This window comes from Miniopterus natalensis, chromosome 2 (genome assembly GCF_054644295.1).
Source record: "Miniopterus natalensis isolate mMinNat1 chromosome 2, mMinNat1.hap1, whole genome shotgun sequence".
NCBI classification, from domain to species: domain Eukaryota; kingdom Metazoa; phylum Chordata; class Mammalia; order Chiroptera; family Miniopteridae; genus Miniopterus; species Miniopterus natalensis.
In genome coordinates this window covers 66781860-66926038 of record NC_142082.1, presented here as the reverse complement: position 1 = coordinate 66926038, position 144179 = coordinate 66781860, and positions in this window count along the sequence as shown.

Here is a 144179-nt window from a genome sequence, read left to right as displayed (position 1 = left end):
CATTCACTCAAAAATCCATTCAACCAACTTCTCTGTGAAATTCACTGGACTTTTTATATTGGAATAAACATGGAAGATATAAAGGTGATTTAGACACAGTTTATTTTCTGTGTCAAAATCTGACATGGAGAAAAAAATAAACTGGCAAATATATAAAGTAGGGCTGATCAATAGAGCTTCTGTAATGATAGAATTATTTACTACCCATGCTGTGGATTACAGTAGCCACTAGGCATATGTAGCTATTGATCATTTGAAATGTGACTAGTATAACTGATAAACTGATATTTAAAATTTATTTAATTTTAACTAATGAAAAATAAATAGTCACATATGTCTAGCAGTATCATATTGGACAGTGCAAATACATGAGACATTTTACATGTTATTATATATTGAAGAATAAACACACATTATACATTTTTATTTTTTTTAAACTCATGATTTTTTTTTTTTTTTAAATATATCTTAATTGATTTCAGAGAGAGAAAGGGAGAGGGAGAGAGAGAAACATCAATGATGAGAGAGTCATTGATTGGCTGCCTCCTGCACACCCTCCCCTGGGGATCGAGCTCAGAGCCTGGGCATGTGCCCTGCCCTGGAAACGAACCTTAATCTCCTGGCTCTGCTGAGACACGCCCGGATGGGCTAAAGCTCTTGATTTTTTAACATCTTCCTTCTTTGGACTTTATGCTTTTTTAGAAGATGAGGATATATCTGAAAACAAAATATAGAGAATAAGAAAGTCTATATCTAGAAAAGTGAAACAAAATAAATACGCACTATGTCTGGTGGCTATAACTACTATAAACAAAAAAGCTAAAGCAAGATACAGAATTAAAACTGTCTGCAGGTTACTCTTTATATATGGGACAAGTAAAGTTTATATGACAAATTGACATTTGAATACAGAATTCAGCAAAAGGAGAAGAGGAAGCCAGGTTGATATCTGAAGAAAAATCTTTCAGGGCAGATATAACAGTGATAACATGGAGAGACCCTGTGACAAACACACTTCAAGGAAGATCCCATGACCCTGGTCTCAATTCCTGATAGCTACACCCTTACATAATCTTGAATATGGGCAGAAAAGTTGATTTGCTTTTAATCAATAAACGAACGCAAAAGTGATTGGATGTCACTTGTCCAATTATGTTGCAAAAGTTTGTAATATCTATCTTGCTGGAAGACAATCTCCTTGGCTGGCTTTGATAAAACAAGCAGCCATTTGAAGAGGCTCATGCAGCAGAAACTGAGGACTGCCTCCAGCTAACAGCCAGCTAGGAAATGAGGGCAGCTGCTCTGGCTGACAGGGAGCAAGAAAATGAGGCCCCCTGGCCGATAGGCTGAAAGGATCCAATTTCTGCCAACAGCATTTGAGTTTTTGAAACAAATCCATCCAAGTCAAGCCTTAGATGAGACTGTCCCCACAGCTGATGTGTTGACTGCAGCCCTGTGGAGCCTGAAAAAGGTGACTCAGTTAGGCCATCCCTGGACTCCTGACCTACAGAAACTGAGACTTTAAATGAATGTTATATGAAACTGCTCTATCTATGGTGATACAGTTATGCTGCAGTAGATAACTAATACAGATCTTAAGGAAGGAACATATTTTTCATGTTCTAAAGCAAAATGGTAGGAAATGGGATCAAAGAGGAAAGCAAACCATTTAAAATCTGGGAATTAATTTTTTTAAATTTGATTAAGAGTAAGGTTACAGACTATATCACACTCCTATATCAAGCTGTGCATTTAGAAATATCTGTGTGGATACTTGGTGAAGGAAACTCCATAGAAAGTCAGACATAGTAAACAAGGAGGCCTGTTGGTTAGCTATTGGAAAATCTGGATGAGAAATGCAGATAAATTGGTTCAGATAGTGGTGAAAGTGCTGGGAAATGGAATAATTCTATATATGTTTGGAAAGTGTGAAACAAAAAATATTTGCTATTACTAGTGAAAGAACGGAAAATATTACAATAACCCTAAGATTTTTAGCTTTTTAGCTGTCTGTATCAATTTTCCTTGACCACATCTATTTGTGATTTTTTTATGGTACAATTATCCAAAAATATAAATTTTGATTATTTTAATTCAATTGAACCAAATTTAACTGCCATACAGTATGTCAGAATAAGGTTAATAAATGGCTCACTACATACACAGATAAATACAAAGTGGTCAGGTCTACTAAAATCTATCATTAACCTCATATATTTTTGCATTTCATTGTTTTAATGGTGTTTACTAATATGAATTCAATGGATTTAAGCCATAAACAAAAGGGATGTGAATATATCATAAAAATTTATCACTAAGAAAACAAGTATAACAAAGCAGATTTTTATTTAATTTATTAATATATTAAATTTCAAAAAAAATAATTAAAATGTATTCTATACCTGTTAAAATACCTAAATAGCTGTCTTAGCTTTATATTTTAAAGTAAAATAAATGCAAAATTTGAAATAAAGTGATACTAACCTCATGATTCACTTTTTGTAAAAACAACCAAATACTGATTATTTAAATACACTCATATTTACATATATGAATACAAAAAAAGTATTTTTAAAGTGTATAACCCCCAAGTATATCATGGATTCATTTTGGGGGGTTTATTTGCATAATCTTGTATTATTTTTGTTTTTTTCTATTTTTCTTCCAAATACAGAACATGTATGATTTTTTTTACTAATAGAAAATTAAATAATTAAAATAATTACATAATTCAAAAATTAGATAAAAAGTCTTTACAAAATAAATAAAATTATATCCTTCTAAGCAAGCATAGTTTAAACAACTCTTCTTAGGCTCATTTCAGCTCGATGACTTAAAAAAAAAAAAAAAAGGGATAAAGTAAAACAAATTTTATGATAACATAAATAACATACATAGGACTATTTCAAGAGTAGTCTCTTCTTTTATGAATCCCAACCTGAATCACTTAGGTTTAGTATTTCTTCTTCAAAAATCCTCAGCACAATACAATAGAATAAAATTTAATATTATTTATAAAATAATTATATATATGGAACAAGATTTAATGAATGTGTTTTTTTAATGAATATATAACTTTTTCATCATTGATTTATATAGCACAATAACAGCTTTAAATAATATACACATGAATTTTGCAGAATCACTTTAAGTTATTTAATAAAGGTTAAGTACACTTGAAGCCAAGCATAAAATTATTTGTAATAAAGATTATTGAAGATTAGTAGCTCTTAAATAAACTCACATCTTGAGAAAATTAGAGGAACAATTCTATCCATAGTATCTCAGCAACAAATGTATTTATTGACTTAAGAAACGATATGATGGTAAATCCTTAAATCACTTGACTTTGGATATAAACATATTACTGATTAGCGTAATCTGTTGTATGAGGTTGCAATGGAAGAAATGAATTAGGCAAAATCAGAAATGTGCATATGCCCTTTATGGATAAAAAGAAAGTAATAGGTGAAATTACTTAAAAAGCATATTTCATGGTATTTTAAAAAACATAAAGTTTCACAGAAATTCAAATAACATCCTTCTAAAAATAATTTTTAAAGGGGTAATGAACTGTGTACCTTCTTACATTTCAGGATCTCCTAGATATAATGTTCCAGTGAAAATTACATATCAGATTTCATTATTCTAGCAATATGTGGGGTATTTCCAAACCATTATTTGTGTGTAGTATGTTTTAGACCTATTTCCTTTTTATTTTTAAATGTGATTTTACATGATGGCAATAGAAATCAAGAATTATAGATTCTCAGTCTGAAACATTCGCACCATTCCCATTTCTCCTTGACCCATATACCTTCAGGGAAAGAATACAAGCACAGCCACTCGCATGAACTTACATGTTTGTCAGTAAACTAAGTACTTTCATAGGTGATCTATCTTTCATGTAAGAAATAAGAAATGAAAGTCTGAATTGGAGTAAAAGAGTCAATTGAAGGTATGGCAATGAAGAAGTAATGATAACTTGAATCTTTCTCCAAATGTAGTCTGTGAAAGTTGTGATGAGCACCTACTTAATTATCTCTGGCCATTAGATTTGGTGGTCTGAATTTAAAGGAAAAAACACCCTTATTATACATAATAACATTTAAAATTTATTGAGTGAATTATGTCATCTAGAATTATAAAATATTTGTAAATTAGATTTTTATGATTTTATAATATTACCTACCTAGACCTTCATGTTGTCCTTTGTTGCATGATTAACTTGAAATATAAAGATTTATAAATGGGAAGTGAGGTTATTAATGAGGATTTGAAAAATATACTAGCTCCTACCAAAATTCCATGAATCTGAAATACTTAAAAATGCATTGTGTTTGGTTTTAAAAAGATCATATAATTACAATAACATGAAGACTATTTTCTTTCTCTGTAAAATTAAAAAACAAGAAAAAAAGTGTATGCCCTTTAAAGCATTTGACTTCCTTGAGGGTGGGGGGGAGCTAATTCTAATTGTGTTAGTATTCGAGTAAGATTTGTCTCTATCATGAAAAGAAAACCTTATTTACTCTCTATAGGGAAGGATTATCAACTGTTTACTTAGAAATTAAAAATAATTCTTAGAGTCAGTGCTTATTTTTATTTAAAAAAAGTTTATTATAAAATACAGATAAAAGCAGAATGCCAGCTTCCAAAATTTTGTCAGCCTCCCCCAAATCACTCTGTGGAACTCTTCATGGCTTTACAGAAGACAATTTGAAAACCATCCCCCTAAGCAAATAACCAAACAAAAATTCCCCAGTATATATCAAGTTAATGAAAATATGTGATAAGGGGCATGTGCAAGACAATCAGTGTGATGTTTAAACTGCATTAAAGCAATTAAAATGCCTAGACACATTGCTTTTAAAATGCTGTATAAAAAGCCAAAAAAAAAAAAAAAAAAAGCATTTCTGGGGGCAATTCATGGCTTTTGCTATCAGCTTTTTTTCCTACAGTCTAGAGAATGTATCGTGTCTGAACTTTTAACAAACTCAACTATTATATAATAACCATTAACATTATTAAGTTTCACACAAATGTTTAATCTGAAAATTATATTAATTTTGCTTCTCCAGAATAGCATAATCTGGTGATGTTATTAATTTATTCAAATTCAATTACAAGTAACTTGATTTACTTTAGAGTCTGTGGAAAAATTGTCTTCCAGGGTGAAACTAAATACAAAAATAAGCTAAGTAGGTAATCTCAAAATTAATTGCAGATCTTTCTGTGATGTTACTATTGTTTGGTGACTGAATTATCATTATTGAATCTTTCCCACTGGCTGAAGATATCTCTCAATCCTTTTTGCTACTCCCTAAGTAGAGGGCAGATACTAGTAGCACTTTGACATATTTGTTAGAAACATTTTCAGAAAATTAAATTCCCTCACATAATCTAAGTAAAATTTTAGTTATCTATGAGGAAAATGTGTCCTTCTGATCAGATATACAGTTTCAGTAGAAAGGAAGGATGCAGAAATGTTTTGCTAATATACTAGAAAGTGTTGTTAATCGGATATATAGACACTGTAGCTGATTACTTTCTTATCCTACTGAAATATTTTGAAATCCCAAGTTATAATCATTATAGTTAAAAACTTTAACAGTGCTGAAGAAAAGATTAATAATATTTCTCAATCTTTAACATATTCACAAGCAAAATTATGATCTATGTTTATAGGTATATATATATATATACACACACATATATACATATATACATACATATATACATATATACATACATACATACATATATATATATATATATATATATTCCACACACACATATATGGATATTTTGTAGAGTCATGTAAAGATATCAAAAGTTAATTTTATTTTTCCAATATATAATTGATGGCAAATTTTCAGATTTGTACTTTTCATGAAGAAAAGTAAAGATATAACATAAAGCTAAATAAGCAGTGTTCAAATATACTCTCTCAGAGCAAGTAATTACTGTAGAATGCAGCATCTTTAAAAAACAGAAGTGTTATTTAATAACAAGTGTACCTTATCTGATAGCAAAAATGAAAAAGTAATTATACGCTCAGTAAGAAGCCAGAAGACAGGGTATGCATTTGCCACACGATGTTATAATGGACTGAAATTATACTTACAGTAGCCACCCAAAGTAGAAGGCGTATGACTGCCAGCTACCGCTCTAACTCTGTAAAATACAGACGCTGTGATTAACAGCTGCCTACGTACCTCCCCATGAAGGGCGCTTAAGAAAACCATGACTCACAGGACAAGAGAAATGACATTTTTGTAATGCCTGTGATGGTCAGTTATTAAAAATATATAAAGAACAAACTAGGACTACAAAAACAGCAATGTCTCTTCTGTCAATTTATGGCAATTTTCAGACTTTCTAAAAAGCACCTTTTTAGCTGAATCAAACCAGGGCGGTAATTTTCCAGCTGGTGTATTAGGGATCCAGCTATACTTTCACAAATGTAAGGTCCCCTGTATGAGTAAAAAGGAGCAAATCTTGCCATTTCTCTTGTTTGATTGTTTAAGCCCATTTTCAAGTCCCCCAAAAGGAGATAAAACCCAAGGCTTCTTTGATACTTCTAGTTCTTAATATCGGTATCGGAAGGAAATAACTTAGAATTTTGTCACCATGACAAAGAACAGCAGGGTGTCTCCACAGTGGAGTTACAGAAAGCTGAGAACCACATTTTCATGTAAAACCAAAACAACCTTTTTGAGCAAATGCAATGGATAGAATGGACTAGGGGATTCTGGTCACGATGGCATCAAAAGTAAATGTGGTACTTGCGTCCTCCCACAACCACTTCAAAATTACAACTAAACTACAGAAAAACCATCATTCACATTGCCTGAAATCCAGCTGAATGGAAGCACTACAACTAACAATTTAAAGAAGAAGCCACATCAAAACTAGTGGGAGGAGTGGAGACACAGAACAGGCTGGCGCCACGTCCACATGTGGTAGATAAAAATCAGAAGGGGTAGCTCAGCTATGGAGGCCCCTCTTGAAAAATGAAGGGTCCCAGACCTACACCAGGCCCTCCGGCCCAGGGTTTTAAGGCCAGGAAGAGAAGTCTCCATAACTTTTGGTTGTAAAAACCAGCAGGGATTGTAGCTGAGAGAGATGGAGCTCTATTGGAGGCCCATAGAGTTCCTCCTAAATGGCCTATGAATGGATTTACTCAGACTCACTAGCTCTGAGTTCAAGTGCTGTGAAGCAGCTTGAAAGATACCAGGGACATACAGGAAGGAGCTGAATTGTCTGGCATCACTGTGAGAGCTGAGGGGCAGCTTTCGGCCAGACAAAAGTGCTAGAAGAGGACATCGTTTTTTCTCAGGATCCCCCCACATAGAGCTGGAAGGCAGGTGTCATATCTGAGTCTCAATATACCTAGCTCACTATTTGCCCTGCCCTCTTGATTCCCTGAGACCCTGATCTGTTGTAAGCTCACCCAATCTGTTTCCAGTGTCTTCCATACAAAAGGCTTGTCTTAGCTCATACTTCAGACTCTCCTAAAATCTCTCAAACAAGCAGACTCAAGCTTCAGCATGCACCATACCTCTCACTAAGTGGCCCCAGGCCCAGCACTAGCAGCAGCCAGCCTTGGTTCACAGCTTGGCCTCACCTGGACACCTCAAAACACAGAACAAGTAGCAATCATCTGTACATTGCTTTGTAGTTCATGTTGGGTGGCCATGGGAAGAACACAGGTGTCTGATGACCTTCACCTGCACATTCTGGGAGGCCCAGAGCCAGCACACCCAGTAGAAAGCTTTGGACCAAGTTGAAGCACCACCCAACCACCTCCACAGGTGACACACTCAAGGGGTGGACTCAGTGGGCACCAAAGCCATGCTGAAGAAAGCCCTCCTCTGTGGGGCAGTCCTTACAGCTGCTTGCCCTAGAGATAAATATCTCTCATTAATGTGCCAACAACATTGAAGACTTAACTACAACTGGAGAGTGTACACAACCCACATGTGGTAGGAGAGGTACATGTGGAGTGCTTAGCTTGGGTGATCTGGGAAGCTGTGCCATGGGGCCCTATAGAACCCCCGTTACATAAGGCAACTTTACCCAGCTTGGGATACATAGCAGCTCTACCTAACACATTGAAAAAAACACACACATATGGATGCTGCCAAATGAGGAGACAAAGAAATATATTCCAAATAAAAGAACAGAACAAAACTCCAGAAAAATAAATAAAGACAAGCAATGTATTAGATGCAGAGTTCAAAACACTGGTTATAAAAATGCTCAATGAACTTAGCGAGAACATCAATAGCATAAAAAAGGACATGAAAACCATAAAAGAAAATCAGTAAGAAATGAAGGATACACTAACTGAAATGAAGAATAATTGATAGGGAATCAATAGTAGACTAGATGAAGCCAAGAATCAAATCAGCGATTTGGACTATAAGGAAGCAAAACAAACAAACAAACAAAAATAATCAGAACAACGAAAAGAAAATCTAAAAAAATGAGGATAGTGTAAGGAGGCTCTGGGACAACTTCAAGCATACCAACCTTCACTTCATGGGGGTGCAGGAAGACAGAGAGCAAGAAATTGAAAAAAGGAAAAAGAACAAATAATGACAGAACACTTCCCTAACCTGATGAAGGAAATCGGCATACAAGTTCAGGAAGCTCAAGGGGTCCCAAACAAAATAGACACAGATGCCCATACCAAGGCACATCATAATTAAAATGTCAAAGGTAAAAGACAGAATTTTAAAATCAGCAAGAGAAAAGCCATTAATTACCTACAAGGGAGCTCCCATGAGACTGTCAGTTGATTTTTCAACAGAAAATTTGCAGGCCAGAAGGGATTGGCAACAAATACTCAAAGTGATGAAAAACTAGCACCTACAACCAAGATTACCCAACAAAGCTATCATTTAGATTCTAAGGACTTATAGCTTCCCAGACAAGGAAAAGGTAGAGTCCATCACCATCATCCAGTATTACATGAAATGTTAAAGGTCTTCTTTAAGAAGAAAAAAAATCAAAAATATGAACACTAAATGGTAATGAATACATATCTATCAACAATTGAATCCAAATACAAAGTAAAGGAGCAGAACAGCGGGGAAAAAAAGGAATGAATCTAGAAATTAGAATGACATAGTGCTGAATAAAAAAAATTGTAATTATGGTCACAAAAGAAATATGATTTTATCACTGTGAGATGAAAATAAAAGTTGTTCTAATTTTTCAGCTAGTCATAAATCTCTTTAGGTTATAGTGTGATATATGAAGGCGCTTCCTTTAACATAACACAAAAAGTCATTAAAAAACAAAAATTATAATACAGAAACCATATATCTATAAAGAAAAAAAAACTACGTTAGACTTAACTTTTAACTTTTCTAGATGTTTGAATAGTTTGTGTTTCAAAGTTGTTTTAAGAAACCATTTCAGGAAATAAGGTTAAAATTAATGATTTTATCCACAAAATATTTAATAATCAGGAAATGATTTATTTTATGTAATATTAGCATATTTTATATAGTTATAAGTCAAAGCCATAATGTTTCATTAAGTCATATTGTGGTGTTTTTTTCTGTAAAAGAAATGAATAACACATTTATGTTGCTTAATTAAAACTTTTTGTTTTGTTTTTTGTTTTGTTTTAAAACAGCTATGATGGTTTGCTTGTATTTGCTGAATTTCCATCTGTGCAATGAAGTTCACCACCTTCATTTTCTCTGTCAATTTGAATTAATATCATTCCAGTTAAAAGTAAATTAATGTTAAAAAACACACACACACAAATCCAGCATAATCTTTTATTTTAAATTATTTGGCATGATTATCTCTACATAAAACATGTTTTGATTTCCCTGAAGATGGAGGCAGATTAGGAAGAAGATCTACTAACCTACTGCACAGACCAAACTTGTATTACTAATAAATTATTGAAAAATCATCCTGAATAACCAACTGAAGACTAGCTGGAGAAAAGCCTTATAACAAAGGACTTACTGAGGAGACCACATGAAATAGGAGGTGTAGAGGCTCAACACACCTGTCCTGACACTCAGGGACAGCAGCTGAATTTCCAGAGGGATATATCAGCTGTGAGCGGGACCCCCTAAGTGTGGATTTTAAACCCCAAGCCAGGCTCCCTAGCCCAGAGCATCAGAACTTGGAAAGGTACCCACATAATATATGGCTGTGAACAGCAGCAAGCTTTCTGTCTGCCAGGAGAGATGGCTAGAAATGCAGGCACCCTCTTAAAGGGCCAACACAAAAAAATTTGTTTGCAGCCAATCACCCTGAGCTCCAGGGGAGGGAAGGCAGAGAAAACTAGAGCTGCCTGAGGAGACTGAGGTGGTGTCTCTGGGTAGAGAGCTGAGAGGTTAGCCGCCAGGATCGCTGTTCTCAGTCATTCCTCCATATTGCAGAGGCCGTTTTTTCAAGCAAAGTATTTCCCTCCATGCAGCATCAGCGTGGGGGGAATTAATAGCTTCACCCATTACAATCCCTCTCACCTCACCCTGTGCCCCTTAAACCCTGCTAAAGAGTATAGCTGGAGGCTCCTTAAGTGACTGAGTCTAGCAGAGAGCCTGCAGGCAGAGACAGATCTCTGGTGCTTTGAGAATTTTGCTGACTTGGCCTTGGGCCTGCTGCTAGTAAAAGCAGACCTTGGTTCACAGCTTTGTCCTTTCCACATGCACCCAGGCCACATTTAGGGAGCCACAAGCTGTGGATCACTGATAGTTCTGAACAGATTGCCCAGAGCCAGTCACAGGCAACATCTGACATTGGCCTAGACCAGAGTTTATCGGCAAAGAAGCCAGATCAACCTGTTATGTCACTTCTTTGATAAAAGCTCAATGACTTTCCAAATGAAGATGAAATCTTTATATTGCATCCTACTACTGATCTCATCTCTTATCTCTGACTCTCTAGTTTATTATCTTCAAGGCACTCTGACTTTCCTCTTTGATCATGTTTTGCACTTATCATTTCTTCTACCCAGGGTTCGCTGTCTCTCTCTCCACCCCCCTCTTGCTGTCTTGCTTCTCAAATTCCCACATAGCATTCTTTCTGGACTCTCTGACCACTTTTATTTACCCCGCCCCTATTCTCTGATACTTTTGATCTCCCTTTATTATTATTAGTTCTTTACCATAACACTTATCATCAATTTACATATTATACATATATTTGTTTATATACTGTTGTCTATTAACCCTCACAAAAATATAATACCAACAGTTAAGGGACTTTAGTTATTACATCCTCAAGAACTAAAATAGCACTCGACACATAGTAGGCACTCATTATATATTTATTGGATGAATGGGTTACTTTCTTCTCTACCGTATGAAGGTAAGAATTCTAAGTTACAGGATGTCAGTGAAGCTTAAATTATACCCTTGTTACAGGATGGATGATCAGCGGATATTAGTTCCTTTCACTCTTGGAATTGCTTTAGATTTATATTTTATGGATATTTATCAGATATATATCTATAATGGTTCTTACTAATTATCACAAATTTGGTAGGATTTCAAGCAATGTTTAATTAGAGAGACATTCTTTCTCTCCTACAACATAATTTGAAAAATATCTGCTGCAGTTACCTATATGCTTGGGCAGGCTTCTTTCTGTATTTTCTGTGCAGTGGTCACGGAGAGATTTTACTCTTTGATTGACTTAATTTTACCAAAAGAGAAAAATTAAAAGTCTCATAATTATTATTATTTTTTTCCTGTGATTTGTTTTGTGGTTGTTCATTTATTTTTAATGATTGTCAAAATTATTTATGGTCAATGAAGAGTGGGTTTTTTTTATACATAATACATGTACTAGAGTGTGGAGTTGACTTACAGCACTTCTCACTCCAGATAAAACCATTTGAACATAAACTGAGATTACATGTCTGAATAGAGAAATTTGTCATTTAAGATATCTATATAATGCTTACTCTTCCTTTTGTTATATATTGTGAACCTAGTCTTTCTCTTCTATTTCTGTGTCCTATGATTCATTTTAACTGTTTGAAATGAAAACAAAATGTGTTCTTCAATTTAGGATCATCAAAATTGAGAATATATATTTATTTAACAGTAAAACTTACTTTTCCTGTAAAAGGGCCAATCTACTTAGTATTAATAAGAAAACATTGTAAATTAATTTTCTATTTACTTTCATATATTCCTTAAATAATTTCTATCTTGAGTGGAGGATATGAGTAAACAATTTCACAAAATAATACTTATGTGCCTGATAGCTGTCATAATATTTGAACATAGTATTTAATCATGTATTTATGTGTTACCACTAAAAGGGAAAGATGGATATAATTTGAAGACCACTACTCTAAATGATCTATCTACAGTACCTGACACACAGTATATATTCAGCAATTATTTGTTGTATTGAATTGGAATCATTTTTTTTTCTTGTTTTTCTTTCTGCCCTCTAAAACACTGGGTTGTACTACTAAAAAAGAACCTATAGCCTCTTGTATTTATGTATTATTTCTTAATCAATTAGATATGTGTTTGTTGCATAAATCCTTAGTGTGTTGTGAATTTAGAATGATAAATTGAATTAAAAATTCCCCTTGCCTTTAAACAATGTATATTCTGTTAGAAAGAAAAGGAAATTATTCTGTATAGCAAAATAAGATAAAATGAAAAAATAAAATAAACAAAATGAGAAGACAACCTAGGGAATAAGAGGAAATATTTGCAAACCATATACTTGACAAGAGGTAATATTCAAAATATGTAAAGAACTTATATAACTTATTAACAAAAATAACAAATCTCATTCAAAATAGCCAGAGGAACTGACTAACATTTTTCCAAAGAAAACAAACAAATAACCAATAGTATGATAGGATGTTCAACATCACTAATCACCAGGGAAATGCAAATCAAAACAAAAATGAGCCCAGCTGGGCATGGCTCAGCAGTTGAGTGTCGACCTAGGATCCAGGCAATCAGGGTTCGATTCACGGTCAGGGCACATGCCCAGGCTGCTGACTCGATCACCTGTCAGGGGCGTGCAGGAGGCAGCCGATCAATGACTCTCTCATCATTGATGTTTCTCTCTCTCTCTCTCCCTCTCCTTTCCTCTCTCTGAAACCAATAAAGATATATTTTTGAAAAATTGCATTAAAACAAAAATGAGATATTAGCTAATCCTGTTATAATGGCTATCATAAAAAATACAAGTTATAAGAAGTATTGGTGATGATGCAGTGAAAAGAAAACACTTTTGCACTGTTGGTGTGAAAGCAATTGCTGCAACCACTATGGAAAAGTATGCAGAGTTGTTTTTTTATGTTTTTTTAAATTTATTTTATTTTTGTTTAAAATATTACAGATGTCTCTTTTTCTCCCCAATGACCCGTTCCACCCTGTCCCATCCCCCTCCTCAGTCCCTCTCCCCACCATTGTCCGTGTCCTTGGGTTGTGCATATCTGCATATAAATTCTTTGGTTACTCTCTCCCCCTCCACCCACCCGCCCTCCTCCATCCCTATGACATTCCTCAGTCTCATCTATGCTTCCATGTCATTGAATCTATTCTCTTCATCAGTTTATTAAGTTCTTTAGATTCCACGTATAAGCGAGATCATGTGATGTTTGTCTTTCATTGCCTGGCTTATTTCACTTAGCATAATATTCTCCAGGTCCATCTATACTGTCCTAAAGGGTAAGAGACTCTTCTTCTTTACAGCTGCATACTATTCCATTGTGTAAATGTCCCACAGCTTTTTTATCCACTCATCTACTGATGGGCATTTGGTCTGTTTCCAGATCTTAGCTATTGTAAACTGTGCTGCTATGAACATAGGGGTGCATATATTCTTTCTGATTAATGTTTCAGGATTCTTAGGATACATTCCTAGGAGTGGAATCACTGGGTCAAAAGGCAGCTCCATTTCTAATTTTTTGAGGAACCTCCATACTGTTTTCCATAGTGGTTGTACCAGTCTGCATTCCCACCAGCAGTGTACTAGGGCTCCCCTTTCTCCACACCCTCACCAGCACATGTCGTTTGTTGATTTGTTGATGGCAGCCATTCTGACAGGTGTGAAGTGACACTTCATTGTGGTTTTAATTTGCATCTCTCTGATGATTAGTGACATTGAGCATTTTCTCATGTGTCTCTTGGCCATCTCTATGTCCTCTTTGGAGAAGTGCCTATTCAAGTCCTTTGCCCATTTCTTATTGGGTTGTTTGTCTTCCTCTTGCTGAGTGCTATGAGTTCTTTGTACACTTTGGAAATTAGCCCCTTATCAGATTCATCCTTGGCAAATATGATTTCCCAGACTGTGGGGTTCCTTTGTATTTTGAGGCTGTTTTCTTTTGCTGTGCAGAAGCTTTTTGGTTTGATGTAGCCCCATATGTTTATTTTTTCTTTTGTTTCTCTTGCCCTAGGAGATTTATCAGTGAAAAGTCCACTACGTGGGATGTCTGTGACTTTACTGCCTATGTTTTCTTCCAGGATTTTATGGTTTCATGACTTACATTTAAGTCTTTTATCCATTTTGAGTTTATTTTTGTGTATGGTGAGAGTTGGTGGTCTAGTTTCATTCTTTTGCATGTTTCTGTCCAATTTTCCCAGCACCACTCATTGAAGAGACTGTCCTTACTCCATTGGATACTCTTGCCTCCTTTGTCAAATATTCACTGACCATAATGGCGTGGGTCTATTTCTGGGGTCTCTGTTCTGTTCCATTGATCTGTATGCCTATTGTACCAATACCAGGCCGTTTTGATTACAGTGGCTTTGTAATACAGTTTTAAATCCAGTAATGTGATCCCTCCCACTCTGTTCTTTCACAGATCCCAGCCTCTCGGCACCGGGAGCTCAGGGTGGGAGGGCTCCTCCCCTCCCCCGAGCCACACAGATTCAAGGCTTTCTGAGGCTCAACACAGTGCCTCCCTGTCGGTCCCCGGTCCGTGTGCGGCTCTCAGCGCAGTCCTCCGGTCCCTCACCACTTGGGTGCCACAGACCTTGGGACAGCCTTCCCTATGGTCAGCACCCTGAGCGCTCACGCTGGTGGCAGCTGGCACTAGAGGCTTTGTTTCCTAGGGAGGTGCCGTCCCCTCATCTGGGACTCACAGCTCCCCGGGGTCCCTCTGCCCTGTGCGTGGGGTGCTCCTTCCCTTCTCATCGCTCCCAGCGTGGGATCCCTGCTTTTGGATGGGGGTCCGCACTCCCAAGGGGAGGGAGCTTTGCAGCCTCCAGGCCTCCGGCTCGGAGCCCAGCACAGGCTTCAGGGGGACTCCCCTTTCTTATGCCCCCCTCTTACCAGACTCCGTGATGTTTCCTCAGTGCTCCCCACTCTCACTCCGTCCACTCAGGTAGGTTTCTCTGGTTTTTCCAAGCTGGCTCCGTAGGGTTTTTGGAGTAAATCAAGTTCGTGGCTGGGAGCGGGGCCTCTGCTGCTTCTCACAGGGTCACCATCTTCCCTCCTTTGTCTTTTTTGTTTTTTTTAAAAAGGTCAACCATATGACAGCTTTCTCACTTCTCACTGTATATCCAAAATAAATGAAAATGGGATCTTGAAGCATTTTCTGAACTCCCATGTTCATTGTAGCATTATTCACAAGAACCTGATAAGAAAAATACCAAAGTGACCATCAACAGACAGATAGATAAAGATGATGTATATGTACACAATGAATTATTATTTAGCCATAGAAGGAAGTAAATCCTGACATTTGCAATTACATGGACGAAACTTGATGGCATTATGCTAAGTGAAATAAGTCAAGCAGAGAAAAACAAATACTGTATGACATTACTTACATGTGGAATAAAAAAAAAAGCTGAACTTTTAAAACAGAATATAATGGTGGTTACCAGGGGTTGGGGCCGATGAAAATGGGGACATGCTGTTTTAAGTGTACAAACTTCCAGTTAGAAGATTAAAAAATTCTGGGAAATTGATGCACAGCATTGTGATTCTAGTTAACAATATTGTATTATATAGCTGAAAGTTGCTAAGAAAATAATTCTTAAATGTTCTCACTGATCAGAGAAATTTGTGCCTGGTCTTTCTCCATTCCAGTGGGAGTGGGGTTCTTGGGGTACCACTGGAATAAGAATTTCCAGAGGCCCCCACTGGATAATGAGATGTGGTAGAAAGCTTTATTTGTTTGGAATTACATTCCTCGGTTTGCAAAGTCCAATTTCCTTTAACCCAGTTCTCAGAAATGTGTATCTGGAGATTCAGTAAAGCTAGAAAGCAAGCCAGTGTCCAAAGTTTCCATTCCAAGGGTGGAGCTGGGTTGGGTTTAGCATTAGGCTAGTTGCCATCCATCTGTCTGTTGTGTCAGGTCCACATGGCTGTGAGACATGTGCGAATACAGGAACTTAAATCAAGCAAGTAGCACGAGCTTGAACCAAGAGACAGAACTCCTTTGTTTAGGAGATTAACTATCTTAAACTTGTGCTTGTAGTGGTCATGCCTACTCTGCCAATGACCTGTTTCCAGGTGTGACTGAGAGGCAAGTACCTTCCCTATTTCACCTAGATTTTACTGGGCATGTGTCCCTTCCTCCAATTATCTGTGGGGAATAGACTGGGGAGTGTTAAACTGCAGCTTCCTGGCAAAGCTGCAAAAATGACTATAATATTTGGCCTTCCCTTTGCTTCTTTCCTGTTAATTAATAACAGTAGCACCACAAAAAAATAGAAATGATAATTATATAACATGATAGAGGTGTTAGCTAATGTAGAGGTGGCAAATTTATTGTAATATGTAAGCATCAAATCTACAAATTTTACACCTTAAACTTACATAATGTTATAAATATCCATAAAGCTGGTGGTGGGGGTGAAGAAAAAAAGAAAAATGAATCAGTTATTACAAAACAAACCAATTCTGCGTTAAAACTTGCAAAAGGGCCATATTCATAAGGAAACAGGTAAGAAATTAGAACCCTTTAATAAAACTAGAAAGATATTTTCCCCCTTGAGTGAAGTGGCATTTGTGTTCAGTAACACATTTAAGTTTTAAAAGAACCAACAATTAATGGAGAAACATGTTTGGGGAAAAGACATTCCACACTGGGGAACCATCATATGCAAAAAGGTGAAGATCTTTTGACAGGTTCAGATTAAAGCTATTTTATTTTGGCTTATACAGCAGGTATAACAAAAGTCAAGGTAACAACTATTTGTGGTGTTCCTAAATGACTTGATTTCCAGCTTGGTCAAACCTCAGTCAGATTGCCAATTCTTTTTTAAAATACTTTTTCATTTTTAAATTATTTTTATTTTTCAGTTATAGTTGGCATACATTATTATAGTAGTTTCAGGTGTATACCCAAGTGATTAGACATTATATAATTTGCTAAGTGATTATCCCAATAAATTTCACACCCATCTATTACCATACATAGTTATCAGAATATTTTTTACTATATTCTCTATTATACCCCCATGACTATTCTGTAACTACCAATTTGTACTTCTTAATCCTATCACCATTTTTTCTGTTTGTTTAAAGTAATATTCATTGGAAGTGGTAACTACATTGATTTCAAAAATTTTTTCCAAAGTAACTTGTATTATTTTAGGAATAAAGGTCATGTTTATCACCTTACCCCTACATAGTAAAATAAGTGTGTTTAATAGTGAATAAAAATTTAAGATTCAGAATCATTGACACAATGTTAATAATAAAATTGTGTCATGATAACTTTTTACATGTTTAGTTTTATAAGCAGAAATAGGGATTTAAATATATGTAAATTACAGTCCCACCATACAGGTTTTTAAAGGAATAAAGAAGAAGGAAGGAAGGAAGGAAGGAAGGAAGGAAGGAAGGAAGGAAGGAAGGAAGGAAGGAAGGAAGGAAGGAAGGAAGGAAGGGAGGGAGGGAGGGAGGGAGGGAGGGAGGGAGGGAGGGAGGGAGGAAGGAAGGAAGGAAGGAAGGAAGGAAGGAAGGAAGGAAGGAAGGAAGGAAGGGGGGGGAGGAAAGATACTGCCTATTACTAAAATCAGGATAATAAGAATATTCTCATAAAATTATTTGAGGACTAAATGACTAGAACTGCATTTCTACAGAATAAAGAAGTAAAAAAGGAAAGAAACCACCTAGTATGAGTGATTTTTTTTTTTTTTTCTTTCTCTTCGGTTAATCTGATAAAAAGTATTTTTGTTTTTGTTTTTGTTTTTTCTTTACGTAGCTGGTTTTCTTTGGAAGACACTAGGCTACTACATAAAGTAGGCTTATTGTGCTTTCATTCAATTCCTGCTATTTTCACTTCTGGATTTTATTACCAGAGAAGTGTTCTCTCAAATAAAGCATAACCTGTTAATGTTTATTCGTTCTGTTAATAAACATTTCATCTTTTTTTTTACAGTGTATGCACATACATATATATGTTTGTTTATTGCAACAAATGTTTCTTAAGCATTCACAATGTGCTGGATAATTTGTTGTATATCATGGTGAACAAAACAGACCGCATTTGGAAATATTAATTTTAAAGTTAAACACGTCTAAGACTCAAAAGAGGCATCTATAATGGAGAATCTGTAGGTTCTGGGGGAAATGATGGGAAGCTACTTGGGTGTGATATTTTTGCACTTTTCTCTTTCAACAATGTCATCAACTCTTTCCCCAGTTCAAACTAACTATTAGAAATGATTAATTGACAGTTAATTCAGTGCCAGGGTAGCTAACTACAAGTGCTATCTATGGCTTAGTACTTGTTTTCAGAGATTTTTACAGTTATTTTATTAACATAGTGCTTATCTGTGTAAAGAAAAGAAAATTAATAGGTTGTCTATTAAAGAAAATTAAATTAGTATAATTCATAAAAATAGCTGAAGTGCCCAATGAGAAAATAAAACTAGTTCTAATGAAACAATTTATTCATTTCAAAAAATAAAAGATACCTTTGTTCATCATAGCAAATTAAATGACCCGAAGTATCTACATTTTTAATTCTACTTTGGTAGGCAACTTGTGAAAACTGAAACTAGTCCTTGTTATTCGCTATTGCGATTTGTAACATGACTGTATCTCACACACAAATTCCTTTTTTGGCAAAATTTATACCTCCTGTAATATTTTTCTAGGCAATCAAAAATTTTTTATTTTTTAAAAAAATTTATCTTTATTGTTGAAAGAATTACAAATGTCCCCTTTTCCTCCACTGACACCTTCCACCCAGCACACACTCCCTGCAACAGGCCTTCATAACAGTATTGTCTGTGCCCATGGGTTATGTGTATATGCATATAAATTCTTTGGTTAACCTCGCCCCACCTACCCACACCTTTCCTCTAAGATTGGTCAGCCTGTTCCATGCTTCTATGTCACTGAATCTATTTTGTTCATCAGTTTATTATGTTATTTAGATTCCACATATAAGTGAAATCATGTGATCTTTGTCTTTCTCTGACTGGCTTATTTACCTTAGCATAACATTCTCTAGGTCCATCCATACTGTCCCAAAGGGTACGAGATTCTTGTTCTTTACAGCTGCATAGTATTCCATGGTGTAAATGTCCCAAAACTTTTTTATCCACTCATCTACTAATGGGCATTTAGGCTCTTTCTAGGTCTTAGCTATTGTAAATTGAACTGCTATGAACATAGCAGTGCATATATTCTTTCTGATTAGTGATTTGGGATTCTTAGGATATATTCCTAGAAGTGGGATCACTGGGTCAAAAGGCAGTTCCATTTTTAATTTTTTGAGGAACCTCCATACTGTTTTCTATAGTGGTTGCACCAGTCTGCATTCCCACCAGCAGTGCACTAAGGTTCCCCTTTCTCCAGATCCTCACCAGCAGGAGTCGTTTGTTGATTTGTTGGTGCTAGTCATTCTGACAGGTATGAAGTGATACCTCATTGAGGTTTTAATTTGCATCTCTATGATGCTAAGTGACTTTGAGCATTTTTTTTTTATATGTGTCTTGGCCATCTGTCTATCCTCTTTGGAGAGGTGTCTATTCAGGTCCCTTACCCATTTTTTAATTAGCGTGTTTGTCTTCATCTTGTTGAGTTGTATGAATTCTTTGTACAATTTGGAAATTAACTCTTTATCAGATGGATCCTTGGCAAATATGTTCTACCACAATGTGGGGTTCCTTTGTATTTTGAGGCTGATTTATTTTGCTGTGAAGAAGCTTTTTAGTTTGATTTAGTCCTATTTGTTTATTTTTTCTTTTGTTTCTCTTGCTGTAGGAGATGTAACAGTGAAAATTCCACTATCTGAAATATCTGTAACTTTACTGCCTATGTTTTCTTCCAGGACTTATATGGTTTTGGAACTTGCATTTAGTTCTTTTATCCATTTTGAATTTATTCTTCTGTATGAAGTAATTTGGTGATCTAGTTTCATTTTTTGCATGTACCTGTCCAATTTTCCCAACATCATTTATTAAAGAGACTGTCTTTACTCCATTGTATGTTCTTACCTCCTTTGTCAAATATTAACTGACCATAATGTCATGGGTCTATTTCTTGAGTCCCTGTTCTATTCCATGGATCTATATACCTGTTGCTGTACCAATAACAGGCTGTTTTGATTAAATTTGCTTTGTAGTATAGTTTTATATCAGGTAAAGTGATTCCTCCAACTCTCAAGATTGCTGCACCTATTCAGGGTTGTTTTTTTTGGTTCTATGTAAATTTTTGGAATGTTTGTTCTAACTGCAAAATATGCTGTTGTTATTTTAATAAGAATTGAATTGAATCTAAAGATTGCTTTGGGTAGTATGGACATTTTAATGATTTTAATTCTTCCAATCCATGAACATGGTATATCCTTTCACTTGTTTATATCTTCCTCTATTTCATTTTTCAAAGTCCTGTAGTTTTCCAAGCACTGGTCTTTTATATCCTTGGGTAAGTTTATTCCTAGGTTTCTTATTGTTTTAGTTGCAATGGTAAATGATATAAATTTTTTTAGTTTCTCTTTCTGATAGTTCATTGTTGATGTAAAAATATGCCATTGGATACATTGTTGTTGTATAAAAACTTTTGGATGTTAATTTTGTATCCAGCTACCTTGCTGAACTCATTTACCAAATCTAGTAGTATTTTGGTCAAGTCTTTAGGGTTTTCTATGTACATTTTCATGTCATCTGCAGATAATGACAGTTTTACTTCCTGCTTTCCAATTTGGATACATTTTATCTTTTCTTCCTGTCTGATGTCTGTGGCAAGGACTTCCAGTACTATGTTGCATGATAGTGGTGGAAGCAAACAACCCTGACTTGTTCCTGTTTTTAAGGGAAATGATTTTATATTTTGCCCATTGAGTATGATGTTGGCTGTAGGTTTGTAATATATGGCCTTTACAATGTTGAAGTAAGTTCCCTCTATTCCTATTTTGATTAGAGTTTTTATTAAAATTGGGTGCTAGATTTTCTTGAATACTCTTTCTGCATCTAATTGATATGGTCATTTGATTTTTGTCCTTTTTTTTATGTTATGTATCACATTTATTGATTTGTGAATATTGTACCATCCTTGCATTCCTGGAATAAATCCCACTTGGTTGTAATTTATGATCTTTTTAATGTATTGCTGGATCCAGTTTGCTAGTATTTTGTTGAGGATTTTAGTATCAATGTTCATCAGGGATATTTGCCTCTAATTTTCTTTCTTTGTAGTGTCTTCTTTATCTGGTTTTGGGATTAGGATAATGTTGGCTTCATAAATAGAGCTTGAGAGATTTCCCTCCTCTTGAATTTTCTGGAATAGCTTAAGGAGCATAGGTGTTAAGTCTTCTTTGAATTTTTTATAAAACTTGCCTGTAAATCCATCTGTTCCAGGACTTTTATTTGCTGAGAGGCTTTTTTTAAATTCCTGCTTCAATTGCATTAGTTGTTATTGGCCTCTTCAGGTGTTCTGCCTCTTCCTGATTCAGCTTTGGAAGATTATATGTATCTAGGAATTTGTCTATATCATGCAGGCTGTCCAGTTTGTTGGCATATAGTTGCTCATAGTATTTTGTTTCAATTCTTTGTATTTCTGTTCAAATCTTTGTATTTCTGGGGTCAGTTGCTCTACCACCTTTTTCATTTCTGATTTTATTTATTTGGATTCTTTCTCAGTTTCTTGGTGAGCCTGGCTAAAAGTTCATCAATCTTATTTATCTTTTCAAAGAACCAGCTCTTGGACTCATTGATCTTTTGTATTTTTTTTTTTAGTCTCTATGTCATTAATTTCTGTTCTCATCTTTATTTTTTCTTCCTTCTACTTCCTCAGTTTTTTTCTTGCTGTTCTCTTTCTAAATCTTTTAGTTGTGTTAAATGGTTTAGTAGAGCTTTTTGTTGTTTCTTGAGGTATGCATGTAGTGTTATGAACTTTCCTCTCTGGACTGCTTTTGCTGTGTCCCATAGATATAGGGTTATTTGTTCATTCCAGGAAATGTTTGATTTCTTCCTTGATCTCATTGGTAAGCCAACCATTGTTTATTAACATGCTAGTTAGCCTCCACATGTTTGAATACTGGTTGATTTCTAGTTTCATGGCATTGTGATCTGAGAAGATGCTTTATATGATTTCATTTTCTTGAACTTGTAGAGACTTGCTTTGCTCCCTAACATGAGGCCTATTTTTGAGAATGTCCCATGTGCACTTGAAAATAATGTGTATTCTGCTGCTATGGGATGAAATGTTCTATAAATGTCAATTAAATCCATTAGATCTAGTGTGTCATTTACATTCTCTCTTTCCCTGTTGCTTTTTTGTCTTGATGAGCTATCCAATGCTGATAGTGGGGTGTTAAAGTCCCCTACAATGATTGTGTTGCTATCTCCCCCTTAAAGTTCCCCAAGACATTTTTTATATATTTAGGTACTCCTATACTGAGTGCATATACATTTATAAGGATTATTTCCTCCTGTTGGATTGATCCCTTTAGTATTATGTAGTAACCATCTTTGTGTCTTGTTATGGTCTTTATTTTGAAGTCTATTTTGTCAGAAATAAGAATTGCTACTCCAGCTTTCTTTTCCTTTCCATTTGCATGAAATATTTTACTCCATCCCTTCACTTTTAGCCTGTGTCTTTTGTCTCTTGTAGACAGCATGTATTTTGGCCATGTTTTCTTATCCACTCAGCTGCCCTATGTGTTTTGATTGGAACATTTATTCCATTTAGATTTAAGGTTATTATTGATATATACTTACTTAATGCCATTATTTTCCCTTTTTGATGTACCTTTCCCTCAATATTTCTTCATTTTAAATCAGTCCTTTTAGCATTTCTTGCAATGCTGGTTTGGTGGTACTGAAGTCCTTTAGCCTGCTTTTGTCTGGGAAGCTCTTTATTTCACCTTCAATTTTAAATGACAGCCTTACTGGGTAAAGCATCTTGGTTGCATGTTCTTGCTTTTCATTACTTTGAGAACGCCATGCCACTCCCTTATGGCCTAAAGTTTTTCTGTTGAGAAATCTGCTGTTAACCTTATGTGGGCTTCCTTTTAGTTCACTGCTTGTCTCTCTCTTGCAGCCCTTGATATTTTTTCTTTGTCCTTAACATTTGCAAATTTAATTATGATTTGTTTTAGAGAGGGTTTCTTTGTTTTCCTCTTTTTTGGAATCCTCTGTGGTTTCTGAACCTGTTTGGCTATTTCCTTCACAAGCATAGGGAAGTTTTCTGTCATTATTTTCTCCAACAGACTCTCTATCCCTTGTTCATTTCCCTCCCCCTCTGTTACCCCTATGATGTGAATGTTGTTTTGATTCATATTGTCCAAAGTTCCCTTAAACTGTCCTCATGCTTTTTAAGTGTTTTTTACTACCTTGTCTTCTAAGTGACTTATTCTATCCTCTGCTTCACTGAGCCTTCTTTTAATTCCTTACAGCATATTCTTGACATCAGATATAGTATTCTTCATTTCCGCCTGGATCTTATTTATCATATCTATAACTTTTTTTCATGCTGATAAAGCTTTCACTAAGTTCCTGGACCTTCCCATTAAGTGTCTTGTGGTTCTCATTCATTTCTTTGAGCATTTTGATAACCATTACTCTAAACTATTCCTGATAACTTGTTTACCTCCATCTCATCAAGGTCTTTTACTGGTGATTTTTCCTTTTCTCTAGTTTTGGGGTTGTTTCTTTGTCTACTCATTTTTGTGACACTTAGTGTTTTTTCTGTATATTAGAAATATTTGCTGTCTCCCAGAAAGTATATCTTGTGGGGTGGGATTTTGTTGTGTATGTCCCATGGGACCCAGAGTTGTGTTTTCCTTATACTTCTGAGCTATTTGCTCTAGGTATGTCCCTTTTATGGGTGTTCCTTTTGTGGATTCTTTGGGCTCTTCTGTTGAGATTGGGTCTAGATTGTTGTTGACCCATTCATGGTAGGACTCTTCTCTCAAGGTGGCTTACTGTGAGGCTCAGCTACAACCATGTCATGTGAGCTATTGTACAGGTGCTACCAGATCAAAAAGAAACGACACAACCAAACTGTGAGGAAACAAACAGTAACTTAAAAAATATACCAACAGTCACAAGGAAAACAACCCAAGGGAAAATAAAATTGGGAGAGCAAAGGAAGAACACAAATGCTAAAGGAAAAAAGAGAGAGAAAAGTATGTTATTCCTAATAGTAAATAATAATAATTAAAATTAAAAGTAAATAATAGAGAAGATACTGGGAGACAAAAGGGGTAGAGAAAATTTTCTGAAAGGAAAGAAGGGAGAGCAAAAAAAGTGAGAGTAAAAAGTAGCAATAAGAATGTGGTTGAAAAAGAAAAAATAAAAATAAAATAAAAAGACAAACACAAAGAAACAAAAAAACAGAAGACAGAGAATAAAAGAGATGAAAAAGAAAAAAAAAAGTATATTATGCCAATGGAACAAGCAGAGAAAGAGGTAAAGCAAGGGCAGGGAAACAGGCCAAAAAGAAATATAGAGTAAACCATAGAGAAGAGGAATAAACTTATTGGTTATAATGATCATATCCCAACAATAAAGCAGAGAATATCAAGGAAATCTTGATAATAGAACAAAAAGCAAAACAAATAAAAACAAAACAAAAAACAAGCAAAACAAGACAAAACACATCCTAAAATAATAATTAAAAAATAAAAAATAATTTAATTTTTTTTTTTAATTTTTTTCTTTTCCCTCTTTTTCCTAAAAACAAAACAAAACAAAAAGTCAATCATATGAGCTTCATCTAGGTAGCTTATGTTGTCTGGGCCTCACTGTTTTGCATGTTAATTTCAGGTCTCCTGGGAAGTACTTATGTGTCAGCCAATGTCAGGAGCTACTTAGGTCTGGCTCTGGTGTCCTTAGGTAGTTGGCTTATTTGAGGCTATCTGTGGACCACCTCCACCTGTCAGCTATTTTGCCTCCCCCTTGTGGTTTTCTGGTCTTACTCCAGAGTCTTCTGAAGAGAGTCTTTAGGATGCAGGTCTACTATTCTCTGTCTAGTATTTCTCAGGCTATTGACCCCCTTACTTAGAGGTTTTGCTGTCAGGCACTCACTGTGGGCATGTTTGTCTTTGCTTCAAATCCAGCTCCTCAGTCTTTACCATATCGTCCAATTCTAGTTCCCATCCAATGGCCTGCTGCAGTTTCAGGTTGATTTCAGTCTGTTCTTTTCTGTATGGGCAGTTTCAGCAGCCTAACTCAGTGGGTATGGTTAAAAAATACTCTGGTGAACATATTGCTTGCCCAGCTCCCAAAAGGAGTTTTAAGCTTTTCCTCCAGTTCCCAAACAATAGTTCCTGAGATTCTTACTCTTGTATTGTCATCCTGTACACTGTTCTCCCTTCTCCCTCAAGATTGTGCCATGCAGGGGATATCTGGGGCTTCAGTGAACTGAACCAGCCCCTCTCCCTATTGGGGGTGGTCCTCCTAGCCTGTACGATAGGTAGCCATGCTTGGTGCTCTGTCCCTTCTTTCCCATTTCTGGTTGGCTGATGTCACAGGTCACTCAGTTCAAACTCTCCACAATGCAGACACAAATCCCAGGTTTCACTGGCCTGTCTCCCCAATACAAACCAGTAAGGTGGATGCCCATTCAGCAGTAAAAAATGCACAAAGCAACAAACAAACAGAGAACTTGCCTGGTGAGGTCCCAGCGCCACTGTGCCTCGAAATTAAGCATGAGGTGTTACAATGTCAGCCCCTTGCACGCCTCCTGCAGAGCTGATCTCAATAAAGCTAGGGCATCTCCTTGCATGCTATCCAGTCTCTCTTCAGAGCAGGTCAAAAATCTCTGATTCACCCACTAGCAGCTCCAGTGGTTGGAGCCCTGCTGGCAGCTCCAGTCCCTCTCTCGTGGCAGGAGGGCTCTCTTCCCCTTCCCCATGCCACATAGTTCAAATGCTTTCTGGGGTTCTACATAATGCCTTATAGGAAAGCAGAGAGTCCCTTTAGGTTGCTGCTGAATGCAGCCCTCTGGCCCCTTTCTGTTTGGAAACCACACCCTGTGGGACAGGCTGTCCTTTCCTACAGTCAGTACCCAGGGTGAAACTCTTCTGTCCTGGCTGCTGCCATTAGGCATGTTTTTTCACTGGGAAGGTGCAGCCCCCTCCTCTCAGGCACACTGTATCCCTGGCTCCCTCTGCCCACTGTGCACAGGCTCTCCTTCCCTTCTCCTTTGGTCTGGGTTTGAGATCCCAGATTTTGTATGCCTGTCCACACTCCGAAGGGGAGGAAGCTTTGCAATCTCTAAGCCTTGGGCTTTACAGCCCACCACTGGCTTCAGGGGGGGAGTCTCCATTTCTATCCCCCCCTTACCAGACTCTCTGATGTTTCTTTAGTTCTCCTTACTCAAAATATGTCCATTCAGGTATATTTCTCTTATTTTTCCAAGCTAGCTATGCAGTATTTTAGCTGTAAATCCAGTTCATGGCTGGAAGCAAGAGTGCTCTGCTTCTTGTCAGAGTGCCACCATGTTCCCTCTCCCTGGCAGTCAGAAGTCTAAAATACCAAGTTAAATATTGCAAAATTATGAAAACAACTGAGTTGAAAGTAAATTTTAAACGCTTTTCAGATAAATATTGCTGAATCCTCAAATATATTTTTGGGTTAGTGTTTAATGGCTTTAGAAGTAGTACTGGATTTTCCCTAAATTACAATTTAGGTTTGCAGGAGTTATGAAAACAAATTCTTTTTTCCAGATTCCCAAACAGCCAAGCACAAGAAATACAAAAAGGCAAGGGATGTTAAAATCCCTGCTCACCACAACTTAATAGTCTGATTTGCTTCTTAAATGATCATTATAAAAACAATCCAGCTTGTGTAAAGTATCGCCATTTTTCAGTCAGATTTTCCTCAGATTGCCTGTACCTAAAGGAAAATATACTGAAAATACATTCAAATTAAAGTAGTTAAATCTGCAAAAGAGTCAATAATAAAAATATAACTTTGCTTGATTTTCTAATACAGCCTACTATTTTTATGCAAGGTTTGGACAACCAAAAATTATGGAAATATGCCAACCAAAAGTTGTAGAACTATGACCATTAAATGTACCAGCTTGCTGTCGTTCACCACATTGTAACTGTATTTTCTTTTAGCAAAGTGGAAATCATGGTGCTCTACTATCATGAGCTTGTTACAAAAATTTCCGAGGAAAGATGTTACTTATGCTCATGGTACAAGATATATGTAGGCTGTCACATTTTTTTTTTTTTAATATATCTTTATTGATTTCAGAGAGAGGGTAAGAGAGAGAGAGAGAGATAGAAACATCAATGATGAGGCAGTCCTGCACGCCCCCAACTTGGGGTCGAGCCTGCAACCTGGGCATATGCCTTGACCAGGAATCGAACCCCAATAACCTGAATCCTTGGTCGATGCTCAATCACTGAGCTACTCCTGACCACGTGCATTCTTTGAAACTGTTATGCAAAAGATTTTTATGTAGTCTATAATTTTCCATGATAATTTTTTTATTTGTGTAGCTGGTAACACCAACATGCCAATTTTATCAGTGTTGAGGCCTTACAGACACTTACGCATGTCATCATTTTCCATTTTATTGCAGGTCCTTATTTAAACAAACCTTGCTATCTGGTTTATCAATACCCTAACCTGGATAGTGATTTTTTGTCATATTAAAACTCAATATACAGAATTGCTGAAATAAAATGTATAAATTAAGAAAAAAATTGAAAACATATTTCTGTAAATATACATAAATGAGAGGTTTTCTTGAAACTATTTAAGAATGATTTGCAGAAGCACTGAATCTGTTAGGCCATCTACTATTTTCGAGTGCAGTTCCTTGGTCTCTAAGTATGTATATTAGGGGGAGATTTGTTTCAGAGGTTCATTATTTCAGTATATATTCATTTAGCATCTTTGTCCTCAAAAGGCCCATAACTTATATCAACAGAGAAATGTAATTTTACATTTATTATGTAGCTGGAAAAAAACTTTGGAGGTGATTGCACAGAGTGGCCCCAAGAAGGCAGACTCACTGTGCCTCAATTGGGACAAAGGGAGGCTACACAAAGGAGGAAATAGAATGTGAAGTAGTGATGTAAAAATGCCACTTGACTTACCAGGGAAGGAGTAATTTAAGAAGATAGAAGGCACAGGCTTAGAAATATACTTAACCATCTACCTCAAATTATTGAAAAGCATATCAGGGGATTAAAATATAAGATTTAAAAAAATTTGGCTAATTGAAAAAGTAGGGTTGAAGAAACTGTCAAGGAAAAGGAAGCTATGAAAAAGGGAGTAAAATAAAATATCCTCCTTTCATGATGTTGTTGTTACTTGACATTTGATTAATTAGAAAAGAGTTTCAGCCTGGCTGGGTGTGGCTCAGCGGTTGAGCATTGACCATTGAGCATTGAGGATCCAGGAGATCGGGGTTCGATTCCTGATCAGGGTACATCCCTGGGTTGCAGGCTAGGCAGCCAATCAATGACTCTCATCATTGATGTTTCTATCTCTCTCTCCCCTTCCTTTCCTCTCTCTGAAATCAATAAAGATATGTTTTTTAAAAAAGAAAAGAGTTTCAGAACACAGCATCCCTAATATGCCACTCTGGCATATTGAGTACCTTGAGTTAAAGGCACTTGAAAAACAACACATGAAAGGAAAACACTGACCTTACACCTTCCCTAAACCAGAAGGAAGGTAATATTCTTATCAGGAAGGATGGGAAGTTGAGACCAAGAGGATTCTATACAAAAACCTTATTAAAATAATTCTTACCTTTATTTACCTCTCAACATAGGTTATTTTTCCACAATTGCCTTTTTTTGTTCATTTTGTCTAAAGGACTTTGGTTTTGCTACTTCCTTAGGTCTTCATTTCCTTGTGAAGGCTTCTGGGACACATAAAACTGGTATTAAATAAATTTGTATGGTTTCTCCTGTCAATTTAATTCTCAGGCCTATCCAAAATCCTTAAGACTATGGTAGAGGTTAAATTTTGCCTCCCCTACGAATATAAGGATATGAATATGAGTTTTAGAGCCATGCTGTCTCTGGTTCTCATATTTAATATTTTTGTAAACTTATGTAAATTATTTAATAGTGTAACCTCCAGTTAATCAATGATGCATAAGTAATTACATTGGGCTATTGTGAATATTAAAAGGGATAATGAATACATCTATTATCATAATGCAGAGTCCTGCTCCTGATTAAAAATCTGTGTGTGACTTTCGAGGTCTGGCCATAGGCAATTATAAAGGTTTTATCTGGCAGGCCTCATGGGGAAAAGCTGCCCTCTTCATATCAGACTTGGTACACAACTAGTGCATTACAATCTCTAAGAAAAAATGCAGTCAAGGACTCAAGGTCCCTGAGCTGGTCCTGCTCTTATACATATTTGCATTCCGAGCCCTTATTCCTCAGTCTCTTCATGTGAGTTCATGGGCCTAGGTCCTCTTCAAGTGCCTCTGCAGAAGCCTTCATATGTGCGTGGGGGGGGAGGGGGCTTGAAAACAATTTCCCCGCTCTAAGTACCCAGTACTTTTTCACCGTGAGCCATAAAGCTGCTGGAGCCTTTTGTTCTGGCCGTCCTCAACAGTGAGGTCACCGCCAGGTCTGTGTGAATCCACCTGATCCTTTACCTGCGTGCCATTCCGTGGGGAATGAAAAACAGGGGGAGTCACCACTGACTCTAGTTTAGGCTCTTGCTTAGACGATCAGAGTAAGTGAATAAAGGCTTAACTCAATTTTGGCTTTTGTCTAATAGGCTGCTCAGACACCTGGTAGTTGAGTTCCCAATTTCTCTCTCTCTCTCTCTCCCCCTTCTCTCTCTTCCTTCCTCTCTCTTGCTGTCTCTCTCAGCTCAGATCCTGACACAGTAAATATTCCTCCATGATTAAACTTAAACCCAGGAGAAACACAGAGTGTGAGGCCCGCATCAATAAATTAGAGCTATAAGAAATACAGAGGTAAGCATTACAGGTATCTATTACCTGGCCATTATATTTCCTGAGGAAATGTCTTGAAAATGAATCACCTACTCCAGAGTAGAAACTCAGTAGGAGATGCAGTAAAAAATAGAATTTGAAATTCCTTCCTTGAGATAGAGCATTCCTGCCCAGTTACTGTTAGAACCTTCGTAATCTTTATTGTCAACTTTTCTATTTTCAGTGATCTAATTGTCAGGGCCTGTCTCAGGCAATCTGGTATTTAATCAAAAGTCAGTGTATATGCCTTTAAATCAATGATTAATGCTAAAGTGGATATTGGATGTTACCTTAGTATTAGAATTCAGCTAACTCACAGGTTAATTATAATTTTGTGTGTTTCTCCTGGGAACACACACTTCTATCCAGAATTAGATATCTATGAATAAAATGTTTTATTTTTTTTTAATCCAAGTAACATTTCCCTCCCCCCGAATTAATCAGAAATAATGTTGCATCATTTATGTATACAAATACAAAAATAAACAACAGCAAAATAATATGTGTGTTTGTGAGTTATAATATACATTGCATATAATCAGACATACATACACACCTTTATGTGTGTGTGTGTGTGTGTGTACAAAGTAGCCCACACTCACTTACATACCTATGTATTTTTATAGTAAGACATGTATTTTGGTAATATGAAATATTTCAAATTGTAAAACATTTATTTTCTGGTTGTATATTTAACACTTGGTCCCTCTATATTGATGCAAAAACCAACTGCACCATGATCTGCAAGTAACAAATGTAATTAAATTACACAGACCATGTTGAATACACAATGGAGTTATGAAGTGCAAATTCAAGTTTAGAAGAGAAAGCTATTCTTGTAGTATTTTAAATCAAATCTTTAGGGAAACAAAAGCAATCAGAGGAAGCCAACCATTTTGCCACATTAGAAATGTAAACACAAATATACACAGTTAGAATATATAGAGAGAGATGGCAAAGGTGCATACTTCCTTAAACTAATAAATACTACACATTATACATATGCTATGAATATCACATTATATTTATCTTAAACCAGAAAACACTATATACAGCACTGTATATCAAATACTCTTACTACATATAATATATTCAGATAGAATTCCCAAATTTTGCCATTTGTATATACTATTACCATAAGAAACATGTGCAATTATGTAAATCAACTCAGGAAGTTACCTACTATCTGAAACTCTGTAAAGCTTGTTATTTACCACCATAAGCACTTCAGTCAAAGACTTTCATGCCCAGAAAAAAGGACATGAAGTTTTCAGGTTACTTTGTACCCAAAGAAATATGGTCATATGATATTGTACATAATTACCTAAAGTGCTATTACAAACAGAAAAAAAAAAGTGCCTCTCAGTTCAAGCTGAGTAATCAACTCAAAAAGAAAAAATTACGGTGAATCCAACATTGAAAGTTCAAATACTAAGAACAAGTCTTCAACAATCAGCAAAAATGTAATAAAGCTAGCATTTTCTTTCATTATAACAGCTATTGATATTTAAATGAATCCAATAAAAATTAAAGCATGACATAATTCTGTTTTACACAAAACCTGTACAGATCTACACTCAAGAATGGACCTATTAGTTCTTAGTACCTTCTGAAATAAGAGGAGATGCTCTCTCTATAACATAAATTGGCAATGTCTTAAGGCATGGGCCAATTTAGAAAAGAACTACAACTGTTATAAATTTGTTGCCCAGGGGAGCTTATGTCATAAGACTAAAGCCATTCATTCCTTAAAGGAACTCCTAAAGATCACATAGTATTTTATCCATTAAAACAATGCTAAACTCTATAGTAAAGAAAAGACAGTCTTTTCAGTACATATATTTTCTGTCAAACTTAAATTGGTATTGTATATAGGCTAGGCAGAAATTTCATAAGCTTTAAAAATTGTATTTTCTTCTAACATGAAAGCAACAAAGATAACTTCTCCAAATATCTCAATGCACACACACATACATATACACACATATATTTATTAAACAGCAACAATGAAATTTATTACACATTTAAATAACAAATATTGTCTATATATATAATTATATGCATATAAAATATTTTAATTCTTGCCCGGCAGGGCATGGCTCAGAGATTGAGCATCAACCTAGGATCCAGGCGATCGGGGTTCGATTCCTGGTCAGGGCACATGCTTGGGTTGTGGGCTCGATGAATGACTCTCTCATCATTGATGTTTCTATCTCTCTCTCTCTCCCTCTCCTTCCTCTCTCTGAAATCAATAAAGATATATTTAAAAATATATATTTTAATTATTTAGCAAAATTTCCTTTTCCTTCCAATGGCATAAAGTAACATAACATTTTTACTTATCTTTTGTTATATATTAGCTTTAATAACTCTTAAAAAATGAAAATTTGACAGATAAGAAACTAAAGTATAATATATGGTCAGGCCACCAATTAATAAGAGCTTATTGGTTGTATTTTATATAATTTAAAAAATGTTTCTGTACTAGGAACAGCAAGATATAACAAAAATAAATTTATTATTCCTTTGGAAATTTCAAATTATTTGAAAAGAAAAGAAACTGTAAAAGTTTGAATAACATTAAATATAAACATTGTATAATTATGTGTTAAAATATAGAACAAAAAAATAGGAACTCAGCAATTACTTTGTATTCAATAGTCAAGGAAGTAACACAGCAGGTCCTTCATTAAAAATGCTGTCGAATACAAGAATGAAAAACTGTAAGAGAAGGAAGATTGAAGAGAAGGGAGGTAGGAAGAAAGAGGGTGAAGAATACAAGCTATTTTAGTTGTATGTTAAAGGATGAGTCACTTAAAAGGATAAACAAAATTATAAAAGTGGTATTTTGGCACTTTAACTAAAACACTGAAGAAAACAGGAGTCAGTACAATATGCCTCTGATACACGTGGTGATCGATTTTTCTGAAGACCTGGGTAAAAAGTAGTAAAAATCAAAGCAGGTTATACAAAACTGTGGCCAGGCTATATTAATAATAATTGTTTTATACTAACAGAAATTTAGGAGATCAAAATAGGCTACTTCTCAGAGGTAAATTATAATTTTATTAGAGAATTATTAAATAAATTCTAAAAGGTTATAATTCTGTTTTAATAAGATTACTTCTATATAGTTTGTAGTGATATTCTTAGCCATAACTGAAAAATACACAGAATAGTATAATGGAAAATAATTGAACTAAATTCAGAAAAGTTGGCTGTGCTCTTCCTTATTTAATAACTCTTTACATTCAATGTCTTCTACTCAAAAGTTGTTTACCTTAGGTAACATCCCTGTGTTTCAGAGCCTCCAACTGCAAAATATAATTTATAACACTACCTATTTCCTAAGGTTGTTTTGTGAATTAAATTTGATAATTAATGTAAAGCATTTGGAATTTAGAACATGACACATATCTGGCACATACAAAGACATTAAGTGTTAAGCTAATGCTATTGCTATTCCCATGCATCCCACCACCACATAGCCTTCATTTTGAATATATTTTAAACATTGGCTCAGAACTATTGTTCCATTCACTTGCCTTTTTTCAGAGGAGTCCTTCCTCCACATTCCTATGAATAACACTCAAAGAAAACCAAGCTTGTACCCACTGACAAAGTTGTGGGGAAATCAGTAGTTGTGAAAATTAGTACACATTTTAGGGGAAAAATCAGCAACAGCATGCATCACATGTCAAAAGAGAATTCATATATCTTGACCTGGTATCACTGCATTGGAATTCTAATGAAAATGTGTGGGAGTTTTATGCCCAATAACATACAAGTATTACTTATAAGCTAGTACTGTTGGAAGAATTGAAATGTTATGTAGAAGAATGGTTAATTAAATTTTAAATTATAGTACATCTTCTCAATAAAAAACTATATGCATATTAGAAATGATAATTAGAAAAATTATGAAGCATTATTGAGAAAAATGAATATAATATATTAAGTGAAAAGAGACATTATAATAAGATATTAATGTTCATTACAATGGTAATTTTGCAAAAACATGTATATGCTTAATAAAAAATACCAAAATGGGATGCATACAAAATAAAATATTAGTTTTTTTAACCTAGTGGAACTAATGATTTTTCTTATTCTTTAACATTCTGAAATACCTTATTATTATTTTTTTTTAATTATAACTCCATTTTCCCTTTGTTGCTTAAAAACATAATACTAATTCCATATTACTCTATAAGAAAAATATCAACTTTCTTATCATGTCAGGCAAGGTACATCACCAGTTTGTCACAATCTACTTTCTAGACTCATATTCTAGCATTCTAGTTCATGTGTATGATTTCTGTTGAACAAAATTTCTCATTGTTTTCCAAAATGTAATGCATAGATAGTTCTGCTTTTGAACATAGTGAGTTACAGATTACCATAATTATGATAATGAGTGACAATTGGAGCCCCAAACATGACATTATTTAATGTCTGTGCTTCATTTTTCCTCAGATATAAAATGGGGCAAGAGGTGACAAAAGTATGTACAACACAGGATTAAGAGTTAAGATTAAGAATTAATAAAAACAAAGCACCTAGATCTATGACTGGCACTTAATCAGTACAACATGGGTTTAGGTGTCATCCAAAAAATTGTAAAATTTATTGAACACTTACTCTACTGAAAGCTTTCTGTTGTTTCATTTTTTAAGCAATTCCATGTATGCTTTTATTTAACTTTCTCAAGAATTTTATGATATAAATATCATTATTATACTGATTTATATATGAGGAAATCAAGGCCCACTCAAGTTGAATAACTTACGTGGTGTCAAAGAGCTAAGGACTATGCAAAAGAAATGATTTTTTTTTAATACTGGATATACGTTGTCTTTATTTTTGCTGTTATTATATTAGGGACCGAACAAAGGGCATAGCTAAATTTTCTGACTTTGAGTCCATTTCCCCCCATTATATCATACTGTATTATTCAGCAGTCTGGGCAAAAATGTCACCATAATATATTTGGAAATCGTGTTCATACTAAAGAGATTTTTAATCTATTTATGTTTATTAAATTATTCTCTAATAAAAGTATAGTTAATTGCTATTTTCAGATTTTATTAGGTTAGTGAAAGCTTTAAGTTTCCTGGGTAATGCATGAATTTCCTGTTTTTCAAAATGACAAATTATTTCTGCAAATATGGTTAAGAAATATGGTGCTTTGCCATCTTAACCATTTTCAAATATAAAGTTTAGTGATATTAAGTACATTCATATTGTTGTGCAACATCACCACCATCCATCTCTAGAACTCTTTTTGTCTTGCAAAACTAACTCGATATCCATCAAACAATAACTCCCTATTATTCGCTGCCTTCAGAGCAGGCAACCACCATTCTACTTTGTCTACATGAATTTGACCTACTCTAGCTATTTTATGCAAGTAAAACCATACAGTATTTGTCTTTTTTGTGACTGGCTTATTTCATTTAGTAAAATGTCCTCAAGTTTAATCCATGTTGCAGCATGTTTCAAAATTTCTTTCTTTTTTAAGGTTAAATAATACTCCATTCTGTGATATACCGCATTTTATTTATCCATTGATCCACCAATGGACACTTGGGTTGCTTTCACCTTTTGCTATTGGAAATATGTTGCTGTAAACATGGGTGTGCATATACAGGGTGTCTCAGAAAATGTATACACACTGGTCCCATTTACTTGAACTTGCTGTGACAGGCTCTCATGCATTAGAGAGGTCTTGGAAGATGAGGAGTTTTATTTTCACCAAGCAGGTGGATTGGATGAAGGGGTTTCATAGAATAGCCTCTTTGTTCAACAAACTTCACACCTCTAGACTTTTTTTTAATGGGGATACTTAAAAGATAAAGTCTACCTCACAAAAACAGCAAGTTGTTGAATTGAGAGAAGCCATTGAATGACACTGCACGAAAATACAAAACAAAATTATTCTGTTTTTTTTTCATATATCTTTATTGATTTCAGAGAGAGGAAAGGAGAGGGAGAGAGAGAGAGAGATAGAAACATCAATGATGAGAGAGTGATTGATCAAGCCCACAACCCGAGCATGTGCCCTGACCGGGAATCAAACCCCGATCACCTGGATCCTAGGTCGACACTCAACCTCTGAGCCACGCCTGGCCGGGCACAAAATTATTCTTGATGTTTGCAATTCCATTGCTTTGTGTTAGCAGTGCCTGGACCAGAACAAACCTAAGTTTGAAAACAGGCATTGACAAAACAATTAAACAATGTCTGTATATTCTATTATATTTTGAGAATGAAATGTATTTTCATAAACACTACCTTTATAATTATTCAAAATGTATATTCATTTTTGGGGACTCCCTGTATATATCTATTTGACACCCTGCTTTCAATTCTTTTGGGTATATACCCAGAAGTAAAATTGGTGAATCATATGGTAATTCTACTCTTAATTTATTGAGGAAACACCATATTATTTTCCTCAGTGACTGTACCATTTTACATTTCCACTAGCGGTACACAAGGGTTTGTTTCCTCATATTCTTGCTTATTTACAATAATAATAACAATAACAATTGTTATTTTCTGGTGGTGGTGTTTTTGTGTTATTTTTTAATTTATCTTTATTGATGAAAGTATCACAAATGTCCCCTTTTATCCCCCATTGGCCTCTCCACCTTATACCCTGTGTCCCTCGATTATGCATATATGCATAAGAATTCTTATGTTAATCTCTCTCCACCCATCCCTGCTTTCCCTCTGAGATTCATCATGTGCCATTTATCTTTCTCTGATTGGCTTATTTCACTTAGCATATTACTCTTCAGGTCCCACCATGCTGTCTCAAAGGGTAAGGGATCCTTCGTTTTTACAGCTGCATAGTATTCCATGTGTAAATGTTCAAGAAGATGCTTGATATGATGTCAATCTTCTTGAACTTGTAGAGACATGTTTTGTATCCTAACATGTGGTCTGTCTTTGAAAATGTCCCAAGTACCCTTGAGGAGAATGTACATCCTGCAGCTTTGGGATGAAATGTTCCATTCACCTGATCTGGTGTGTCATTTAGAATCACTGTTTCCTTGTTGAAGTTTTTGTCTGGAAGATCTATCCAGTAAAGTCAGTGGGGTGTTAAAGTCCCCTACTTTAACTATATTGCTGTCTTTCTCTCCTTTAAAGTCCTCCAGAAGTCGTTTGGTTTTTTTGGGGTTTTTTTCAGCCTGTGTGAATTTTTTGTTCTGAGGTGGGTCTCTTATAGACAGCATATATTTGGGTCTTGTTTTTTTATCCATTCAGCTACCCTATGTCTTTTGATTGGGACATTTAATACATTTATATTTAAGGTTATTATTGAAAGGTACTTATCTATTGCCATTTTATTTCTTTATGCCTATGTTTCTCATTCTCTCTATTTCAACTACTTATTATAGCAATCACTTTAACATTTCTTGCAATACTGGTTTGGTGGTGATAAATTTCTTTAGCCTTTTTTTGTCTGAAAAACCCTGTATTTCACCCTCTATTTTGATGATAGACTAGCCTTGGTTTCAGATCCTTGTTTTGCATTACCTTGAACACTTCATGCCACTCCCTTCTGGCCTGTAGAGTTTCTGATGAGAAGTCAGTTGACAGCCTTATGGGGGCTCCTTTGTAGGTAACAGTTTGCTTTTCTCTAATTTCCTTTAAGTTTCTTTGTCTTGAATTCTTGGCATTTTAATTATGATGTGTGTGGGCGTGGGCCTCTTCGGATTCTTCTTGCTTCGGAGTATCTGTGTCTCCTGAACTTGTGTGACTTTTTCCTTGACCAAGTTAGGGAAGTTTCCTGCCATTATTTTATCATATTGGTTCTCTAACCCTTGCATACTTTCGACCTTCTCTGGCACATCTATAATACAAATATTGTTACATTTCATGTTGTCCCACAGCTCGGTTAGACTGTCCTCCTGTTTTTTAATTGTTTTTTCTTTTTTGGGTCTCTGATTGAGTGATTTTTTCCTACCCTATCTTCTAATTCACTGTTCTGATGCTCAGCTTCCTCTAATCTGCTGTTTTTTCCTTCCAATGTATTTATTTCTGCTATGTCGTTCTTAATTTTCTTCATAGTTTCCATATCTTTTTTCCATATCTTTTGAGAATCCTTATAATCAGTATTCTGGAGTCTATATCTGATAGATTGCTTATCTCCATTTTATTTAGCTCTTTTTCTGGAGCCTTCTCTTTTTCTTTCATCTGGGGCTTGTTTTTTTGTCTCCCCATTTTGGCTGCCTCTTTGGACATATTTCAATGTGTTTTGTAGTTATGCTAGGACTCTCAGTCTTTTGGATGGTGTCTGGTGCAGGCCAATGTCAAATGCTTTCTGTGACTGGCTTTGAGTACCCTGTTTGAAGTTTTCTACACTCCACAGCTTCTGGTTTTCTCTGCTGGGGCTGGTTGTGTTTGGACAGGACCAAGATGTACACCAAGGTCTGCTTTCCAAGCCCTGGGTCCAAAAGCAAATCAAGCAAAGACTCAAAGTACCCAGAGGCTGTTATTCAGTCTCTTAATGAGCCTCAGGCTATAGAATCCACATGGTTGAGCCAGAGATTTTCCAGCAGCATAGGGCAATTTCTTGCCCCCCCCCCCAAGGCAAACATTGTTTGAAAGATAAATGTCTGTCTGAGAAAGATATCTTATACCATATGAGGGAATTACTCAACACTGGGGTCCAGATGAATGCCCTCAGAGATCTATTCCCCAAGCCAGCCACCCTAGATTCTCCTCACACTGCTCTAGTCTACTGTGGCCTTCCCTCTGCTGGAGCCCAAGGTGAGTGGCTGCTCAGAAAGCTGTTCATTGGCCCTTTAAGAGGGTGTCTGAATTTCCAGCTGTCTCTCCCTGTCAGACAGAAACCCTGCTGAATTTCAGAGCCAGATGTTATGTGTATACCTTTCTCAGTTTTGGTGCTCTAGGCTGGAGAACCCAACTTGGGGGTTTAGATCCCAGAATTTTTAGTGGGAATCCCCAACAGCTGAGATAGGCCTCCAGACATTCAGCTGCTGCCTGTGGGAGCCCAGCCAGCCCTCTCACTTCCGTACTTCCTGTCAGTCTCTATGCAGTTTTCTGTTTTCCTCCTTGGTTATGAGGGTGCGCTCCAGCTTGTCTTCCATTGCAGTTGATTATTCAGGGTGGTATTTCTATATTTTAGTTGCCTTTCTATAATGATTAATGACATTGAGTATCTTTCTACATACCATTATAATGCCATTTGTATGTCTTCCTTGGAGTAATGTTTATTCAAGTACTTTGCCCATGTTTGAATTGAGTTGTTTATCTTCTCATTGTTGGGTTTTAAGAGTTCTGTATATACGCTTGATATTTATCCCAATACTTAAGGATTTTTATATAGACTGGACATTTCTTCTTTATTAGATATATTATTTGCAAATATTTTCTCTATTCTGTGGTTGTCTTTTGATGTGCAAAGGTTTTTAAGTTTCATGATGTGCATTTTTTTAATTTTTCTTTTGTTATCAGTTGTCTTTGATATATAAGAATTTTTTCATGCTTATATTTTTAACTTATTTGTCTTTCAATCTAGAGTGAGTCCTTCTTAGACAGTTTATACTTAGATAATGTTTTGTGGGTTTTTTTCAGTTGCACTTAGTTATATTTTTTATCCACAAAACATAAAACAAATTTTGTTTTTTCAGTTTTATTGAGGTATAGTTTATAATTAAAAATTGCATATGATGTACAACTTAATGATTTTATGTATGAATACATTGTGAAATATTCATCACAATTAAGCTACTTAACATATCCCTGACTTCACATAGTTACTATTTTCTTTTTTTGTAATGAGAACACTGAAGATATTTGCAAATTTCAAGCATACAGTACAGTATTGCTAATTATAGTCACATTGTTCTACACTTTACACCACAACTTACTTATCTTGGATAACTGAAACTATATTCCTTGATGAACATCTCCACATTTTCCTCCCCCCAGCCCTTTGGTAACCACTATTCAATTCTCTGTTTCTGAGTTGAACAATTTCAAATTCTACATATAATTGAGATTGTGCAATGTTTGTCTTTCTGCATCTGGCTTAGTATCCTCCAGGTTTTGTTGGTGGAAATGGAGATTGGTACAGCCATTATGGCAAACAGAACTTCCTTATGATTCGTCAATTCCACTGCTGGACGTATAGTTAAAGGAAATGAAATCAGTATCTTGAAGAGATATCTGTACTGTTATGTTTGTGTCCAATATTATTCATAATAGCCAAGACATGTAAGCATCCTGAATGTTTATTTATGGGTGAATAAAGAAAACAAATTGATATTTCTTTCTCTTTCTATCTCTCACTCTTTCTCTAAAATCTATTTTTTAAGAAAAGAAACTGTGATATATGTAATGGAATATTATTTATCCTCTAAAAATAATGCAACCCTCCCATTGGTGACAATATGGATGAATATGTAGCACATTATGCTAAGTGAAACACCAAGTCTTTATTATCTTACTTAATATTTGCTATTCTATCTGTAATAGTGAATAGGTTTTCAGGCACAATGTTTTATTTAGAACTTGGATAGTTTTTTATAAATCACGATTCACTTCTTCAATATTCTGAGCATTCATGAAAGTCCCTATGTTGAATCAGCATCATCTTTGGACAAGAAATTTGTTGCAATCTCCTTCACTACTGAAATTTTCAAAAATAATAAATCCACTAATGAAATGTTTACAAAATTTCTTCTTCTAAAAGTGCATATTATATCTAATGATAGGTATAACATTTCAAAGATACCCAGTAGAGTCTTCAGCCTGACCAGCCTACTCAATTCCTGATGATAAGCTACATGGAAAACTAAACCCTGAATACTTGGTTTGGTGATGATACAATTTGAGAAAAATATGTATCATTAGTAATTCATTTCAAAGGTATAATGTCAGACTCTTTAACCCTAAGGTACATGTCTCTATCATAGGATTATGCTTGGCAGGCAACCCAAATGATGGCATCAGTCTGGCAAGCTGTTCTTTCCCCTATACAGGGCTTAGATGGATAAAGCCCTTCTGACTAATTTAATATATCTGCATAGACTCTGTCCTTGAACATTACATCAATTTAAAATTTTATTTGCACTATTCTTGATTTAGTTGACAGATTTGTGTTTTTAAAGGACAGTCCTTAATACTACACTTCATACTTAAAGAAAATGAACTTAAATTCTTCAACTTACTTGACTATTTTTAGATTCTGATGTGATATAATGATTTGTGCCATTTAGCTTGTCTGTACTTTTATAATAGATTTCTAAAACAGTCTGCACCCTGGAATGCTGTCATAAGTTACACATGCCATTTCCTTCACTTACATGAGGAGACAGCAGCAGTATTGATTATCATTCAGTTTAAATAAGTGTTTAAATGTAACCCTTTCCTCGTGTGACAATATGCAATATGAGCCTTGCAAAGGTGGGGCAGAAAGTGCAATTGTTCAACTTATGGAAATATAATTACTGAAATATGGGAAGCATCAACTGGAAGATCACAGTGACACCCACATCTTGGCTGCTGAGGGCGCTAAAACTTAATATCACTGCTCTACACAGCAGAAGAAGATGCATAATTCAAGTCATTCAATCTAATACGATAGATAGAATTGAGCACTTTTAATTTCAGACTTATTTACACTGGCAACAAGTTCTAAAATAAGGGATTACTATTGTTTGAAGCCCTAAAAATTGGTCACCATTTTAAACCAGATAGCTTATCCTAGTTGTTACAAGCCTCCTCGTTACGTTGGTTTTGTTTAAATAGTTTAGCATTAATAGACTTATTTGAGCAAAGGGCATATTTGAGGTTGATGTTGGCTCAGAAGAAGTCAGTTGGGTATGAAATGTTCATGTCTACCTTGAGCATTTGTTTTAAATGGCTCAGAAAAGAAAGAGCTGCAAAATCTATGGCTAATCAAAAGGCGTTGTGAAATTATAGATTAATGCTCAGCCATCTATATCTAGCTTGTTAAAAGAGAGAGATGGAAGCAAGAAAATTAGCTAGTTGACTAACTGGATGATAGGTAGATATAGATAGATGATAGATAGATGATGATGATAGATGATGATAGATAGATAGATAGATAGATGATGATAGATGATAGATGATGATAGATAGATGATAGATAGATTAGATAGATATAGATAGATAGATAGATAGATAGATAGATAGATAGATAGATAGATATAGATAGATGATAGATAGATAGATAGATGATAGATAGATAGATAGATAGATAGATAGATGATAGATAGATAGATAGTTAGATAGATAGATAGATTAGATAGATAGATAGATGATAGATAGATAGATAGATAGATAGATAGATAGATAGATAGATAGATGATAGATAGATAGATAGATGATAGATAGATGATAGATGATAGATAGATAGATATAGATAGATAGATAGATAGATAGATAGATAGATAGATAGATAGATAGATATAGATAGATGATAGATAGACAGATAGATGATAGATAGATTAGATAAATATAGATAGATAGATAGTTATAGATAGATGATAGATGATAGATAGATAGATGATGATAGATGATAGATAGATAGATAGATAGATAGATAGATAGATAGATAGATAGATAGATAGATAGATAGATGATAGATAGATAGATAGATAGATGATAGATAGATGATAGATGATTGATAGATAGATGATAGATAGATGATAGATAGATAGATTGATAGATAGATGATAGATGATTGATAGATAGATGATAGATAGATGATAGATAGATATAGATAGATGATAGATTAGATAGATGATAGATTAGATAGATGATAGATAGATATAGATAGATAGATGATAGATAGATAGATAGATAGATGATAGATAGATAGATAGATGATAGATAGATGATAGATAGATAGATGATGATAGATAGATAGATGATAGATAGATAGATAGATAGATAGATAGATAGATGATAGATAGATGATAGATAGATAGATGATAGATGATAGATAGATAAATGATAGATAGATAGATGATAGATAAGTAGATAGATAGATAGATTAGATAGATAGATGACAGATAGATGATAGATTCTACATACACACACAGCCTCTGAGATTTGTTTCCCATATATGATTAGTTATATAGTACAATTTTTATGACCCTATGTTACATAATATTTTTTACACTGTTTCTTTATTCTTGAAATAATTTAGACTCATAATGTGATACTAAGTTTGATAATTGGTTGTTGTCAATTTTTTTTTTTAATTTATCTTTATTGTTGAAAGTATTACAGATGTCCCCTTATTTCCTCCCATTGACCCCTCCACCCCATTCCGGCCCCCTCCCCAGGTTTTCACCGCAGTATTGTCTGTGCCCATGGGTCATGCATATATGCATATAAGTTATTTGGTTAATCTCTTACTCCCAACCCCATTCCCTCTGAAATACGTCAGTTGTTGCATGCTTCAGAGTCTGGGTCTATTCTGTTTGTCAGTTTATTTTGTTCATTAGCTTCTTTTTAAAGATCTTTCAACATTTCATGTAATGCTTGTTTGGTGGTGATGAACTCTGTTACCTTTTTTTTGTCTGTGAAGCTCTTTACTGACCATCAATTCTAAATGATAGCTTTGCTGGGTAGGATAATCTTGCTTTTTTTTTAGGTCTTTGCTTTAGATTGATAGTTCTAGCCCTATGAGCTGGCTAGTGGCTAGCAATTCCAATCCCTACAGAAAGAGCATAGCTGCTAAAATTATTAACAAAAAGAAAAGAAAAATTATGAATATATAAGTAGCCTATAATTTTGCTGATATAAATTTTAGAGTTAATCAGATTTATTATATTAAGAAAATGTTTCTTCTCTTATTTTCCAAGGCATTATTTCATTTCATCATACAATTCTCCATTATATTTCACAGCCATTCTTGAGGTTTTGTTTTACAGATACTTTTGTCCACAGTGCTGTACTTACTTGCTTTTATGAAGTTTTAAAATGTAAATTATTGGGGTATAGATCATGGGGAACTTTCACCTAAGCCTTCACATAATTTAATTCATTATTTATACTTTGAATATAGGTGCATTTGAAAATTATTCTAGAACTATAAAGCACTACAACCAGGCTATTATGAGTTGCTTTCTCTTTGCTAAACCTTCAGAATTTTTTTTAATCATCTGCAAATCGTGATGATACATGCTATAAATGTTTGAGCACTCATTACTTCCTAAAAAACTTAAATATATTTTGCTCTATATTTCTCATATCAACCTTATGAACAGGATACCTTTATGTTCACTCTACAGGTTTGGAAACTGAGATTCAAGTAAACTTTCTAAAAATCACAGTTTGTAGGAAAGAGTACCAAAAATCAAACCCTGACTTTGATTCAAAAAACTAAATTCTCATTCACTGGATTGTCCTGCTTTCTGGTTCTTTAGTCTGAGTACAAATTACAGAATTTTAATTATTGGAAATGCCAACTACAGAACAAGTTCCATATAATATACAACTACATATATTTGTTCTGCTGACACATAGCATATACTTGATCCATACATGCCTATTCCTTGCTCCTTACAGATGATGTGTCAATGCTCTCCCCCACCCACACCCCTGGAACTGATTGTTTCTGATTGTCAGCAAGTTTTAGTTAAGAGACCATTTAGTGTACTAATTACAAAACCTATTTTTTGGAGCCACTTAAAAATACACAGGTGGTTCTCAAGTGGGGCAACTGTATGCCCCAGAGGACTTTAAACAATGTTTTAAGACATTTTTTGGTTATCACAACTTGGGGTTGGAAGTATATATTTGTTACTTGCCATGGGTGAATGGAGGTCAGGAATGCTGCTAAGCATCCCACATTCCTCAAGACAGTGTCCCCACAACAAAAAATTATCAGGTCTAACAAATGGTGGTGAGTTTGAGAAAACTTGATAGATCCCAATATTGGCTCTGTCTTTCCTAAACTAGGTCATTAGCCCGTTTCAAAGCTTTTCTGAGCCTTGGTTTTATAATCTTTAAAGAAGAGTATGCTGCTGTCTTCCATGATCATAAGGTAGGTGGGAAGAATGATAGGGTAATGTGTGCTGCACACTTAATACAGTGTCAGGAACTAAGCTCTTGGTAAATAAATCATTGCTATTAACATGGGCCACTTATCCCTGACATAGTTGGTATATAGTCTTCATACAAAGTATTTTAATATTTCAACATAATTGAAGGTAAATATAATATTTTTGAAATCAGCTTTCAAATAAGAATGCTTTTAAATTGTTTTTCTAAATATTAAGCCTTTTAATTTTTAAAAATATTCTGAAATAATTTCTAAATATGTGGAAGCTCCATTTGATTATCTGACACAGTAATACATTTATCATGTTTATATTGCAATGTTGTATGTATCAATATGCATAAGCAATAATTACATTTCTCTATTAATTTATCTCTCCATCTGAATTATCTACTATGTTAGTTAATATAAAATTAAATTTGATATGATCTCTAAAATTGCATTTATTTCTTACCTTATTCCTGGAAGATATTAACATTTTCTTTTAAAGGGAAAATAAGTTAAAACCCAAAGCTGAAAATATATGTTGTTTCCATATATGAGGTGTGTATGTTTGCATATATATATGCATATGGGCAACATATATATGCATGTTTGCACTTATATATGTATATAGGTGTAAGAATACTTTAATATGGGCATAAGCAAAAATAAAGCAGCAAATATACTATTTTTCCTGTGTTTAAATTTTTTAATATTTTTTAGGTCTGATGTTTTAACTCTACATATATTATAGACTTCCATTTTTTCTTTTTTTCTTTTTTCCTGACTTTGTATCAATTCCACAGATGTGTATTGATTGCCTAAAACAATGGATTAGGCCTCTGATGGCACAATGACACAGAACTTAGCAATATATATAGTCCCTGCTCTCAAAGAGTGTACAATCTAGTAGGTACTCTGGCAGATGAGGCAATTCAGCACATAAGCTGACAAATAACCATGGTGAGATGTGATAAATGTTGTACAAATTTTACCAAAGCTCAAAGAAGTAATCGATTCTACATGTAAGGACAGGGAAATTTTCTTACAGACAGTTTGAAAACTGAAGAGTAAAACTTAGAAATGGTAGTTAGTTTAATCTTAGTAACTGATTTGCTAAAAAAAAAAAAAAGAAAGAAGAAAAAAACTGACACGGACTTAATTGTTTTCTGAAATGTAAATCTGACTTCCTCAGAAACGTTTTTGTTTGTTAATGAAAGATCTGCATATTATCAAAAAGGTAGATGTCATTTAAAAGTTAAGTGAATTTTTCAAACATATAGATTCTCCTAATATTAAAAAAGCAATCACTTAAACAAGAATCCAAGATTAAAGAAAGTGAACTCATTCCTGCTTTAGATTTACTATGTAATAACTGAAATTGGTGGGGGCAAAAAGAATAATGGAATAATGTTGAACTTGTGTGTTCAGACAGTTGAGATTGCAGTAAGAGGGAAGTTCAATCTCAGAAAACATTTTAGAGCAGTGTCAAGTTTTAGAAACTCAGTAGAGGTGAGGGCCTTAAGGTCATCACCAGGCTTCTAAGGCAGCCTGAACAGATTGATTAGACTCGCCTATATAGCTACAAAGAAAAGAAAGTAAAGAAGTCAGGAAACACTCTATTGTTACAGCATTCTTTTTTCTGTAACCACATATTTCTCCTAATTTGTAGTAGGATCTGGCTCTTAAAGGTTCTAAACTATGCTTTTTGCCTTAGCATCACTTTCCAATGAAATCATCTGATTTAATTTCCTCTTAGGGTATTCTGACAAGGCTGGGGTCTATTATGAAAGACATAAAGTAGAAATATTTGTTATATGACTTGTTCTCTTTTCCTGTTCAACCTGCTCTAATGGGCTAACTGAAACTAATGCCTGTGCAAGCATCCCCTGGGCACAATTGCACCTGTTCTTTCCTCAAACTGACTATTCTTGTGGAAGCTTCATGCATTTCTTTGTTTGGGATCTCTTTTAATTTTCCTGTAACTTACTCATTTTTATGAGATTTTCTGGCCTCTCTATATTTTTTGTATGTCTATTTTGGTTTGCCCTTCATCTCTATTGTTTTTTCCACTTTTACAAAAATAACTCTTCCTTTATTTCTATTTAACTCAAGCCTTTATTTATTCTTGCTCATCTTTTTTTCCCTTCTAAGCTATTTTTGTCTTTTTCTTTTCTATAACTCCCCTTCTCCTCAGCTGCCTCTTTGTCTTTTTTTTCCCATTGTGCAATATATTTCTTTCTCCCCTACTTTCCTTTGTAAAGATGCCTCCTAAAGTCCATCTTTGCTACTTTCATTAATCATTTATCATTGTTCTTATTTGCTTTACCCAAACTATTATTGGTTCTTCTTATTTAGCCTTGTCTATTACCCATTGCTATCAACAAGGAAGAATAGAGAATGACTTATAAATATTTTCTTGCCTTATATTTATTGACTTATGCCATACTTTCATTCTGGCCATTATTATTCACTGTTTTGAACAGAATGGTCATGAGCTGGTCAGGTTTTTTTGAACTCAGGTAAGATGCATAATAGTTTCATCCAGTAACGACCATAAATAATAACTACAGTAATTGCCTTGGTAACCAAAAAATGAAATTGCTAAGAATAGGTAAGTGATAAAATTAATGATGTTAACACTCACAAATTGATCAAAACATGTAATTTACAGTATAGATAGAAAATAAATTTAGATTGAACCTATGAAAAATCTATGCTAATGCCTATTATAATTAAGACTTTGTATAAAGGTCTAGAATTATGATTACTCTTTTCTATTTTAAACAATTGAACACGTTAAAACATTTTGCTTAGGTCATGTTAGATTTACAAGTTATATATATATTTTTGGATACATATATATAAGTATATATATATATTATCAAAATAGGTTTAAATATATTTTGATGCAAGACCTTATGGAGTGACCACCGAGTGAGTAATAATATGTGAGGGAAAATATGGGATATGGAAAACAATGTGTTTGACACACAGAATCAAGTTATACATTAATTACTTGGCTCTATTTTCAAAATCAAAGTTTATAAAAATTATGTGATATTTGAAAAGATGAAATGGAATATAATGTAAAGCATTATACCTTGTAAAATGTAACTCATTAATTAAATGTTTATTAGGACTAGTGTGAGAAGGAAAATAGAAATATTTGAAACTGTTAGTTTAAGATTTGATTAGACATTATAACCACCAGAATTAGAGAACTATCAGCATTCTGTGGGTTTTTACAATGGAATAATGAAGAAGATTGTTATAAGACTGTATATGCTTTAGAAATTTATATATTTACTTTATTTATAGTATATAAATAATATCCATTTAGTAAAGAGAATGTCATAGAAATCAAATAACTTAAAGGACTTTTGCCAGATTGGTAAAAAAAGAAATCCACATTATTATTTCTTATAAGTACTAGAAAACGTTATGCAAATATGCCACACATGATAAAAGCAATTATATTTCAAACTATCAAAGTTATTTTTTAGCAGGAGTTAAACTGACAAAAAGTTCCTTGTATTATGATTGCTTTGAAACTTGATCTTCAAATTACTGTTGCATTTGGTAGCTTTTAAACAATACATGACCTGCTCAAATAACGCAAATGCACTTTTTAACTTCATTTCATATTGTCTTATTGGATATAATTAGATCATTTTCCAAGATAATAAAATTCATGATCATTATTCATAGGAGAAATGTTCGTTAGGCTCTGACTGGTGTTTTGAGCTTCAGAGTAAAAGGACAATCAGACCACATAATATTCTCATAGTCACTGAATCTGGGCCTTTTCCTCAGGTGCCCAAGAAATATCAAGTGTCCTTATTTAAAAAAAAACACAAAATGTATTTTAATAAGCAATCATATCTGGTTGATTTTGGGAGAAATTCTGAGTTGTTTTTACCAAAGAAGTGCAAAGACCTGAAATCTACATATTGACAAGACACTAGACAGGATCCTTAATTGTTTTCATCAGTCTATGCTGACTTATTGCCAAAATAAGCCATTATTCTAGTCTATGGGAAAAATTCAAGTATTTGATTCTGTTCCTTCCATATCATCTTGATTCTTTAGTGAGACTTGGAGTCCTAATTCATGGGAGTGACATCTTAGTCACATTACACAAAACCTGTGGCTACATCTTTTTGTTATCACAGCTGCTAATTGTTATTCATATTAGGCAGCTTGCAGCTCCCTAGACAGTTCTCTACCCTAAGTCTTCAGAGTTGTTTTACATGTTTGTTTGTTCTATTTAGTTCCAGTTAACAAGAGTTAACTGCCTCACTTTTTATTTTCCTCAGAGAAGTTTGCAAGCTAATCTTTTACTCCAGGCCATCTAGCACAATGTTCGAGAGTTTGAATTGTTTGCACCAACCTCTTCTGAATGAAGAGATGTCCAGAGGCCATGGGAAAATTCACAAAGTAATCATGAACTTGAACCCTTCATATAGGCTTTCAGTTTGGAAACAGAGATCATAGCCTGCTGCACTGAATATGAACTAAGCATGGCAGGGAGACCTATATATCTAATCACTCCTCATAAACATATTTGCAAGTTAGAACTTCTGGCATTATATTTGTAACAAAATTGGGGAGCAGAAAGATAAAATAGAGTATGTGGAACTTGATTGATTTATTTTTTCCATACTTTTATGCAATAAATTATTTATTTTTATCTTTTCTAATTTATTTATTTTTAAAATATTTTTTATTTTAATCTGTTTTTATTGATTTTAGAGAGAGAAGAGGGGAGAGGGAAAGAGAGAATCATCGATGTAAGAGACAAACATCAATTGACAGCCTCCCAAATGCACCCTGACCTGGGATCAAGCCCACAACCTGGGCATGTACCCTGACCAAGAATTGAACCAGCATCCTTTCAGTGGACAGGACAAGGCTCAACCTACTGAGCCATACTGGCCAGGGCTTATTTACTTATTTTTAAATTACAAGGTTTATTCCTTTTTCTACTTTAAAATCATTTTACTTTTCAATTACAGCTGACATACATTATTATATTAGTTTCAGGTGTATACCCAGTGATAGACATTACATAACTTATTAAGTGATCATACCAATAACTTGTACCCATCTGACACCATACATAATTATTAAAATGTTATTAAATATATTCCCTATGCTGTACCTTACATCCCAATGACTATTCTGTAACAACCAATTTGTACATCTTAATTCCTTCAAATTTTTCACCCCTCTCTTGAAACCTCTCCCATCTGACAACTATCAGAATGTTATCTGTATCTGTGAGTGTTTTTTATGTTCTGCTTCTTTGTTTATTTTGTTTTTTAGATTCACGTGTTGATAGATATGTATTTATTGACATTTTGTTGTTCAGGTTTTTTTATTGTTTTTCCCCCTTCTTCTTAAAGAAGAACTTTTAACATTTCATATAATACTGGTTTGGTGGTGATGAACTCCTTTAGCTTTTTCTTATCTGAGATGTTCTTTATCAGCTCTTTGATTCTAAATGAATGATAGCTTTTCTAGGTAAAGTAATCTTGATTGTAGGTCTTCGCTTTTCATCAATTTGAGTATGTCTTGCCAATCTCTTCTGGCCAACAAAGTTTCAGTTGAGAAATCAGCTGAAATTCTTGTGAGAGCTCCCTTGTAGGTAACTAACTGCTTTTCTCTTGATGCTTCCAAGATGCTCTCTGTCTTTCACATTTTTTTAAATTATGATGTGTCTTGGTATGGGCTTCTTTGGGTTCATCTTGTTTGGGATGCTCTGCACTTCCTGGACCTATATGTCTATTTCCTTCACCAAGTTAGTGAAGTTTTCTGTCATTATTTTTTCAAATATGTTTTCAATTTCTTCCTCTCTTTCTTCTTCTTCTGGTATTCTTTTGACACAAATGTTGGTATGCTTGAAGTTGTCCCAGAGGCTCCTTTCACTGTCCTTGTATTTTTGGATTCTTTTTCGTTTTGCTGTTCTGATTGGGTGCTTTTTGCTACCTTATACTCCAAGTTGCTGATTTGATTTTTGGCTTCATGTATTCAATGGTAGATTCCCTGTAAATTACTCTTCATTTCAGTTAGTGTACCCTTTATTTATTACTCGTGTTTTTTTATGCTGTTGAGGTTCTCACTAAGTTCATTGAGCATCCTTATAACCAGTGTTTTGAACTCTGCATCTAGCAGATTGCTTGTCTCCATTTTGTTTAGTTGCTTTTTCCAGAGTTTTCTTCTGTTCTTTCATTTCAGACATGTATTTTTGTCTCTTCATTTTGGCAGCTTCCCTGTGTTTGTGTCTATGTATTAGGTAGAGCTGCTATGTCTCTAAGACTTGATAGAGTGGCCTAATATAGTAGGGGCCCTGCAGGGTCCAGTGACACAGCCTCCCCAACTACCCAAGTTGCACCCCCCCAAGGGGGCTGTGTACATCTTCCTGTTTGTAGTTGATCAACATCTTCCTTGATTGCTGTTAGCACATCAATGGGAGGGATTTACTCCAGGGAGATCAGCTGCAAGGACTGGCTGTGACCACTGTGGAGGACCAGATGTGCATGGCCCACCCAGCAAAGTGGGACTTACTACAGTGGGACTCTGGTGATCACTGAGTATGCCCCTTGAGTGTGTCACTTGTGGAGGTGATTAGGTGGTGCTTTTACATGGTCTGAAGATGTCTACTGGGTGTGCTGGTTCTGGGGCCTCCTGGGAAGAGTAGGCCAAGGTCTGCTGCCACCTGTGTTCTGTCCAGGGCCACCTGGCATGAGGTAGAAAGCAATCTGCAGATGGTTGCCACTTGTGCTTAGCTTGGAGGTGCTCAAGTGAGGCCAAGCTGTGAACCAAGGCAGGCTGCTGTTAGTGCCAGGCTTGGGGCTACTTAGTACGAGACACAGGACACACTCATGCCAAGTGCTGCTTGTTTGAGAGATTTTACTAAAATCTGAAGCATGAACCAAGAAATGCCATTCCTATAGGAAAGACACAGGAGACAGCTTGGATGGGCCTGAAATTTGGGTGAGGTGGGGTCTTGGGGAATCACCAGGGTGGGTCAAACAGTGTGAGCCAGGTTGATGAAGTCTCAGATATGGAACCCATCTGCCACCTCTGTGTGGGGGAGTTCATCAAAGGAACAATGACCTTGGCTAGCACTTAGTTCTAGGAGAAAGCTCCCCCGTCCCTGACCTCCCTCCCCTACCCTGCTCCCATCCTGATGTCAGATGATTCAGTTTCTCTCTGAATGTCTCTGATTCCTTGAAAGCTGTTTTTTCAGTGCTTAGCTTAGAGAGAGTGAGCCCGAGTAAGTTCATTTATGAGTCTTTTAAGAGGAACTGCCTGGGGCTCCAGCAGTCCTCCATCTCCCTAAGCCTCAGTTCCCACTGGTTATTACAGCCAGAAGTTATGGAGACTTCTCTTCCTGGAACTGGAACCCTAGGATGCAGGCCTGGTGCGGGGCTGGGAGCCCTCACTTCTCAGGGAGATCCTCTACATCCAAGATATGCCTCCCAACTTTAATCTGCCACTCGTGGATGTGGGACCAGCCTGTTCTGCATCTTCAACCCTCCTACCAATCTTTATATTACTTCTTCAGTTCTCTAGTTGTAGGACTTCCATTCAACCAGATTTCAGGTGGCTCTGAAAGACAATTGTTCTGTAGTTTAGTTGTAATTTTGATGTCTGGAATGAACTGTTTTAAAAGTAACCTTGTGTCTATCTAAAGAAACATAAATCTTTTCACCCATTTTTATGATAGCATCACAAATATTATCATGGAAAAATGATTTTTAGATTTTCACAAGGATTGATATTATATTTTAATATATGGTTCTAGGAGATTTGCAAGCCTTTGTGTCTGCAAAGTGGCTATATTTAATAATGACATTACTATATTATTATTTCCAGGAAGCATGTTTTCTCACATCTGATATTTTCAATCATTTAGTCAGTCAGTTAGATAAAAAGACAATAAGCTAAAAAATTAACTAATAGTTTATGGTGTTGTCTCTTAGGGCTCATCAAAATCCTTTGCTTTTTATTAACAATATTTTATTCATTAAATAATTTCTTATGGAATATTCCTTTCCACACTGGTTATTAATGAGTTACAGTGAGGAACATAAAATGGCACAAACACCTGCCATTCTTAGGCTTGTGCTGTAGAGGGGACATGAGGCATACTAAAATTATAATTTTAGAAAATAGGTGATGTGCCATTGTAGGACAAAAAGAGAACTTATAGTGTTCAGAGCAGATAAAAACTTGTAATTTTTAGCACTCTTTGTAGTTGTTTGTAACAAAATTGAACTTTTAGTTGGGGTTTAAAATGAATAACTTTTAAAAGACTAATGGAAAGAAGGAAAACTCCAAGTAGAAAAGATAACAAAATGAAAAGTATGGTCATAAAGAATAAACGATTTAATCTAACTATTGTGTACAGCCTGGAGAATGTCAGAAAAGAAGGGAACTTAGGAATAGGAGCAGGCAAAATATTATGATAATGCCTCAAATAATGAAGAAATGTTTTCCTTTGAAATATTAAATATCTGTTGTTTTATTTTGTTTTTCTCTGATGAGTGTGTAAGTGTGTGGAGTCTGTATTTGGGGAGGAGGGAAATAGATGAAAAAAACATTAAGAGCTACTCACCTCCCCAGTTCCCCTCATGACTATATTTAGGTGATGCTAATGGTGCAAATGGGGACAAGACAATCATCACCCAAAGAGATCTATACTAGAATCTACTTTAAATCTCTGAAAGGTCAAAAGCCCCAGATAAATAAAGCTGATTTTGAGGAGGTTATTTAAGAGATAAAACCATAGATATAGTGTATAAATTAGGAGGTTCCCGCAGTAGTCTAAGTAAAAGATAATATAGAATTAAGATAGCATTGTAAACAAGAATGTTAAGAATAAAGGGATGTTGGACTTGACAGCTATGTGCAAAAATAAAAGAACAAGTGTACCAAATTATAAACAGCAGGCTTTAGTGACTAATTTAATATAATAAAAAGAGAGAGGGAGTATGACAGTTGACTGATAGTTTATGAATTGAAAGATTAATGGTGATATAACAAATGACTAGTAATCACAAATGCTACCATATGATAAATACTCATATTTTGGTTTATCATATAAATATGATCTAACTATGATTTTACGTACAAGTAATAGATATTATTAAGCATCTCCAGTTTCTGTCATAAAATATAACTTTAGCTGCTAAGTCCATGAGCATCTGGAACAATGTTCTCTGTGTTTCTTTTTCATTCCTCGTGCTGAGTTCTCTTTTGGTCATTCTGGCCTTATTTACTGTGAAGGCAGGCATTCTGGGAGGGTGACAGGGAGTAAACTTTAAACTCTCCATTTTGGAGATTCTCACAATTGTACAATAGATCTCATTGGGATAGGTACATGATGACACACCCTAAAAACTGCTTTCTTAGCATCCCCTAAGGAGAGTCTTTTCTTTGTGTTCTCAGAAACCCTTATATTGCCCAGTATTAAAGGCATGTAGGCATAAAGAATACTAAAATATGTAAAGAAAAACTTGTGGCAAAAAATAAACCTTCAGCACTTTTTTCAACAGGTTCTGAAAGTAATTGTATTTTGTTGTGAAAACATATTTTGTTGACATAAATATAGTGTAGTATACAATGGAATCTTATATTGAAGCATATATTTTGCATAAACATAAATATTACACTGGCACTGAAAAATAATTTAAGGATATAAGTCAGAAATAATACATGTATTTGTATAGTGGTAAATACTAGGCTACAAAACTCTGTATAAGCTAATACTGTAATATATTTGAGTAATGATGCTAACTAGAAAGCAAGACATAATATACAATAAATTTGAATGAATTTCTACACAGTACATGCAGACAAGGTAAATATGAGTAAACATTTATACAAAGCAAGCAGCAAAATATAATAAATTTTAATGAATCCCTACATAGTTAGCTTTAGTACATGTACACAAGCAAATATTTCAATAAAAAAAAATTTCCAGTGCATAAAATATAATGTATTTGAAGGAGTTCTAATGGCATACCCATGCATTCAGTAAAAGTACATATTATGAAATAGTAGTTTACTACACACAGGAGGAAGTATTTAAATTAATGTTTATTAGTAACAAGTGTTAAGGAATTTCATAACTTTACAATAATCAGCAATAAGATTCTTTAAAAACTATTCCCAACATTTCGATCTTCATTTTATTTATTTATTTTTATGTTTTTTTCTCTCTTATTGAATAAATAAACTTTAATGACTTTCTAGTCCAACTCTTCCATCTTACACATTGGGCAACTGAGTCACAAATGGTGAAATTTCTCTTTGTTTTTAAAATCTAAGAAATCATATCAGCAAAGCCAAGTCACCATTTCATTAAAGCCTAAAACCACAGTGTACACTAGCCATTTTACTGCAAGAATTTTATAACGGGAGGGAATTCTGGCCCACACTTGAAAGGTCTTACAGAATATTGACAGACTTTTATTAGAACAGCTCCTCTCTCTCAAACTCCTTCTTTCAGTGTCTAGAACTGAGGTACTGAGGCATGGAGAGTATGCATGATTAACCAGACTCAACATTGCAATTTGTAATAAATATCCATTTGATGTAGCATACTTTTTCTCTTTTTTTCTCCTGGGTAAAAGGAGATTCCATTTTCCATAATTGAAGATTATATGCTTACACTGACATTTATGATTCATTTTTGACATTCTGATTTTGAAACTCTTCAAATGTGTCAATCAAATATGTAATGACCTCAGCACACTTAGAAGAAACTACACCTTCCTGTCTTCTTCATGTGTAGTAGCAAATTCAGTATATCTTTAAGCTTGTACCTCTGTATTACTTATATTCTCATGGACTAAAACACTTAGAACTGCACACAGGGCCATAGCTGCTGTGCTATTCCTATTTTTGGACACACATAGAATAGTGGTAAGGAGCCACTAATTTGGGGAATCTACAGCAGATCAGAGGAATATTCATTCTATCCATTTGGGTGAGTTTATTTCATTAATTTGGGTACACTCTTTGTCCCACCCTCTTTATTCCTGTATAACACTTCCCTAAGAGAGACAATCCTTGAGCAGCAGTCACTTCATCATTAAATTTGCACAAGTATGTATCTATTTATTTCCCTTTTCACAATTATCTGTTTGCTGTACAATTAATATCTCGTATTGGTTTCTGCATCTTCATCATTCAAAATTGTCACTGTTAGAAGATATCCCAAAATTGCTCTATATCTACAGATTCCACCAAATAAATTGAATGCCCTCTTCATTCTCTGTGATCATTAGTAGTGACGTTAAGTAAATACTTTCTAGGTAAATACAGTAGCTCTACCATTTTAAAACTCTCCCCATGCTGAGCATTCTTCTTGACAGTCTTGCTTGTAGGCAGTGCACCTGTCACAAGTAGTGGCCTGAAACCTACATAGAGACTTAGCTCCACCAAGTTCTTAGGTATGGCAGAGCCCCAAACCATCAGTATGTCCATAAGAAGTATCTGAGTAAATATTTATGCTGAAAAATGTTAACTGTCCTGCTTTCAAACATCAATCACAGAAAATAGAATCATATTTAATTATTCTCATTCTTTCACTAAGAATGTCCCAAAAGAGTGAAAAGGTTTTAGAATATTCATATTACTATTAATTTCAAAATGTGTTTTATATGGTAAATGTATTACAATATTTGCTGTTTATTTAGTTCAAATCTTATATATTAATTAAATTCATTTCTCTAGTCATGCCAGATAACAGATTAATAATCGAACACACCTTATACTGTGAACAAGTAATACGGTTTTACATATGATTCTTCTTAAGTGACTCCTGGACAGAACTCAGTAGATTGTTAGTGCTGATTCATAGGTAGTAAGGATGGGGTAAGCAGAGACTGCCAAGTTATTCTGACAGAATTATTTTATAGAGTTAATATTCAACAGGTTTTAATGAACATCTCCTATATACAGGACACTGGATTAAATATTGTAGAAACATGGGGAAAAAACAGCACTCATATTGTAGTCATAATTAAAGTAGGATTATAAAAATTAAACATCTGTGAAAAAATAAGAAAAGATGAGATGAATAGGCTGGTTACAGAACCTGTATAGGAAAGCAAGTTTTGAAATAGTTTCTATTGCAAAGGATGGAGAGGACTTGTCAGAGATGTGAAATAATGCATTTTATTTAGAGCAATAACATGAGGAAGGGCATTCTAGGACATATTAAGGTGTAAAAGACAGATTTATATAAAAGCATATTTTCTAGGTATGCTTTGATATAATATTCACTAAAGATAATTATTTTTTATAACTTTAGCTCTCTCATTTTGTGGCAAAATCTATGGTAATATATTTTGTTCTATTCTTACCAACTGTATTAATATTTTGTCTATCACTTCAAAACAAATGAAAGTAGCACCTTCTTTATGAGGAATAGACTAAATTTTACTCATTAAATAGCTTAATGCTAGCTAAGAAAACCAATAAATAACGTGGGTATATTTATATGTGAAGAAAGCCAGTTGACCATGGGAGGGTTGGAGGAGAAATTTATATCCTGTATCAGGGTGGGAAGAAATGCACAACTTTAACACAAACAATGAAGATATCAAAATTATTAAACAATTTTGCTTACCTTGGTTCAGTCAGCAATATTCAAATGGGAGACTGCATTGAAGAAATGTAGATGAGGCTAAGGCTCAGATGACCAGCAGTAGAATAATTTTTAAAAATCATCAGGAGCAAAGATGTGTCATTAGATACCAAAGCTAAGGACACCCACACACACATATTCCCAATGACTATGCGTGGATGCTAAAGTTGGACAGTGATGAAAGCTGGACAGTAATGAAAGCTGATAGGAAAAATGATTTGAAATATGGTGTTGGAGGAGAACTGTACGAATACCCTGGGCATCCAGAGAGATGAACAAGTGGGTCCTAGAGCAATCAAGCCTGAAACATTGCTGAAGGCAAAAATGACAAAACTGAAGCTGTCTCGGGCACATCATAAGAAAGCAATGTTCTTTAGAAATACAATTATGATGAAAAAGTAGGAAGCACCAGAAAAAAAGGAAGAACAAATATGAGATGAATCAACTCCATAAAAGAAACCAGAGGGCAGGACATTGTGAACATCACTCATTCCTAGAGTTGCCAGGAGTCAGAGCTGACTCAACAGGTTGTACAGCATAAAAGATAATCTTCAATAGAGTTTCAAGCACCTTATATCTGTTATTTGGGGTGTCTAGTAAAACAAATTTAATCAATAGATGATATTTGAAATATACAGCAAAGAGTTAAATATTTTATCTTATAAAACACATTTTGCAATTAATGATAATATGAATATTCTAAGACATAAGAGGGTAAATATTATACCCCAAAACTTGAAAAAGAAAAAAAAATAAGTATATAAGACATTTGACATTTCAATTTCAATAAACAAGTTCAAGTTAAATTAAAATGAGACTTTTCTGTTATTGAGGAGCTGAATATTTTTTAAATGATAATTCTCAGTGGTGAAGGAATAGCAAATGGAGTCCTTTTTCTTCTTTTTTTTTTTTGTTTTTAATCTTCATCCAAGGATATGTTTGCTGATTTGAGAGAGAGGAAGGGAGAGAGAGAGAGAAAAACATCTATGTGAGAGAGAAAAATTGATTGGTTGCCTCCCATACATGCCCCAACCCACAACCTAGGTCTGTGCCCTGACCAGAATCAAACCCACAGCCTTTTTGGTGCACAGTCCAACACTCCAACCGAGTCACTTGGCAAGGCATGAATGGAGTTCTTTTATGAAGCTCATAGGAAGATTTAACTGCAACTTTTTTTTAGCTGAGGCTAATAGAAAATTTAACCACAAAAGGCTAACTACCTAATAGGGATGTATGTCTCATGCTACAAAAAGACTGAGGTCAGACTGTTCAGAACTAGTATGACATCTGAAAGACGCTGCCCACTAGTAATCTCAGCTTCTCATCTCCTTTTTCTCCACTACATATATCATTTGTCTTCATGCTTATGGCTTTAAGATCACAAGGTGGATGCATAACTTTTTATCTATAAATACTCCATTTATTGGTTTTTATGGTGTTTAATTTTAAAATATGGAATTTTATTTTGTCTTATAAAGTTTACTGTTTTAACTCAGTATTATGTTAATTTTTACTTTAGTTGTATCCAGTTAGCATGGCTATAATCCAATCATTTTCATGTTTTACTACAGACCTCACTTTGACATCCATGTCTCATCTCTCTTAGATATTTTTCCATCTTTTTTATATATCTGTATTTTCTTCTCAATATTACTAGACCTTTCTTCAGAGTATTAACTCCATCTTTAGCTCAGTTCAAATATGCTATTGAATACATCACATGATACTTTAATTTGAATTATTTTTAACTCTAGGCATTTTGCTTTTCAATATTGCTTGATGTTTACTCACATTTTCAAGTCTTCTTTATAATCTTCAGCATATTAAACATTTAATTTATATTTTGGGATTGATAATTACACTCTTGATTATGTTCTTTGTCATTATGGTTTATGTGTTTTTCCCTATATACTTTGTAATTTTAATGATGAAATCCTCATTGTTCTTGAAATTTTGCTTGTTAAATTTCTTTGAGAGTTAGAATGGAGGCAGTGCCCTCAAATAGGGCCTACATGTGTTTTTATCAGTGGTCAAGTTGCCACTCCTGGACCCCAATAAAACAAATTCTAATCCTGAGAATTCTGGAGCATAATAGCAGTGATTATTTAAGATGCGAACCCACATCAGACCTTGATTGTGGAAATAAATTCTCAAGGAAGGTGTTTGATTTGTGTTCAGCCATTTCACTTTTGGGGAATAGTTTTTACTTCAGGCCTCTAGGAGCACTGCTAGTGGGGCATTTTATTTCTTACTCGTTCTTGTGGAAGGGTCAATACCCAGGGATAGATTAAGGAGGGTTCTTAGTAGCTTACCTGCTTTCGTCAGCACTTCTTAGGTTTGCTTACGAGCCCCTGAGTCTTGTGAGAGAGACCCCGGACTAACTTGGTTTGTTGCTGGGCATTCTTAGTATTTGCAGTTCAACAATTTATTTAATGCCTTTTTTGTGATAGTTGTTTAACCAAGATTTTTAATGTTTCCACAGGTGGGTCTGAGGCAAATTAGTAAGAAACTGGAAAAATTTCCTGGCAAGTGGAATGAGGAAACTGAGAAAAGGACTGAACAGACAGCTGAGCAATTAACAGCCAGCTGATAAATCACAAGACTCTACCCTCCTAACCAAAGATACCTGAGAGCAGACGTTTTAAATCACCTTCGTCAGGGAGATAGATAACAAAAAGCAAAAACAAGCAAACAGAGTCAAACTAATCCAAGATGAAGGTAAAACTAACCAGAAAATGACCCCAGACCCATTATACACTCATTTTAATACATCAGCATATCAAAAAAACACACCCAGAAATCTAATTAATATTCTGTTGAAATCCTCCCCTTGGACCTCCCCTAAAATTCCTACCTATAGAAAATCAATAAAACCCCCAGGATGAAGAACACCAGCATGGGCTCTTCTTTGAGCATGCCCATGCCCCGTTTTCCTCAGAAGAGTACTTTGCTTCTTTTATCCTAAGCTCTAAGAGTCCCAAGGAGACTTGCACCCAGGGGAGCAGTGGGCTACAGCAGCTTGTTGGGGGCTACCCCCCTCATCTTGCCTTCAGGGGCCCTTCCTTTGCCTCACTGTCTGTCCCAAGCTTTAATAAACTTACTCTCATTTTCTAGACTCCTGTCTTGAAATTTTTCCTGCATGAGTTAAGAACCTGGAGATTGCCTGACAGGCAAAAGATCTCAGATCAAGCCAGGGCAATGCCAGCTTCAGACTCAGGAGTGATCTGGCAACAGGTCAATTCAGATATTATGTCTGAAAAATGAAACAGAAAGTGGAAGGGTGTGCAGTGCTTTAACAGAATGTAAAGAAATTAGTATAACCTTGAAACTTAATGGAAGGTAGTAACTTTATTAATTAAAGCTTCAATTTTATACAATATTTTAATGTTTTCTAACCATATTTCATTTAATAAATGTAATATATCTTTATTTATTTTGATGTTTTATACATTTTAAACCTAAAATGTATAAAAAAAAATATTGCAGTTTGCCTCAAGTAACAACCAGCTTTAATTTTCAAATGGATAAACACAAAATATACATAATGTTGATACTGATGTGTCTGAATTATTCTAATCAATATTAATCACAATCACTTCTTTATAAACTTTTACATTTAAATTAACTGGGATATAAGAATTACAAATGTCAAGCCCAAATTGAAATTTGTAGGATTTGTTTTAATTTGCTTGGCCAAATTTCCAGTTTCTATTCAAATAGAGGTAATTAAACTTTAGGGAATTAATTGATGCAATCAAATTAATTGAACCATAATTTAAAATTAAATTTTCAAAATAAAAATAAAATCTTATGAATATCTAAGAAACCCAAACTATCTTGAACAGTTTTGTAATGTTAACAAACATGTTTGATGAGGAAACACAAATATCAATACATTTTTGATATTCGACTCAGGTTTACAAAGTTAACTAGTAGTTTGTTAGACAGTATGTGTATAAATATCACAGAGAACCAAAGATGGGACCTTTTGTATAACTTGGAGTGCAAATTCTTTTTTTTTTTTTTTAATCTACTGAGGATATAGTGACAGAGCAGGAGATGAAAGAATATGTGAAGGAAATATCAAACTCTATATTGTATCTCAATTTTGTTCAGATGGGAGACAGTGTATAAATAAATGTTCATTCGACACTCCCTCTGCTTTCTGCATCTGTTTGTGGTGTCTGTCTTTTATTAGAACTGTGCTCTAGAATTCTAGGACACCATTAGCAAGATGCAGGAAACAAAAGAGTGTTGAGAATAGTACTTCTTCCTCTTTTCAGAAGAAAAAAATTATTTCACCTGGCTCCTCTGCATCCACCTCACACACAGTTCCTCTTTTTTACTGCAATTCTGCATAAATCTGTTATGCTGTTGATTTTATAAGAGCAGATTTTTCCCTTGTGGAGTCAAGCTTGTGGTTGTCTCACAATGTCTGTGATTGTGTTCAAAGGCTAATACTTGTGCTCAATAAACAGGAAGCCATGTCCTACAGCTCATACTTCATCAATAATATTCCCATTTCATTTTGCATTTTAATCTTTTATTTATTGATTGATTTTAGAGAGAGAGGAAGGGAGAGAGAGAGAGAGACATTGATTTGTTGTTCCACTTATTTATGCATTCATTGGTTATTTTTTTTGTTTGTTTTGTTTTAGGGTTAGATGTTAGCATTAGGTTTAGGGTTAGGGTTAGGGATAGGGTTCATGTTATAGGGTGAGCATTAAGGTTTGGGTTAGAGTTAAGTTTAGGGTTAAGGTTAGCATTATAGGGTTAGTGTTAGTGTTATGGTTAGGCTTATAGTGTTAGGGTTATTGGATTAAGGTTAGGATTAGTGTTAGGGTTATAAGTATAGCACTAGGGTTACTGTTATAAGTTTAAGGATAGGATTAGTGTTTGGGTTTGGGTAAGGGTTAGGATTAGGATTAGGGTTAGGGTTAGCATTTAAGTTAGTGTTAGGGTTAAGGTTAGTTTAGGATTAGTGTTATTGGGTTACTTTTAGGGGTAGTTTTAAGGGTAGGGTTAGGGTTTGTGTTATATGGTTAGTGTTAAGGTGAGGGTTGTTTTGCCTAAGGGTTATAGGATTATTGATAGTGTTAAGGTTAAGGTTAGGGTAATATGGTTATGGTTAGTGTTGTTATGGTTATTGTTAGGATTAAGGTTATTGTGTTAGAGTTAGGGATTGCATTAGTGTTAGCGTTAGGGATACAGTTTTAAATTTAGGGTTTGGGTTAGAGTTTAGGTTAGGGTTATATTGGTTATTTCCTGTATGTGCCCTGACCATGGATGGAACCTGCAACCTTGGCATAAAGGGAAAATGCTCTAACCAACTGAGCTACCCAGACAGGGTTTAATTTCCAATTCATTTTTATATTTGTCACATTCTAATTTTATGTAAATTTTAGGGAATAGGTCTGATGTAAAAAAAAAGTCTTATTTTGTGGAAAATGCAAAAAAGCTTAAAAACTAATTTTGAAAAAGTTTTCCTAATATTCATAAAAAACAAGTAGCCTGTTAGAAAATAGGTAGTGTAACTGAAGGATAAGTAGTGTAAGTGACTAGAGATAAGACATCTAACACTGTCTTTTTTACTTCATATAATCTGTGATTGTTGAGGGTTTTTCCCCCATAATAATACAAACTTTGCAGTCTGTATTACAAAGCCTCTATATGCCTGAATATATTACCATTAAAAAATATTCACTGAGGAAGAGCAGGACCTCTTGTCCACCAATAGGAAAACCCTGAGTGAAATTTCTGCCATGGCCAGGATTCATGCATCCAGAAATCAAGAGTAGCACCGCTCAGTATTACTCCTAGTAATTGACTAACAAAATGTTTGATTCTTTTTCTCATTATCTGCTGGTTAGATGGCTTAGTTCCCAAAGTAGGTATGCTTCCACTGGGAGATATACTAGTGATTCCACTTCACTGGAAGTTAAAACTGTCGCCTGGTCTCTTGCTGTTCCTCATGCCACTGAATCAATAGGCAAACAAGAGAGTTACTATACCAGCTAGAACTTGACTAAGCCTGACCACCACAGGAAATTGGACTACTACTGAACAATAGAGGTAAGGAAGAGTATGCCTGGAATATGGGAGATCTCTTAGGGTGTCTCTTGTAGCTCAGGCAGCTATAACAAAATACCATAGACTGAGTGGCTTAAGCAACAGACACTCATTTCTCACAGTTCTGGAGTCCAGGAAGTCCAAGATCAAGACGCTGGCCGATTTGGTTCCTGGTGAGAACCACCTTCTCTCTGGCTTACAGATAACCACCTTCTTGCTATGTCTTTAGGTAGGGCAGAGACAGAGAGAGAGCTCTCCTTCTTATAAGACTATTAATCCTAGCATTGGGTACTTCGACCCTCATGACCTCATCTAAATTTAATTATCTCCCAAAAATCTGCCTCCAAATATCATTACATTAAGAGTTAAGGCTTTTTACAAATTGGGGAGGGACACAAACATTCAGTCATCTCTTTGTATTACCATGCCCTGTGATGAATGTCAATGGAAAACTACAACAAGCTAATTTAGTCAAGTCTGCTAATGTTCCAGATTACTCAGGAATGAAGGTTCGTTACCTCACTAGATAAAGAATGATGACCAGCTAAGGTGCTTAGTGAGGACAAAGACAATACAATATGGGAAGCAGAAGAAAGAAGTTTATAAATAACAGCTACGTTCATGTGATCAGTTGCAAAAAGGAAGGCTGTAACTATTATTTCTTCTTTATTGTGTTATGAATACGTCTTTGTGTACATGCATGTGTATATATGTGTATATAGCAAATATTTGTTTTTTTTTCTATCACAGAGTTTAAATTACAGGACATCAAGGAGAAGAGTAAATATCACTCAAGTACTTTGCACCCTCTTCTTGGAAAAGGGATAGTGCATTTTCAGTGTAAGAAGGAAGATTGTATTATTTTGGGCAGAAACATAGCCATCTTATTATCTTTATTTGAAAATTAATTATCACACAAGGAGTTATATGCAAGGTGTCCCCAAAATGTATACATACACTTTAATAAATTATCAAGGCCGTGTTTATTAAAATACATTTTATTTTCAAAATTGGGCTATCAACTGTTAAAGTGTGTATACATTTGGGGGGGACACCCTGTATTTGTGGCAAGTCTGTGATGATTAAGTTTATGTGTCAACTTGGCTAACCTATGGTACCCAGTGTTTGGTCTAACACCAATCTAGATATTTCTGTGAGGTATTTTTAGATGTGATTAACATTTATATCAGTAAGCTTTAAATAAAGTAGATTACCTTCCATAATGTGAGTGGGCTTCATCCAGTTAGTTGAAGATCTTAAAAGCCTGAGTTTTCTGAATAAAAGATTCTATGTATACACTGCAGTTAGACTTGAGATTGCCTTACCAACTCTTACTGAAATTACCAGACTGTTATCCTGCCCTGAAAAGTTCAGATTTTTCAGCCTCTGTAATTGCTTTAGCCAATTCCTTAAAGTGAATCTCCGGATAGGTAGATGATGATGATAGATTAGATAGATAGATGATAAATAGATAGATGATAGATAGATAGATAATAGATAGATATAGATAGATGATAGATGATAGATAGATGATATAGATAGATAGATGATAGATATAGATAGATGATAGATGATATAGATGATAGATAGATGATAGATAGATAGATGATATAGATGATAGATAGATAGATGATAGATGATAGATATAGATAGATAGATAGATAGATAGATAGATAGATAGATAGATAGATAGATAGATGATAGATAGATAGATGATAGATAGATGATAGATAGATAGATGATAGATAGATAGATAGATAGATAGATAGATAGATAGATAGATAGATAGATAGATAGATAGATAGATAGATAATAGATAGATGATGATAGATTATAGATGATAGATGATAGATAGATGACAGATAGACATTCTATTGGTTCTGTTCTTCTGGAAAACTCTGACTAATGCATAAGATAATATTTAAATAGCATATTTTAGATGATGCTTTATCTGGTGACTGAATTTAACTGCTTAAAATCATATAGGATGGTCATATATTTTTTGCAGGCTATGTTTCTGTGAAAATCTAGATTCTTAGAGACAATTGAAGTACTTAATCTAAATTTTATAAAGTTTACTGAGAGAAGAAAAACAGGAACACAGATTAAAATATGATGTTTTCTAAAATCAGCAAATTGCCAGATTTGAAATAAAAGACCATTTTTTTGTTGTTTTGTTTTTAGCTTCTGGCCTTAGGATAACTATCACTTTCTCAAAAGCAATAAATTACCTTTGGTCAGGTACAGCACTCTACACAATAGCCCTCTTAGAGCACTTTGAGCTTTATAGTAATAACAAGGCCCCTAAAGTATCTCACAATGTGTACATAATTTTTAAAGCAAGAAATATTTTCTGTACAGTTTAGGAATTGGAAGCTTAAATGACAAAGAAATTGTATTTTTAGCTTCATGAAAATGAAAAATAAAAACCAGGGGTTAGCTGATTAAGAGAGAAATAGATTAATAATATATTACTTTATTTTAAATTGTCAAATAGGTACAGATTAAGAGGGAAAAGCATCTGAAGTAATTTTGTACGAGGCACCATCTACCTATAAGGTGTTGTGTGATTTATGCATTAACATAAAAATAAAAAGCTGAAGTCAGAGGCAACAAGTGTTTATTTGGGCTCCAAAAGAATCGTTCTTAGAGAAACACTGATTCAGGTAGAAACTCAAATAGTTTTCCCATTAGGAGGTGAAGCCAATGGAGTATTACTGAGAAAGAAAAGGGGAACAACTACCTGAATAGCAGGAGGACATTTTTATGGGTATTAATAAGCTAAGGAAGAAAATTCTGTTAGGTACAGATAAGCTAACATAGTGATTTTATTTCTAAAGAACATCTTTAATTTTTAGTCCAGTAGTCATAACAGTTATTTGAGAAACAATGCTGCTCTGAGCCCAGTTCAAAGGTTACTTTGTCCAGTTTTAACATTCCAAAAGTCTGAGGAGTAAGACCAGCAAGGCATTTCCTCTGGGACAGCAGCTTTGACTCCATTTTAAAGTGGCTCCGTTTATATTATTTTTTACATATGTGAAGGTGTTTTCTTGTAAACTTTGGTCTTTCAGTTAGTCTCAAGTCTATACAAGAATCTAGCCATACTTTCTTCTTACCCTTATATTTGCAATTTATATATATATATGAATATCCAGGTTTCTCAACTGTATTTAGTGGGAAGATGAGGGAAAAGTATATCTGCTCTATCTTGCCAGAAACAATACATACTATCTCTCATGCTATTTCAAATTTATATAACTAATTTTGCATACAGTCCACAAGGGCAAATATCTTTTTTCCCACTTATGAAGAGAAAATAAACCATTTCACCCCTCCTCTTCTAATAGTGTATCCTTGGATAAACAGTAAATCTGGATTGTTGCTCTAACTTTTAGAAAATAAATAAATATCCAGGACTTAAGCCCTGTGTCAAATTTTTACAATGTAAAAGTTATCTCCAAAGTCATGGTCCAAATAGCCTCTACATATGTAAACACACACCTCCAGAGTTAACGCGGGGATTTTTCTCCTGAGATGGATAGGAGACTGCCATAAATTATGTCAGATTTTGTCCTAAATTTGTTTTCACTTTTATGCTACCTTACATGCATAAAATCTGTTAATGCTTACTCAATAATAAATTGTGCCTTCTCCTTTCCTATGTTGTGTGGACAAAACAAAACAAAACAAAAAAAGGTGGTTCTACGGAAAGTAACTTCACAGGGTGATTAGATCATAAATTCTTAAATGGGCTGATTGTGGTGATTAGTCACATCCTAGGCATATAACTTCTTTAGTAAAGGAATTATCTTTACCATAAGCAAATCCAGTCTATTGTTTCACTGCACCTAGGTTCATGCCTTTTTGAAGTCTTTTCAGACCCTGCTCTCTAAAGAGTGACAGACAGCCCTCAAGAGAGCACATAATCTCATTAACTATCCTGTAATCCAATACCCTGATTTCTTCCACCCTCCTGTGATGTTTTTTTAAGGTTCCTTCTTATGTCCAAATTCATATAAGAAGATGCAGACTGTCATTTTTTGGAAGCATTTTTATTAGTCTGTTGAGATCTTACTTTCACGTGTATCCTTTTTTTGACTCAAATAAACTCTTATAAAATTTCTCTACAGGTTTGGACATTTCTAATGTCAACAATTGGAATGAAGCATTCTTTTTATTGGCAGGACTGTTCTCTTTGCCCAACAGTATTTTGATAAAGAATGGTAGCTTGACAGATTCTGATTGAGTGGACTAAATGAATGTTTTCTGTGCAACAGTGGAGAATTGTAACCCATCCCACCATTATTTTGACATTGTTTCTGTAAATATTGACTCTGACTAATATGTAGCTTGTAGATAAGCAGCATGTTTATATAAGAATCCTAGGCACTACTTCGGAAGGTACTGACTTTGACTTTCAGTCATCCCAGGTCCAGAAGATTTGCTGACCTTCAACAGTAAAATCAAGATCACAAAAAACTGGGTGACAAAGACCAGGATGACACACACCAGGCCACCACTTGACCAGTTCTGAGGTACTTATCAGAATGGACTGTACTGATCTGCACATAGAGAATTTTTCAATCCCTCTCCCCTTGATCTCTTTGTTCTGCTTTCTTTTTCTCTCCTTATAAAAACCTCCGCTGGAACTGAGATGTTAAGATGGACTTTGTGACAAAAGTCCCCCATCTTCTCAGCTCTTCATCACTTTAATAAGCCACTTTCATTTTTTTACCGGCACTTGTCTCACAAGTTTGGTTTTCATGGCAGCAGTCAGCCAAACTTTGGTTCCTTTTACAACAGTCAATGAGAGATGCTGAATTATAAAAAGACCCCTTTTATTTCTCTATTCTTTAGATAATTATTAAGATATCCAAATGGACAACCCTAAATTCTAACCCTCCAAACTCTAAATTTTATTAAGTATGTATGTTAATCCTGACTCAACAGTACAGTGGTAGACAGACAGGCTTGAGCAAAGCAAGGATGATGGTCCAGGTACAGAAGATCACCAGGTTGGAAAGCCCTGAGTGCCTAGCAATGGACAAAACTGGGAAAGCAAGGACCTCACCCCCAGGGAAACTTTTCCTGATCTTTCATATCACTGGTCATTTGGCTTGGACCCCTCAACATTCCATATTGCTGATCATACAGTTTAGACCCTCTGACATTTCCTCCCTAGAGAAAACATCTAGACCTCAGTTGTACTTCAGCTCCAGGCAAAGAAAAGTAGCAAAAGAAGACAAGCTGCACCATGGCTGACCTCAGGACCAGCTGCAGTGTATAATGACCCCCTGCCCTGGGGATGACCAATCAATCAGTGAAGACCCTGACCTGAAAGGACCTACCTGGAAAGCTGATGTATATTCCATTGAAATCATCCCCTGAACCTCCCCTACTATCTCCACCCTTAAAAGTTTTAAGGATTGATGACCCAGCACACTCTCTCTCAAGAGAGCATGCCATGCCTTCCCCTCCCCTTCTCCTTCCACCCAGGCAGGCTACCTTTCCCTTCCTCACTCCCAAGCACCAAGGGCCCTTCATTTGCCTTTGTAACTACTTTCCTGAACACATTTATTCTACTCTTCACTTCTTCCACCTCTGTGATTTTCTAAGTAAATGTTAGCTTATAGTTTGAGTCTTAACTCTGAATTCTTTTCTAGCCAGAACTCAAGTAATAAGATTGCTAAACCAAGGCTCAGTCTGATCCCACCAGTCTAACACCTGGTGTTGTTCTTGCCATCACCAACAAGTATCACTATTAGTTTTAATCAGGGAAAATATGCATGTGTTGCCTGCAGGTCTTTCTGCCATATTAGGAATATGTGTGTATATATATATATATATATATATATATATATATATATATATATACACACACACACACACACACAGACACACAGACACACACGTGCGTGCACACACACACATAAATATATTAGTGCCAATTGTAATGGCAAAGATCAGGGTCAGGGAAGGTCACTCTAGATCCAGACAGTCTGAAGGAAAACTGTGGAGTCAAAGGAGGGTGAGACATTTCCTTTATTCAGCTGACAGCAGGGCTGATGTATATGAGAAACAAACATTCTCTTCCCATTGGCAACCAGCTGGGCATAAATGAGGGGGGGGGGAGGCACATCATATCCCAGGGGACAAATCCACACTTCCAAAAGTCTCAGGCCAGTCTTATAGGATCCATAACAATAGTGGCTCTCAGCCAAGGATGGGTCAGACATTAGCTTCTCAGCCAAGGATGGGTCAGACATTAGGTAACAGGGCATCTGTTATGACTGTGCTGTATCATGTTTACATGACTTTGGCCTTCGCAGGGAGAATGTGGTGAGAAAGCCTAAGTGCTTTCATTTTCCCTACATATGTGTGTGTGTGTGTGTGTATGTGTGTGTGTATTCAGGTAATGTAGAAGTGCAAGATTTAAAATATCTTTCCTCTCTGAAGGCTGGGATCCTAATCCTTTCTTTGATGTCACCAAGCTTCTGGTATCTATATTTCTTTATCTCTCTCTGCCTGAGGCTGAACACTAGGGATGGAAAAGCAAGGATTTTGTAGATGAGCAATTCCTTCATTAAGAGGTTTCCCTGCAGTGAAAGATGAAGGTTTAAGGGTTTAACAGGTGATACATTTCCAGCTCAGTTTGAAGACATTAGATTATGTGTTACATGTCTTAGCTCACATTCTACTTACAAGATTCCTTTCAAACAACAACTAGCTAAAGAAACAGAAATAATAAAATTTCTCAAGCAAAGGATAAATGAAACCTGTACAAAAGACAGTGCTACTGTATAAATGTCTGGATGGAGAATAGTTGTGCTACTCACTTGGAAAAATGTAAACAAAAGTGAAGTTAAGCTGATGGGAAAGAAAAATCTAATGCCATGTAAATCAATATTTTTTCTGCCAAATGCAAAGAAAGCAAGATTTTAAAGGTCAGCAGTGAATCTGATGCAATTAAGAAGCTGCCAGGGGCTACCTGGAGAACCTGAAATATTAAGAGTAAACAGGCATATCTTGTTTTATTGTGCTCTGCTTTATTGTACTTCACAGGTGTTGTGTCTTTTACAAATGGAAGGCAAGATCCTCTGTTATAGGTACAAGTTTTGTGTGCCTGATGTTTCAAAAGAAAGGGGAATGTTCAATACATCAGAGTATGGAGAATGGAAGTGTTTATTGATCAAAAAGATGCCAACCCAGAAGATGAGAGAACTAATCCTCAAATTTATTTTAGGAGAACCCAAATTTAGGCATATTTTATTGTCAAGGGAAAAAAGGGAGGAGGCAAAAGGTGGGTGTGGACCTTAGACAGCTATACAACTAGGCAAGGAAAACCGATCCAAGAAAGAGTGTGAAATTTCTAAATCCCTTTGCTCCTGGTGGATCCTTTGACACCCACTGATCTGAGTTCTGTTCTGGAGTCTCCTGTAAATCTGGTAAATAGTGCCTAGTTCCTCACCTCTTTAACAAAAGTGGCCTTCTGACAAGAGGTTACTCTTGCAAAAATCAAACCCTCCAGCAGGATTCCTCTAGTAAATTAACATGTCAATAGCAGGAGCTATTAGCCTGAAGGCCATCAAAGAGAGCAAGCATTTCATTGTGTAACAACAACTCTACCAGCAAAATGGTATGGCTTTATTGAGATATCCACTTTATTAAGGTGGCCTAGAACCGAGCTTGCAATATCTCTGAGGTATGCCTGTATACACCTTAACCCCAGCTACTATTACCAATTTAAGGCTTCCTTTCCATATCCAGAAGTATTTCATGAGTCTGTGAAAACGCTCCACTGAGTGCTCACACCAGCACACACACCCCACCAGCTTTTGCCTATGTACACACACTACTGCATTGAAACCCGCTGCTGGAAAACTTTGCCTGTAAATTTATGTAAGCACTTTAACAGCCCCAAAACAATCCACCCCATTGGGAAGTGCTGTGGTCAAAAAGTTTAATTATCTATCAACTCTGAAAATGAAGGTAAGCCCAAAAGCATTAGCCCAGCAAGAAGTGTGAGCAACCATACTTGAAGCCTTTTGGCAAAGGGTGAGTTGAGAGATCTGCATTATTGTCCTCAGAATTAAAGTAAGTTCCCTACTAATTTCCTTTTTTATTGTTGTTTGATTTTGAGAGTATGTTTATTAAAGCTGGGGACAATGAAACAAGGAGGAACTTAGGACAGAAGGAGCAACAGGAGAGAGTCTAGGTTTGGGCAGCTTTGGCTCTCTAGAAATGTTACAGGGAAGAAATGAGCCTAGGTGGGGTTGCTGTTAGCTCACTGGAAATGTGACAGGCATCACTTACAGACACCAGAGAGGTGTTACATACCAGAGAGCCACCTGAGTCAGTGGGGAGAGGGCTATTCCAAACCTCAATTCTTGTCTTCTCATATAAATGAATTTATACACAAGACCTGATGATGGTGTTGTGATAAAGTGAATTTGTTAAAACATTAAAGCAAGTAAATTTATATAAATAATTAAAGCATGCACATTTGTTAAAGAAGCAAGGCAAAGAAATCTATACAACTGGCTTATGAAGTGCAGATGGGCTCTCAGTTTATCTGATGAGCAAGAGGGGTGGGGGTTTTCTGCCTTATATACCCTCTTGTCTATAAGATGTTTTATTAAAATTCCTCCACTAGATTTCCTGGTACAGATTAACTCTGAAGATCTGCTATTTTTTTTGTTATAGTTTCTCCACATTTTATGAGAAGCATCTGGCAACTTTATCTTGACAAACCCAAGACTGCTGGCTTCACAGTCTAAACAGATAGAGTGCCCTCTTCTTTCCCCCTCCTCCCAGCTGTTTTAACAGCTTCTGGATGATTTGTACTAAGTAGTCTCCTCCTCCCCTTCCCCCTCCTTTTCCTTTTCCCTTTCCCTTTCCCTTCCCCTTCCTCTCCAGCATTCTTTTGTGAGAAGAAGAGGTTTTAACCCTTTGTTCCCAAGGTAAGGCCCTGCTATAAGCTACCTGCAAAACTTTTTAGCTTTGTTTAATTTTCCTGCTTCAGTTTCCCTATTCCATTTGTCCCAGAATTTTCCTAGCTTTACATTGTCCTATAACAGAAAGTCAAAGAAAAGGTGGCATTAGAGACAAGACAGGTTCAGGAGGTTAACCTGGGACAAGCTGCCATTACCCATTGCTCCCCTGGTTGCAAGTCTCCTAGGACTCTCAGAGTTTAGGAGATGCACACCTGAGAGTAAAGAAAGGCATGGGTATGCTCCAAAGAGGGGAACTGCCCCCCTCACAATTTTCATCAGTGGTTTTTTTAAAATTTCTCAAACTTTACAGCAATAGATCTAGCGATAGATCAAAATTTCCCCTTGGTCTTCTCCTTTCTCTTTTAAAAACTTTAACTACTATCCTAGGTCAAGTTAGTGCAAAAGTGAAATGTCAACAAGAACAATGGGTATTGTTAATGGAAATAACTTCTAATGTTATATAGGTAATTAAGGAGACATGAGTAGAGAAAGGACAATGGGCCAGATACAGACACTCACCAGGGCAAAAAGCTCTGGATACCTACCAAGGGGCAAAAGTGGAAAATAAGAATCTCACCTGAGGGTAACCTTTCCTCTCCTAGTATATTGCTGGTTATTTGGTTTGGATCCCCTGACTTCATATAGATAGTTATGCAGATTAGACCTCCGGACCTTTTCCTCCCTAAAGATAACATCTAGGCCTCAGTTGTATTTTAACTCCAGGCCCAGAAAAGCAGCAAAACCAGACAACTGTCACCCTGGTTGCCTCAGGACCAGCTACATTGACTAATGACCCCCTGCCTTGGCACTGACCAATCAGTGGAGAACACAACCCTGAAAAAAAACCTCTGGAAAGCTGATGAATATTCGCTTGAGACACTCCCCAGAGACCTCCACTAAGATTTCCACCTGCAAGAAAGATAAATATGCTGAGGACAAAGGACCCAGCACTTGCTGCCCCCCAGGATAGCATGCCAGGTTAATCTTCTTCTCCCCTCCCGAAGGCCCCCATGAGATTTTCAAATAAGGGAGCAAGGGACTTACCTGCTGACCTGTCTCCGAGGTCCCCTTTTCTCTCTCTGACTTCTCAGTGAGTCAAAGCAGCCCAGCTTTGGCTCTCCTGTTACTTTTTCTATGTTCTTCCTTATTTCACTATCCCAAATATATTTTTGCTCCAGTCAATAAAGTCTTGCTTTCTTTTCTATACTTGGTCTTTTGATTGAAATCTTTCCCTCAAAAAGATAAGAACAGTGGCCTGCTTGTCTCCCCAGTAACACTAATCTGGTCAACCTCAGAAGGGAAAGGAGGAAGAGGAAACTCAGTGTGCTCATGTTGTAGGAAGCCAGGACTTTGGAATAGGAATTGTAGAAAGAAGATACAGATCTTTCAGGAATGTGGGAATCAGGAAAGCCCAGGGAGACAGACCACTTAGTAAGGAATAATTGGAAAATGGCTTAAAATGGGCAGGTCGTCAAAGTCTTGAAGGCAAGAATTGATGAATCATATATTTAGAACTTTTCCTTAGGTTAAACTTTCTTTGTCTTTCCTTATAGATACTTGTCCTCTGACATTTCTACTGAAATTTCTCTCTTTTTCTCTGAAATGATAGATCAATACAGGCTATTCTTATTTCTGTTAAGTTTTTGGCTTGCTCTTTTTCACCATGATTACCATATAGATAGGACTTCTGAAAAAAGGACATGCTTTCTTAATTTTTCCTGATTCTCCTCTAAATCTATTGAGGAAAGGCCTACTTGAAAGCTACCATAGTCAGTACTCAGGAACATAAGGCTTAAGTTGGTCACTAGGTGGGAAAAATAACAGTCTTAATCTAACCTGGAATGCACTCCTAACTGAAAGATCCTTTTGGACCCTAAGGAATGATAATAGCTGCTTAACCACAGATATTGAGCCAATAAGATAGCTTATCAGACAAGCTATGGTTCTGTATAAACAATATCCTGTATCAAGAGATCAGTTAGAGGAAATAAAACCACTTATAAAACAATCAAAAGTGCAAGGGGTACAAGATCTTAAGGAAGTGAATAAATTTGTAATTTATTTCAATAGTTCCTTTAAACCACATAACTTTTCTTTGAACAGATTATAATACCTGCTCATTCATTCACATCACATGAATAAATAAAAATATGTGTTCATTTTTCTAATTTTATCTTTCTCTGAAACTTATCTTTTAACTATTTTGGAGGTCTTCCATCGGGATGCCCAATGTATTTACCACAGTCTTGTAAATTTCATCATCAGAAAGTTCCCGTTCTGGGTGGTATAAAACTAGAGTGTGTCTTTTCTTGGTTTCTAAAGGTGAATCCAAAGCAGCAATAAGATTTGACTGATTCTCTATTTTTCAAATTTTAATTTTCCACCTCACTAATTTTTTTTTGTTAAAACCCAATAAATTATTTTCTATTTGGAATTTGGTTATAGATTGTGCCACTTGATAATTTCTTATAAATTAATTGATGCTTTATAGAGATCTATTTTCTGTTGGACAACAGATGAAGGTTTTTGTTTTTTTTTTTAGTTTTTCTGTCTCACTTCTTACCTATTTTGATCTAAAATCAATTAAGAATTTAATGCCCATCAAGTAGTGGTTATCTGGACTCATTCACAAAATTAACTCATTGATAAGTATTGTTTTTCTGTTTACTCTTTACTCATGGCTAAAATTTTAGAATTGAAGCAATAAATTTCCTTTGTCTTTTTTTTTTCTTCTCTTTTGTATCTCAAAAAGGTCTTTATTAACCATAGTGTGTAATATTTTCTTACCTCCTGATAATATTTATAAATTAGGTTATAAACATCTTAAATTAAGGAAGCTTTAATCAGATAAACTTATTAGGATAAATATGTGCTTATAGAGAGTTTACCCTTGAATTACACAGATTTGAATTGCACAGGTCCATTTATACACAAATTTATATAAACAAATAGCTGTACTGTTTTTGATCCTCAGTTGGGAGTCTGGGGATATGGAGAGATATGGAGAACAAACTGTGTGCTTTAATCTATGCATTTTATATAGGAGACTTGAATATCCATGGTACCTGTAGTGAGTCCTAAAACCAATGTCATTTGGATACTGAGGGATGACTTAAGTTTTGGGGGACTCTAAAGTTATATGCAGATTTTTGACTGTGTGAGGCATTGGTGCCCCTAACCCCTATGCTATTCAAGGATTAGCAGTGTATTGAATATTACTAAATTTCCCAGAAAATTATAAAGTTAAACTTAAAATGCTTTTAGTGTACTAGAAAAGTATTATTACAGAAACAATTCAGAAACATTTTAAGAATTCACATTCATATAATTTAGGTAAAATTTTGGAGACTGAGACTAGTTAATAGTTTTGGTTTAATAAAATGTTGTCCCTGATTATCAATATTATATATAGTACTAACATATTTGTATTCAATTTGATTATGTTCTTATTGATCAGCAACAACTGGTTTAATAGAAAGTTAAAAATTATCAGAAAAAGTATATTTCTGTTTAACCAAGTTGAATTGTTATTTTGATGAACACTAATCCAACAATAATTACATTTTCTAGTATATGAACTTAAAGATAATTTCCAAGACTTTTAGGTAACTTAAAATCATGGACTAATATTAAATTGTGTTAATGGAGCTCATTAACCACAATTCTCAGATGGATTTTTAACCTAAAATTTTGTGGCTTTAGATTTGCTTGTGTAAAATCAATGCTCTGTTGTGACTGTATACATCCTAACCAGAAGCTAAAATGCTAATTAGAGTTAAAACACTTAAAATATTCAAGCTTAATATTTATTCTGTTCCTCATATCTACCATCTAGCATCATGTTTATCTCTATGTTCTTGAATATGTTCTCAGGGATAATTTTTCAAGTTTGCTTTTCACAAAGTTAGTTCAGTTTACCAAGTGAAAATTCTTACCCTTTCTGTGTCAAATGAGTATTTTATTTCTTCTATTTCACTTTTTATTTTCTTTAAGTTTTTATTATGCTATTAGTGTGTTGTTCATCTTTTTGCCTATTTAATTTTTTCTCCATTTTGATTTCTGATTCTATTTAAAATATAGTGAAGCAGTGTAGAGGTAACATCTGGACTCCTTCTGGACTGAAAACTCTCTCTTAGAGGCCTGACTATGACTTCTTGCCATCAGTAAAATTTCATAGTTGAAATTAACCTACAACATCCTTAAAGGAGAGAATGTACAACAATGACATCTTAACTTCGCACTCTTCAAAATTGTCTTATTAATAAAATGGTAACTAGAATAATTGCACACACATTATTTTTCAGGCCCTTTTAGTGGTCTACTGACCATGGAGAACACCTTGTGACCACCTCAGGATCAACCACTCCGAGATGACAATCATAGGACAAGTAACCTCACCCTCATTCCCAGGCCCTACACCCACTTTGAGGCCCCTATATAAACAATCCAAAAGAATCCCTTAGGGAGCTAGATTTCTCTTTTCTGGTCAACTCTCTTGTACACACACTCTTTGAAATAAACTTCAGCTGCTTCATCTTTTACTGAGTTCAGTGCCCATTTTATGACTTTGAGACTCAAGAATCTGGTATTCAAGGTCCAGTAACAATACCTCTTAATTAAATCGACTAGAATGTTCAATATTTATTATATGTTTTTAAGAATAGATTTCAGACACATGCTAAAAGAGATAGTCAAAGCAAGATATTAGCACAAAATGAAATCATACATTACAGTGTTTTGCTATGTGATAGTGTGTTCCAAATCAAACTTAAATTGAATGATGTTTTCTGTTCCTGAAACCAACAAAATGCAACATAATGCCAAGAACTATGGAAATATTAATAAAAGATACATGTGAAGGGGCAAGGGAGAGTAGCATTTAAAGGTACACAAATTATATCACACATGTGACTGTCTCCTATGCTAATTGTATCTAACATGACATAATGGGGAAACTGCTAGAGTAAGTAAAAAATGTGAAGAATTTTGCACTAAATATTCTTTGAAGAACAATTTTCTTCAGTGTTTAACATAGAGACATTTAATTGGCTAAGGTCTAAGAAAACTTGTAAGATATTTCTAAGAAAGAGAAAGGTCTAATTTATTTGCCTTCTGGTTAGAAGCATCTACTATGGAGAAAAAGTATTTTGCTTTAATTCAGATTTGCTCTACAGAGTACATGAATTTTATCAACTAAATTGATGTCTCTAAACTAGAATTTGTGATACATTAAATAAATATACTTCACTTCAGATTTTAAAAATTAAAAAGATTATATATTGTAAGTACTCACAAATGTATAATATATATAAGTATATACATTTGTCACTACTGCTGAAAATATTAAAGACTGCATGAATTGTAGACATTATTACCTCTCATTATTCTAAATCTCCTTGGCTTTGTTCATACCTTTCATATGTCATTTGTCATTTAATCATTAGTTTTAAACTTATTTGTATATCCTAATAAGCTTCCAACTATTAAAGAACAGGATTCAATTTAATGTTAGCATGCATGAATCACATATTTTATAATAATAAAAATAATGTACATTTATTAAGTATTTCCTGTGAATCTAATAGAGTTGTAAATATTCACCATAAAATAAAAAAGCAAACAGGCAAGTTTGGTTTCTGAATGGAATGAACAACATTCAATTATCTTAACATTTTCCAAGTGATATATTTATTGTTTAATTATAAAGCCTTTATGCTAATTTTAAATTTTAAAATGTGCCTTTTAAAACTACTTGAGGCTATGGGAGGAACCCCAATATTCACTTCACTCCGATGAGGAATAGGTTTTATCCGTTTCCAGAGTCCATAGCCTCATCCTTTTGTCACCAAGTTTCCCATAGAAAAAAGCCAAACTTTTTATATTAAAAAAATTAAAACTGTGATCCTAACACTGATCTGTGCGTCTAAAAATGAATAGCCCACATGTTCAACTGCAGACTTCAGGGGTCTACTTCCCAGAAAGGAGAATTTTGCAGCAAATATTGGATAGGCCTTGGAATTTAAACTTGTAACAAAAAGTGTTACTGATAAAGGAGATACTCTGCTGCTTTAGAAATGTATCCCTTCCCCTCATGTTAGATCAATAAATAAATTTTAAAAATTAAGTTCATTATTTGCATTAAAATTATTTTATCAAAGTTTGCAATTAATTTAGAAAGTCAAATAAGATGTTTCATAGTCATCTGCCAGACCAGTAGAGTTATCCATTCCTGACTAAAGAGTATACCACCAAGATACCTTCTATTTTTTTCTTTTAGTCAGAGAAAAAAGTTTCTTGCAATTTTTAAATAGCCATTTATATCTTGCCCTCAGTCATGAGATCTGATTTTCCCCAGTCTCTTACTAAACCTCACTCAGTCAAGAGAAATTTTTATTCGAAAAATGACAGCCAATAGTTAGTATTTCTGGTGATAGATTTTTGTTGTTTTTTTTATTGGTTAACAAGATAGATGTTTAAATACAGGACTTTCAGTTCAATATTCAATACCAGGCAACGTACTCTTTCATAAATAGTTAAATAGTTATGTAAATAATTTATTTTTAATTAAATATTGACTTAAAAATTCCTATAAATTATTTTACTTGGCTGCTACACTGAATTGAACATTGATTCTAGCTAAGAAAGTAAAATACTGCTGTGAAAAGTTTAATTTACTTAAATGTAATATTCAATGGGTTCATGAATAAATCTGTTTTCATATGGACACATGATAGGCATATACAGTAAAAGTGTTTTATTTTCCTTTAAAAGCAATATGTCTTCATGAGATGATGTAAACTTAGAGTAACATGAGTAAAAGTTTTCATAAATAGCATAACTTTCTTAAATTATATATGAATTCTAATGTTATGTTAAAATTCTATTCACTAGTTCAAATATGTTTTTACTTTTTTCAGATATCACAAATGAAAACATTTAAAAACAGTGCTGCCTAGCCAGTGTGGTTCAGTGGTTGAGCATCCACCTAGGATCCAGATGATCATGGTTGGATACCCAGTCAGGGCACATGCCTGAGTTGCAGTCTCGATCACCAGCAGGAGACATGCAGGAGACAAGCAATCGGTGGCTTTCTCATAATTGATGTTTCTATCTCTCTCTCCCACTCCTTTCTCTCTCTGAAAATCAATAAAGACATTTTATAAAAAAATTAAAAAAGAAAAATAAACAAAAACTGTGCTTAGACACAATTATATTAGTTGCATATTTTATTTAGATTTGAAGTTGATTTAAATTAGAAATTATTCAAACTATTCAATAAATTTTTAAAAATTCCTTTAGATCTATTGATTTATAAATTTACACACCAATGAATTCATAGTTCATATGAATAAATTCCCAACTTCTTGCTAAGACTTAACAAAGTTCTACACTATCTGAACTTTTCTTCCTCCAAACTGATTTTTATAGCATAACTTCCTATCACATAAATCTCTCTCTTTCCCTCTCCCTCTCTTTCTCTCTCTTGGTCTGCTTGTGGTAGGTTGTGTGAGGCATAACTTCAGATTAACTTTATATTTTACCATATAGTTGATACCTTGACATAATTCTGATAGCATTAGAAGTCCAGAAAATTTTCTACTGTGATGGGCATCTGAATTTTTGATAAGTGTATCTCTTTACCTCTATTTCACATATGCTTTACTAAAGTATTTAAAATGTCTGCTAGACTTTCAGTCAAGATTGCAGCATAGGTAAACACAGTACTCAGAACCTTTCACAACCACCTCAAAATTACAAGTAAACTAAAGAACACCCTTAATTAAGAATGTTCTAAAATCTAGCTAAACAGAGTCCTATAGTTACTGATATAAAGAACAAGTCACATCAAGACTGGCAGGATGGGCAGAAATGCAGAATAAGCTCGGCCCACACATATGTGGTAGATAAAAATTGAGAGGAATTTCCTGACTGCAGAGGGCATTCATGAAAAGCCAGGGGTCTCAGTCCAACACCAGGCCCCCAAGCTCAGGGTTCCAGTGCCAGGAAGAAAAGTCTCTATAACTTCTGGCTATAAAACAAGTAGATATTTTGTCTGGGTAAACAGAGTCTATTGGAGTCCAAGGAATTTCTTTTAATGTTCCCATACAAGGACTAACTCAGGTGCATTGGCTCTAAACTCCAAAACTAAAGCAGCAGCTAGAAAGGCACCAGGGACATACATGGAGGAACTGAATTGCCTGGCATCAAAGTGCAAGCTGGAGAGGAAGCTTTCTCCCAGACAGAAGTGCTGGCAGAGGCCATTGTTTCTTTGTGGACCTTTCCCTCATAGAACCTCCATGTACGTACCGTATCTGAATGTCCATCAACTTAACACTGTTCCTTTGCTTTTCCTGGTGATTGCCCTAGATCCCACCATACCACACCCAACTTTTACACTAATCCAAGCCCTTTCCAGTGGATTTTCCATATAAACAACCTGTCTTGGCTCACATTGCAGACTTTACTAAAACTCCTCAAATAAGCAGCATATAACCTCTATTTACACCATATATCTTGGTAAGTGGCCCCAGACACAGCACTAAGGGCAATGGAATTTGGTTCAAAGCTTGGCCTCTTCTGAGTATCTCCAAACCCAGCACAAGTAAAAGCCAACTGAAGATTACTTTGTAGCTCATTCCAGGTGACCCCGGGCAGGGTACATGTGGCAGCTGACCTTGATCTACACTCCTCAGGAGGCACCAAAATTATCACACAGGGTGGAGAGCTTTAAGCGACCTTGAAGCACTACCCAACCATCTCCATGACAGACACACTCAAGGGGTGAACTCAGAAGGTACATGTGATGCAATGAAATGAGTTCTGCTCCCTGGGGTCAGCCCCTGCACAGCAGGCCCTCCACAGTGGTCAGGCCAGTCCTTGCAACTGATAAGACTGGGGTGAAAATCCCTCCCTTTGACTTGTGAACGTCAATCAGGCTCAACTGCAACAAAATTGTGCACACAGCCCAAAGAGGGTGTGCACCCATACCATCCAACTCTGGTGACTCTGAAGGCTGCAATACGGGACCCAATAGGACACCTACTACATTAGTCCACTCAACCAATATGGGGATACAGAGCAACTCTACATAATATGTAGAATAAACACAGGGAGGCAACCAAAATGAAGACAAAGAAACATATCCCAAATAAAAGAAGAGAGCATAACTCCAGAAAAAGAACTAGATAAAATGAAAACAAGCAATCGATGAGATGCAGAATTCAAAATAACTGGTTAAATAGCTGCTCAATGAACTCAGAAGAATAGAAGAACTCAGTGAGAACTTCAACAAAGAGATAAGAAACATAAAAATGAAGACAGAAAACATAAAAAAGAGCTAGTCAGAAATGTATAATGCACTAACTGAAGTGAAAAATAAATTACAGGTCATCAACTGTAGAGTAGATGAAGGAGAGGACTGAATCAGCAATTTGGAAGATAAGAAAGCAGAAAACATGCAATCAGAACAGAGAAAAGAGAAAAAGAATACAAAAAAATAAAAATAAATAAATGAAGATAGTGTAAGGAGCCTCTAGGAAAACTTCAAGCATGTCAACTTTTGCATCATGATACTGCCAGAAAGAGAAGAGAGAGCAAAAAATTGAAAAAGTATTTGAAACTTAATGACAGAAAACTTCCCTAACCTGGTGAAGGAAATAGACATACAAGTCTAAGAAGCACAGAGGGCCCCAAAAAAGATGAACCCAAGGAGGCCCACATCAAGACACATCATAATTAAAATGAAAAAGGTTAAAAATTAAGAGACAATCTTGAAAACAACAAGACATGAGCATTTAGTTGCCTATAAGAGAGCACTCATAAGACTGTCAGCTGAATTCTCAACAGATATTTTGCAGGCCAGAAGGGAATGGCAAGAAATATTCAAAGGAATGAAAAGCAAGAACCTACAACCAAAATGACTACCTAGAAAAGCATCATTTAGAATTGAAGGAAAGATAAAGGGCTTCCCAGACACGAAAAAGCTAAAGGAGTTCTTCATCACCAAATCAGTATTAAAAGAAATGTAAAGGGTCTTCTTTAAAAAGGAGAAGAAGAATTAAAGATCAAATATGTGAATAATAAACTGGCAAGAAATACATAGCAATCAACCATTACTTTTAAGGCAAATGGATTAAATGTTCCAATCAAAAGAAATACATTGGCTGAATTGATAACAAAACAAGACTCATATAAGCTGTTTACAAGATACTCACTTCAGTGGGGTGTTAAAGTCCCCCACTATGATTGTGTTGCTGTCAACTTCCTCCTTAAAGTCCACCAAGAAATTTTTAAATATTTAGATGCTCCTATATTGAGTGCATATAACATTTATAAGGATTATTTCCTCCTGTTGGATTGATCCCCTTAGTATTATGTAGAGATCATCTTTGTCTCTTGTTATGGTCTTTATTTTGAAGTCTATTTTATCAGAAATAAGTATTGATACTCCAGCTTTTTTTTCATTTCCATTTGCATAGAACATTTTTTCCATACCTTAAATTTCAGTGTGTGTGAATATTTTCCTCTCAGGTGGGTCTCTTGTAGACAGCATATATTTGAGTCCTGTTTTCTTATCTATTCAACTACTCTATGTCTTTTGATTGGACCATTTGTTCCATTAACATTTAAGGTTACTGTTGATATATACTTATTTAATGCCATTTCCCCCTTTCTGCCGATGTACCTTTCTCATAATATTTCTTTTTCTTCTTAAAGCAGTCCTTTTAGCATTTCTTGCAATGCTGGTTTGGTGGTACTAAACTCCTTTATCCTGCTTTTGTCTGGGAAGCTCTTTATTTCACCTTCAATTTTAAATGATAGCCTTGCTGGATAAAGCAGTCTTGGTGGCAGGTTCTTGCTTCTCATTACCTTGAGAACTTCATGCCACTCCCTTAAGGCCTAAAGTCTTTCTGTTGAGAAATCTGCTCTAAGACTTATGAGGATTCCCTTGTAGGTCACTGCTTGTTTCTTTCCTGCAGCCTTTAATATTCTTTGTCCTTAACATTTGTCATTTTAATTATGATGTTTCTTGGAGTGGATCTCTTTGGGTTTCTCTTGCTTGGAACCTTCTGTGCTTCCTGAACTTGTGTGACTTTCTCCCTCTCCAGCATAGGGAAAATTTCTGTCATTAATTCCTCCACCATGTTCTCTATCCCTTGCTCACTTTTCTCCCCATCTTTTTCCCCTATGATGTGAATATTGTTTCACTTAATGTTGTCCCAAAGCTCCCTTAGATTGTCCTGATGTTTTTAATTGTTTTTTCTTTTTGCTGCTCTGAGTCTTTTTTTCTATGTTATCTTCTAAGTCACTTATTCTATCCTCTGCTTCAATGAACTTGCTTTTAATTCCTTCCAGCATATTCTCGATATCAGATATAGTAATCTTCATTTCTGCCTGGTTTTATTTATGATATCTAGTTCTTTTTTTATATTTTCACTAAGTTCCTGCACCTTTCCTTTAAGTGTCTTGTTGTGCTTATTAATTTTCATGAGCATCTTTATAAACATTACTCTGGACTCTATTCCTAATAACTTGCTTAACTCCATCTCATCAAGGTCTTTTTCTGGTGAGTATTTCTTTTCTTTAGTTTGGAAGTGGTTTTTTTGCATCCTCATTTTGGTGACTCTTAATGTTTGTATTTGTATATTAGATATACTTGCTGTACCCCAGACTTATGGGGTGGGATTTTGTATTGTATGTTCGGTGGAGCCCAGAGGTGTGTTTTCCTTATACTTCTGAGCTCTTTGCTCTACATGTGTCTCTTTTGTGGGATCTTTGGGCTCTTCTGTTGTGATTGAGTCTAGATTGTTGTTGTCCTGTTCTTGGGAGGACTCTCCTCTAAGGTTGGCACACTGTGGGTGAGACCCAACAACATTGTGTGAGCTGTTGTATGGGTGCTGGCAAGGCAAGACAATACAAGACCAAACTGTCAGGAAACAAGCAGTATCTTACAAAATATCCTGACAATCACAATGAAAATATCCCAAGTGAAAGTAGAATTGGGAGAGTGAAGTGAGAACACAAATGCTAAAGAAAAAAATCAAAAAACAAAAACAAAAACTAGAGAGAGAGAGAGAGAGAAATGGATATTATTGCTAATAGTAATGAAAAATAATAATAAAATAAAAAGTAAAAAATTGTGAAGCTAGTGAGAGATAAAAGGGGCAGGGAAAAGATTCTGAAAGAAGGGAGAGCAAAAACTAAAGGTAGAGCATATGAACAGAAAAATAGTTGAAAATGAAAAAATAAAAATGTAATAAAGAGACAAATAGAAACAAACAAACACATAGACAGGAAGGTAAAAGGGAGAAAAGAAAGAAAGAAAGAAGAAAGAAAGAAAGAAGAAAGAAAGAAAGAAAGAAAGAAAGAAAGAAAGAAAGAAAGAAAGAAAGAAAGAAAGAAAGAAAGAAAGAAAGAAAGAAAGAAAGAAAGAAAGAAAGAAAGAAAGAAAGAAAGAAAGAAAGAAAGAAAGAAAGAAAGAAAGAAAGAAAGAAAGTTATGCCAATGGAACAAAAAGAGAGAGAGATAAAACAAGGGCAGGGAGGCAGTCCAGTAAGAGACTTGGGGGAAACAATAGAGAAAAGCAGTAAACTTATTGGTTATAATGATAATATCCCAGAAATTAAGCAGAGAATATCAAGAAAATCTTGAACAAAAAACAAAACAAAACAAAGCAAAAAAAGCAAAGCAAAACAAATTTAAAAAAAAAATTAATTAAAAAAAATAAAAAATTAAAGAAAAGAATTTTTAAAAAAATTTTTTTCTTTCCTCTTTTTTCTAAAAAAAAAAAAAAAAGTCAATCAGGTGAATTTTGTCTGGGCAGCTTATGTTGCCTGAAGCTCACTGTTTTGTATGCTGATGTTGGTTCTCCTGGTAGATACTTGTGTATCAGCCAATGTCAGGAACTGTCTAGGTTTGGCTCTGGTGTCCTTAGGTCATTGGCTGGTCTGAGGCTCTCTGTGGACCACTTCCATCTGTCAGCTATTTTGCCTCCCCCTTGTAGTTGCCTGGTCTTACTCCAGAGTCTTCTGAAGAGTCTTTAAGTTGCAGGCCAGCTAGTGTAGCTCAGGATATTGCTCCCTTTACTTAAAGCTTTTGCTCTCAGACACTCACTGTGGGGAAGTTAGTCTCTGCTTCAAAGCCAATTCCTCAGTCTCTACCCTATCCTCCAATTCTAGGTCCCATACAATGGCCTGCAGTTTCAGATTGACTTCAGTCTATTGCCTTTTCTGTATGGGCAGTTTCAGCAGCTTGGGCCAAGTGAGTTTGACAAAAAAAAATTTCCAGTGAGCCCTTTGCCTGCCCAGCCCCCAAAAGCGATTTTAGGCTTTTCCTCCATTTCCCAAATAATAGTCCCTTAGAATTTTTTTCTTGTATTGTGGTCATGTGAGCTGATCTCCCTTCTCCCTCAGTACTGTGCCCTGCAGGGGAAATTTGGGGTTTCAGTGAGTTGAAACAGCCCCTTTCTTATTGAGGGTGGTGCTCCTAGCCTGCAGGAGAGGTAGGCATGCTCCTCCCCTCCTTTCCCACACCTGGTTGGCTGATCGCTTGGGGTGGTTACTTCAAACTCTTCACAATGCAGACACAAATCCCAGTTTTTGCTGGTCTGTCTCCCCAATGCAAGCCAGGAAGGTGGATGCCAGTTCAGCAATCAAAAAATTAAAAACACACAAAGCAACACACAGGTAGAGAATCTGCCCTAGGAGGTCCCATTGCCCCTTGCCTCAGAACCAAGGAGGAGGGGTCACAAAGTCAGCCCCACACAGCTCCACTGCACAGATGATCTCAGTAAAGCTGGTGCAACTCATTACGCACTATCCTGGCTCCCCTCAGAGTGGGTCATAAAACCCATTTGTTGCACCAGCAGCTCTGGTGGTTAGAGTCCTGCTCCACCCTTGTGGCAGCTCTGGACCCTCTCTGGTGGCAGGAGGTCTCTCTTCCTCTTCCTAACACTACACAAATCAAATGCTTTCTGGGGTCCTACACAGTGCCTTACAGAAGGCAGAGCATCTTTTTGTGTGGCTGCTCAGTGCATCCCTCCAGCCTCTTTCTATTCAGGAGCCACACACTGTGGGACAGCCTTCTGTGGTCAGCATCCAGTGTGAAAGACAATTGTCCCAGCTGCCATTAGAGCTTTGTTTCACTGGGAAGGCGCAGCCTCCTCCTCGCAGGCATACTGTACCCCTGGCTCCCTCTGCCCACTGTGCACAGGCCCTCCTTCCTCTCTCCTCTACTCTGGGTGTGAGATCCCTGCTTTTGGATACCGGTCCACACTCACAAGGGGAGGGAGCTTTGCAGCCTTTAGCCCTAGGGCCTCAGAGCCCAGCACAAGCTTCAGGGGATACTCTGTCTTTCTATGCTCCCCTTCTCTTACCAGACTCTATGATGTTTCTTCAGTGCTCCCTGTTTGAAATATGTCCACTCAGGTATGTTTCTTTGGTTTTTCCAAACTGGTTACCCAGTATTTTAGCATTAAATACAGTCCATGGCTGGGAGTAAGGGTTCTCTGCTTCTGGTCACAATGCCACAATCTTCCCAGATCTAATTATGTTATTTTGAGAAATAAAACAGTCAAGATTTTCATGGTCTATATTATAGTGGAGCAAAGTAGAAGTGATAAAAGATTGTAAAAATATATTTAGGGCCCTGTCAAGTAAAGAAAATAATTTCCTGTGGCTTTTGTAATTTTTTTTGAAAAACAAAAAGAAAAATTTTCTGTCTTAATAGCTATATACCAGGTGCCAGATGCTATGCTATTTTACTCTAGCAAGATATTATATTTGGATCAGCAACTGCAAGTGGAGTCACATTTGATTAAGTATTCAATAAACCATAATAATTTACCAATACCCATCTGCCTCTGCACCAACCAGTCAGGTGAGTTGATGAGATTGTGATAGTATTCCTCCCCACCTTCCTCTTGCATCTGTCACATTTTTGTTTGTGGCAATATTCTTTACAATCCCTGGAAAAATTTGATTTACTATCCTTTATGATTCCTGGAAAGATTTGATTTACTGTCACATTTCAGAGGCTTCTACATGATCCTTTCTACCATAATGATACTTACTCAATGGGTCAGAGTGCTCATGGGGGAATACTGTCAGTTGTGAAGTATTTAAATTATATATTCAGAAACTGATTATACACACACACACACACATATATGTATGTATATATATATGAATAAGAGTGGGCCTATGAATGTAGTGGGATTAATTAAACCTAGATTGGGTCAAAAGCCCATTTATCATCGGACCACCACTACATCCAATTTTGAATATCAGAACACAATGACATTTTAGGTCTCAAGAAATTAGTTTCAATTCAGAGACTTTGGCTAAAATGTCTGAAGTATCTCAGTATTTTCTTTTGTCCAGTCCACAGTCATTCTAGTAAAAGGTCATGGCTCTCTTGGTAAAAGCATTGAAAATATGCTTCAGGCATAGCTGAAGGCTTGTTCTTCAAGGGGTTATAGTTTCTACTTTTCTAAAGGGGCTCTTGATCTATGAACTGGCTTAGTTGAAAGGCCTTGACTCCCCATTATGAATACTCCAGACATGTTTCCAATTACCAGACTTGGTATTTTTCTGCTATATAGATCAGGTAACAATTTACTAGGCTGTCCAACTATTTCATTGTTGACAACCCTGAGGCCGTTTAGCCATTTCTTGAGTTTTCTGTAGATAAAACATTCAGATACTACTTTGTTTCTGTTTCCTATTAATTACAGGTGCCCCTACTGTCTTTAGCTATTAATTACTTTTGTTTTGCCTCTGTTACTCTAGGATAGACACTCATTTTCCTCTAGTGAAATCAGGGAACCAATCTCTACTATGGCATCTCTTACTGCAAGAGGACAGTGACAACAAAGCTTCTCAAATTCCCTCCCAACATTAATGTATACTTTCATTTATTAGTGAAGTGACTGTTCTCTCTAAGACTCTCAGAGATTATAGTTTGGAAATAGCTGAGTTGTAGGTATCACATGTTAAAACCACTTCAATATTTCTATCTCCTTCAGCTTTTTTATTCCTTTCTTTATGTTATGGCAGAGAAGTTATAGCACCTCAACCTAATTAAGTATATGCCATTATTGAACCCAAGGTTTTGTCAGTCAGCTAAATCAACTGTTAGAGCTACTTGCAGTTATGTGAGCTAACACATTTAATACAGAGTCTACAAATTTCGCTTAATCCAAATGTTATATTTCCTCTAACTTATTCCAAAACTTGTGTAATTTATCCCCACATAGGTTATCCCAGTTTCTATAGATGTGAATTAATTAATCTTACACATTTTTTTGAGGGGCAGACATAAGCAATTTTTACTTGTCCAACTGCACGTGCTGATATGTGGGGATGATTCCAGGTTTAGTGATAACAAAGAATAATTAGCACAGGCACCAGGGAGAATAGGCATCTCTCTCCAACTCCAGTTAAGGTTATTAGATGCTAGTAAAACAGGGAAAATCTGGTTTCCTCACATGGTAAAGTAGGATGCCTCTACTGGCAGTGTCAGAGTCTCAGAGATTCAAAATCTTAAGATTAATTTGTATTCCCCACATATCTCAACATGAAGCCATAGATTCCAACCCCTTCCCAACCTCTGCTTTGGCATTGACTTGATTGTATCAACTCAACATAAGTTGTGATTCTGCAATCTAAACAATTAAACTTTCAGTGTTATTTTGAGAAACATTGACCTTGATGTTACAAGATAAAAAAAGGAACTTATTTTAAGGTTGATATCAATGCTCTCTTTTTTTCAATAATGACTTAGGGAGAGTTAAGCAAACAAACAAAAACTTAGCTTGTTCAATCCCTTTTGTAAGCTGATGCCCTCAGAAGAAACATTTTCATAGGAGAGTCCTTGAGTATTTTTGGTCCCAAAATAAAGTCTATTAGTCACTTGACCTCATATGGCACTTGCTTCCATGAAGACTCCATCATATGGAACTGCAGATAATATTTCATTAATTGTGAAACTACTTATTTATCTTATTGCTGCATGACAAATAGCTCTAAAATGTAGTGGCTTAAGAGAAACTGTAAACACTTATTATCTCATAAGTTTATGGTGCCAGAATTCTGAGAAAAACTGGGCTGAACAGATCACATATGGATTCACTAATTTCTTAGCATCATATGATGGCTATGGCTTCACTCATCTGAAAGTTTGACTAAGGCCGGAAGTAGCCTCACACATATGCCTGGTAGGCTGAAGCTCAAATTTGGCAAATGTCTCAATTTTTCTCCACACAGCCTCTCTGCAGGGCTGCTTGAGTATCCTCAAGGCATGAAGCTGGCTTCCAGGCAGAAGAACATTTCACAGTTCATACACAGAAGCTTTAATGCCTTTAATGATCTAGCTTCATGAAAAATAGTTTCTTCTATCATATCTAATTGGCCATAAGTCCATCCCTGATTTAATATGGGAAGTGACTACACAAAGGCCTGAATACAAGAAGGTGAGGATTCTTGAGGGCACTTTTGAAAGCTGACATTTTTATCACTGTATGCCATGGATTTTCCATATTTTATTTTCCATTTTCAAGGAGGCCATCTCTGAAAGAAAGCCCAAGAACATGACCAGTCTTCACATCCAATCATTAAAATTGTTTCATAGTTTATGCCAATTTTTATATCAGTTGAGGTCCAATCAAGGGACAGAAGCCAAAGAGAAATTTTAACATAAATAGTTGTTAACTATGATTTGAAGAACTGAACAAAATTGGTGACACTAAGGTTTCACAGAAATTCCAGGAAGCTACTGCCACCCACAGAACTTGGAGAATCAAAGAAAAAGGTTGGAAATATAAAATATAGAAGAATAGAGGAGAGGCCCAGTGGAGAGACTGAGACCACTGAGAAGAGTACTGCTTGGCTGAGGCTGGTGCCTCTGAGCTTTAAGGAGGGCCCTAAACAGGTGAGAATTAGAACTCAGAGATTAAATACTAGTTTTCTGATGCTCTCTTTCCTGAGGGCATGGTAGTGCTGTTTTGACCATTAATTGCTAATTCTGGAACTCATTGCTATTGCCAGGTTGAAAAATAAGTACTTATGAGAGATGCTAATGGAAATTTGAAATGAACTGAAAGCCAATAAAAAGAAATAAAACTGACTAGCTGGCGTGGCTCAGCGGTTGAGCATCAACCTAGGATCCAGGAGATTGCGGTTTGATTTCTTCTCAGGGCGCATGCCCGGGTTGCGGGCTCAATCCCCAGTCGGGGGCGTGCAGGAAGCAGCTGATCAATGACTCTCTCATCATTGATGTTTCTCTCTCTCTCTCTCCCCCTCTCCCTCTCACTCTCTCTCACCCTCTCTCTGAAATAAAAAAAAATAATTTTTTTTTTAAAAAAAAGAATAAAACTTTTTCCTTGAGCCATTGAATCCTCTTCTATGGACTCCTTATACAGAGCCTGACTACAAAGTAGCACACATTTTTGCAGTGTCCTAGCCCAGAATCATAAAAGAGGGTATTGAAAAATGGCACACAGTAAGCATTATATGTTATTGCTATTGTTGTTTGGTTTTTATTGGTACTATTGCAATAACAATTAGTATTACCTTCATGAATATGGGTGGGGTGAATATATTTAGTAAAAATTACCATATCCAAAAATTCATATGTCAAAAATATAACCAGATTTTGATACCGTTAATATTTATAGAGTATATAGAGTTGAACAATTATATTGTGAATTGACAAGAAAGAAAAAGCAGCCAAGACAACTTATACCAAATAAAACTTTGCAACTGAGTTAGTCACTTAATTGTCTTAATTCTCCAATTTATTTTATCAATTAAGTTTTTACTCGAAATAATTATTGTACTTCTTAACCTTGTTTCTTTGCAAAGTATTTTTTAAAATACTTTAAGTATATAAAAACAAAAACATTACCAAGATTCAGCAAAGATAGTTGTTTTTACAACACTTCAGAAACCCATTTATTCCCCAATGATTACTAAACATAATGCCATGTTATATCTAAATCTATCTTTTAAAAAAAGTCACATGGAAACTACTTTTGGATATTAAATTTTGAATTAGGTAGAGTACATCATTTATACCACCCATGCATGTAATCATTCATTGATTTAATGTGCATTGTAGGAAAGCCACCAAGTGAAATAAAGGGTTGATATTAGAATGTGAATTGCATAAAAGAAGATGAATGATAAAGAACTAACTTTAACAGTATCTGTTTTTCCACACAGGGGCTTAGCTCAAATAGAAAACTCTATAAGCAGAATTCAAATGCTCTACATTATTGAAGGGTTATATGACATATATTTTTAATTTAAAATATTCAGTTGTGAGAGAAACAAACCATTTAAGAGCACTGAAGTGCTCTAAAGTGTTTTTCAAATATGAAGAGTCTGTATATTTAAAACTGGATTGTTGAGTGTAAATGCTTTTCTACAATGATAATGTGATTTGAATTTCATAGAAAGATAAATACTTTAATCCCTACCTCCCACCCCAAAACACATACATACTTACAAACTAATAGAACCACTAGAGAAATGCAAGTAAGAGAACTTCTTTTCTCACAACAAATTTTGCAGTTAAAACTCAGCCTGACTCTCTCTCTTTTTTTTTTTTTGGTAATTGTTTAGTACTTTTTATTACCTTTGTATTGGATGGCTCATATATAGAGTATTGAACTACCCATTAAAAATACTTTGCAGCCCTGGTCAGCATGGCTCAGTTGGTTGGGTATCCACCTGTGTACTGCAATGTTGCAGATTTGATTCCCAGTCAGGGCACATGCCTAGGTTGTGAGCTTGATCCCTGGCATGGGGCATGCAGGGGGCATCTGATGGGTGTTTCATTCTCACAGTGATGTTTCTCTCTCTTTCCCTCTCCCTTCCTCTCTCTCTAAAAATCAATAAAAGATATTTAAAAAAATATTTTGCAAAGAAACAAGGTTAGAAAGAGGACAAGAAGAGAGGGTCTGTAGTTGACCCAGAGAAGTGTGGATGGGGTCATTCAGAGAGCCGTAACAGTTTGCTTGGAGAGAGCAATGATAGTAGAATTCATTCAAGGATTCCAAAGGAGAATGTGGTTTATACTGCCAAGAGTTTATAATATGAAAAAAGTAACAGATGAGAAGATATAAATCCAATTTTCTCATGAAACAATTGAGACCGGTGAGTTTGAGATTTATCTTAAAATCACACAGTTAATGAATGGCAGAGAAAGAGCTAGAGCTACTTTCTCACTCTAGAACATGTGCTCATTTTCTGCTTGAAGACCAGAGGCTATCTAGTTGAGGATTGAGAAATGCTAGAGTTTATTGCATTGTATCTGCTACCAGGAGAAATTTATGGACATGAATCACAGGGTGAATTAAAAACAGTCAGCATTAGGACTAAGACAGGATGAGAAAACACAGAGCACATCCATCCCAAAAGCAGCAGTAGACTTACTGAAACCACTTCTGCTTCTCTTGAGGACACAGTAGAAAAATGAATATCTGAAAGATAAATAACTATCGTTGATACACCATACTGTACAAGATATAATGGGTAGATTGATGGTAGATAGGTAGATCTATAGTTGCTTCTGTGCCATTTTTATGCCATTTTCTCTGAGATCCTTCCTTCCCTCCTCACTCCCAAGTAGTTCTTCAAAATAAATGTCAATAATAACCTATTTTTTGTATATTTTTCCTAATTTCCTTCTTTTCACTCAGCTCTAGTTAAGAAGTCAGCCTCTCTGCTGTGTCCTACCACAGTATCCTATGCATGTATCTAACTGTATGTCATGTTCCTTGTGACTTGCTATACTTTTGATTTCCTCAATAAAATCTGAAGTGTTCTGGACAAAGACTGTGGTTTGTTTACCACTTGGCCAAGAAAGGAAATTGTTTAGAACTTAGAGTTCTTTAAAAAAAAGTATGTTAGTTGCTATTAATAAAACTTCAAGGGGCTTTTTAAAAAGCCAAAGTTTATTCCTCATTTATATGACATATAGTAGATGGTGGGAGTACTGTAATATACACAGTCATTTAGGACCTGGATCATCAACAAAATGCCGTATTTACTATGTGTGTTAGAGTTGATATTGATACACCAGACAAAAGAATATTTTGAAGTATACACAGTAGTTTCTGTATGGACAAGCTTAAAGTAGTGTACATTACATCTATTGAGATTGCATTGGCCATAATTAACTATAAGGAAGGTTTGGAAATGGACTCTAATTGTGTATTTAAGGGGGAAGAAAAATAAAGTTTGGTGAATATTTAGGGAGGTTTTAACACAGAAATATTATGTAAATTTTGGCCTAATGAATTAATGAATGAAAGGATAGATAAGTGAAGACTATGAGTAAACAAATATGTAATCAATATGGTCAAGCTCCTCTGGTATTGCCAGTTTCCCACTATTTTCTCAAACTTTAAGGCTTTATGACATGTTTTTTTGTTCTATTCCCTGCAGTAAGAATGAACACTGTTAAGCTTGAAATGGACAGAGATACAAAGAGACTTTCCACTTTCCAGTCTTATAATCTCGTATAATAAATAAATGACATTTAACTTCACACGATCCTCAATTCTCAAAAAAAACTATGAGTAAAGATTGCCATGTTATTTTTCAGATAAGAATATGGAGTATCCGGGCTTATTTCCCACTCCCACTCAGCTGAAGTTAAGGGACTATCTAACCACAAAGCCTGTCTTTTTTCAATGCACATGGCTACCCAACCAGTGTGCCCCTTCCTCTCAAGGACACAGTAGCATTACATCCTCTGCTATCTCATATTCCCAAGAGTACACTGATCAACAGTAGGTGGTTATTTTAGATAATAATCATAGAGAAGTAAAGCTGTTCTCTGATTTTTTAGAAAAACTCTTTTGGAAACAATAATGGATAATAAAATAAACAATCCTGAGGAGTGTTATTCAAGGTCAGAAAATAAGCAAGATATTCATGTTTTTACAATATGTTGTAGTACATTTAGAAATTATACTAATATTAGACATATTGATATTTTACATCGGAGTGCCAGTTTTAACAAGAACCAGATGTCCTGTGATGTCTTTTTCTTTTGTAGTTTTATGCATGTTGAAGATTTCCTTGGGAAAATAAACTATCAAGAGTTTGATATTTTACCTTCTTCGGTGCATTGTCTTTTTTATCTGTCTCTACCAGAATTAAAAAATAACCTGCTGCATTGTGTCAGCTTTCAGGTAAATCTATTTCTGCCTGTACACGTGACTCTTCCATTAACACCAGCAAGGCAAGAGGTAGAATACTATAGTCAAAGGGATGGTTAAGTTATTTATACCTCAATTTGATATTATAAGTACATCATTGCTTAGAATAAAGAGGACTATGTCAGGAAAGTAAATATTGCATTTCATGTAGTGTTTACTAAACAGTGAAGTATATGTGGAAGGTATATTGGATTAAAAGTATTATGACAACAGATGGACTTTCTGGATTACTAATGCAGTATCATGCCAAAAATTGCAAATAATTTTGAGAGTATGAAAGCATTTGGAGAAGTCAGGCAACCACTAATCATAACTATTCTTTATTTAAGTAGTTTCAAAACCTGGCATATTTTACAGGAGTGTACCTTTTGATCACTGTATGTCAGGAAGCTTACATTTATCTTAGAAGATAACTACCTTTATGAATAAATATTAGAAAAATAAATTAATTATAAAAATTGTTTTATTTGAAACAGCAATAAATACTACATAGAAAACATTATTTATCTATAAATAATGTAAAATAATTGAGTTGGTGAGTGTCCATGTTCTTCTATGAGATTTTTTTCAAGTTCCAGGAGCCTTGTTTCTTTCTTATAATACCCACTTCTGTTTGTTTTGTCACTTTTAGAGAAAAAAAAAATTACAAAAAGCATGAAAAATCTTTGACTAATAACAAGAACAAATTTTTATATATTTTAACAAATCCTGGTTATTGATCCAGGAACTCTCAATTTATTCTGACTCTAATAAAACTTAAATTACAGAATTAAAAGTGAGTTTATAGACATATATAATATAAATGCATAACAGATACTATATTAGTTGAGTACTCTCTGTTATTTCCTTTTATTATTCTTTTACAGAACCCCAGAAGTGAATATGCTTGGGAATGAATCATAATTCATCTAAGTCAATTTTTACCAGTGTTTGATTAAGAAATGATATAGGGCTGTTTGACATAATACCTGTGTTATTGGTGGAAGTAGAATTCTTAGGGTGCCATAAGGAAAATAATTTCCTGAGCCCCCCCCCCATGGAAACATGAGGTTTCGTGGAAAGCTTCATTGATGATGTAAAATTAAGGGGGTTCTCATTCAAGGTCCCATCTCTGTTCTGCCATGAAAAAGTCCAATCCTGTCTTCGGCAGGGCCAGAATTAGAGCTACTGCCCAGAATTTCTGCTCCATATTAAAGTCCAGTCAATCCAGCAGCTGGCCAGCTTAGCTTGTGTTCTTCAGCTGCAGTCCATTGTGTGTGGGGTCCGCACAGCCATGAGCCACGTGGCTGCTTAAGGCCACATGGTTATGGAGAGAGAACGGGAGGGCATGGGCAAGTGTAGGTCATGGAACAAGCGAGAACCAGCAGAAATAAGACTGTGAATAAGAAGGAAAGAGCTCTTTGGGGACTTTAACCTTTCAGTTCTCCCATGTTTCTGATGGAGCCACCCCCTAGTGAATCTGTTGTTCCCTGGACTAAACTGGCAGGCAAGTATTTTCCCTGCATTAACCTGACTTCATTGTCCATGTGCCCATCTTCTTTGTTTGATCCCTCCCCCCAGGGGTCTGCAGGGAATGGGCCAGTGGTTCCCTGGGGAGCATGAAGCCGTAGCTTCCTGGTGAAGCTGTCCAGATGAGCATGCTTATAATGTCTGGCCTCCTCTTTGCTCTCTCCCTATTATTAATATCAATAAGCCAGATAATTATAACAATAATACCTGGAGCTAAAGTATCCATGTTACAAAGTAAGGCCACAATCCTTAGAATCAAAGCCAAACGGGGAAGATTGGGGTGAGTCTGTGCCCTTGAGTAACTGAAGAAAATCCTGATCTACCTGCACCCAGATACTTTAATAAATGCAGAATATATTTCTTATGGTTTAATCTAGCTATAGTCTGAATAAAACATCATATCTCATATGTATGTTGGCAAGGGATCCCATTACAGTCAAGAGGCTCTAGTTTCCTTTGAACCAAAATGAAAACCAAACATCAACTTAAATGAACTCATAAAGAGAATATAAAATAAAGAATTTAATTTATTTTTACATTTATGTATATATCTTTATTTTTAAAAAATTATTTATTGATGTTAGAGAGAAGAAAGTAGAGAGAAAGAGAGAGACATTGATTTGTTTTTCCACTTATTTATGCATTCATTGGTTGATTCTTTTTTGTGCCCTGACTGAAGATCGAACTTGCAACTTTGGTGTATCTGGTGATGTTCTAACCAACTGAGCTACCCAGCCAGGGCCTACAGCTGTACTTATTAAAAAGAAAAAGAGGAGAATAAGAATTACTTAAGATATTTCTTAAAATGAAAAATGTGCTCCAAATATTTTTTGAATCATGATGAATCATTATTAACCATAAATGAAATTATGAATATGCATTTCTTATACAAATTATTTTCTTCTTTCTTATGAAAGTGTGGAAATATCTTACATACCCCCAAATGCCAGAATCTGTTCTCCTCAGATTTATATAGATTATTATTCCTCAAATTTTGGCTTCTACAATACCCTTATACTTTTAAATGTGATTGACTATTTCAAATAGTTTTTTCATGTGTGTTATATTTATTTATATTTATGAAATTAGAAATAAAAATAGAGAAATTTAATTATTTAAATAATTTAAAATTCAACAATAATAAACTTAACCTAAATAATATATTTCATGATAAATATTTTCCAATCCAAGATCAAAATTATTGAGAAAAATTCATTTTACATTTTTCCAACTCTCTTTACTATCTGGCTTAATGGAGAAAAACCACTCTTAAAAATCTGCTTCGTCAATCATATGTTGAGATATAATGTTTTAGTAGCTGTATATAAAGAGATTCCATTCTCCAGCAGAAATGTGGCTGAAAAAAGGCTGGCCTTTTCATATAATTGTGGATATTCTTTGACACCATACCAAAACTCAACAAGCAGTATTTTTTTAAAGTATTGCTGCAATGTGGAATCTGAAATCATAATGAACTTGTTGAACTTTTTTGTATTAAATCCATGTGTTTGCCATACCCACTAATAGATATTCTACCCATGCATTAATGTGTAACATTATTTGTTGCTCATTTGGAAACTATTTACTCACTTTCCAGATATTTTGAGTTTTGACACATTCCATTATATAATATAAGAAATACGGTTAATTGATATTAAAGCACACCAGAGATATCTTTAAGTATTAAGTTATCAAACTCATGATTTCAGATAAAGTTTTTTCAAAATTTGAATTTCACTCAAAAGCTTGAATTTTATAATGAGTTAAAAATATACTGAGTTGCTTTCCTTGAAATATAAGAAAAAGCAATTAATTTATTTAAAAATAAATTTGGCTAAGTACCCAAATCTGACCCAGGCTCACATCCCTCAGGCTGTGGAGTTTAAGAATTCAATGACTGCTAGTGCAGTTTTGTGCCACGTTATTATACGTAATCAGTCATCAACAGTCACATCTACCGTTTTGTATCACTGAAAATATCAACCCAGGTAACAGAAGCAATTAGCATTTTAGTATTAGTATGAATGTAGTTTTGATCTTATGAATCTACTGAAATGGTGTCTTGCTCCCACAGAGGTTAGCCAACTGCCTTTAGAACATTACTGTCAAACATGCTATATATGTAGTAATGCATATTTTTGCATTTATATTATTGCTTAATAGATAGCCTTGTTTATGATAGCAGCTTAGAATATTAAGTTTAATTGATGTAAATTGTTAATTGAATATTGGCACTTTATAGCATTTTCTAGAGGATAGAAAAACATTTAAGAATGAGAGAAATTGAAAAACCTGTTTCATATTATACTATTTTTTGATTCATATCAGCAAAAAATTCTATTACATTTCTAGAACAAAAAGTTGTTTCATGGTTAAACTTCTAATTTACCTGAGACTCAGCCTACCAAACAACAAATTGCAAGTTTCAATTTCACTCCTATTATATATGTTCAATTGTGTGTCTTGAAACACAACAGATATTTTATTTCTTTGCTTCTTTCTTCCAAGAAAATAGAACAATATAAAATATACTTTTATAAAATGGGATGTCAGTACAAGTGAAACATAGTTTAGGCATAACCAAAATTAGTTTATATAACTTCAGTATTACTTTACTGCAAAACAAAAGCCTTAACATATGTCATAGATATTGATACGCTAAATATAGAAATATTTAAAGCCTTCTCTATTGCTTCCCTGAAGCTGAGAATTCTAGCACGCACAGTGCATTCTTTAGTATAATTGAAAATGACGATTTACAATAAGAATTTGATAATCAATTATGGAATACAACTCCATAACCATATTATGTAATTAGTCATCAAAGAAAAAAAATGCTTGAAAGATGTACATTAAGCTTCAGATTCTAATTAATGTACTTTATTGATCTTAAACTTTATGCGTGTATAAAAGATTTCATGGATTTGCTTTTGAAAAGGAGATGATTCTAGGAAATTATTTAGAGGAATATTTGCAAGTGAAATTCTCTTATTTATTTTTATCTACACTAGTACTGATTAAAGTAATATTTTCTGTTAAATATTCATAAGTGGTGCATCTCTGAGTGATATTGATAAATAGGCAAATGACAGGCTAATCTTATACAACTATGCAATTTAAATAATTTACTCTGGCTGTTGTCATAGGATATGAAAACGATAACCTTACTTCTTTATAATTTCAATGAGACTCAAATTAATTGATGAGAATTTTATATGAAAAAGAAATAAAAATAATAAAAAGGTTTTATATGGAATTATAAAATATAACAGTAGTCATTTCAATGCACCTGCAATTTTAAGTACTACTAGGAAGAAGGGAAATATAGTAATACAGCATATTCTTCTTACTACTTTTACTTTTCAATCTAGATACTGCTATACTCTGGGAAGCAATCTATATATTCCCTTGAAAAGGGAGGGTGAAAATTCAGAATTTGGTGATAGTAAACTGCAAGAAATTATTAACAATAATCAGATTATTATCCTTTTTATTTTTTCCATAACCTCTGAAAATTAAATATCAATTATATTGTCAAACTTTGATCTAATTGCTATTATTACTTTTTTCTACTATTTTTCTACATTAAATACTAATACACAATTAGCAGAAAGAAAATGTATATCTAAATTTTTCCATTTGAATGCCAATTACATGAAAAGTTTATATCAAATCTGTGACTAATTTTTTTTTTTTTTAAATATATCTTTATTGATTTCAGAGAGAGGAAAGGAGAGGGAGAGAGAGAGAGAGAAACATCAATGATGAGAGAGTCATTGATTGAGCCCACAACCCGGGCATGTGCCCTGACCGGGAATCGAACCCCGATCGCCTGGATCCTAGGTCGATGCTCAACTGCTGAGCCACTCCCGGCCGGGCTAATTTATCTTTTTAAAATTACTTTTATGGATGAAGAGCGGGATGTATGAGGAAATGTATGGTCAACGGATTTTGTTTTCTGTGTTAATTTTATTTTTTATTTTTTCCAGCTTTATTGAAGTATAACTGAAAAATTAATATATATATATTTAAGTCATACAATATGGTGGTTTATTTATTAAATGTTTATTGAACATCTACTTAATGCTAAGTTTTGTAATGAATTGGAGGGGGGTAATGGAGAATTGTTATTCAATGGGTATAAAGTTTCAGTTATGCAAAATTAATAAATTCTACAGTTCTTATTTTGTGCTTCTAGGTAAGAACACTGTGTTGTATACTGAAAAGTTTGTTAAAGGAGTAGTTCTCATTTTACATGTTTCACCACAAATCAAATTAAATGAAGGCTGAAAATGTCCCTGGTTTTAGAGATGTGGCAACAGACTAAAATATTTATATGAGGCTTTTTGAAAATGTGGTAGAGTGGAAGGCATTTCAAAGTGGATTGATGAGTGAACGGAGGGTGAAGAAACAGAAAACCACCCTAGAAGGGTTGGATGAAAGAACAGTTTAAAAGGAAGAGCTTAAATCCAAGAGGGCAGTACAGGCAATACACTGTTCAACAACACCAGCTTACTTTCTAAATTAAATTAGAATATTAACAGTTTTCAAAGATTAAACATTAAACAAATGTCGTGGATCACATATAGAAAGTTTTGGAACAGAAACTTTTGGGGTTGGAAACTCAGATGAGGACCTCTGACTTGTTTGTTTAAACCTACATTTTCCCCCCTGCCAGTATTTGCATTTAACTAGTAGATTTAGCAACCCACCTTAAAGACGTCCATGTTATACCACTTGTACTATTCTTAATAGAGTTTATAATATAATTAGGGTATTGTAATGGAAATATTACTTCTGAGAATAACTTAGCATTTTAGGAAAATTGATAAAATACCAGAATACTGAAATGATCCATTATTGTAACTCTGAGTACCTAACTAAATTTTGTTTAGAATTTTTATTTTAATCACACATTTATTGACTATATTTCTGTAATATGAAATTTTAGGTTGCATTTCCAAAGCTGATACACACATTTATGCAGATGTGAGTATGTATGTATATAACCACATACACATTTTTGGAATATCTCTTAGATATAACAGTATTACCTCTTTGCTTGTGAGGTACATAAGAAGCATTGACTTTTTTTTTTTTTAAAATCATTTGTGGACAAGTTTTATTTTTAGTAAGTGCCTTTATATCAAATGTGTAAAATTTTCTTTTGGTGTTGAATTTAGCTTCATCTTTACTAAGTTTTATTCCATTATTTTCTTTTTTAAAATACAAATTAGGAATTAACTTTTTAGGAGAAAATCAACAGTGGGCTCTGCATAATAAAGTATACTAACTGAATAAGAGCTTTAAAAATACATATTGTATTTTATAACAAGATAAGACATGGAAGGGTTGACCTAGACAGTCAGGATACATGGCAAGGAGACAGGGTGTGAGACAGGCTCTGGGGACAAACTAATCTGGGCTAGCTGTCACACTGCACACATACAAACTGATCATTTAATCTGATTGAATTTTATGAACTCTAAGAAAGTCTAACCAAGTAGCATAATACAGGGGTGGGCAAAGGTAGGTTTACACTTGTGAATATGTGAAACAGTTTATTTTGTATCATTATTTATTCTTGCATTACATATTTTTCCATGTGAGCAACTGTAAACTTACTTTTACCCACCCTTGTATAGTATCTAGAGGGTACAAAAGGATGCTAAATGTGATTTATCTAGGAAAACATGGCCTAGGGAATGTCCTATAGAAAAATGGGGATGAGTTGGACTCATGGCAGAACAGTGACAAAGGCTGGGTGGGCGAGCAGTTGCTGCTTCTCTGCAGTCAGCAGAGGCCTTGTCACCAAGCTGGATTTCAAGAACAAGACTCAGGTTTCCTAGCATTGAGGAGTATTCAGAGTTATGAGGGGCTTCAACCCCAGAATTACCTAGTGCTAATATGAAGCATTGGCTCAGGTGTATAAGACAGGAATTTAGTACCATACCTGGAACTAAAAGTCCCCAAAGTTGGGAAAATTAACAGAGCTAAAGACATATCATAATATAAAAATTGAACTAAAACAATTATTTACTATTTACAGAGAAAATAAAATAAAAACTTCTCAGAAACATAATTGGTCCTGTTTGTTAGTCTTCCTGGTCCTTCAGGAACTTTAGTGGGGTTTTCCTGGGGAGAAGTGGAGTTTAGAAAGAATTTTGATAACACAGACTCCGGGACTGACTGTTCTTACTCATATTTCTGAGGTTAAAACCTGCTTGACATTTTATACTTTTGGTTCTGGTAGAAACCTTAGTGTAATGTATGAATCCTATTAACACCCAATGGTGAACATGAATGAAATGGTATCTTGCAAATAGAAGTTTAGGAAGAACCTTTCACAACTATGTACATCTTCCACCTGAAGAAAAACTTAATATTGAGCTGTAGTTTACTGCATTGCACAAAGAGAAGTTACAGTAAGCAAAACTAGACACAAAGATTATACAAAAAGATACAAAATAATATTCCAGTCATCCACTAATATGATGAAAACTATAAGTCCTGACTTAATCATTTTAGAACATGCAATAAAAGTGGCTGTCAGAAGTAGGGATCTAGTTTTTCTATTGGTTCAGAGCAATCTTGGATATTTCTTAAGGGAGGAAAAAAGTCACAACTTAGATCAATGGAGTGACCCTCCTACCCTCACTTATTATGGTATGTAAACACTTATGTTTATTCACTTTGCAGATGAGATAAGTACTGGGAATTGGCACATTTTTGTAAAATCTCAGAGTATTGTATTAAAATTCCTCTTGTAACAAATTGCCACAAACTTAGTTGCTTTAAGTAAATAAGTTTTATTATTGTATTCTTGAGGTAGTAAATACAAAATGGGTTTTATCTGACTAAAATCAAGGTTATGATGTAACTGTGTTCCTTCTGGAAGCTCTAGGAGAAAATCCACTCCCTTGCCTTGTCCAGATTCTAGAGGCTCCCTGCAATTGCTGGCTCGGATCTCCCTTTTCCACCTTCAAAGCCAAAAAAGATAGCATCTTCAAATTTCTCCCTGATTCTGCTCTGTCCTCACATCACATCTCTCGATGACACTCTTAAGGACCCTTGTAATAACATTGGGTCAACCCAGATAATCCAGGATAATCTTCCCATCCCAAGATGATTAATTTAATCACATTTGCAAAGTCCGTTCTGCTGTGTAAGGAAACATATTCACAAGTCCCTGGGGTTAGGATATACACATCTTGGAAGAGGCATTATTGTGCCTGCCTCAAATTGTATATGTCTTTTCTATTCATATATATGTATATATACCCCTATCTTATTAAAAAATTAAGGAAAATATTTTATGAATTCCAACACCTACTTAATGAGGCTTCTTAACAAGATCCTCATTATCACTTTCTCCTTGAATACCTGTACCCTCTTGTTGCCCGAGGCCTTGTTAGCACTTCATTGGCACTTTCTTAGCATATTTCTATTAGCACTTTACAGATGTATGAATACCCCTGATTATACATGTATTGTATAAATATATATATATTCTCAATGTTTTAGCTAAATTAAAATCAAAACGAATCTTAGTTACTTAAGCTTTGAAGGAAAAGTATTTCAAAAACAAAAATATGTTTGCAATAGGCGAACAACATATTTCTCTCCTCATTATCATCTAATTCTAATTTGCATTAATTTTCTTTTAAACCATGACAGGTGCTGAATGCTAATAATATATGTTTTAACAGCAAATGTTTGAAGTCATTAATTTCGGAATCAAACTCCAGAATCAAATGCCATGTTAATAAATTACTCCATGTTAATAAAATACATCCAAATACATTTGGATGTATTACTGAGTGCCTAGTATTGTAACTAGGGCACCTGTTACATTTAACATTATTTAAAAGCATATATATAAAATCTCACTTTGGAGTGACAAGTAAAATTTTAAAATAATGATAATAAATGAATATAATGTTTTATAAAGAGAATGCAAATTAATTTGTGACAAAATGTAGGCCTAGATACTTTGGTTATTAATTATGGTAGACTTTGCACCCTAAATGTAACTTTCTGATAACAATATGACATCAGAAATTAGGTAATTTACACGGAAATAAGATAGAAAAAAATACTTTTGACATGTTGTCTGTTGCATTACCACTCTATAGATATGGATATATATACTTTTCTTTTGAATTCATATACAAAATAACATTATGTTTTAATATTTTTCTGACTTTATGTCTTTGTTTTCAAAGGTACAGAAAACAGTTTGGTTTTTATTCTACACATATAACTGCATAAACAAATTCACATATATTTGGAACCAAAATCAGTGAAGATGGCTGAATAGCAAGAGATGTAGTGGACCAAAATGAAGTATCCAAAAATATAAGTTAATGAAAATACACCACACAACACTATTTGGGCAAAACAAAAATATCTTTGCCCATTAGTAGAGATAAAAGCCTCGCTGCTAGAAAAATCTGAGATTCTGAGAAAGGAATACCTTTTTTTTTATGTATATATGTTTACCTTTCAGAATTTTACCCAATTCTCTTTATCTGACTCACAAATTTATTATTTCCTGTTTTTACTAAACTTAAACTTAGGATTTCTGCTGTTCTTCAGATACCTGTTCACTATGTCCAAGTACATATATTTTCTCGTATTCATTTTACTGATTCTCACTCTTCCATCTGATGTAGTATCTCGAAAATGTTCTGAAATTTGTCACCTTCAGATGGCATCCTGCTATTACTGCCACTGATGTTATATACATATACATATACATATATATATATATATATATATATATACTTTATTTATTTATTTTTAATTTTATTTTTTAGTGAGAAAATGAGAGGAGGAAAAGTAAAGCTTGTCATTAGTTCTAAAATGTTCTTAGGCTATGAATACTCTTATGTTTTTGAATATATAGGTCTTTCTGAGACTCAGGAAAATGTTTTGCTTTTATATTATTTAATACTGGTTTTGTTCCAATTCTCCTAACCTGTGAATAAGAAAATGCCATTTGTAAGTTCATTTTCACTCTGTCTTTTGTTTCTATAATTTTCACCAGCAATCATCGCTTTCCTCCATCTTTTTCTTTGAGAACTCCATGAATTAAAATTGTTTTCCGGATCACTGAGGAAATCATCTAAAACATAAAGTTGTTAAAACATAATCTACAAAGCCAGAAGCTAAATTTTTATTTTTTTATTGCTCAATAATTTCTGTCAAGCACCTATAATAGTGCAGAACCATCTAAAGCATTTGCTGACTAAATAAATATTTAAGTGATTGGTAAAAAAATATATAGAGTTTTCTTTATTCTGTAATTCATTGTTTGTTTGTTTTTAGAAATCTATTCTCCGTTTATTCTCCTACCTTTTTAATAGATTGAATTTTTCTTTGCACCTTACACTTAATTTACTAAGTAAATATTTTCAATCACATTTTTTTTGAGTCATACTTTTTTCATTTATATGATGAATACATTTATGTTTCAGTTGCATCTTTTTCAGTATAGTGATTATATGCTCTCACAGGCAAAGTGGGAAATCATATACTTCTATTGAAGATTTTGAAGTGGGAAAATATATGTATTGTACATTAAATAAAATATATATAATACATTTAATATATATACATTCATTTATATTTATGGCAGACTGGATTTTTTTGGCTCTATGTTTTTTAATTTCAAATTCTATAGTGTTTAAAAATACCATTGAAACCAGACAACAAATGGGTCCAGGCTGTCTGGCACTACTTGAGCCAATTAAGCAGAGACAGGGTTGAATCATATATGAGCATTTATTCCATTATAGCCACCAATATTGAAGAACATGGGGTCACCCACGAAAATCTGCTCTACTGCCCCCATAAGCCAGCTGCTTACATTGGGTAGAAGGACAAAGATTACATGGGAAAGCAGGAATTATAGGCCTGGGGAAGTAGGCAAAGCATAATGCTAACAGGTTACAGGCAATGTGGGCGGGGAGTCCCAAAGGATGCGTGCTTCTGGGATTCCATTGTTTCAGGAACAAGGCTGTTAATCTTTCCATGATGATAGGCAGTTTTTGGAAAAGGAGAATGGACCATGTTTCAAAGTTAACTCCCATGTCGTCCCAGGGTGTACAACTCTCAGCCAGGTGGGAAGGTGCTTTCTCTAATCAGAACAGAACAATCAAAGCATGATCAATATTTCTTATAACTACAGTTATTTCTGCCCCTAACACCACAGTTCATTTCTGCCTGTAACACTATGATCTATAAAACACTAATTATAGCCATATAAAATATGTGAGAATACATCCCAAATACAAATTTACCAAAATCAAATCATATGTCATGAGATTGAAACTTTTATGTTTATTTTCTTGAAAATTATTCAAGAATGCAAAGAATATTGTTTTAAGGACCACTAGTTAAAATTCTGATATATGAACCAGGAATAAAATCTGTTGAAATATATCCAAATAATAGAGTCAGGCACGTGTTTTCAAAAAAAGCTAAAGTCACTATCATATATGATGAATTAATGAGAACAAGGGCCAGACTAGTTTAAAATTAGCTTGGGAAAATTTTCTAGTGCAAAGGGTTTTCCTCCACGTGCAATACAAACAATGAAATTTATTCCAATAACCCACAGAGAAATTGCCTTCCTTCTTTATTCTTCATTATTAGTTCTAGAAACTATAAGTAGAGACTTAACACTGCCTCTAACACCACCGTTCTTTCTACCCCTAACACTATGATCTATAAAACAGTAATTATAGCTATATAAAATATGTGAGAATAAACCCCAAATACAAATTTACCAAAACCAAATTTATTTACTAAAGTAAATAAATTGGCATTTAAAATATAGGTTAGAGAGGAAAAGCCACCCAAGTAAGGGGAACAGACTAGGCAAGGTCAAAACATGTAACACGCAATTGGCAGGAGCAAGGCAATATGTGAAATATGTGCTTTAGCTGTAGATATTAGGCTAGTAGTCAATTTAGCCACTTGATAGAAGACCAAGTGAAAATTTCCAAGAAATGAACAAGGACACACTGGAGAATTTATGTATGTTGAATCTTCAGGGAATTTGCTAAGGAATCTGTGAAATACTAAGACGAAGGGTTCTAAATCAGATGAATTATTCAGTTTCTTTGCTTTTGGTAATATTGAGAATTAATACTACACAGTGACTTCAGAGGTACACGAACAAGTCTGATGCTGCTGGCTGTTTATGTATTAGGTTTTCAGGAAAAATGTGACATAAAAAACATGACTGCTTACAAGTATTCTATTGGCAAAATGTGACTTGGAAAAATAAAGTTTTTTCTTCATCTTGAATTACATTTGAGTTACAGAGCACATACAAATTGTACACTGAAATATTACAGTGAATCCCCAAAACTCTCTAGAGAAGTAAACATCTTCAAAAATGCAAAAATTGATGATTTAAAAAATGCTTAAATTTACTTATAAAAAGAACATAATGGAGCTTTCTACACAGGATCTTCCTCACTTTGCTCTTTTGTGTCTGAAAGGTGTGCATTTGCCTGTGTGAACTTTGAAAATGCATACAGCATATATAGAGAAAAAAAATGCTCTATGTCACCATGCATACATAACTGAGGTTAGAGAAAAATAAAATATATCTTATATTAGTGTACTTTTTTAAGTCTTTAGCTGTTGAAATGTTATATAAGCTATTTTGCTAATAGGAAGTATTCTTTATTGAACTATCATTTAAGATTTGAAACTAACTAAATGTGACAATGATCCTTTAAGATTTAATAACCACATTAAATTTTATAATGTTATGTCGTCATATAAAGACTAAACTCAATGTTTCCTTATAAGAATAATGGCTGCAACTGATAAAGTCTTGTTTATCAAATAATTTTAATTTAGTTTATTTCTCCAAATTTTTTATTATTATTCAGTGGTCTCATGTATTTGAGTGGGAAAATAGCATGAAGGAAAGCTACCATTTACCAACTGCCATTATGCTCCATGTGCTGTGCTAAATCTTTCACCAAAATAATCACATTTCATCTTAACATACTTTGTAAGGTCAGTATTTTTGCCCTTTTTGGAAAGTAAGAACATGCGCTCACAGAAAACCTGTTTTCAAGTCCAGAGGAAGGAAGAACTTTCATAGGTTGCACAGATTTTCACTTAAAAAGAAAAACAAACAAACATTATAATAGATTCCTTCCAAGACCATCATTGTTAGGAGACAATTTTCCATGGGTCTTTTGAGAGCAAGAGCAAAGGTCTTACAGAATTTTGTTCTTGATAATCTTTAAGAGACATTTGTAGCACAAGCAGTTTTGTACAGTTTAGTCTGAGAGTTCCAGTTCCACCATACTCTCAGTGTTCATTTTTACTATTGTTAGTTTTCACTTTTTGTGCTAGAATTTTTGGTTGAGGAGTGAAGATATTTCATTGTGATTTTAATATTCATTGCCCTTATGGTTAATTATATCAGTATATTTCCATGTGCTTGTTGGTATTTAAAATATCCTCTTTTGTATAATCTCAAGTTTTTGACATTTTTAAAATAGATTTTTGAAAAATAGTAAATTATGTATAAAAATCTTTTGTCATATGCACATAAAAATATTCTCCCTTTCCATGACTTGTCCTCTCTCTATTTTAACAGCACATTTTAATAAGTACAAGGTCAAAAAATTAATAAAATATTTTTACAAATCATTGTCCTTTTGATTTGTGATGTTTGTGTCCTGGATTTTTATTTTTTTAAATTTATTTATATATATCTTTATTGATTTCAGAGCAAGGAAAGGAGAGGGAGAGAGAGAGATAGAAACATCAATGATGAGAGAGTCACTGATCGAGCCCACAACCCGGGCATGTCAGTGCTCAACTGCTGAGCCACGCCCGGCCAGGCTGGATTTTTAAAAAACAATTTTGACCCCTCTAATAGCATAAAAATATTCTCCTCTGTTATCATCTAGAATCTTTATGGTCTTGCAACAGATTCAATTTGCTTGTGACACTTTTTTTAAAATGTATAGTATAATTTCATTATAAATATTTTGATTTTGATATTTGTATCTATTTTTATGACAAAGACTGGACTAAAATTTCCTGTTTTGAAGTACCCTTAACATATTTATGGGAAAATATGCACTCTTCGTATTCTGTTTTGAGAAGTGTTTTTTATTTTTATATTATGAAAGAATTTATGTAGTTAATATTATTTTGCTCTGTATGGTTAGAGAATTTACAAGTGAAGTCATATAAGCCTGAAATTTGTTTTTTGAAAATGTTCTTATGTTCAGATTAAATTTCTTAATAAATGTAAGATTACTGACACATTTCCTTCTTCTATAAGGTTTTATTTGTTGTGTTTTTCAAGGAATTACTCATTACAACCAAGTTTTCAATAAATTTACTCAAAAGTTTTAAATAATATACTCCAAGTATAAATTATTATAAATATTATAGCAATGGCTCCTTTTCATTTAATTTGGCAACCCCTGCTTTGTCTCATTTATTTTCCCTCGAAAATATTCTTTGAGTTTTAGCATCTTTATTAGTTTTGGTGGACAGCATTAAGTATCACTCACATCCTTCTTCAGAAAATTAGGATGAATTCCTTTAGTTGATGGGATTACTGCTGGAGATGGAGCTAGGCTATCAGCCCTCACTGGCAAATGCCTCAGCAGTGGAGCACTATTTCATCCAAGGTCACCAGTCTTTCCAGGAACTCCAGGAACAGCTCAGTTCAATGAATGATAAATACAAAGGCATAAAAACCCAGCCATTCAAAACAATCGGGAAAATTCCTATAGGCCAATCCTAACTCCAGAGTTCCCCCCGGCTTCAACTGAGGCCTACATCGGGATGTATGTGTCTGTAGTCTGACTAAAGAGGATCTAAGGGGCTAGAACATACTTTTAGGTAATAAAGAGCTTATCATATGTAAGCCTTCTCCCTATATACATGCATTAACAAGAAAATAGTACAAATCTGTTCCTACGATAAATCACAAAAGCAAGTAAGAAACAATGGCACAAACTAGGCAAAGTAAAAATAATAAAATAATTGCAGTAAATTATAGAAAAGCTTGACAGTTTTGAGAAATGGGCATGTTGAGTGGATTCTCTAAGGCCAGCAAATGCACCAGATAACTTTGTTCCTCAGGAGGGCTCAGATGATATATTCATCACTTACCAAAGCAACAGGAACATGTTCCTGAAGGGGCACCTGCATCACTAAGAAGCCCCTGTGGATCTCAGCTCTATAGGCTGACTTTATGGTAGGAGATGCCATCAGAGGCTGGGGTTCATTCATAGTGATGTAGTAATTGTAATAGAGCAGTAGTATTAGTAATAGAAGTAGGTACTTCAAAATACGTAGGGTAGGATGTATCATTTAACTCAATAACCAAATGGGTCTATTAAAGTAATTATTGTAGTAAAGCTTTTCAGTTACTTAGCCTCTCTTCTGTATTTTTAATTTTTTCTTGTGTTTTAAACTGGATATTTCATACTTTCAATTGTCAAGTTCAGTTATCTTCTCTTCTTTTTCTAATACTTTCAAATTTAAGTTCTAATTTATGAATATTAATTATTGTATTTTTTCAGTTTTAGAATTTCCACTTGATTCTACTTTTCTGGTCAATTTTTCTTTTCATTGATTTTCTTTAATATTTTAATAGTAGCTATTTTATTTTATCTTTTAATTTGAATTAATTTAAGTTTTTCCATTACCATTTATCCCCTTATACCATCTTCCAGCTTCACCTCCCTCTTAATAATAGCTATTTTTAAAACTGTGTCTTATAACTATAGTATGTGAATGCTTCTAAATCTGTTTCTATTGCATCTTTTCTCCTGTTGAATTTTGGCAATAAGACCCTGTCTTTTGTCATGATTAAATGAATTCAGTGTTGAGTTTGACATATAAAAATTGTATAGTTTGGGGGGTTATTATTGTTTCTCTTAAATTTTTCTCTGTCAGGCAATTAGAGTACACGCAATCAGTGTGGTACGATCAAGATTGGATTTCAGACTTTTGAAGAGTCATGTTATTTCTGGTTTGCCTTCATTTCTTTGACATGGAATTTTAGAAGTAGCACTGGAAAGTTTGTGTTTTCACTGGGATCCGACTTCTTTGACTTCTTTGACTGTGAGACTGCCAACATTTCAGCTTAGTTTTTTAGCACCTTGCATTGGCTTTCTATATTGTTTGTACCTCTCACTTGATACCTGATAGCTTAGGTCTCAGCAAAAATTTTGAAAAGCAATTGCATCAATAATGTCTGGTGGATTTCTCTGGGGTCTCTCTTACTCTCAAGGATTTAATCTCTTGAATCCTGGATGACTCAGTAGCTTTGATGTGAGCTTTTTCTCATTCTTGTCTAGTGAGATGGTTACAATTTTTAAGCTGCTGGTTTTTGTCAGACTTTTATGCCCCAAACAGTGAATGGGAAAATGCCTTATGGAGGAAGGAAGAAAAATAAGCAAAGGTAAAAGTAAGGCTCACTTAAATGAATTTTTTTTTTATCTGAGATATTTGTCCCTAAAGCCATTAAAGCCTTGGTATATTTGCAAAGTCTTTCCAGCATTTATAGTTCTTCATTGTGGAAAAGCTCCATCACAGTCAGAAGAGATACCTTAAAATCCAAGGGTTTTCTGAAATGCCAATTTTTCTTTATTCTTTGTCCATTTCCAGGAATAATTCACTTTTCACTCTCCTCTAATCTTCATTAATACAGATGTATAGCATTTTCCACATTCCTTCTGAATAGTAATGTATCTCTACACAGGTTTTCTCTTCCTGCCCAATCCCTATGCACTGTAGCATTCTTGTGGAGGAGAGAGTATGTGTCTTACACATCCTGATGTTCAACATACTTTTTGCCTTATACTTAAATAAACATTGCTGGTGTTATTACACAAATGCTCTGTGTCCCTGATATAATTCTTTATTTTTATAGCTATATTACAGATAATAACATAAAAATATCATCAGCTGCCTAATTTTTCCTACCTTGTTATTCTCTAGAACAATTTAACAATATTAGTTTTTGTTTCTATACTTATAAAGATCTAGTTAACACAATAAAAATAAAGACAGAATAAAAGTGCTTTTCAAGTTTTAGGAATTCTGCTTTATGATCTTTAAAAATGTCATGTTTTAAGTAAAAAAGGTTTAGGTTATATATTACACCAGGAGTTGAGCATTCTCATTGTTGAAATTCATATCAATGAATGAGAAATTTAAAAACCACTTTGCAAATGCAGCAAATCATTTTAACATGGTCAATTTAGCATTTTAAAATATAAGAATATGCATTTAAGTATGAATATTTGTATCTTTTCTGCTTAAACGATTGACAGAAAGGTACACTTTTTGAAAATAAGAACAGTTTTTTCCTCTCTCATGCATATGCCACATAATAAATGTGTTAAGAAAAGTGAAAATATTTTTGTCTTTGCTGTTCTCAGTAATTTTTCCCTAGGACATCACTGTAGATACATGATAATTTTGATACATTTAAAAAAAAAATAAAATCATCATTTCTGTTCCTTTGGTAATTTCTATTTTATTATTTCATTTAGAATTTAATGTGGATTGGAAAATCATGTTAATTATAGTACTAAGTATTATGACAAATCCCTATAAGGTAAAATTATATCTTCCACCTCATAGGTTGCTATGTTTTATGTTATGCAATGTCTCTCAATTCAAATAATAACTAATTAGCATGGGATTCTTAAACTACAGACAGCATGCTATATGTTGAGCAATATCTTGATAATAAAATAATAAAAATAAAAAATAAAATAAAAAAATAAAATTAATTCAGTCAATTACTCCATAGTTCTCAAGAATTATAAAAAGGAACTACTGAGATAAGAATAATACTGTTACTGTCAGAAGTGGAAGTAGATGGGCTGCACGATTCATGAAAGTTGTGTGGGTCAGAGGAAGTTGGTACAAAGTTTTAATTATAAGGTCTCCTGGAAAGTCTACATTACAGGAAAGTAGAAACTATGAGTAAAAATGTATATATATATATAATGTGGAGAAAATTTACATAAAATATAAAAAAGTAGAGATGGAACATTGGACTCATGCCCAAAGTAAGGCAGAATATCTTGAGAACGAGAAAATAAACTCCGTAAGAGAAAAATTAATTCCTAAATCTTCTTCAGCTCTCATAATCTTCCCTGTTCTTAAGGTTGTATGAGTGATTATTTTATATCCTAAAATAATTTGTATAAAATGGCATTAATTTAATGGTTCTATTCAAATAAATGTGAGGACTTTCATGTTGAGATGCTGAAGAATGCTTGTGTCTTTTTCCAACTCTCCCTGTTAGGAGAGGTGTTTACATATCAATATATTATAGTAACTAATGATTAAGTTTCTATTATCTTTAGAATCTATGACTGTGCCTTCTGAAATAAGGAGTCATGTTGCTTGAAAGAGTTTCTATATGAAAGCACTCAAACATTAAGAATATCTTTCAGTAGCACATAATAAATATAAATATTCTTTTATAGAGGATTTAAAACTTAGTAAGCACAAAGCATGATCTTGAAATTCAAAAAAGATTTTAGTAGTAAAAAAAATTAACATAGAAAGACCCAGGACCATTGCTTATGCTTTACAACCAAATTCAGTAGGATCCAGTGTTTAATCGATTACTTGTTTGCAATAGCATTTAACCACTGCCTTAGTGAAGATGAATCATGCCTAGTCCAAACCAAAGGATAACTGTTTACATAAAAAAAGGAACTGGCAAATGTACTGCATCTTCTTATGTTAGAAACTTTTTAAAAATAACCCCATTTTTAGTTATAAAACCAGATGATCGATGAACCATCAGATATATATGTGGAAAAAACAAAATATACAGACAAGTACATATGTGCAAACACATATAACATGAATCCAAAAATAAGTCAGTATTGAGCTGTGCGCTAAATTTTTTTATGAGTTTAATACTAACTATGACATAGAGATCTAATAACTACAATTTCACCAAGATATTCTTAGAAACCCCCAAAATGTTAGGTCTATTTTTCTTGCCTAATGCAATGTAGAGGGGAAGATAGCTATGGGCTAGCCTGCAGACACTCCTTGTATTTCATGTGTTCCCCCTTTCTACTCTCAAAATCATTTCTATGCTGTTTAAGGCAACTTATGCCTTACTTTCTAAAAATCTCCACTATCATCAACCCCAACTTTCTTTAATATGATGTCAAAATATCAGAGAACTGATTGTATTGTATATGTGCGTATGTGTATGTGTGTGTTTATACACACACATATATATACATACACATATAATTTTTTTGTACATTATGATGTTTTGACATTTAATAAAAGCCCTTTTGGCTGGGATGTAACTACCCTCTCCTAAGCTAACCAATTCTCTGTCATATCAAAGGGACTACTAACTGGGAACATGATATACAAACTAGCCATTTCAGAGCCATACCTCCTCTATTTGGCCCATGCAACTCAGGAGGCAATGATCCTCTGCTTAAATCATCTCAGGGCCAACTACCAGGCACCTAGAAAGCATTCCTATAGCCCAAAGTCCACTGAAGAAACTATTCAAACTAGCCAATACCACATTGATTACTATGCCCCAAAGGAAACCCAAAAAAATACCATAATTTACAGTATGTAAAAGTCTCACAACTTTTATTTGTATTTATGATCTCTAACAAGATGTAAAGAAATTACATGTTTTAAAGTATTTCATCTCTACAAAAAATTGCATTCAAAGTGAAGTTGTTATGAAAATAAGCGATGAAAATATTTTTGCAGTTTGAAATTTTTAAGTCAAAGATGAAAGGAAAATCCTTTGCTATATTTATATCTTTAGAATACTAAAAACTTTATATTTAATATATAGCTGTAATCACTGTAAGCCATTAGACAAAAACAAAATTAAGTTATAAAATTAAAAAATCCATGAATTTTATAAGACATTTAGTTATTTTTATGTAACTTTAGAAATAATTTCTAAAATTTTAGACATGAGTTTCAATTTAGTAAATTGTTGACATCTTCTTTCTTTGAGTACATTTGAGCACCACCTGATCCTTCACATTCCTGGAAAAACTTGTGGCTTGCTTGGCAAAAAGTCAAGTTTAAATTTTAATGCATTGGCTGAAGTGCTATTATATCATTTTCAACAAACACTAAGTTTAACAGGTTTGGAAGTTTTCTACAAAGATCCACTCTTGACTCTTGTAAGAACTTCACAGTAACACTATTGATTGTGTTTTGTGACTAATATAAAAGTTAATCAGCAGTCTATTCTGCAAGATTGATGCCTTTTTTATGCATCTGCTTTCTCATTTTTGTTACTTATCGATGAAGGAATTATAGACACCAAGTATCTCAGTATATCAATGATTATAAAATGCAAATATATATTTCTTAATAAAATAGTTACTTAGTATATTTTATAGGTGTAGAAATGTACCAGGAAAAACAGACAAAAAGAAATTGTTTACAAAAGCATTGCTTAAAATGTTATAACGTTTTGACTATTTTAATAGGAAAACTTGAAGTATAGAACTGCCTTTTTCAAAGTGTGTGAAATTTCCTAGTTATTTATGAATATTTGAAGTTATTTTCTTTATTTCTTGTTAATTGCTTGTGACAGCCAAGAGTTAAAATATGGGCATCCTGTTATATAACGTAGGAGAACAGCTGCAACGCAGTCTGCTTCTGCCGATGCTCTTGACAATGTGTCTCCTAAGGCCCTAAAAACAGCCTCTCCCCGCTGGCTGTTGCTTCCCACTCTGGGCTCCCGCAATTGGCCCACTGAAATATTCAAGCACCGCATTGGGGAAAATCCACTTCTACCCAGCACAGAGAGACAGCCAGACAAATGTAAGCGAAGACAGAAAAACAGAACAAATTACTGACAGCATCACTGTCCGGATTTCTTGAGAACACATCCAAAAAGTTTAACTTTTTGAAGAAATTTATATCAATTCTGTTCATATGTAAAGTTTATCTAGGAAAACGGTTCAAGTTATTCAAGGAAAGAAAGGAGTTATTGAGAAATCAAAAGAAATATCTCAACAATGAAACAGGTAAAAAAGTAATTAAACTCTAGTACAACTTGTAATTCTTCTGCTTAAATTACAGAAAAGCCTCTGAAGATATTTTGTTTGTTTCCTAGAAACTTTCAGATTTGTCCTTAAAATATATTAAATTTTTTTTCTAGACAGGTTTCACATAACTTGAGCCATGGATGTTTTCTCACTTCACCAACATAAATTCTTCCACAGATTAATATCAGAATCAGTATTTGCAATGTGCCTCCTGCTAGTGAGAACTAGCAATTCCTGAAATAATTTCCCCTTGGAAATGCTTGTACCTATCATCTTTAATCAATTTAACCTGGTCTAGACAAAACCTTTAATCTAACAGGGAAATGCACTGCTTGATAAAGTCTGAGCTCTGTGACCCCCAAGTGTCTGCCCATTTTTAAAAGGCCCTATGGTTGCATATAAATAAATCTTGATAGAGCATCCTTAAATCTTTGAAGGAAGTAGATAAAAAAACAAAGGGGTAATGGAAGGAAAGTGTTGTATATCTTTATTTTCCTTTTCATTGAATTTATTGGGGTGACACTGGTTAACAAAATTATACAGGTTTCAGGTATACAACTCCATAATGCATCGTCTGTACACTGTACTGTATGTTCACCACCCCAAGTCAGGTCTCCTATCACCATTTATGGTCTCTAAACTCCCCTACACTTCCCTCCACCTCACCCTCCCCTGGCTATCACAGTGTCTCAGCACATCTGTCTATATGCCCCATCACATTAGAGCAATGGTGAAGCCATTTAACCAAAAAATGTTTAGGTGTATAGAAATCTTTGGTGCAAGTACTTTCATGCATAATTAAGAAATAGATTAATACCTGCCATCAACATAGCTAATTTTTATTCTTATGTAAATGAGTCTCAGGATAGAGTGAAAATTTGCTCAGTTACTTGGAATAGATATTGCAGTACAAAAGAAGTAGAAAATACTACATGTAAATAAAATTTAGAACATGTAAAATATAAAACCAAAGAAATTCAATGGGGTCAGAAGCTCTGGCTCAAAATGTTAATTCTCAGCAGAGACAGATGAAAGCACAAAATGCAGAGGATAGTACTAGAGTTTAATAATGCTTAAATATTTATTAAATTTATTAATTTAGTAGACTGCAACATCAGAAAGTATCTATAACTAATCAGTTTATTATTTAATAAACTTCATTACACAAAATAGCTAGTGAATCTGAAAAGATTATCTGGCTAAATATCTGAAAAGAGGAGATTTTACTCATTGATGAAAGAATGAGTTGAAGAGAGGAACCTGATGCAAATAAAAATGTTTTGCTTACACCTGCCCTTCCTTTAGAACTGTATATATTTTAATTTTCATGTATTCATTTTGGTCCAACTACTTTCCCTTAACTTAGTGATTTTTGCATTTGAGTTTTTGTTCACTTGTTCGTTTATTTTAATTTTTGAGTAGTTTTTCTGCAATTTGTATATCCATTTTCTTTTGAAGTTTTTATTTTTAATCCTCACCTGAGGATATGTTTCCTTACTGATTTTAGAGAGACAGGAAGAGAGAGAGAGAGAAACATCGATGTGAGAGAGAAACATCAGTCATTGCCTCCTGTAGGTGCCCTAACCAGAGATTAAACCGAAAACCTAGGTATGTGCCCTGGCAGGGAATCGAACCCACAGCCTCTTAGTGTCTGAGACAACACTCCAACCAGCTGAGCCGCCTGGGCAGAGGTCCTTTGAAGTTTTGTTATTGTTTACAGTTTTTGACTATTGAAGGAAATTGCTACGTTCATAGTTGTACAAATATATCTCTGGGCAAACAGATTAATGTCTTTTGAATATATTCCTTGGAGCAAGATAGCTGTGCTTAACTTTATAAGAAGCTTCCAAATTGGTTGTGCCATTTTGCACTCACACGAATAGTTTTGTGGCCATTAACATTTTGTGTTAACACTTGATTTTTTTAATAAAATATCAATGATAGAAGAATATATATAAATTAGACTTCATAATATATTTATCTAATCTGGTTATCAAAAGATACTATTAAGACACTGAAAATGCATGCCCCAGTCAACCTGAAAATATTACAAAGGACTTTCTTAGGACATATAAGCTTCTTGCATATTAATAATAAGACAAATATTCTAATTAAAGAGGAATAAGGATATATAAATGACCAATAAGTATATGAAAATGTGCTCATCATTGGCCAATAGGAAAAAAAAATTTAAATCACAATGAGATAAGAATATATACCCACTAGAAAGGCTAAAATTACAAAAGCTGCATAAGTTAGTTTTAATGGTCAAGTGAAAAACATAGAGAACTCTGAAATTATGTATAAATATGCATAGATTGTGTTATTTTCAGTTACTTAAAAAAATAATTTCGGAATAGATATATTTTATAACTCTACCAATATAATAAACTATTTTCCACTTACAGTTATTCCACAGTTAGTTAAAAGTAATTTTGACCCTCCCTTTCACTTTTAGAAGTATGCAAATTTGTACACTAAGTTATATCACAATGCTGATAAAAGATTATTTTATAATTGTTTAAGGACTGAACTATCTTGTGCTAAATCTAGATATCCAGTGCTATCTTGACTGGAATATAAACACTGTAAGATATCCTCTCTGTTTTATTACTGTCACTCTTCAACTAAAGATCAGCATATGGCCCAGACTACAATTTGCTTACAACAGTTTTGCCTTCCTTGGTGATTCTCTCTGATATAAGCAGGAAAATCTCTCTCAGAGAAGAAAGAAGCAATCCTCACACACTTACTTCATTCAATTTGTTGGGCCTTACTTACTATGATTATTATTGCTTCTGATGCACCCACTTTTGCATGATTCATATTAAATAAATGCTAATTAATGAGCTTTTTCCAGAGCATAATTCACTATCTAGAATGTGGGGATTTTCTTTTTCAATAATTTACACCTTTATCACATCTTTTTACTTGCTATAGCAACTTCTCAGTGTCCTCCTTTTATGTTATATCTAGCCAAAAACTTTAAAGATATCAATTTCTACTTTTCTTTATTTGTGGCTTTCCCTCTATTATTATACCTGTTTGATCATTCAATTTGGCTTACATAGGTCAATTGTGAATAAAGTTTCTGATTCATGTGATTACTTTTTAAAAAAATGATATTACATGAAATAATTGCTGTTACATAAGGAAAATTTGATTTCTCTAAATATGTACTTGGCTGACTTTTGTAGTGAAATCTAATATTTATAGATTTTGATACTATTTCTAATTTTGTGTTATTGCTATGTTTTTATATATAGATGTAAACAATAAAAATATATCTATTTGGAATCAAATGCCATTAATAACCAGTTAACTTACAGCAATACCTTCTTAAGATAATATGAACTTTTTGGGGCTATAAAAATAGGAGTTTCTTATCAAGTGCTTTTATAGGACTGTAGAAACACTTTGACTTCTCTTTGACTCAGGAGAAAACCATTTGTTATTTAATTAAATGTGGGTCTGACATGAGCAATGTTTAAAATCAGTGTGGTTTTGTTTAAAGAATGGTCACATTTTATATGTTCCATTATTCAGTTCCCACCTATGTTGTTTTGTTTGTAAGCTCCTATTTTATTTCAATTTTGTAGTTAGTCAATGTTTTATAAGTTCCTTTAGAATTTAGTAATAGAAATGCTGAAAATGAATAGCATTTTTGTGAAAGTTTTATATTTAGATAAAGAAAATCTCCTCCAGACAGTAGCTTTAACAACCTGTCACTGATAGCTCATTAAAGAGTCAGAAATTACTAGCCATTTGCTCTTTGCTACTTTATTTGTTTTATTATTTTGTTGGGGCTATAGTATTAGTATTTTGACCTCTTTTCTTTCCTTACTCTTGTAATTGATAAACTTTGATTAGAAATAAAATATATTTTGTCAACATTAATTTTCTGGCAAATGTTTTTGAGCACCCCAAAAATAAATCCTTGGAACTCTAGCAATCCAGGTGACTTGTACTTCAAACATATATAGATTCAATGAGGAAATTCTAAAACTTAAATTTACCTTAATATTTTAAGTACTTTTAACTTACCTAAATCAAATGTATACTTAAATCTAAGCATTTGAAAATAAACAAAAAATATTTGATTAAGATGTCTGCCTCCAAATTCTCCTTTTTCTAAATAGAAGAATTTTGTCTATAAATTTATGACATTGACTGTTTACAACAATGAATATGTAGCAAATAGCAGTTTGTTAAGGATTCAATGAAAATTTACATTCCTCAGATATATGCTTGCTTTAAAAAATATACAAAGCAGTGTTGAATTATTCAAACAGTTGTTAGGCATATTAGAGGCATTAACCTATATAGATCACAAAGACCCCATTTTAACCATTTCTTTCCACAATTGGCCTGACAAAGTTTCTTTTACTATCCATTAGTAAGATTAGTAAGAGATTTTTAAAAATTCTCCATGCTTCACATGGAGCTGCATTAAAACCAGTGGAACACAGCCTTATGAACATTGTAAACTTAGTGTTATTTGGGAAATCCAATGAATTTCCAAAATTTTCCATTTTTGGAAAAGAGAAAGTTAAAACCTAAAGAAATATTATTTTTATCCAAGCTCTCTGGCAAAAATAGAATTTATGGCTACAAGGATTCCAGTGTTCCTCTGAGCTGCAGCGTGGCTTGACCTTGATGTGAGTGAATCATATCTCTGTAGTTCCTAAAACCAGAAGATAATACTTCTGATTAATATAATTAGAAATATAAGTGCACTATCAGTTTCTAGGCCAGAAGGCAGCCGGAGGAAGATTTGGCAATACATTCCCTTAGGAAAGTTACCATCACCAATCTTGTTGCTGCTATTTTTACTGTTGTATGTGTGTGTGTGTGTGTGTGTGTGTGTGAACAACTTTTATTTGTTTAGAGACAAGAATAGTTTTAAAATATACACAAAAAAAGAGTTATTTACAATTGATTTTACCTGCACTAATTAGTGGTGACACATGCTGACAAATTATTTTTACATCTCACTGCATGGGTAATGTGGGCAATCAATAGAAGAATTAAAAACTAATTCCTACACAGCCTTTGATTCAGTCATATATTTGAAAAAAAAAAAGACTTGGTATTTAATATTTGAACAGTTTGTTGAAATATTAAATAGAAAAATTTGCTCTGATTAATGAAATGAGAATAAAGCTTAGAAAATGTATTCTAATGGCTGTAATGCCTAACAAGATAGTGTGACAAATAACACTTTTCCACAATATGATGATGGGCAGAATTTTTTTCAAGTAGTACACTTCTATTTTTTATTTTTATTAAAATACATTCAGATCACATGTGAAAAAAGTTGCTTGTCATTCAGGAACCTTGCTGGACTGTGGCTAGCAGAAGGAAAGGGAGGAGCTCAGCTTTAACAAAACGGTTGGTAATATGCTCTGGTCTTCATTTGTCCTTGGTCTGGACCGGAATACTAATGACTTGAAAAATGGGTCCTTTTGTATTTCAGTGTTTCTGAAGGGTTCTTTAAGGAACTATTTTCTTGTAGTCACTATTTAAGCAGAATGAGGTTTCCTTTTCTCTTGTACTCTTTGTATCTGAAGTATTTTATTGGTATTTTATTCTACAAGGATACTGGAATCAATAATTTGTTATTTCTCCTTTGAATTGGGGAGTGTCATCCTCATAGTTTGGGTCAGGAATGTGAGATAGAGGAACTATAAAATGGGCAAACACTTATTTGACATTTATGTACACATCCTTGAGATTCTCTTTGAAATAGTGTATTTCTTTGTTTTTTTAAGAATTTTTTTAAATTGATTTCAAAGAGAGGAAGGGAGAGGGAGAGAGAGGTAAAACATCAATGATGAGAGATTCAATGATTGGGTGCCTCCTGCATGCCCCTTCCCCCCCACTGGGGATCAAGCCATCAATGGTGCATGTACCCCGACCTGGAATCAAACTGGGATCTCCTGTACATAGGTCAATGGTCAACCACTGAGCCATGCCAGCTGGGTTGAAATACTATATTTCTTAGATGATAAATTCCTGTGGTTAGAGATGTATAATTTTATATGACTGTGGTTTTCCCATTCATTCAATAGTCATGATGATTGTTAAATAACTAGTGTGTCCCAGCCTCCTGAGACATGTTCAGAAGAAGATGTAACATGTAATTTAATAATACTGGATTAACTCACTTGCAAAGCACAGGACACTGTAGTCAATATTATGTATAGAGCATTACCTTCCGGGCTGACGGAATTGCTCTCTATTTTCTGTGTGGTAGGAGAGAGCAGGCAGAAACCATAACCCAAGGGAACTCTGCATTGTAACTGAACAGCATCAGTATATTTTTCTCATCCAGTCTTGCTAGAGGGAAGATTATTCAATTCTGAAAGTTACATTTTACAAGACTATTGGGGGGGAGGGTGTTTATAATGCAAGACAAAAGAATTGCTGAGAATTTAATCCAATAATTTCTGAAACCCATCTTCAGTTTATTCCACAAAGGCCTCTTTTCCCCACTAGACAACCATTGCTACTAAATATATTTTGCTAAAATTAAAAAGACTAAGTTTAACTTGATATTTTGAGGAACAATGATACATTAGCATCATATTTGCCCTGTAGATGAAAAACATACAGTGCATCTAACCACCAGTAGAAACAAGTTCATCATTCGCAGACTTGATGTCAGAGCAGGATACAGCCTGTCACACTGTGGATCCTGTATCATCCTTCCTCATTTCTTGACAGAGATTCTCCACTTTATCAATCTAACTAAAATGAAATATTGAATGCTGCCATTAAGTTTAGTCATGACAGTTAGTTAATTTTACGTGGATTAGCGTCATCAAATTATCTTACTAAAAATATTTTTAAAAACCTACTAATTAATTTTAATAATAGTATTTTATTAAATATTGAATAGTTATTGAATCTATAGATAGATATCCTATTTTAATGTTATATTGATATGCACTTATATGTTAATATTATATCACATACTGGAGTGAAAGATGTAAAATATAGTAGTGTATTCATGACCCAGGTTAAGAAGAAAATACATTTTAATTATATAAAGAGCGCCCGTACACTATACCAGCCCCAATTCCATTCTCCACCTCCTCAGATAAACCATTCCCCATGTTTACCATCATATTCTTTCTCTTTATGAGCTCATCATATATGTTTATATCTTAAATAATGAAGCATTTAATTTTCCTTGTTTTTGAAATTAGATAAATAGAGTTATAATGCATATAAACTCTAAAACTTTTAAAGTTAATATTATGCTCCTGAGAGTCATTAATATTGTCTCATGAAGCAACAATTCATTCTATATCATATTTTATATATTACTATATTTTAATCTATTTTCCTATACCATTATTGATGGATATTTTGGTGACTACTTTTTGGTATTTAAAAACAGCTCGATGCATGGACATTTTTGTACATTTTGCCTGGTACATATGTAGAAGTCATTTGCTGGAATAAATGTAGCTGTGGATTACTGAGACATAAGGCATTTAATTTTCAACATTATTGCACAATGCTAGAATGGTTTTAAAAGCAGATTTATGAAAATTGAGCACCTACCTTCTGCAGTGAATAATATCTATTGTTTCTTTGCTGTGGTCTATCTATTGTCACCAACATTTAAAGCTATTAGCCTTCCCTATCAAATGGGGTTTGTTTTGCAGTTCCTGGATAACTCAGGCTGAGTGTGTTTTCAGGCTTATAGGCCATATAGGTTTCTTCTTTTAAGATACTCTTGTTCAGAATACTTTCTCATTTTCTTATTAGAAGGTTTGTCTTTTTGTTCATGGATTTAGGAGTCTTTATACTTTATTACTGTTATGTATTGGAATGTCTTCTAATTTGTACAATAATGTACACTTAATTTCAATATAGTTAAATTTACCACAAATATTTTTTACTCTGATCTGCTGTTTTGTCATAAATCAAAAGTTTAATTCTATGGGTCTGTTTTTGATGCATTCATCAAATTGTTTATCCCTACACTCGTAAAATAGTGTCTCAGTGTAGCTTTATTATGTATAATGTTTGATGTCCAGTAAGCTGTATTTCTTACTGCACCTTGTTTATGTTCTTTTAAAATGTCTTGGTTACTCTGGGCCATTTTTCTTCCATATACATTGAGAATCAGCTTGTAAGTTGTCATATAACCAGTGGTAATTTCACTAGATTTCTTTAGAACATATTGATTAATATTGGAAAAATACATATTTTTTAATAATAAATCTTACAGCCCAGGGTATGATATAGTTCTCCATTTATTTGGTAACTTTAATTAATGTCAACAAAATGTAATTAAATTATCTTTGAATGACAATTTTACTCATTTCTGTGGTTCTATGTCCTTATTGACTTTTAGTGACTTAACATGCTAGGTAAAATTTCCAAGATAGCATTGAAAAGAAGTGATAATATTAAGCATCATTCACTTGAAATCAAGAAAAAAACAACACCTCAATATTTAAAGTATTAGATTTACTATAGATTTTGGTTAATACATTATCAGAATAAGAAAATATTTTTTCTAAGTTTGCTGAGATATTTTTTAGTCATGTATGACGACTTTTTTCAAATACATTTTCTACAGCTACTGAGATAACCATGTTTTTGATTGTTTGTTTGTTAACATTGGTTGATCTACAAGTTGTATAGATTTGTCTCTACCACCTTATTTGTGCTCCCCTCCCCTTCCCTAGATTACCGTATTTTTTCCCCTTTTCTTGCTCTTTTTTTGTACTGAATTTTGTTACATTACTTTTTTCTTTAAGTCATCTAAAAGTTGAAGGCTATAATCCTATTTTTAAAATTTGCTCTAGAAATATTTAAATGCCTATTTTTATTTTCCATATTTGAAATGAATCAGTGTCTGTACTCTCATTCAAAATAATACAAAGAGTTTTAACAATTTGATTCTCACCACCTCCTTCCTGTGTATTTATTTACTTGATGCTTTAATTTGAAACATTTTGAAACTTAAAATAATTTATTATTAATTTTCCTCAATTGCCATTTATATTTGTTTATAATTATCATTTTATTTGCTTATTATTATTTCTCACAATCTAGCTTTTCCACTGATATAAAATTTCTTGTGGTTTTTGTCATCTTTACAATTTATAATAAACATACTTTTTGTTTATTTGAAAATAATTTGTTTGCCCTTTTCACAAATGCTTCTGAGGCAATATTTTATATTAAAGATGTGTGTCATCCCTGGCAGAAGGCAGCCGATCCAGGTTTTGCTCTCACATTGATGTTTCTCTCTCTCTCCATCTTCCTTCTTCTCTTTAAAAATAAATAATAACAATAAGATATATTTCCATTGTCTTCTAGTTGGCATTATTATTTCTGAGAAGCTGTGGTGGATAGACCTTATGATAGACCATAATTATCCACATCTTTTTAGTACCCCTCGTGGAACATAACTTTTGATTGTGGACAGGACTTGTGAAGTGCTTCTAACCACTAGAATCTGACAAAAATCACTATACCCATGATTACGTTACATAAGACCGTAATGTAAGTCTTGTGAGCTGACTCTCGCCCTCCCTGGCTTAGAAGCAGCAAGTTGCCATGCTATAAGCTGTTTGTGGACAGGAACTTAAGGCAGCCTTTGGTTAAAGTCAGGTATTGAGAAGTCCGGAATCCTTCCAGGAACTCAATGCTGCCAGCAACCACATGAGCCTGAAGGGGCCCTTCCCCTGTGCGAGTTCTGATAAGTATACAGACCTGGCTGACACTTTCTTTGCAGCCTTGTAGGGGAACAAACTAAACCACATCTGGATTTCTGGCCAACAGAAACTGATATAATAATGTGTATTTTTAAATTTTTTTTTTTTTTGCTGATAAGTTTGTGGTACTATTCTTTTGTGAAAATATATGAAATACTTATTTTAACACTTGGAAGTAGGATTCTGGGGTAACAAATATTTCAAATATTGTGAAAGTGGCTTTGAAACAGGACCATGTACTGAGGTTTATTTTTAATAATATGACATGTAAAGACTAATTTGCCTTGAATAGGCTATTATTAGAAATGCATACTTAAAAGATATTCTCAGTGAGGGTGCAGAAGGGAGTGACGCAGTGGTAGAAAACAGCAAAAGTGTTGCTTATAGTTAGGTAGAAAGCAGAACATACAAGCAACAAACTTGGTTAGGTAGTTAGAGAGATTTTCAGACAAAGTGTTGAAGCTGCTGTTTGGTGCCTTCATGATGCTTATAGTAGAATATAATAGAGGGAAGATAATTGGAAAAATTAACTGTTAAACAAAAAGGAAGCATGACTTTTATCTCAGCGTCTTCAAATTCACAGAAGATACAAAAATTATTTCGGAAAACGATGTCAGCGAAAATTCTATCGACTTGGTGAAAGAGACAAAGAGAATACAAAATGAAAAGAGTCCTTTGGAGGTCCCCAAATTCTATCTTCAGAGAGCAGGCTGATAAAAATACTCAGCTGCGAACATGTGATACATTTCATTAAATAGGACTCAGAGGGCAGAAACCAGAGTTCAGAATGCAGAGATGAAAACCAATGAAAATTATTCCTAGGATATAAAACTGAATTAATGAATTCCCAATATTGCTCAAACAGGATTTTAGAACTGATTTAGACCACAGGGCTGTTTTAGGCTTCCAAAGTTATTTCTTTTTGAATGGTAAGTTTTATAGGTGTTATCGTATACCTACCTCACCACTGAGTATGTGTGTGCTGAGTGTGTGTGTCAGGACAGATGGGAATCTGCAGCAGACACACTCTAAGATGGGCCTCAATTATCCCCACATCGTTGCATAAGATCCTATTCATGAGCAAGAATGAAACCTATGGCTTAGTTTTAACCAAAGTAATATTTATCTAATCAGGTTTTGTCCAAATCACAAATTCTCATTTAAGTCCTATTTTCTTATAAGGCCAGTTATTGGTTTATAATTTATTTTTTTTCCTGGGAGAATTATAGTGTATTTTCATATCTACTTAATTATTTTAAAAAGTCATTTGATTGTCACTTGCATAGTCAGTTCAACATCTTGTTCTGTCAAACACATTAACTATTTTATCTCTTGCTTTCTAATATCTAAAGTGATCATAGCAGTAATGATTAGCCTATTTATTAGTTTATTCTTGCTCTTATTTATGCTTCTTTATTGCCTTAAACTTTTTTTTTTTTTTTAATATATCTTTATTGATTTCAGAGAGAGGAAAGGAGAGAGAGAGAGAGAGAGAGAGAGAAACATCAATGATGAGAGAGTCATTGATCTGCTGCAGCCCGCAACCCGGGCATGTGCCCTGGCCAGGAATCGAAGCCTGATCGCCTGGATCATATGTTGATGCTCAACCACTGAGCCACACCTGGTTCACTTACATTATTGACTTGGGCTATTGGATATGTCTTTAATCCACCCACTTTTACAAATGCCTTCAAGGTAAATGCAGGTTCCTATCTATGCTTGCCTCTCTGGGTTCCTGCTTTCATTTAATGTTCAGTCTCAGAGTATTAACTATGAACATTTAAAAAAGTAGTTAACGAAAAATGTAGCAATGTTTTTACATGTTATCAGAGAATAGGATGATCAGGGTAGCAAACCAGACAACCTGCTGGAAACAGGATTACTTCCTAATTCTTCATATACCTTTGTTCAAACTTCACATTTTTTTATAACTCAAGTCTCAGATTCTTCAATTTTCTTTAATTCTTTACAGAATTTATAGTTTAAAACATTGTTACTGACTGTGTACACCAAAATTTGTAACTCCCAAAGTGACTATATTTGGAGATAGGGCCTATAAGTAGGTAGTTAAGATTAAGTGAAGACAGGGTGGAATCTTGATTCAATAGAATTACTACCCTTGTAAGGAGACACAGCAGAGCACACACTCTCACTCTCTCTCCACCATGTGAGGACGCAGGGAGAAGGTGTCCTTGTACAAACCAGGAAGAGAGCCCTTGCCAGAAACCAAACCTTGAACTTAAACATTCCAGCCTCCAAAACTATTTGGCTACAAGTGTGTACTATTTTTAGTCACCCAGTGGTGACTCAGAGATTAAAGCGCTACAGGGATCCTTAAGATACAAGGATTGATAAAAAACTCAGTTCTATTAGTTAACATGTTTTTAAAAATCTTAAGAAGGCATACTTTTTCATCTCCCAAAGCATGACACATATTGCTTTGCATTAAGTTTAATAGTCAACAAATATTTGATAATTGATTTTTTTTAAATTGGGAATGGGGGGGAAAAACCCTTTCCAACAAGAATATGACTTTCTGTCTCTATTCTACTTTTAATGGTTATTAAAATTTACCTTTTGTTAAACAAAGCTGGATTTGACTAACGAATCCATTTTAGGTTTCTATTAAGATAAAAATCTCTGTTTTCACTAGGAAAAAAAGAATAAAAATATATGGGTGAGATTCTTCTGATGACTAGATTCTCTTATTTATAATGACATGAGACTGAGACAAAATAGGTCATAACTTGTAGTTACACAATTGAAATGTTTCTCACTCCACTCTAAATACATTATTGGTCCATATTTATGTCTGAATTCCAAATGAAAAGCAAGGATAACTTTCCTGTCAAATAACTCCAAAATGTATTCTTCAGCTCAATTTTAAGAACATTGACAAATGACTATTTAATGCAAAATTTTTAATATTTCAAGCTGAGTTTTTTGAAAAATACAAAATAATTCTACCATAGGCCCATTGGATTTTGCAAAAAATCTCTCCTCTCTCTCTCTCTCCCCACCCTTCCTCATTTACTTTATGGACATTATGTTTTTAATTGTTTAATTGCTGAATCAAGAGCAGGAGGTCTGGTTTTGACTATACAATTAATTCAAAAGTTATCATTGGCCAAGTCTTTATTATTCTCTAGGCATGAAGTTGCCTCAGTATAAAATGAGAGTTCTAGTTCCATGAAACCTTCTATGAAACCTTTTATTTCCCCTAGACATTTAGATTCTCTGCCATATATCCATGGATATGGATATATATGCAGTCAATCACTTGACTAGTTACCATGACACTTCTTTCTTGGCATTCTCCTATAGTCGTTAAGAGCTCAATGAAAAAAAAGTTCAAAATTTGATGATAATGTTCCTCTTACAAAATTATTCTAGTCCTAAATATAATCATCAGACTAGTAGATCTCAGAGTTCTAAAGATGAGAAGCTAAAATACTGAATGTGATCCTGTGGGAGCAATCATAGAAGGTACACATCTACATCTTGATTACCAAACTCATGTCTTCTTGAATTGGGAAAGAGAGTTCCATATATATAAAACACTATCTTAGAACCTTTCTTTAGTTATGAGATAATGAAATATGTTTTTTAAGATTATAACTCAGAAGGGGTTTTCTTTCTATGATTCTCTTTTTCATTTTTCTCTGGTTCTAGCCTACCACAGAATGTAAAACACAGTCTTTTTTTTCCAACTTGACATACAACTTTATGCAAAGAGACAAAAATTATGGCCAGCATGACAACATACTACAATATGCTTTTATTGTTTCTTCGTGCCCTGATGGAGAATTAAAAAGAACTCCAAGGGGAAGAGAATAAATGTTTTTGGAAAAAGAGAGTGAGAAGTGATGTAGAGGCTATTCTCTTTCCAACCTACTCCAACCTCTAGAAGTATGAGAAGGGTGGGCATTGTAATAGATTTACTTATGAATAAGCTTTCCTCAGGGCCCAAGAGCCAAGGGAGTGATGCAATAAATCTTTTTTCTAGGGACACAGCAAGAGAAAAGTTAAAATAAATAAAGATCAAGAGTGTCTAGTGAAAGGCAAAGTACAAAAAGATGCATTTTACTAGAATGATGTGGAAGACTTCATCTGAGGGAACAAGTGGCTAAATTTCATCCAATCATCAGACTGGGAGAGAGCTGAATGAAGAAAGGTTCTGTGCAATTTGGCCAGCCAAAATTTAACTGAGGGGGCACTATTTATTACTAAAAAGGGTTTTACAACATAATCAAGATAAAAAGACACATAGAAATCTCTATTGTTATCTCATCATTGTGAATGGGGAAGTAGTGGTAAAAATTTTGAATTTGTGATAAATTTTTAAGTCAAATTGCTTTGAAGTTAATGGATTTTACTAAAAAAAAGTTTTGAATAAATTAAACTTCTTGCCATCAGTAAAGCTAAAAGTTTAGATTCAGATGTTAGATTGTTTTAGACAAAATGCATTTTTGAACAGTTTAATTATACTAATTATTATAACTATAAAAGTCAACCTGGTACACCTACAACTTTTTGTTCATTTGATTGTCACATAAATTATTTGCACTGATATCACCACATGAGGTCAAAAGTTAACTAGAATTTGGAGTTTTGAGTGTCACTAAGCAGGAAAAAATCTCCACTTTCGTATATGAAATGTGTGTTCAGAGAAATATACAACTTAAATTTACTCCATGCAAATTAAAATGTTTCTTGCTAAAGAAAAAAAAAAAAAACTTCCACAGAAAAATAATACTTTTAAAAAGAAAAAAATATAAAAAATCAGAAATTATTAAAGAAAAACAAAGGCTATGCTTTGTTTTGTCAAAAACATGTAAATGACTTATTTATCATGTACCATGCAATGATATTGGGGGTGATAAAACTGCTAAATGTCTCAAAACATTGTCAAAAGTCATAGAGCTGAGTGTGATTGAACTGACTGGGTTATGTTCTGTGAAAAATGAGATAGTACAAACACCTGTGTCATTTGTTTCCAGCTCATTTTTAACAGACGCTATACTCAGACTATGTAACTTGGTTAAGAGAAAAGTAAATAGACCCTAGTTTAACCAAATGAGAAGAGAATGAAACCACAGTGCTTTTCATAAATGTTTTGTATGTTTTAAGGACAATACCAAGATATACCATCTGAGCACTCATACCAAAAATCTGTATGTCCCTGTGATGTATTCAAGCACTGATGATTAAAGTGGATTCAGAAGGGTTATTTTTTAAAAGATTAATTAACTTTATTTTTTTAGAGTAATCTTAGGTCACAACAAAATTGAATCATAAGCACAAAGTATTCCTATATACCTGCTTGTCCCCACATATGCACAAGCTCACAGCCAGCCCCACTGTGGTGCATTTGTTACAATCGGTGAACCTACGTTGACACATTATTATCATCCAACATTTATAGTTTATATTTGGGGTCACTTTTGCTGTTGTACATTCTATGGGTTTGGACAAAGGTGTAATGACATATATCCACCATGATAGTATCACACTGAATAGTTTTACTGCCCAGTAAATTCTCTGTATTCCATTCCTTCTTCCTACTAATTCTTGGCAACCACTGATCTTTTTACTGTCTCCATAGTTTTATCTTTTTCCGAATGCCATATTTAGAACTATCCTGTATGTAGCCTTTACATATTAGCTGTTTTCACTTAGTAAAATGCATGCAAGTTTCTGCCATGTCTTTTCATGGATTGATAGCTCCTTGCTTTTTAGCACTAATATTCCACTGTCTGTATGTATCAAAGTTTATTTTTCCATGTACCTACTGAAGGACATCTTGGCTGCTTTCAAGTTTTGGCAATTATGAATAAAGCTACTCTGAACATTGGTGTTCAGGTTTTTATGTAGACCCAAATTCAAGAGCACAATTACTAAATCATATGATAAGTGCATGTTTAATTTTATAAAAATTGCCAAACTGTCTTAATGAAGCTTCTGTGCCAACTTGCGTTCTAACCAGCAACGAATAAGAGTTCCTGTTACTTCACATACTTCACAGCACATAGTGTCGTCAGTGCTCATATTTTGACTACTCTAATAGGTGTATAGAGGTAATTTGTTGTCATTTTAATTTGGAATTTCCTAAGGACCTATGATGTTGTATATCTTTTTATAAAGATGTCTCTTAAAATCATTTACCCATTTTTTTAAATCAAATTGTTCATTTTCTTACTGAGCTTTAAGAGCTTTTGTATATGTGTATAATAGTATTTAATCAGATATATTTTTGCAAGCATTTCTCCATGTTTGTGGCTTGTCTTTTCATTCTCTTGGCATTGTCTTTCACAGAGCAGAAACTTAAATTTAATGAAGTCCAGCTTGTCTTTTTTTAATGGATTGTGCCTTTATATTACAGCTAAAAGGACATTAACATACCCAAGGTCATCTAGGTTTTCTCCTATGTTATCTTCTAGGAATTTTATAGTTATGCATTTTACATTTAGATCTATGATCCACTTTGAGTTCACTTTTTGTGAAAGGTGTAAGGCCTGTGTCTAGATTCATTTATTTGCATGTGAATGTTCAGTTCTTCCAGCACCATAGGTTAAAGAGTCTTTTTTTCTTTTAACCTTCACCTGAGGATATGTTTACTGATTTTTAGAAAGAGAGGAAGGGAGAGGGGGAAAAAAAACATAGAAGGAAACTTCAACCTAGATATGTGCCCTGACCAGGAGTCAAACCTGCAACCTTTTCTTTTGTCAGTGATTAGTTCACTGTATTTATGGAGGTTGATTTCTGGACTCTGTGTTCTATTCATCTGTTCTTTTGACAATTCCACAAAATCTTGATTGCTGTAGCTCTGTAGTAAGTCTCAAAGTAGGGTATAGTCAGGCCTCTGACTATAGTCTTTTTTAATATTGAAGTGGCTAAGCTGGCTCTTTTCCTTCTGCATTTAAACTTTAGAATTAATAATATACAGCTAATACTCAGAAACTGGGAAGGAAATCACAGGTGAGTCAAAGATACTATTGGGTCCACTATCAAGCAAACTTGGATCAAAACATCTTGTATTAGCTAGTCTACACAAGATTCCTCCATAGCATTGTAGTAAAATCACAGGTGCTTTATAATCATTAGCAGCATAGACTCAGGAATGAAATTTCTGAGCTCATATCTATGCTATGTTATTTACTAGATGTATAACCTTGTAATGGTTAAACTATGGGTGCCATAATGTCCTCATATGTAAAATGAGAAAAACAATATCTATTTCATAAGGTTGTAGTGAGGATTAGATGAATCAGAATTATAAAGGATAGCATTCATAGTAGTTTATAGCTCTGTTAGCATTTGCTAGTACTTGTCTCAGGGGGCCTATTTCTATTGTGGTAAGTAGCTATTGTTCCTGTCATTGTGGTAAGTCAATAATGTATGCCTCTCTCTCTGCATTTGTGTTTTCCAGTCTACTAACGAAGATGCTTTCTATTCACTCTCTATATTTTTTATACTTGAATCTCAGCAATCCATTCTCCAAATACTGGGTACAATTTATTTAAAATATAAATTAATTCATGTTACATCTCTACTTAAATATAATCAAGTTCTTCTGATTGATTTTATAATAAAATCCACAAATTTCTATTACCTATAGAATTTGGTCCCTGATAACTATCACCTCTTCAGAGACCCCTTTTTGAAATCGGCTGTACTAACCAATCTCAACACCCACATTGTACAACTACCATCAATACATATATACACACACACGCTCACACACATACACATCCGACACACTTTTCACCTATTATAATAACGTGTTAGAAAATATTTCTGTTTGTTATTTTCTGGTTTATTTCATTACTGGATTATTATTTCTGTCTTTATTTATAAAGTAAACTCCATGAAACTAGGAATTATGACTTTCTTGCTCATCAACCTGTTAAGTCTAATACAAAGCCTGACACATAGCATATAATATCAAAATATTAATTAAATAAAATTATATAAATAAGAGTAGTTCTTTGTGAACTGCCTAATAATTTTGTTCCAAGAGATTCCATATAGTCCAGCCGGCACAGCGCAGTGGTTGAACATCAACCTAGGATCCAGGAGATCATGGTTTGATTCCCACTCAGGGCACATGCCTGGGTGGCTGCTTGATCCCCAGTCGGGGGCGTGCAGGAGGCAGCTGATCAATGACTCTCTCTCATCATTGATGTTTCTATCTCTCTCTCCATCTCCCTTCCTCTCTCTGAAATCAATGAAAATGTATTTTTTTAAAAAGAGGTTACATATAACAGTATCAACTGTTTTGTTTAGCTAAATGGTCAGGATTGCCATTTTCCTCTACCTAACTAATTAAATGTAGCCAGATTTTAACTTTTTTGATATTTCTGTGGTAGAAATATGAATAGATTGAGAAAGTCAAATAGAAATGAGCTGGACAATACAAAATTTTTATTTTCAAGTTTATATTATTATCTTACTTCTATGATATCCATTGAGGATATAGATTACAGTTACCTAAGAAGTGTTAGTTTTCTCTTAAAACTGATGTGCATATCCAAATCTACAAAATCAGAACTTTCATAACTATAGCAAATCATCTATGTTTTCACAGAGCTGTACAGATCATTCTACTTTGCATTCTGGCTGAAAATAGGGAAGAATTGGTTTCAAATAATAGTGGGCTTTACAACAAGATGTAAAACCACAGCCTGCTATTTATGTTAATCTATTGAATATGAAATATCTGTTGAGACTTCTCAAAGAAATCAATTCAGAATGATCTCTACTTCGCAATGGGAGTATCAAATCGGGTTGAATTAAATGAGTTAGAAGTGCTGTGCCAAAGCCATTATTTATCTCCAAAAGATTGAAGCAAGGCACCAAATAGTGCACTCCTTATCCCATCTATCATACATACTATTTTAAAGAGGTTGTAAGAAAATTGTGGATTAAAAATAGATTTCTCTCTCAGAATTTTGGAAAACTTTTCAACTTATCAAATTACAAAACCTCAGAGAGATTCATTATGTTTGGACCTGGAAAAGGTTAGGTATAAAATACTCTGTGTCTTCTCATGCCACTATTTTTACCTATATACCCACTCAAAGAATATCACAATCATTCTCCAAAATGAAGTTTGAGAAGTTATAGTAAGAATAATATTATGGGAAATCCATCAGAAAGCATACTTGATAATCTGCTGCTCAAAGCATCACAAGCATGGGCATTAATAACCCCACAGCACAGACCAGTATCTTATGTATTGTTCATTTAGTAAAGCCAGCTAAATGTCATCTCAATGTGGTACCTATGACTCAGCCTGTTGTATGTCGAGACATGGTTGAAGGGAGCCGTTCAAGACCTAGTTCATTAAGGTATAGTTATAAATGAGTTAATTCACTGAATAGATATTTTTGAGCGCCAACTATGTTCCTGGCATTATTTGAGGATATATTATAGAACAAGAACAAAAATAACAAAACCAAACTTATTTCTTCTCAATAGGAGGAAGATTCTCTAAAACAAATAAACGAGTAAATCATAATAAACTACAATGGGATAAAGTGCTGTAAGAAAAAATAAGGGAAGGAAGGGAAATAGAGTGTGCCGGGGAGAAGAGTTACAATTCTAGGTGAAGTGGTCAGGTGAGGTCTCATTGAGAGGGTAATAGCTGAGTAATATTTGAAGAGCTTGAGGAGGGGAGTCATGGTATAGTATAAGAAAACTTCAGGAGAATGAAATAGTGCGAAGGTCGTGAAGTAGGAGTGGGTCTGCAGTGTTCAGGGAGAGCAAGGAGGCTGAGTAGAATAACAAGAGTTGACATGTAGGAGGTAAGGTTAGAGAACATAGAAAGAATCAAACTTTATAGAAACCTGTATGACATTTACTTAGAGTAAAATGTGTTGTGATGGAGGGAGTTGAGATTGAAAACCCAGCACCATGATGTGATGAAATTTTTAACAGGATCACTGTGGCTGCTATATTAAGAATAGAAAGTAAGACTGCAAGAAGCTAAGCTGGAAAAACAGATGGGAGGCCCTTATAATCTACTGGGTGAAAGAAAATCGTGTCTTCAACTTGGAGAATAGTGATGGAGAAATTGATGGTGAGAGATTTGATATTTAATTGGAAGGATTTCCTGAATGATTGGATACAAGAGGGGAAAAAAAGGTTCTTAATCTTGAGGACATTAACTGAGATTGGGAGACTGTTAGGAACAGGTTTGAATGAAAAGAATCAAAGATGAACTATGTTATTCTGAGATGCCTTTTAGGGATGTGATTTGATTTGATTTGATTTGATTTGATTTGATTTGATTTGATTTGATTTGATTTGATTTGATTTGATTTGATTTGAAAAGACAAGAGGGGACCAGGGTAGAATTGTATTGGAAAAGGTAAGGAGAAGGAAGCTTCGTAAATGCATTGGAATTCTTGAAAAAATATTTTCACCTGTATTTAAACCAAATATCTCCAATGTGATTTATTAATAAAATACTTAATTTTTCTTCTAACATTAAATTATTTTTATAGATTTGAATCACTTTTGAGTGGTAAAATTATAACTATTCTAGTCATGAATTTTCTATAGGTCTTGGCATATTATTTTTAAACACAATTGTTTTCACATTTACCTTAAGTATTAAGCAAATTTATAAAACTTTTTTTCTCTACAAAAGAAAACTCTCCAATTAAAAACTTGCATATTAATGTCTATCTTTGAATGTTTATTAACATTTTAGGAGTATTTCTAATTAACTAAGATGAGTTGTTGCTTTTTAAAAGAGAAAGTATAAATCCCAGAAAGTGTCTAATAATAATGTTTCATACAGAAATAAGCAAAAAAAGTTTTAATTTTGCTGATTGCTTCATCTTGGTATAATACATAATAATGTTTTCTTAACATTTTATTGTTGTTTCTATTACATTTATATTAAATGAAACGAGAAAAGCAAATAACTTTTAAAAACCATGCTGCACCATTTCTATTAAATCTTACTAAATTATTGACAGGAGACTCAGTACTAAAATTAATTTGTGAGTGTTAAGTTAAAAGTAGTATACCTTATTGATTCCAATATACCTATAACATCAGAAAAAGTCATAACTTGAATTGGAGGTGCTTTATATTTTTAGTGGACCTTACACTAAGGTTGTTTTAATCATTAAAATGTTAGACTAGACAAATTATAGTATTCTTGCAGTTATGTATTAAAATGTGTCACATATCTAACACTGTACTAGATTTTTTAATTGGTAGGCATTATTTTTTCTCTTTGTAGATGGAGATACTAAGGCTTAGAGAAGCACAAAAATTATCTAGATAGTGACAGAAACAGATTTAGATTCAGGTCCTACTGTGTCCAAATGTGTGATTTTACTCATTGTATTATATTTATTTAAACCACTTTCTGTGAATATCACTGTCACAATGGATTAAAGGTTTGCCAAGCTGTTCCTGCAGCTTCTTAAAACCAACTAATGTTGTGGTGCTGAGGAGAAGCAAAAAGAAAAAAGACATAGTTTTGGCAGCTTGTGTCTTCAGTCTCCTCAGAGCAAACTCTAATATATTTAATGGCTGATTCCTGTGCCTTGACAGTGTCTTCCTGTTCCCCACAGTAAGTCAGTAGTAACACCTAGTGAACTTGTCCTGAACCACCTACTGGCACAGCTACTTGAACCTCCTTTCCAAGTGGCAGATCTCAATAATAAGGGAATATTCATTCTTTGGATTTTAACACTAAGTTCGGTGGGTTTCTGAGATATCAATAATATTTGTTATAGATGCTGTACAAGTTTGGGTTTATATCAGTTTTCAGCAACACATCAAGTATGTTGTGTGAAGAAAAAGAAAACTTTAATATTTATTCTTGTTCTGTTCCTAAATAAGATGAACGGCACCTATTCATGACTGACACTATACCTCAAGCAGTAGACTCAGATGGACACCAGGCCCTACATCTATGCATGGACCTCCAAAGAGACAGTTGATACTTAAGGCAAAAAATAGCTCTTGGTGGTACAAGTATATTTAGATCTCAGTGACATTACCTGAAAGTGGCCTATCACCCTGATAGAGTGTGGTCAGGCCACCAAAATCTTAAAGGACTGTGGGCCACCCATAAGTGAAGGCAGAATTATATGTAATTGGATATTGTTTTCATCATTTTATTTAAAAATGATATACATTCTTGAACTCTAAACTGTCAGGGTGTTTTTCCTTTCTGGACCATATGAGATAACCAATCAATACCAAAGAGCCCCAATACTGATTCCCACTTCGAATTAATTTGGTCCAACACTTTTGTTTAAGGATAATCATGATCCAATCAAGTACTATACAACGTATAGATAAGGCAGTAAATTCCAAATAGTCAAGCCAAAAAAGGAAAGAAAAACTATATTTTGGAAGCTATAGGAGTCGGAGAAGCAGGTAAGTGCAAAGGAGAAAGGCGTGATGTGATAGTGAGGGGAGAAAAAGTGCAGAGAGAAATGGAGCAAGATACGGGTGTGAGGTGAGAGCTCTCCCGAGTGAAATCTTGCAAATCCAGTCTCCTAACCAATAAATTCTATGTGACATTCTTTGTTTGTCCTACAGTACTATGTAAAAGCCTTAGTGGTTTCTGACTCCTCCCAGTAAGGAGATCAGACTGAAGAAATAAAAAAGATTTAATCAGAGTTTACTGACAAGAGAAATGGAGATAAAATAAATGAATGTAGTGTGATTTATGAAAAAAACAAAAAACATTTATCTAATGCTACCAGTGTTTTCAGTTTCTACTTAATGACACATTAAAATGTTGAATATGACCTAAAATCTAACCATAGGGTTTTATTTGTTTGTTCTACAAGCAAAATAAAATATCTGATCAATAAAAGAAGTGTTAGGCAGTTTGTTCTTATTTCACATATAATAAAAATCCTTTAAACTAACACTTCATATCTCTCACTATTTGCATATCCTGCATATTTTTCATAAAATATTATTCCCTTCAAAACATCTGAAAGAATATAAAACATATTTGCTTATTAGTTAACATTTAACTTCAATACAAATAGTACATTATTTCACAGTTTTCTGGCATATGATATTGGTATAATTGGTATCAGTCATAATTATGTCATGATAATGTCAATTTGATTTGAATGCAGCCTAACTTTCTAAATCATATTTTTAACAGCAGAATTCTTAATTGTTGATGTGTCTTTAATTTATAGGCTGCACTACTAATTTTGGAGTAAAAATTCTATGTATGCATTGTTCTTTCATATATTCATTCTTCTATTCGGCAAAAAATCATCCAACTAAAAATAATGTACCAATGTGCCTTTTCGTGGAGATTCAAATATAATTAAGTCACAAACCTAGAAATCAAATCACTCTGTCTAATAGGGGAAACAGGAAAACAAATAATAAATTTGAGAGGATGGAATAGATGATATAGAAAAGATCTGTGCTAAGTGCAAAGGAAACACAAATTTTAAAAAGTGTGATTCTTCCTCGATGGTTTGTGAAATGTTTTACATAATGCAACACTCAATCTGGTCTTAAAGGAATATTTCACATATTTACAAAGAAAGCAATAGCAATGTAACTATATCATCTAACTGAGTTCTTTCTTTTTAGGCTTGCAAGGCAACACCATTAGTAAAGTTTTGTTTAAAAATCAGGTACTGATAAAGTACTATAAGCAGGTTTTCTTTATCTTCACAGGGTTCTGATGTCAAGGTTACACTTATTTTTTCTTACATGTCAGAGGTTTACCATTTTGGAAATAATAATGTTTTTGTATAGTCATGCTTCTTTCTTAAGTGAAATTACAGTAGCTATTGTGCTTACCTAGAATATGTATCCAAACAACTAGTATTTTGCAAATAATTGAACAAAGTATACTCTCTCTATATATTTTTTATGTTAAAGAACACATTTTCGCCCAGCGGTTAAGCGTCGACCTAGGATCCAGGCGATCAGGGTTTGATTCCTGGTCAGGGCACATGCCCGGGTTGCGGGCTGCAGCCGATCAATGACTCTCTCATCATTGATGTTTCTATCTCTCTCTCTCCCTCTCCTTTCCTTTCTCTGAAATCAATAAAGATATATTTAAAAAAAAAAAAAAGAACACATTTTCTATCTTAAGAAAAAAGTTGTCTTTTCTAAATTGGAGTAAAAACTCACTTGTAGATAATTCCATACATTTAAATTAAAAGGGTTAACATATTCTATTAGTGAAAAGTCTCAGCCTCAGGGACTGAATAATTTTTCATTAGCTATTTAATAAGATGTATTTATATTCTCTTTGCAAATTTGTAAATAATTATTTATTTTTTATTTTAAGTGCAAAACAAACTTTATTATCAAGTTGTCTCAGTAACACTTTCTATCTCATTTAAATCTTATTTATACCCTATACTTAGCTAGAGGTGGCTTAATGATTATTAATGTATTTTAACAAAATAATTATGCAAAGATAGTAAAAGCAGTTTCTTAATGAATATCTATTCATTCCACATGGAACAAAGATATAAAGGAAGATATCATTAATACCATAAGTTGGATTTATGCTTTTCTAATAAATGTTATTAATATGAGGATTTATTTAATTATCATGTAAATATCCATTTATAAATAAGTTAACTATATTTTGAGATAAAAATATTTATTCATATAAGTTTTATAAATATGCAAGGAGTTATAGATAAATAGACAAATATAGTTTTATTTTCTTCATGTGTTGATTTTTTTTGCTGCCTTAAAATTCTGTATAGCTCAGCATAACATTTTGGCTAAAGATTTCAAGTATATATGTAGATCACTTTAACTAAGATTAATTACTAAACCAATGCATCTTTGTGCTTGACTTCCTTAATTTCTTTAATTAGTGATGCACCAGGAATGTAATTTTATTTGAGGTTGCATTAGTGGAGAAATAACTTTATAACTACTTATTTTCCTTCTTCCTTCCTTCCTTCCTTCCTTCCTTCCTTCCTTCCTTCCTTCCTTCCTTCCTTCCTTCCTTCCTTCCTTCCTTCCTTCCTTTCTTTCTTTCTTTCTTTCTTTCTTTCTTTCTTTCTTTCTTTCTTTCTTTCTTTCTTTCTTTCTTTCTCTCTCTCTCTCTCTCTCTCTCTCTCTCTCTCTCTCTCTCTCTCTCTCTCTCTCTCTCTTTCTTTCTTTCTTTCTTTCTTTCTTTCTTTGCATTGAGGAAGGCAGAGGCATTTCCTGCCTTCCCTCTTTATAACCTCTTAATTTTTCGCCAGGTAAGTCACTATATTGCAAGCTCAGTGTTTACATATTTATTAAGTTCTGATCTCTTTTAAAACATTGAGAAGAAAGCATCTAATATGGCTAGAATTTTAAATGTAAGTTGAAGGAATTTAAGGAATAAATAAAATGTTTTAAGCACCTAACTTATTCTTTGTATATAGTAAATGGTCATTAAATGCTTGCTAAATGAATATATTGGCATTTAACATATTGATTCAAAGAAGCATCTTTGGGTAAGTATTAACCACCATCAAAGTTCAGGTCAAGAAATTGCATCAGGGAGATGAAGCTCTCAAAAAGTTAAACTTGTCAAAATATACTACTCAATAGTCTAATGTTGATTCCCAGGAAAACACTTTGTCATTATTGCAACCCCATCTAGGCAGCCAAGTCAAACTACACTTTTAACATCTAATAGAAAGAAAGGAAAAGGTAAATTTCCACTCCATAACAGATTCCTACACAATATTGCCTTACTGGATTAGTTATACAGTTCTTTTTATTTTATTTTTTTAATTAAATTTATTGGGGTTAGGGTTAGGGCTAGGGTTAGTTATACACTTCTATATCGATACCATATATGCACACACCTTTTAAGGCCAAGATTATTATACTCACCTTGGTTAGCTTTCTATGAAGTGCTATAGTGATTAGCAGAATTCCCACTCAACTTTGCTTTTTCATCAGTTTAATGGAGATCATCAATGTCTATTGGATCAGTACTTATTTATAAGGTCTTAGATTTTTTAATTGTAATGTCAAGAATTAAAAGAGAGTCTCATTAGATTAATTAATTGTTTATGGTATTATTGTAGCTTAAAAACATGTTTTCCAAGCTAAACGTTTTAAGTATGTCAATGGATATCTAATGTTATGACTGTGAATCACTGACAATCAGACTAAAGAGGTCTTAATGTATCTCCTGCATAATATTAATCTTATGTCAGAAGAACTTTGTTGTTTAATTTAATTTTTATTTTATTTCATTTTTTCCCATCACGACTTATCTCCTCTATTCCCTCTTCCACTTCCCCCCACTCCCCTCCCCATCCTTGCAATCACCATTGTTGTCCATGACCAGGAGTTCTCTTTCTATTATTATTATTATTATTATTATTATTATTATTATTATTATTATTTATTATTATTATTTTATTCAATCCCTCCACTCCCAACCATCCCCCTTCCCAGAGTTGTCTGCCTGCTCTCTATCTATGAGTCTGTTTCTATTCTGCTTGGTAGTTCAGTTTGATGGGTCTCTTACCCTTTGAGATAGTATGGAGGGACATGGAGAGTATTATGCTAAGTGAAATAAGCCAGTCAGAGAAAGACAACTATCATATGATCTCACTTATATGTGAAATATAATGAATAAAATATGTAAAAAGTTGTTTAGCATCACTTATAATATGACAAATAAAAGTAGTTATTAATTACATTTACTTATTTTTCATCAATTTAATATTTTCATAAGATTTCTTTGAGCCCTTGCATTAGGTACTACAAATATTTTCTTTCAACTTGCTACTTATCTTTGATATTAATATTGTTTTTGTTTTTGCAATGCAGTAGTATTTTTTTTATAGCCAAATTTACCAATCTTTTCTTCCATTGCATCTGAGTTTTGAGTCCTACTTAGAAAGCCTTTGCAGACACTCAGATTATTTTACATTATTTTTCAAATTAAACAATAGTGTCTGTATCCTTACTTAAGTTGAAGATACTTAGCCATGTTCTGAGGCATCAGAAAATCAGATGCAGTCAAAGGTAATGGAATAAGAGATTTCTATTTGTTATGTATATATTAATTTAATCATTCAACACATACTGTTGCTAGACAACATTTTTGGGAAATAATTACAAATATCATACAGAAAGATAAAAAGGAAATAATATGTATCCTTAGTTATAAGAATTTAGAACTGAATTTTAGACATAAGTCAGCAAATAAAAAATTGGAAATATAATGTGTATACTAGAATTTTTTTGGAGGGCATAGATTTAATATAAAAGGACAGACAATATTATTAACTAAATCTTGAAAGATATGTAGAAGTTTCTCATATCAGCAAGAAAGAAAGACAGGCAGAGATTTAAGTTCTGAAAGACAAATAAAAGAAGAAAGTTATTTTGGTATAACTATAATATATGTGGGATCAGGAGATGTTTAAGTGGTAAATGAGATGGGTGCTTTAAATTCAAGAAATTTTGTCATGTTCTTA